This window comes from Hydra viridissima, unplaced genomic scaffold (assembly GCF_058129835.1).
Source record: "Hydra viridissima isolate aposymbiotic clone 2 unplaced genomic scaffold, HvirCarnegie_v1 scaffold_7, whole genome shotgun sequence".
In the NCBI taxonomy this organism is placed as follows: Eukaryota; Metazoa; Cnidaria; class Hydrozoa; order Anthoathecata; family Hydridae; genus Hydra; species Hydra viridissima.
In genome coordinates this window covers 17007358-17151536 of record NW_028324306.1, presented here as the reverse complement: position 1 = coordinate 17151536, position 144179 = coordinate 17007358, and the positions used below count along the sequence as shown (strand labels likewise).

Below are 144179 nucleotides of genomic sequence, written 5' to 3'. Positions count from 1 at the left end.
TTATTATGACTTTAACATTTATAATTTTTTATTGAAACCAGTTTTAACATTTTGTATTTAATTTGTTATAAATGCAATCTTATTTCAATGGTTATAATTCATTCCCCTGAAAAATATAGCATGCGATTTTTTCAGGATTATCTTCTATCCTAACCGATATTTTCTAGCCTAAAAGTGTAGTTATTGTTACGAGTTTTCACTAGCTATTCTCTACCTTAATTAGCTAGCGGGTCGCTAGCTTATTAAGATAGCGATCCTCGTGGCCAAATCGCTGTCTTTATTGTAACGTCTTGTCGCTAGCGATCCTCGTGGCCAAATCGCTGTCTTTATCGTAACGTCTTGTCGCTAGCGATCATCGTGGCCAAATCGCTGTCTTTATCGTAACGACTTGTCGCTAGCTAGTCGCAAGTTTTTGTAGCAAGCGATCCTCGTGGCCAAATCGCTGTCTTTATCGTAACGACTTGTCGCTAGCGATTCGCTAGCTTAAAAAGCTAGCGATCCTCGTGGCCAAATCGCTGTCTTAATCGTTACGAATATCGTTAGCTATTCGCTAGCCGATTTCCCACCGGGATCTCTATTATAGTAGAAAGGTTCATCTGAAAATTTAATCATTTTTTTAAGATCATTCACACATATATAAAAAGCTTTAAGTTAAAACTGAATATTTTAAATTGAACAAAAAGTCTTGAAATATAAAGTAATGAGTACTGACTTGCCTATTCCTGTAAAATTCTTTGCAGCTAATCGGCGCTAATTTACATCTCTACCCCCCCCCCCCTTTTTTTTTTATTTTTGATTATGATAGAGAATTTTATCCTGATTAAAAACTGTATTAAAACATAGACCTAAAAAACCAGAGGAAAGTTTTCTAATTTGATGTTAAAGTGTCAAAAAAATTTACCAAAAAAGGCACTAATTTACATCTCTACCCCCCTTTTTAGTTTTTGATTATGATAAAGAATTTTATCCTGATTAAGAATCGTGGAAAAACATAGACCTGCAAACCAAAGGAATGTTCTCTAATATGATGTTGAAGTGTCAAAAAAATATACCAAAAACGCTAATATTCGCCATCTTTTTTTATAACACTAAAATTTCACTATTTAATTACGCCGCCTGGTTTCTTTTGTTTTAAAGTAATTAAAATACTCATAAAAATTCCGAAAATATTGAGGAAAATTTAAATGCAAAATACTTCAAAAAATAAAATGTAATTATAAAAGAATCTCTCAATAAGAAATGTTCCTGTTATTCCGTTTTAAAATTAAAATAGCAAATGCTAGACGATCGACTATTATTGAGTTTGATTGCCTTAATTTACCAGATATTGGTCGCAGGTTTAAAAACAATAATAACGAGTGCATCCGGTGGAAGTTTGGTTTACTTGCTATCAATATGACCTGTCCTCGATGTATCATCCAGTGCAACGAACAAAATAGTCTTAAGGTTGATGGAAAGATTTGGAGATGCATGCTAAAACAATCCAAAAAAGAAAATAAGTATTCGTGTCAGAAGTTATTTTGAAAGATCTCTACTGAAACTTTGGCATAAAATAGGTGTTACCTGTATTTGGACCATAGCGCCGGATAAAGTCGTGACCTTTTAGTGGAAGACATTCAAATAGATTTAGAAATTGGCAGCAATAAAACTGTAGTTGATTGGAATCAATTTTGTAGAGACATTGCCATTACTTATTTACTTGACAACCGAGTGCAATTAGGAGGACCAGGTTCAATAGAGGAAATAGATGAATCGCTTTGTTCGAGAAGGAAATGCAACCGAGGTAAAATTGTAGAAGATCAATGGATTTTTGGTGCGTACGATAAAGCGACTAAAGAAGGGTTACTCATTCCTGTAGCGCATCGCAATACAGCAACCTTATAACCCATCATCATACAACGGACTCGTCATTGTACTGAAATATGAACCGATATGTGGGCAGCCTACCGAGGTTTAGCAGCGCAAGGTTTTCAACATAGTTAGGATTAGAATTAGGATTAGGGTTAGAGTTAAGATTAGGGTTTAGGGTTAGGACTTGGGCTGGGGCATTTTGGCAAAGAAACAAAACTTGGATATAGAACAAAATAGTTCTAACCTCGCGATTTGTGTATTTAAAATCATCAATATATTTAAAAAAATATGTATATAATTTGAAAATAAAAAAAAAAACTTATCAAAATTCGATGTTTTTTCAAGAAAAAATTCCATTTGTGATAAAATCATCATCTAAAGATACAATCAATGCTCAATGGTTAAAAGAAGAAATTTTTGAATGTATTTGCATTCTAACTAAATGTGAATTTAATGTTAGAACTATTGTGTGTGACTACCATTCCTTTAATTTTTCTTATTTTAAAATAATCTTTTGTGTATCATATCAACAAGCTGAAGATTTTTTTATGTTTACAATCTAAAAAAGATTTACCTTTGTGTTGATGTTGCATATCTTATTAAAAATATCAGAAATTACTTGTTAAATTGTAAAAGATTTTTATTTCAAGATATTAAGTTTGATAGATTTAAAGAATTTATAATTGTATGTGATGGAAAAATAAAATGGAGCACCTTCCAAAATATTCATGAAAAAGACCTGGCTCTTGATGGTGGTTTGCGTAAAGCACCTAAAATAACAGTGAAAGTCTTACATTTAGACAATTTTAAACAAAACCTTTCTTTAAAGCTTGGAATTTTTGATAAAACTACTTCTGCAGCAATACACTCATATTTCCCTGCTCTTAAAAGTAGTGCAGATTATTTTACAATATTTTACAAGTGGTGGATTTTATCTAATTCAAAATGTCAGTATTCAAGATCTAATATTATAGTTAATGCAGTTAATTCTGGAGATTCACTCACTCATATTATTATTGAAGCCCTTTTAAACTTGAATAGGTATGCGTTACTTCTATAATCGCTGCAAAATCATGGAGATAAAATGGAGGTTTATTTTCTCAACATAATGGCCCTAACGTAATGATACAGCATCAAAAATCAAGAACACTTGAAAGTATTCTTGTGTGACAAAAACTTATATATAAAAACTGTTGAATCTTAACAAAATAGTAACTTATGAAAATACTTATCAAAATTCCTTTAAATAGTTTGTATATTCGTTGAAACTCTTTGCATTTTGATGGTCATTTTAAAAATAGTGACAGAAGTTTCATCAAAGCAGACAAACACATTGCTGATTTATTTTTACAAGGATATTATTGCAGCAACGTAATCAAATATTGTTAAAATTAAAAAACTAGTAAGCGAATGTTTATAATCTAACAGCTACTCGAACGAGAACAACACGTCATAAAAGTTCATTCAACGTTGTGTACTTCGTTTACATATATAAACAACTCTAACAATGTTGAGGAGGTGGTTCGTTGAAAAAATTTGAGCGCAGATAGCTTCTTTCGTTTGTAACTTCATTTATAAACTCAGTTGGCTAAAAATTCGTTCCAGAATGATATAGTTAAGTTAACATTAACTGCAACAAATAATCGCATTTCAAAATGTAAAATGTGTTTAGAGGGTTTCCTATACTTACAAAAAAAAAATGAAAAAAAGCTGATGATTTAAAAATGAAATTAAATTTTCCCGTTCGTTTGAAAAACCTATTTAATAATTTAGACAAGAAGTTTTCACTGAATTACATATTGATAAATTTATTACTGAATTGATTAACTCACTTCGTTTAAATTGAAATTTGTACCAAATTTAATTACAAACAAAGAAGAGTTATGTGAGAAAAGCATACCTTAGAGCAACAGACAACCGCACATCCAAAGATAAATGAAAATATGGTTACAAATAATGCAACTATATAAGTTGCATAAAAATCGGCAGCCTCACGTAGCATTAAGATTTGGTCAAAACATTCTGCAATATCAAATGGAATGCCTAAGCGTTAAAAATAGATAACTGTATTGTTAACAAAAATACTGATATAATTAACAGTGACTTTAATGAAACTTATTAATGATGCTTTTAATAACTCTTATACAATTACTAAAAATAGTGATAATAAAACTATTATCACTATTTTTATTAATTGTATAAGAGTTATTAAATCATCATTAATCGTGTATAGGCATGAATGTATGCATGCCTATACACGATTAATGATGCTTTTAATAACGAAACCTACAGGGAAATAAACAACAGTAGCTAAACCTAGGTAAAAAATACAAATTTATAAATGAACACAATGAAACTTTAATTGCAATATTCAAAGAATGATTAAAAATAATCGAGTAAGGATTTCTGGAAATTTAGCAATATTGTGGTGCAAAAATACGGGCTGCTCTCCAATATTTGGCAACAAACTAGCTCTTTATTCCTCAAAAATCTTACCTGCCTCTGAGAATAGTGTCTCTGAATAGACAGATGCAGCAGGGGCTGATAAAAGTTTTCTCGCTATACAGCATATATGAGGATTGTAATCCTTATTATCGCTCCACCATTTTAACACTGCTTCTTCATTTTCTTATTTACCTATTCCTTTCCCAGCCATAAAACCATCTATTTCTTTTTTTATCTCTTCATCTGTTATTCCTATACTTTTTTTTTTGCTTTTTTCTTATAGGGTTACTTTTTCTTTCTTCTAGCTCATAGCAATTAAGAAAACTATTTGCGATAGTCATTCTTAAATTTGATGTATATAAAGCTGATGTATATGACTGACAACCTGTATTGTTTGTAGAGGAATTGAAGGGCTGCCTGCAAAAAGTTCAAAAGTCCATTTTTGGAAAAAATGAGATAACTCTTTCAGTTTGTAAAGGGACTTATAATCTATCATATCCAACTATTATTTTCATGAGAAGAAGATCGTAAGTCCCATTAAAATGATACTTTCAGTATCAAAGATCTGGGTTTCTAAGCTGAATAAGTGCAGAGGTCCTTGCAGCCAATGAGCAGGGAAATCCCTGTCACGTAAGTAATTTTAACAATAAATACAAGCCATGCTGGCCTCTCGTAGGAAGCGAAAAACTGATGAAGAAAGTTGGAAACGAAATGAAAAGAAGAAAAATATGGTAGATGGTAAGTTAAACTGCTGAATAGTTTAATAATTAATAGCTTTTCTTTTAATAATACTAACAATATGATTAAAAATCGGATTTCCTAATTTATTAGGAAAATAAAATGTAAATACTGTTTGTTATTTTCTGAAACTGAAAGTACCGTAGTGAAAGTCTCTTACTCTTTGTTTTCGGAAAATTCGTAGATATTTATTTTATTGCAATAAATTTTGTACTTATATTGGTAACCTGTAGTAAAACAGTAACTCTGTTTAATTATATTTATTTGATATAAAATGAATAAAACGAGCAGGGTTATAAATAAATCTGCCAAAAATAGTTTATTAATATTAATAATTTTTTAATAGTAATGTAACTACTCTTACTACTAGTAATAGTATAGTAAATCAAATTTCATTACTAATTTATAAATAAAAATGTAAACATTTTTTAATATTTCCACTGTGTTTTTACTCAGCAAGGCATTATATATTTATAAGCACTTATTTAATTGTAATGGTGCTTGCTATTGGGTTGACTTTGATTTACAAATTAGTATATTAAATTACGATGTATATAATTCAGATTTTTATGCCTGAATCAACTGTTTTTATTCTATAGAAAACATCAATGCTGGATATCAAGTATTACCTAATTGCAGATGTGAATGTAGACTGAAACTTACGCATGATGAAATATGTTATTTTGACAAATCATTTCACTCACTGACATTACCTTCTCTACAAGTGGCATATCAAAGAAGTTGTACTCTCCCAACTGAGACAAAAAGACATCGTCCTAGAAAATTACCAGCAAAGTACTCCAGACAAGTGTTTAAGTACTCAGTAGTTGTACCAAATAAAGCTATACAATTATGTAAAAAAGTATTTATGGCTATTCTTAACATTTCTGAAGGAAGTCTTAGATGTAATGTTACATCAAAAGAAGGGAGAAAAAAATCAGTTATAGATGCCAGAGGTCATCATGAGAACAGAAAAAGAAGACCTAAAGAATAACTAAATGGTGTAAGAGACTTTTTAAAAAAATATCCTCATCGCCAGTCACATTGTTCAAGAAATGAAAATAAAATTAAAAAAATTCTTGATTCCAATCTCACCATCAAAAAGCTATACGAGCAATTTCGTAAAACAACATTAAATGAAAGCATTTCAGAACACACATTTTGTCATATTTTTAATTACGAATTCAATTTTCGTTTTGGGACACCAACATCTGACATTTGCGAAACATGTGAAAAACTGAAAGTACAGAAAGATGCAGCTGTTAGAAAAGGAGACAAAGTTTCAGCTAAAAGTTTTGAAGTTCTGCATGAAATACATTTAAGAAAAGTACAGGTGTTCTATGATGAACTAAAAAGATATCACTTTGAAAAACCAGAGGATAGTCTAGTGTTATGCATGGATTTTGAAAAAAATTTACCCCTTCCTATAACTAATGTTAGTGGTGAATATTACAGAAGACAACTTTGGATACATAACTTTGGGATCATTGACATTATTTCTGAGAAGACAACTCTTTTTTGTTATGCAGAGAATGCTGCAGAAAAAGGTCCAAACGAGATTTTTACCTTTTTAGATGATTATATCAAAGAAAACAAACAATCAAAAGATGAAAAATTGATTCTGTTTGCTGATAACTGTTATAGTCAGAGCAAAAATAGATACCTATTTTATTATTTAGACAATCTTTGTGCTAGAAGAATTTTTAAAGAGGTGGTTATAAATTACCCCATTCCAGGACATTTTAAAATGCCCATTGATAGATCATTTGCAAAGATTGAAAAAAAGAAGAAAAAAGTTGAAAAGTTGATCAAGCCAGATGAATGGGTAGACATCATGAAATCCTGTAATAAGAAAAATCCATTCAAAGTCATTTTTGTTAACAATCCACTAAGGTGTAGCCTAGAGGTAGAGGGTGAAGACAGAATACTAAAAGTTATGGACTGGAAAACTGCAATAGAACCAAGAATCATCTGTCCCAATAGCCAAGGTACGTACTGTAAGATTTAGCACCAACAACAGTCTAATAGAAACACGAGGCACTATGACTGGGACTTTTGAAAACATTGGTTAGGGAAAAGAGGATTTTGTAGGAAAGCTTTGATTTAACCAAATATTGCATATGATGGGAAACTTCTACCAATAAAATCTGCGAAGATAAAAGACATAAAATATCTTTTACAGTTTGTAGATTCTCAGACAGCAGGTAGTCCTTTCTATTGTAGCATTTTAGGAAACAGCATTGTAGAAGATGAGGTAGAGGACATTTCTGATGAAGTTGAATGATATCATAAACTACCGTTTTTTATATAATAAAAATCTCACATTTAAGAACACTGTCTTATGATTATCACTATTATATAACCATCTATGACACAGATGTGCTTTTAAGATTATTTTATTTAAACATGGATTGACATGTATTTTGCATTGTATGTTTGATTTTAATATATTAAAATACTGTTTTTTAAATAATAATTATCCAACATTTAAGAACACTTAGGATTATCACTGTTATACAACTAACTATATCACAGATGTGTATTTAATTTTTTCTTAACACGGGTTGACATAAATTTTGCATTTTATGTTTAATTTTAATTGATATGATATTGAGTTTATGGAAATTATGTAATAAAAAATCTGTTTTATGTTCCTAAACAATAAAAAATATTTGTTTTTTATAATTATTATTTTTTTTACATTTTTTTAAAAACAATCTTCTTGGATATAAGCACACTTTGCAGGGAAAATTCAAAAAGTACCTAATTACATGAAGTTTAGTTTTTCAATTAAAAGCAGAATATTAATATTTTAAAACTTTTTATTGGATTAATGTGTTTAATTACATAATACATAAATTGATAGAAGCTTTTAGGCCTAATATGTATAGTCTGATTTTAGGATTAAATGAAAACTTTAAAATGCTTATATCTCAGAATAAAAAGAAGATGAACTTTTTGCTGGCAGCTCTTCAATTAGAACTATCGGACGAAGAGGAACCAGTTTCTGATATATTATCCATATTAGTCTCTTTTTGTGAATTTATTTGATCCTTTATCTCGGACGAAAGCCATATTTTAGCCAAAATATTTTGCTCATCAGGAAAATGTGAAAGTTTATACCTTGAATCAACAGCTGTGGACAAAACATGTAAATTACTCATTAGTATATTAAAGTGACCTTTTAATGAAACATTACTCATAAATCTTTTTTAACAGTCTCTCTTAGCATCTTCTTCAGTGATTGGACTCTAGAATCATCTGCAAGGCTTCCAAGAAAATTATGTGGTGCACGAATATGGCTAATTACTGATGACTACATTGGTTTTAATTTACTGACTGTATCAGTAATCATAAAAAATGGTTGTAAAAGTTCCAATACTTTTTCAATTAACTCCCATTCACTTGAACTTAATGTTAAATTTATTAAATGAGGGTGGTCTGCTGTGTAAAATTGTGTAGATATTTTGAGAGTCTCAATTCGATCCAATATTAAATATGTAGTATTCCATCTTGTTGGAACATCTTGGATTGGTAATAAAGGTTTTGAAATTTTGGAATCTAATTCTTTTCCATTTCTTTTCATTTGGTGCAAGCCAAAGTTGAATGGTTAAAATGAGTGCAGATGCTTCTGCATTTCTTTATCATGTCGTATTCTGCAACCTGATCAAAAATGGCGTCTTTGATAACTAGCTGCAGTTGATGAAGAAAACATGAGATTCCGGAGGACTCTGTCAAGTCAATTCCAAGTTCCATGTTATAAGCAGTCTCGAAGGGTTAAATGTATTTTTTTTTGGGAAATATCCCAATGAACTAGGATCGCATCAAATAAATTTGAAATGTTTATTCCAATGTGGGACCCACGATTATACTTACAGTGTAGAAAGCAATCCTTTCAAATAAAATTATCTGTGATCCAATGCGCAGTCAATGATATAAATGCATTATTTTATGGGTATTTGTCCAAATATCTGTTGTAACTGAAATATGATCAGCTGCAGAAATATCATTAAATACTACGGTTTTTAATTTTTCCTATGATTCTGGTAGCATTGTTACCTTAAACAACTTTCTACTTGGAATTAGGTATTGGGGTTTCAAGCGAGCAGTTAATTCAATGAACTCCTGATCTTTAACTGCTGAAAAAGGTCGAAATAAAATTCATTATTCTTTGATTAACTTTGGAGAAGCGAGAGTTCGTTATGTTCGAATTTTTTCTAGGAACAAAATTATCTAAACTAGTTTGTGTCTGCGACTTAATTGCTTCCAATTTTCTCTCTAGTGGTATCTCAGCTATTGGTTTTTTTCCCTTTTTTATTCTTCTTATTTGGCCTCATCATATCTATCCATATTATATTTTTTTAAATGCATATGGAGTGGTGTCGTGCTAAAAGTTTTTGGGGAGCTACCACGTTTAACATTTTTGAGGCGTAACTTAGATTCTGCTAATGTTTTTGTGACATCATTTGTTTTAAAATATTTCCAAACAAATGAAGAAAATCAAGACGTTTTTAGATGTTAAAATGTTAATTAACATTGTGGACCAGAGATCACTTAAGGTTTGATGGAGTGTCACCTGGGATTTTTTCACTGATAAGTTCTTTTTATCATCATAGTAAAAAGATTTAATTATAGTTAAAATTGGTTTCACTTGCTAAGACCATGTCAAATCTATTTTCAAATAAAATGTGATAATAAATAAGTAGAGTTAAATTGAGTTCCGAATTTTATGTAGGAGATCTCTTTTATTTTCCGGGCTATCATTTAAACTAAAATTTAAATTTACTTAAAAATGTTAATGTTGTGTATTTAGTATACTCGACTACAAATTAGACTTTTTCAATAAGCTTAAACATCAAACAGCGCTTCTCCGTTATTAAAACCTGTCTGGATGTTCTCTTAGCGTAATCTCACTTCATTAACATCACCAAGCAAATTCATTAAATAAAAATACCAAGTATATTACGTCTGGAAACTGTTGCTAAGGTATTTTTTATACTAATAGCAATTAAATGTATACTATTTCAATGTTATGTAAAAGAGTTAATTTTTTTGTGTGGATGCACTATATGGGTAGTCTTTTGTTCCTGGTCATGTAATTGTTAGCAATAAATACAACAATTGATTACTTACAATATATATTTAGATATATAAGATAACTAAAACAAATTATTAAAAACAAATCTTTTTGCATAATTTATTGTAAAGTTGTTGTAGAATTTTGTTAATTTATAGTCTGAAATGCTTTAGATTGATTGGGCCAACAAAAGAAGATCTTCTGATCCATGTTTGGGTGTCACTGTTCCAACACTTAGTGAACCGAAAGTAGCTGAAAATGTATGTAGTACTTGTTTTCTTAAAACTGGACAAGGCATCTCTCATCAGTGTACACAAGCTGCTGCTGTAGACAACTTAATTAGTCACTGTTTAAAATTAGGAGAATATGCTGAACAAATAGCCAGCACTATCATTAAAAAAAAAATTGAGAGTGAAGGTATAGAAAAAGGGACATTTTTTAAAAATAAAATCATGAGGAACGCCTATCTCTATTAGAGTTGAAGCTCCCAATTTAAAGAGCAACAGAAGCAGTAAACATCTTTCTCTTCAAACAATCATGGAACTGCAAGTTTCACTTGAACTTTCTGATAATGCTACTAAAAAACTTTGTTCTACAATTAGAACTGGATAAAATAGAGGAGACTTTGTGGAAGAAAATATAGTTCAAAAATTAGATAGTCTTAAAGAACAACTAGATAAATTTTATAGTGTAGAGCAAGTTGAATTTATTTCTAACCAGAATGAAGCTATCATAAGAGATTTAGTATATATTAAAAATCCTTCTGAGTTAATCCTGCATATTATTAAAGAAAGAGGTATAAATCCATGTGTAGGTTTTTTACGAGTTTCTTTAGATGGTGGAGGAGGCTTCCTTAAAGTTGTTGTGAATGTTTTTGAAGAACAAATCTGAAAATAAATTTATGAATAGTGGCGTTCAAAACGTTCTTATTATAGCAATTGTTGAAGATATTCCTGAAAAATACGAAAATCTTAGATAAGTACTTGAGAAACTCAGTCTTGAGGATGTAAACTATTATATTGCTTTTGATCTTAAATGTGCTAATGTATTATTTGGTCTTTCATCACACGCAGCTAAAAACGCTTGCTTGTGGTGTAGTGGTGAATGTACGCTTGATAAAGGAACTCTTAGAACTATTGACAGTATTGATTCCTGTTATGAAGCATATATTAAAAATGGATCTATCAGATTGTTCATGAAGGAATTTGATAACATTGTGAACAAACGCCTAATATATCTTAACACCGATAAAAATACTGTGCTAGAAAATTTAGTTGCTCCACCTGAGCTATATCTTCTCGTTTGAGCAGTAGATAAAATAGCAGGATTTCTTTTAACTGAATGGGATGGTTTTGATTTGTGGTTGAAAAAACACTATATAATTAAAAGGGGATATCATGGAGTTGGATGGGATGGTAATAATGCAAAGAAAATTTTAAAATTGATTAATGAACTTCAACTTGAAGTGCAACTTAAAGTACCATATCTACTTCCTGTAATCCAAAGCTTAAGAACTTTTAAATCTGTAAAAAAAGCTTGTTCTGGAAGAAATCGTGATTCTGACTCAGAACACAAAATATCATTGTTTAAAGATGCTTTTCTATGCCTACAAGAGACAGCTTTTTCTCTAGGAAAGACACTAACAGTGTCATGGAAAATCAATATTATATGCTGCTATGTTTTTCCTTTTGTAAAGCATACAAGATGCGGCCTGTCAAAGTATGCAGAGCAGTGTGGTGAGGCGATTCATGCAAAGTTTAAGCCTACATGGCAGAGATATAAACATAATATAGATCATAAAGATTATGGAGATGCTGTCTCCATAATCTTTATGATCTATATTATGTTTATATCTCTGCCATGTAGGCTTGAAAGATTATGGAGATTGAAAACTGCTGTCGTTGATTTTGGAATTATTAGATTATAATATTGTATAGTTATAGACATTATACTTTGTAAAAATTTTCATTTTTATTTTATTGTAAAGTAAAGCTATCTTAGAAAAAGTTGTGGGATTGGAGCAAAGAGAAAAATATAACACACTATTTAAGACACCCCCTACCCACCTGTGTTAAATAGGTTTTCAAAAAAAAATTTTTTAGTGACCTAAACTAAATCAAAATTAATCAATAGATTTCAAGTTTCATCCAAGAATCATTTTTGTTGATGGGGGAGGGGGTTCAGAGTTAGTGTTTTTTCCACTCTTAGCAAGTAAAAATAATTTTAAATATGATTAAATTATGTTAGTATAATTAAAAAAAATACTTTATCAGTAAAGAAATCCCAGGTGACACTCCATCAAACCTAATATGCCTTCTGGTCCACAGTGTTAAATTTAAATAGTTAAAATCTATAGGATGATTTTAGTACAAATACAGTAAAAATTTATATTTTAATCTAAATGAAAAATAAAAAATATAGTATTAATTTTAAGTATAAATAATGATGCAGTTAAAATAGAAGAATGCAGTTAAAAATTTGCAACACACAAAATAAAACAAACAAAAACAACATTAATTAAATAAAATAAGAATAAAATTTATGAAATAGGTTAAATATATATTATATAGCTAGGCTGATCATGCTTCCACTTTAATCTTGGATGAAAAAAAATAACATAAATATAGTTCTCATTCTGGCAGGAATTATATCTATAATTCCGGTAAGTCCGGTTCCGGCTGGAATTGAAAAAACTCATTCCGGTACACCCCTGGTATGTATGTATGCATGTATGCATGTATGTATGTATGTATGTATGTATGTATGTATGTATGTATGTATGTATGTATGTATGTATGTATGTATGTATGTATGTATGTATGTATGTATGTATGTATGTATGTATGTATGTATGTATGTATGTATGTATGTATGTATGTATGTATGTATGTATGTATGTATGTATGTATGTATGTATGTATGTATGTATGTATGTATGTATGTATGTATGTATGTATGTATGTATGTATGTATGTATGTATGTATGTATGTATGTATGTATGTATGTATGTATGTATGTATGTATGTATGTATGTATGTATGTATGTATGTATGTATGTATGTATGTATGTATGTATGTATGTATGTATGTATGTATGGATGCATGCATGCATGCATGCATGCATGTATGTATGTATGTATGTATGTATGTATGTATGTATGTATGTATGTATGTATGTATGTATGTATGTATGTATGTATGTATGTATGTATGTATGTATGTATGTATGTATGTATGTATGTATGTATGTATGTATGTATGTATGTATGTATGCATGTATGTATGTATGTATGTATGTATGTATGTATGTATGTATGTATGTATGTATGTATGTATGTATGTATGTATGTATGTATGTATGTATGTATGTATGTATGTATGTATGTATGTATGTATGTATGTATGTATGTATGTATGTATGTATGTATGTATGTATGTATGTATGTATGTATGTATGTATGTATGTATGTATGTATGTATGTATGTATGTATGTATGTATGTATGTATGTATGTATGTATGTATGTATGTATGTATGTATGTATGTATGTATGTATGTATGTATGTATGTATGTATGTATGTATGTATGTATGTATGTATGTATGTATGTATGTATGTATGTATGTATGTATGTATGTATGTATGTATGTATGTATGTATGTATGTATGGATGCATGCATGCATGCATGCATGCATGTATGTATGTATGTATGTATGTATGTATGTATGTATGTATGTATGTATGTATGTATGTATGTATGTATGTATGTATGTATGTATGTATGTATGTATGTATGTATGTATGTATGTATGTATGTATGTATGTATGTATGTATGTATGTATGTATGTATGTATGTATGTATGTATGTATGTATGTATGTATGTATGTATGTATGTATGCATGTATGTATGTATGTATGTATGTATGTATGTATGTATGTATGTTTGAATAACAATACTTTTAATAGGATTATTAACATTCACATTGGCATTATTGTAAGCGTAAATATGATGTGTTATTAATAAGAACTCAAACAAATTCAGGCAAATAAGTAAGTCCATTAAGGGTTTTAAATAAAAAGTATTAAATGGCAGTTTTAATTCAGATCATGTCATATTCTTTATGAAATTAAAGATTTATATTAAAAAAAAAAAATTTAAAGAAACATAGAGAAAAACTAAGGCATTAAAAGCACCTGAAATGATCCTTGAAAAGTTTCTGTTATCATATTTATGAAAACAGACATTAGGATACACGTTATACAGTTCGATTAAGGTGCCAAAAGCAATCACAATGATACTAATGAAGTTCAAAACTGCAAATGCAATCATCTGAAAAAAAGCTTTACGTGTTTAGTCTAAAAACAATATTTTAGTATTCACCTTCAAATAACTTCAATATGATATAAAAATAGTTTTACTACTCTATATAACTACTTTCATAACCTACATAAATGTTTTTACTACTAGACCAGATGAATTGGGTGGGTACGTTAAAATCCTGCGTAAACTAGGTATTTTGGTTTGATAACATTGGACAATCCGAGCTTTAATTTTGGGAAGGTCCACCATTTTAACTATGTTTTAATTTGTTATTGAATAAAAGGCTTTTTGTGTTATCAAGCGTTCAATATTTTTGCAAAGTAACATCTAGCGTTAAACTATTTTTGATTTCATTAGCTGATATTTTATTTAACGGCATCAAAAGTTATTAAATCAATACTTATCGAAAACTTACAGTATAGCGGCTTCTTTTTTTTATACATGATATTATCCCAAAAACTCCAGCAACAATAACCTGAAAGCGAAACAAAATACCTGCATGCAAGGAAAGGGTTGGTTAATAGTTGTAGAGTTTACAAAAGTTTAAGCTTACAATGAGTCCAGCTGCATGGTGTATTTCTTGTGTGGATTGTTGAGAAACAATCGTTTTGGCAATTATAACAAAACCAAGAAATATTTCAATGACGCCCAAAATCAAAGAAGCATTAGCCAGTTTCTTTTTCAAATAATATGCCATTTTGTTTTTACCTATTCTAGATACGCAATTCTAACTTTGCTCTTTTAAATCAGCAAAAAAATTGTGAACAAAGAACGGTTTGATTGAATTATCGTGTATAAATAAAAGGCGCACTTTATAAAACAGTGGCTACACGTGTGCAATACACTTCTTCTCTATACTAATACCCTTGCAAAAAGATTTCATATATCCACACAAAATGTAAACAAATCTATCTCTCCATATATCTAAAACTTTCTTATTTTAGTTAAAATCCGTTTGATAAAGTAAATAAAAAGCAGACATTGTGCTTAAGCACAATGACAGCATGTTTATGTCAATAGCGCTGACATAATTTGTTTAATTTTTTCTTTTTCAGATAGGCAATATAATTCAAATCCAACCAAAGTCACTATCTGATTTGTTTTGCTTACAAACTTTATTGGATCTCATATTATTAATACAACATTATTTTAAAATAATATTCAAAGTATTGACAAGAATTGAAAAGTTTCGGCTATTTGATATTTTTACATTAGGTTTTAACAATATCCTCCATATACAAATGTTTGAAATCATGACTTACTGCATTCTAGGTTTGTGGGTGCATTAGAAATTAGCACCAGTTGAGAGTAAAATACATGTTAGCAGAAGTAGTGAATGTGATGGAAAAACTCAAAAATTCTAGCGTTTTTTCCAAGAAAAGCTCAATGATAAATGCTAAGGTTTTTAAAGTTTTTTAATTCATCCTGAGGTTCTCGTCACATTCATTCAGTATAATGTTAATAAACAAAATTAAGTCAAAGGCAAAAGTTGCATGAAACCGTTTAAAAGTCACTTTACACAGCGAAAACATTGAACAAATTTCTGTAAATGCATTGAACACACATTTTTGCAAAAAGCCTTGTTTACTACATTTATCTTCAGTTTTTTTTCCATTTTATGACTTTTTGATTGCAAACGGTTACTTGTTACATGTCATATCGTTATTACTACTATTTTATACATTTTTGCTTTTTGGCATTTTTTTAATTAGAGAATGGTATAAGTTTAGGGAATATCTTATTATAGTACAAAACAGTTTGTTATGTTAGTATGTTATGTCAAATAAACTTTCCCAATTACTTAACTTATACGTATAATATATATATATATATATATATATATATATATATATATATATATATATATATATATATATATATATATATATATATAATCTATTAATTATCAAGTACATCATCTGATAGTTGATAGATTTTTTTTGCTAAATGAATTACAAGAATATCCTTAAAATACTGAGTAAAATGATTATATTTTGATAAAATGAAGGATTTTTTTGAATAACAAGTAAATCTAAGTTTAAAAAAACTATGGTTAAATCAAGGGTACTACTATAAAATGGAAGTTCTGGGACAAAATCATTTTTTTTCTTCCTCGCGGTAAAGTTTTTCTGGGATAAAACATTTTTTTTTCATGACGTGAAAACGCGTAAAGAAAAATTTTTATTATTGTAAAGGTGTTTAAATCTTGCACAAAAAACTTCTTGTTCTTTTTTTGTTTGGATGATTGATTTGTAAATTTCTATATCCCGCCATTTGATTCCTTTATTTTTAAAAATTTGAATGGGATCTTGAGACACTTTAATCATCGGAGTTTCAATGGAATTCATTTTTAATATGCCAAGAATTTCTTTAAGTCAAAAATTTTCACAAAATTAAATTTAAAAAGGGAACGCTTGAGAATGGGGAGTTTGGTCCGAGAAGTAATCTGGAACCGATAGATTCGTATCCTTTTCCGCTTTTTACATAAAATCCATCTCTCACTGAGCTTCTTTTCACCCATGGCGTTAAAAACAGTCCGTTACCTCTGTGAGTTCCCATTTTAAATACGTTTCCATTTCTTTTTACGTATTTAACACCTCTTCCTGAAATTTTGTCGATCACCCAAGCGAAGAGGCAGTGCCACCTAATAGACCAGTGGCAACCACGGGAGCGGCTCGTGCTGCAAGCATTCCCAATAAAGGCAAAAGAGCTCCAATAAATCCTCCTTTCACTTTTGAGTTGTTCTCCACCTGAGTTTTGCTCATTTTAATGGTTACTCCAACTCCTCGACGGAAAGCGTCCACAATTTTTCGATGTTTACTCTCCGTTAAAATCAAAACGTCATTTCCGTTAAAATCTTCTGTTGAAATCCTAATGCTCACTGGCTTGCCTTCCATCATTGATTTTTTTATTTTGTCGACCTGTCCCTGAGACACTAGTAGTTTCACACTGATATATTTGCTCATTTTTTTAGCGTTGGAAAAATATTTAATTCTTCCCCCGAAAGTCGATTAAATTTTCATTTTGATCGATGTCTTCCCCTCGAAAGTCGATTTAATTTCCATTTTGATCGATGATGCGAGTGATCATCGTGGAAATTTCGGGCACTTTGACAGGGAGATAAACCAAATAGGTGGGTCTCTCGATGATTTTAAAACCTGGACACACATCTGGGTAAAAGGAGTAAATGCAATTTAATTGTGAGCCATTAATGTATGCCGACCCGATGACGTTGTTGTCGATTCTGATCGTGTTGACGCTCGAAATTCTGCTAATGTCGTCGGACTCGTATTCAGAATTGGAGTCCAATTGTTTTTTTGTGAATCCAAAAAACTGACGCGATGCTGTTTTCTACGTTCAAGTCCATCAAATAATTCAAACCCAGTTTGATGGTTGATTTTGAAGTGTTGGAATTGGATCCGATTTTGATGTTTTCTGTAGAGTAGCTGATTTTATTTCTGGCAACGTAACTTGCACTTTGTGACGCGTAACTTTTTATTGTGTTTGAGGCGGACTTTTGCAAGTAATTGTTAATGTCGATGATGTCGTAACTCCCTTCTAGAATGGCGATGTTTTCCCAATTGGATCGTTTGTTCATGCTGTACCTGAAAGAATTGTTTTTGCTGGTGATGTTTGCAAAGCTGTTGTACGTTTCTAGACCGAGAAAAGCCATTTCGTCCACGTCGATGATTATGCCTGACATTTTTTAATACACGCCATTTTTTTTAAATTGCCTCTTTTGGAAAATAAAAATTATTAAATCCGCTTCGATATTTTCCATCGTACTTTTTTGATGACAAGTCAATAACCGCAAATCCGTGAGGCTCAGACCAACAATGTCTGCAAAATTTTTTAAACTCTTCTTTTCCCATGTCGCTCGAAACGCGGTCTCGATAAATGTGGTCTACATTTTTTGAATCTTGAGGAAACAGACAAATATAATTGGTGTTTTCTCTGAAAGTTTGTCTTGGGGGCATGAAATAATTTTGAGCCAGGTAAAACCAGTCCACGTTGGAATGTCTTCCTCGGATGTCATATTTTTCGCACTTGTTTTGTTTGGTCAATTGCAAATCGTCAAAGATCATCAAATTGTTTTTGGTTGAATCGAGATCTTCAGGGTTAGGAACGTCGTCAGCTGTTTCGAAAAACTGACACTCCATATTCTGGTTGTCTGCATAATTTTTTGAAAGGTCGTTGATGACGCATTCAGGGTTTAAATTCAATTTTTCGATGTCGTTTTGTACCTTGAACAAATCGAGAATAACACTTTTTGGTAAATTCCTTTCGAACGAACTTTTCAGTATTTTATACTCGGGTTGGAAAAGAGATTTTCCAAAAACTTGTAAATGGTTGTAATCCAACCATCCAGGTCTTAACAGCAAATTCAGAAGCAAAGTTGTTTTCCCTCAACCTGACTTTCCGACAATGATTCCTCGAATGCTTCTCGGTAGAAGATTTTTGTTGTTTCTTTTGCTCTTTCCAATATTTCATGACAGATCAGTAACTTCCATTTTTATTTAAAATGTTTTTTTTTTTTAATAAAAATGTACTGCGTAAAATGTAAAAGAAAAACAGAAACGATTCATTTGAGAAACGAAGTCTCAAAAAACAACAGAAATATGATCAAAGGAACTTGTGAAGTTTGCGGAACGACAAAAAGCAAGTTTGTTCCTTCGCATGAATCATTTCAAAAACGGGGAGACTTGGTTGAATCGATCAACAAATTTTCAAAAAAAATTAAACTGCCGTGAGCAACACTCCCTGGAGAAATGCACATTCCAGGAATGAATTTTGCAGGGCCTGGCACAAACTTGGACAAAAGGCTCACTTCTACAGACATGTATCAGGAGTGGAGCAAACCAGTGGACAGAGTGGATAATGCAGCATACCATCACGATTTGGCTTATAAATATTTCAACGACATACAAAACAGAAATTTGGCAGATCAAATGATGCTTGAAGAAATGAACTTCATTCCAAACCCCACTCAAAAAGAAATTAACGAAAGAAAACTCATCACTCCCATTATCAAAGCCAAAGCCAAATTTGGACTGGGTGTCGCTAAAAAAACAAAACTCCCGAGAGTCTTCTGAATTGGACGGATCAGCTTGCAGAGGAGCTTCACAAACCAGTGATTCATCATTTCAAAAGAAGAAAAGTGTTTGTGAATGGCATCGATGAAATATGGGCTGCAGATTTGGTTGATATGCGCTATTTTTCAAAATTCAACAACGGAGTAAAATATTTGCTCATGGTCATTGACGTTTTTTCAAAGTATGGATGGATCGTTCCTTTAAAAAGCAAGACAGGTCTTGACGTGGCTGAAGCGTTGAAAAAATATTTGAAAAAAGAAAGTGCACCAAAAATGTGGGTGAATGAAGGAAAAGAATTTTATAACAAACACGTGAAAGCGTTGGGCTTCTACTGAAAGCGAAGCGTTCTAATGAAAGCGAAGAAAAAAGTTGGGTTGTCGATAGATGGAACAGAACGATGAAAGAAAAAAATGTTTAAATATTTTTCAGCCAACAGCACTAATAAATACATTGACGTTTCAGATGAAATGGTGCAAAACTACAACAATACAAAACACTCTTACATCAAAATGACTCCAGTAAGCCAGCGATGGAAAGAATAAAAATAAGGTCTGGATGAACCTGAATGGAAAGGTGCAAACAGAAAGACCAGAACCGAAATTTTCAATAGGTGACAAAGTGAGAATCACAAAAAAGAAGTCCAATTTTGAAAAAGGGTACACGCCGAGATAGACTGAGGAGGTTTTCACAGTGTCAAAAATTCAGTACACAGATCCACCAACGTACAAAGTCACTGACGCCAACGGTGAAGAAATTAAAGGCACTTTTTACGAGCAGGAAATGCAAAAGACAAATCAAGATATATTTAGAATTGAAAAAATAATTCGAAAAACAAAGAGCAAATCATTAGTCAAATGGCAAGGATATCCAGACTCGTTTAACTCCTGGATTGACAATACAGAATTGATACGTTTGAAAAAATGATACAAATAATTTTTTTTTCTTCATAAAAAGATGAGTTTTGTTACGATTGAAAATGTTGATGAGAACAAATTATCGGTTGGAGAAATTTATTCAGCAACAAAACCAATTCAGTACCAAAAGATTCCGCTGTTTTATGATTACCCCTCTGGAAAAGGTCATGTTGTTTTGAGAGCTCCAGTTTTGTTTTCTCTGGGTGTGTTTGAAAGTTGCAGTTTTGAAACGAAAGAACTGACTGGTTATTCCATGTCATTTCTAGGATTTAAGGTGGTTCTAAAGCTATTATTAAAATGTTAAATACTGTATTAAAAAATTGCAAATAAGAAGTTTTATATATAAAAAACTAAAATATACAAATTTTGAAATAATTTGAAATAAAAATTTTTTTTTTGCCTCGCTTACCCAAATCTAAAAACACATAAAAAGAAAAATACGCAAAATGCAATATCTCAAGATAGGGTCATTTATTTGCTCCAAAACTTTACAATAACATTGGTCCCATATTGTTGTAGGAGTTGTACTAGAATCATCTACTGTATCCATATAGTTTAGGAGTAAAGGCAATTTTATCATATTGAACAAGCTGCGGGTGCCAGGTGGGGGGACATATCAGACATTATTTCATGAACTATTTTGTATTAGAACTTAATTCTAGTTCAACTCCTGCATATGAATATAATGAATATATACTGAAAATTTCATTGTAATTGCACCTTTAGATCTTGAGATATTTAATTCTGCGTAATCGTGTATATTAAGAATTTTCAAATGGCAAAAAACGCGTTTTAAAAACAATAAACTTTCCCAGTCAACTACCAACCACCAATAGAATTAGCTGGTTGTTTTTCTGATTCATTTTCAATGTCTATGTAACCTTTTCTTATACTTTTAAGGATTTTTCTTTGTTGTATTCCTTTTTTTGATGATTTTCTCCTCATATTTCTGATTTGTTCATTGTTTTTTTTAACAAATCCTTTATTCATAAATTGTCCCACAGGAATTTTTAAACGTTCAAAAACTTTGCAAATGCCAGTAGCACCTTTATTAAACTGTAGTATTGCAGATGAAACTCCAATCTCCAAAAATTTTTTTCCAACAAAAATATTTTAGGGGCATTTTTTCCATATTATAGAATTTAATGCTTCATTGTTGTTTTGGGTTTGTCCGTGTAAACATTTGGAAAGTAACTCATCACTTAAAAGATCATGAAAAATCGGGAGAAGAACAGCTTTGATTGACAATGGTATATTCAATGTGGGTTTATATTTGTTTTGATTATTAAACCTATCTGTTTGCCACAAGCACCAGCTGTTTTTCGATTGAGGGCAGAATTGATGGCGTTCGATGGGATTACTTATACTACTATTATGAAATAACACAGCCCAAACAGATTTCTTCATTGGGTATAATAGTTTATTCTGCCTAATTGCCATTCCATAATAATTTTGAAGTTTATTTATAACGTTATCTGTCAATCTTCCTGCCCCATTTATTTTTTTTCCATCACTTAGTATTTTTCGCTTCATACTTTGAAGCAAACTGCGGCATCGTGTACCTAATCGCTTCTGAACGTGGCCAACACATTCTAATTTTTCAATTGTTATCTCTTCGCCATATGGTTTAGAAGACTTGACTTCATTAAAAGATGAAGTGTCACTATCACCAATATATGAAGTGTAACGCAAACCATCATTTTTTATTGATCGAGAAAACATTAAAATAGCACCAGCAGCCTCCATAGAACCTTAAGGTTTTTTGTGATTTGCTTGGCAGATATGATTTGTTTGCCAGTTCAGGAACCCTGGTTTGTTTTTTTTTCCCTTTCCACATGGCACATCCTTTGCAATATTTGGATATAACTGCCGTGTCTAAACACTTTCCATTTTCGCTTGAAATTAAAGTTACAACACCGTTCATCGACGAAAACCCACGTTTTTGCCATGTACCATCAACTGAGACCTAGCAATTTGTAATGCTATTATCAAATGTATTGGTAGCAAGTAAACTCTTTGTTTCTAAAGCTGCATTGCTCATGCTTTCTGAAGCTGCATCGTTATAAAAAGTATGCAATTTATTATTTATTAATTGATATCCAGGAAATGATAATGGTGTTGGCATGTTCATAATGTTTGCAAATGTACGGTTTCACTGATAACCTTGACCAATCTCACGAAAAGCTATAACCATTTCATAATTAATACAGCTTACAGCTTTTCCTAAAGTAAGTTTATTTGTTTTCTGTGAGGTTTCAAATTCATAGTTCCAGTCACAATTTGTGCAATTCAAACATAAAAGATATGAAAATCCCTTTCTCTTTTGGAAATTATTTGATAAAGTTACTGTTTTCCTACATTTAGGACAAAAAATAAATTTTACAAGCTCATTCTGAAGAATCGAAAAGTTTATTAGAATGTTATAATCATCATTGTTACTAAATGAACTACTGCATTTTTTGTTTTTAAGTTTTTTTTCACTTGAACAAGGATTTTCGAATTGCATGGTTTTATCATCAAGCTTGTTATTTTTTGTGAATCTGTTACCTTTAAACTTCATCTTTTTCTTAGCTTTTAAAGACTTTGGCATCTTTAAAAACCAACTAATATACTTAATAAATGTTTTTATAATTCTAAATAAAATAAATAAATAAGGAACAGCACCAAACCATCAATTATTGTATTTGTAGTTAGGTGTCTGTTTCACTTTAGAATTTGAAACTTGCAGTCGTGGTTTAATGAAAATAATGTGGTTTAAGCTAATGGATTTAAGACATTTTATCAAAAAAACTTATTTGGAAGATTCAATGTGACCCCCTGTTTAAAAACATAGATATATTACAAGATTTTGGGACAAAACCAAATCTTGCTTGGCGTTGCTAAGGCGTTGCTAAGCGAAGAAAATTTTACCATGTTTTTTAAAAATCTTATATATCTTAATATTATTTTTAAAAAATATCAAAGTTATACATGTTTGAAACCAGAATTGAATTCTACATATATTGAAATAAAAATCCCAAAATCATTTTTTTTATGATTTTAATGCTTTAGTACCACCTCAACAAAAAAAAAGGAATGAACAAAGAAGAAAGAAAGTTAATCGAGGTGACTAAAAAAATATCAAAATTTCTTCAAAAACAAGTCAAGGATATGATGTCCACTTTGAAAAAAGGAGGAAGAGCAAAAACAATCATGACGGAAGATTTGTTCATTTTGAAAAACAAATCTGAAAATCCAAACGCAGCTCCCATTTTTTTCGGAAAGTTGTTTACAAAGAAAAACGAAAAAAACATTGAAGTGACCTCTTTGTTTTTTCAAAAAGAAAACAAAAGAAGAAAAGTGCGTCAATGCAAATAAAATGCTCGTGAAAGCAAATCCTTTTGAATACATTCGACAAAAGTGCTACCCCATCGCCTCTTTGAAAATTGAAGGTGTTTTTATCGGTGCACAGATCGAGTCGATACAGGTTAAAATTTCCGAAATGGTCATTACAAAAAATGCACCTTCTATTCAAAGCATCATGGGTAATAATTTGGATTTGGGAGAAGTGGAATCTGATGTTGCTAAGTCTGCCGGAAAAGAATTGGCCTCTTCCGCCATATTGACAGCCAAAGACGTCGCCATCGACAAAGGAAAAAAAGCGATTGAAAGAGTTTACGCCAAGACAGGGACGGTGAATCCAAACCAATTGGTCAACACGATTGTGAACGAAGCGGCAAAGGTGGACCAGTATGCTCCTATTAATCCGATGAAAGAGCTGCATAAAAAATTGTTTGGTTCGTCCATTCAAGTAAAAAGGAAAATGACGAAAAAGAATGCATCCAGAATTCAAGATCTCGTAAAAATGGGGATTGGTCTTTTGATTGCGTAAATTTTTTCACGGATCAAAATTATATAATTTTTTTTTCCTTATTTAAAAAAATGATAAACACCGACAGATTAAGAGTTGATGAAATGCCAGAGTATGACACTGGCATTGAAAAAGTTGATTATTTCGAGTACCTTCCAACAAATCTAGATTTAAATTCTTCAGGATCGATCGTTTTTGAGATTGATTGCCAGTCTGTGCAGTAGGCCGGATCATAAAAATTAATTTTTTTAGAATTTGTGAAAAGTGGCGTGATATAGTGTTGTTTAATATTTACAAAAAAAATATTTCTAAAGAATTAAATATACTTTGCATTTTTAAGTTTTAAGGTTTTATATGCTAAGTATATTTACTTTAGTACATGCATTAACTGCAACATGCATTTAACCCTAATACTAGATATAATCCCAAGGTTATGAAATTGAACCAAACCTATACCTACCTAACTAAATTAACCCTAATGATATGATTAACTCCAACGCTATTATAACTTTATATTATTATATTATTATTATATTATTCTATTTTTATATGATTGTTTATTAATTTCTGCTTTTATCAACTGATTGCAGAATTTATCCGTCTCATCTTGTATTTTTAGAAATTAACTGAAATTCTGATATGTTATAAAATCGTAAAACAACAATGATTTCAAGATCTAAAGCTTCAAAGAATCGTCATATACTTTTTGGAGAAGGTCGTGAATTACCCAATTTTTGCTTGCCAACCCACAAGCAAGTAGGCAAAGCATACTTGTCTGAGAAGAATTATGAAACTGAACCACTACGGTCTGTTTGTAAGAGACAAGCAGAGAAACTTTCTCAGATATGGATTAAAGCATCAGTTCCTTCTATAAGTCTTCGAGGCATAGAATTACAGCTGGAGAAGTACATAGGCAATGTTCAGAAAGTGATTCGATCAAAGTCTGCAACAGTCAAACAAGATGAAATAGAAAAAGATCTTGACACATTGTTTGACATTTGTTCGTGTAAATACAAAGAACTTTCGTCTTGTTGCTGTCCAATGGTTCTGAAGGTGCCAGCAATTGAGCATGACTTCCTAACTGATCAACGCACTATACGTGTTGGCGGAATAGCTGGAATCGACAAGAAGGAATCCGCACGTGCTGAGAGGCGTTTAAAACGAAAATCTGTTTCATTATCAAAGGAAGAGACTGCAGTTAAGTGTGCCAGAGTCGTTGAAGCATCTGATAATGAATCAGATAATGAAACAGACAACAATTCTGACACCGAAACTTATTCCCCTTCCGTATCAGATGTCGATACCGAAGTCACATCTACTCGTCTGAAAAACCGTTGTTTAAAAAATATTGCTCTACAAGCAGATGGTTTTGGCATATCAGATAGAGCAGTTGCCGCGATTGTATCAGCAACTCTGGTTGATTTTGGTATAGAACATATGGGGCCAGTGGATCGGAATAAAATTCGCAGAGAACGAAAACTACTGAGAACATCCTGTAAAAATGCTGATTGTAGAATTACTGGATTGTATTTTGATGGAAGGAAAGATCAGACTTTAAAACTTGAGGGGGATAGGCAGACTGTGATTTCTGAGGAACATATTTCCATTTTATCAGAGCCAAATTCAAAGTATGTTTATCATTGTACGACAACAAGTGGATCAGCCAAATCCATTGCAGATTCAATAATTGATACTGTTGACTGCACGAACCTTGTTTGTATTGGTTCTGATTCAACTAACGTTAATACTGGTTTAAACAATGGAGTTATACGCAGAATGGAAATTGAAGTTGGTCGACCACTGCACTGGTCCATTTGTCTTTTACATCTGAACGAGCTTCCTTTGCGACATCTTTTTCACTCCTTAGATGGTGCAACAACTGGACCCCATTCATTTAATGGACCAATTGGCAAATCTATTTCAATGTCTGTTGAAATAGACTTGCCAATTGGTCCATTAAATACAAACAGACCGTAGTGGTTCAAAGAAACCCATAGTCAGCTTTGCCATACTTGTTGGTGAACCTATTATATGCAATAAGCAGTTGTTAAGCAGTGATCAACTGTACTTTTTCGAAATTGTTAATGCGGTGAAGACAGGTGTTGTACCAGATAGATTTAGTTCTAGAACACCTGGGCGACTAAACCATGCAAGGTGGTTGACACTAGCAAACCGTGTTCTACGCCTCTATATATCTACTGAAAATCCATCAAATGAACTAATACTTTTGGCTAAATTTATTGTGAATTCATATGCGGTTGTTTGGTTTGACATTAAGAAACATTCAAACTGCTGGAATGCTGCTCCACACTATTATAAAATGATAGAAACATCACGATTTCTTCCTGTGCGTTATCGAATAATTGTTCAGCAAGTTTTGAAGCGCAATAGCTACCCGGCTCATATCGAGAGCATTATTCTGGCTATGCTCAAAGACAACCGTCAAGTGATCCGTAAGCTTGCGTTGAAGAGAATTCTTCGTGCTCGTGAAGATGACATACCAAATCGAAAATTTCAACTCCCTGAGATACGATTTCAAGCGACTAGTTATGAAGAACTGATTGACTGGCAAACACAGCCCCGCTTGGAACCTGTTCTGACAAAACATATTCCAACTGTACAAATATTGGCATGGCTTTCGTCAGTTGAAGACATAGTTATTGACATTGAGCCATTTCCATGTCACAATCAAAGTGTTGAACGTGTGATTAAAATTGTGACTGAATCAGCATCTAAAGTTTATGGTCATGAAAATCGTGATGGCTATATTCGCGTTCAACTGGCGCGCCGCAAGTTGATGCCTCACTTTGACACAAAATCTGAATTTAAGAACATTTAAGTATAGTTTCTAATCAACGTTTGCTAATGATATATTGTTTTGACTGTTCAAATAATTTGAATTTTATTATAAATTCAATCAATAAATTATGTAACAAATGAGCGTTTTTAAGTTAATTTATTTGAAAACTTCAAAGGTAAAAATACAAAGTATAGCAAAGTAGTAGCGAAAAACGGTTTGCAGCATTGCATTCAGCGTATTTGAGAGCCAATTACTGGAAATTCCCGAAGAAATTTTCCAAATTTTTTTAAGTTATGATCCGGCCTACTGTGCAGACACTTCCGTCAGAGGCTTACATCCTCGTTGAAGGAGTTTTGAAAAAAGCTGAAGGAACTGCTTTCACAGCAGCAGACAACATTGCCTTCGTGAACAACGCCATAATGTATTTGTTCAGCAACGTCACTTACGACTTATCGGTGCAGCAAGTGGAGAGAGTCATGTACCCAGGTCAGGGAACAACCATGCTTGGATTGTTGAAATATCCTTTCGGTTTTCAGCTTGCCGATGGTTTGAAGCAAATATGGTACAAAGATACTTCAAACGCCACTGGAAATTCAGGATTCAACGTAAGACGAGACCACTTGTTCGCAGACACTATATCTATTGGATCTTTTTCGTTCAGGATACCTTTAAAACACATTTTTGGTTTTTGTGAAACTTATGACAAAGTTGTTTATGGATTCAGACACACCATCACCTTTACAAAGAAAGAATATGACGACGCCATTTATAGAGCTGGTACTGTTGCTGCGGGAATGATCGACATTAAAAAAATTCAGACTTTTTATGCCGAGAATTGACTTAAATATTTTGAAGAAAGCCGAATTCATGGATTTAATGACGAAGAAAATTTCCGTTCCAGTGGCATATAAGACAAACAAAGTCGAAAGGCAAGCCATTCCCGCTGGTCTTACAGAATTTACCTGGACTCTAGGAAGAATCACGGACAAAGCGTTCCTAGATATATCATATTCGGACTTCAGACAAACAGACCTTCCAGTCAAACTGCAAATCCAGCCGTATTCAATCATTGCAATACCAACAATTTTTACGTGACCGTTAATGGGATAAAGTATCCAAATTAAAATTACGACTTGAATTTTGGAGAAAAGAAAATTGTCATGGCTCATTCTGACGCGTTCTCTTTTGACTAAAAATTTTACTGCACAAACGAACTTGTTTGCCAATCTGGGTTTTCTCTGCTTAAATATAAAAATTTGTATCCATTGTTCTTTGTCGATATCAGCAAGCAAAAAAAAGAGTTGTTTCTGAAACGGCCGCATTGGTTGTGAACATTAAATTTCGAAAAGCAACTCCAGATAACACCGTTATATTCGCAGTGGTCATTTCCGACAAATTGATTAAATTTGTTTCAGACGGAACAAACATGAATGCTGTTTATTAGATTCTTTAATAATAAATCTTGACAAAAATGAATTAAACAAAATTTATTTCTTTTTAAAAAATAAAACATGAGGTTCACAAAAAATTATCTGAAAAAACTGCTGAGGGAAAATGGAGTCACAAAAACTTCAAACAATATGTTGACTTTGATGATGATTGCGATTGAGAACAATCTGATAAGCGAAGATTTGCTTTTGGAGTGTGCAAAAGAAGACAGACCTGTAGGTCGACCAAAAAAAGAAGTGAAAACGGAAAAGGTGAAAACTGAAAAGGTGAAACAAGAAAATGTGAAAAAACCGATCGACCCAAAATACGAGAGGCTTGGTTTAATTCGAAAAAAACCTGTGACTGTGAAAACAACCAACATTGACACTGGGGAGGTGGTTGAATACGAATCCCTTTACAAAGCGATGAAAAAAAACGGGGCATGGATGGAGATATTTGGAGCGTCGAGATGGAAAAGTGGAAAATGGAATCAACATTGAAATTTTAAATTCTGAAAAACTCGAAAACCGTAAAAATGACAAAGTCGAAAAAAATTGAAAAAAATGACAGTACAAAATTTTTTTTAACATGAAAAAGTTAAAAATATTTTCTTGATGTAATAAAATGAAAAAAAAACGACAAAGTCAAAAAAAAATTTTAACATGAAAAAAGTTAAAAAATTAAAAAAAACACGAAAAATTGATTTTGAGTTAAATAAGTTTCTTGGCATAATAAAAATGGAAAACAAAACGTTAAAAGAATTGCGAGAAATCGCCAAAGTCCAAAAATTGAAAAACTATTCAAAGATGCAAAAGGATGATCTCGTGACAAAATTAAACGCAGCATCATCTCAAAGGAGCATACTTTCATGGGCTGTCCAAAAACAGGTTCCTGCACCGCGACCAACTGTTCAAAAGCCTGTCATCGCTCCGAAACCGTCCACAATTCCACCGAGACCTGTCATCACATCAAATCAATCTCTCGTGTGGAAACCAGCTCTTGCTCCAAACCATTTGCAAAATCCTGTTATCGCGACGAGATCTGTTCTAGAGCCATCGCGTCACCTCATTGAGGCTCCTGTTCCAGATTCGTATCCTGTGTTAACTCCTGGACTGTTTTCAAGGTTGACGACGGCTGTGAAAAATGTGGTTGTCAACAGTTTAAACAATGTGCTTAAATTGATTGACCAGTGCGTTCCAGACGCTGTGAAGAAAACAGTGAGCAATGTGGGGAACGAAGTGAAAAAAAAAGTAGACTCTCTCAAATCAACGACCCTCAAATCAATTGTGCGCGAAGCAGTTTACAAGTCACGCATTATTTTCAATTGAACGATCACGCGTTGAGACATGTTACCAAACAATTTTCGCATCAATTCGAAGGAAATCATCATGACGCTTTTGCCTTTTTTAGACTTTGCAAAAGACGGTGCGATGAAAATTTTTCAAGAAAATAAAAATAAAAAAGCGTACATTGTTTTGATTTGCGAGATGTCGTGTGTGAGCATTACTACTGGGGATGAAGTGTCTAGAACTGTCCCTTTTTCGTCAAAATCTGGAATTATTTTGGAGTCGACGGATTTGGGAGAATTTTACGACACAGCAAAAGATGAAATCCTTGAAAACATGGTCAAATACAACGAAATGGGGTCGAATTACAGAGTGTCTGCCATCTTGAAAATGGATATTAACTTGATTGATTACAATCCAATCCGTGCGAGGTCATACATTCCTCTCGACAATTTTCTAGCGAGCAAAAAAGCATTCATCAATATGGTCAACGAAGACAACGAATGTTTCAAATGGTGCGTCTCAAGGTTTTTAAACATGAAGGAAAAACACGGTGAAAGAATTGAGAAAGACTTGATTAAAAAATCGAAAGAGTAAACTTTGGAAAGGATTGAATTTCCAGTCAAACTCGATCAAATCAAAAAATTTTAAAAAAATAATCCAGAAATCAGCGTCAACGTTTTTGGGTAAGAAAATAAATCCATTCACCCTTTACGAATATTGAAATGTTTGAACAGAAAATATGAAATAGATTTGTTGCTCATTTCAGACGAAAAAACAAATCATTATTATCTGATCAAAAGTCTAAGTCGATTGATCTCATCGCAGTGATCTCCACATCACGGAAAAATATATTTTTGCAGAAATTGTTTGCAAGGGATGAATAGTGAGGAAGATCTTTCCAAACATTCGACTTATTGCAAAGAGAACAGCTCGGTAAGAATCGAACTTCCCGAAAAAAATTCTTTCATGAAATTTGAACAAAAAGAAAGGTCGATGAGAGTTCCTTTTGTCGTTTACGCAGACTTTGAAATTTTCATCACGCCGATTAACACTTGCATCCCCGACCCCAATCAGTCTTACACAAAACATTACCAAAAACACACTCCTAGTTCGTTCTGCTATTTCATCAAATGCTTCGACGAAACCGTTTACAAAGGAAATCCGGTGACGTTTACAGCAACGAGAGAAACGGACGATGTTGCAAAAATATTTGTGGAGATGCTCGAAAAAGACATTTTTGAAATTTATGAAATGACAAAAGCTCCAAAAAATATGATCATAACCAATGAGGATGAAAATAAATTCAATTCTGCAACCGTGTGTCACATTTGCGAGGAAATTCTCGGAGATGACAAAGTGCGCGATCACTGCCATTTTACTGGAAAGTACCGAGGAGCTGCACACAACAGTTGCAAAATAAAATACAAAATTCCAAAATTCTTCCCTGTTGTGTTTCACAATTCGTCAGGTTACGACAGCCATTTGTTTATCAAGAAATTGTCTGGTGGAAAATTAACCTGCATTCCAAGCAACGAAGAAAAATACATAAGTTTCACAAAAAAAATAAAAGTGGGTGAGTATATTAAAGAGGGTAAGTTGATTGATGCAAAACGAGAGTTGATATTTATCGACAGTTTTACATTCATGGCCTCCAGTTTAGAATCTTTATCAAAAAATCTGACCATTGCAAGTGCAAAAACATCGCCAAATATTATTCCGGAGAAAAGTTTGATTTATTGCTCAGAAAAGGAGTGTACCCTTACGATTGGATGGAGTCGATCGAAAAGTTTTCTGAAACTCAATTAATACCCAAAGAATTGATTTTTTTCCAAATTAAACGATGATGGAATAAGCGACGAAAATTATTTGCATGCCAAAAAGGTTTGGGAAGAATTTGGTTGCAAAACATTCAGATTTTATCACGATTTGTACAACGTGTCAGACGTTTTGATGCTGGCGGATGTCTTTGAAACTTTCAGGGACGTTTGCATAAAAAATTACAAACTCGACCCAGCTTGGTACCGATTGTCTCCAGGATTGGCTTGGAACGCTTGTTTGAAAATGACAAAAATAAAATTGGAGTTGTTGAGCGATCCTGACATGCTTCTCATGGTTCGAAAAGGAATCCGCGGAGGAATAAGCATGATTTCAAACCGACTTGGAAAATCAAACAACAAATACATGGGAGATTCTTTTGACCCCAACAAAGAGTCAACATACATTCAATACTTGGACGCCAACAACTTGTACGGATGGGCCATGAGCAAACCTCTTCCCACTCACGGTTTCGAACGGATGACTGAAGATGAACTTTTAAATTGGAAATTGATTCCTTGCATTTTAGAAGTCGATTTGGATTATCCAGAAAGTCTTCACGACGAGCACAACGGTTACCTTTTGGCTCCGGAAAGAATAACCATTAAAAAAGTGAAAAAACTCATTCCAAATTTAAACGACAAAAAGAATTACGTCCTTCACCGCGAAAACCTTAAACTATATCAACGATTGGGAATGAAAATTTACACAGAGGAATAAAATTTACACAGAGGAATAAAATTTAAAGAGAGTAATTAGTTAAAAAAATACATAGACCTCAACACCAATTTAAGAACAAAAACCAAAAACGAATTTGAGAAGGATTTTTTCAAACTGACGAATAATTCGGTATTAGGAAAAACCATGGAAAACATTGAAAAGCGAGTGGAAGTGAGACTGGTGACGAAAAGGGAAGAAGCCACGAAATTGTCGTCCAAACCATTTTCGTCCGACACGATTTTCAATGAAAACTTAATAGCAGTTCACATGAAAAGAACAAAGTTGCTTTACAACAAACCGATTTATTTAGGAATGTCCATTTGGATTTGAGTAAAACTTTGAAGTTTAAATTTAATTACGATTACATCAGAAAAATGTATTCAGATAGGGCAAAATTGTTGATGACAGACACGGACTCGTTGATTTATGAAATAAAAACGGACGATTTTTACAAAGACGTTGCTAAGGATGTGGAAAGCAAATTTGACACGAGCGAATTTTACAAAAACCATCCCGCCATTTAAAGTGTAGGGTTTAATTTTGGCGCAAACAAAAAAGTGATTGAGATGTTCAAAGACGAAACCGGAGGAAAGCAAATTGAAGAATTTGTCGGTCTGCGATCGAAATTGTACTCTTACAAAATCCATTAAGAAGAGCACAAAAAATGCAAAGGAGTGAAAAAAAATGTGGTTAAAAAATACATTACTCACGACGATTACAAAGACTGTCTCAAAACTAAAAAAGAAAATGTAAGTAAAATGAGCGTGATCAGATCCCATTTACACGAAATATACACGGAAGAAATTAACAAAGTCTCTCTCAGCGCCGACGACGACAAAAGAATCATTTTGGAAGATGGAATTCACACGTTGGCTTATGGCCATTACAAATTAAAAAAATCTATAGAGGTAACACCAGAACCAGAGTCAGATGAAGAGGTAGAATTAGTTTCAGAACCAGAGTCAGATGAAGAGGAAGAATTAGTTTCAGAACCAGAGTCAGATGAAGAGGAAGAATTAGTTTCAGAACCAGAGTCAGATGAAGAGGTAGATTTAGTTTCAGAACCAGAGTCAGATGAAGAGGGAGAATTAGTTTCAGAACCAGAGTCAAAATCAGAACCACAACCATAGCCATAGACAAAAAGGTTAATCGCTGAGTGCAGAGAGATAATCTCAGAGTCCAAAGGATTTTAAAAAAACTTTAACAAAGTAAAAAAATGAGTAACAAAAGAATAAGTGTGGAAGGAATTGTTTTGCCAAACGAGGCTTAGACCAATTTTCAATTGATAAAGGCAGCAAAAAAACTGAAATTAAAAAACTTTAGAGGAGTTTTTGTCAGAGACGAATTGCCCAAAAAGGCAATGAAAAAAGAATGCGGGATTGTCAATACGGGAGATTCAAGCACTGACGGGTTTCCTTGTGTGTGTTGGTACAAAGACGGAGATAAAAAGTTCAGCTTTGACTCTTACGCCCAACCCCCTCTCGTCGAGCTCGTCGACTATTTAAAAAGTCCCATCTTTTACAACAGCGAAAGGGTTCAATTTGGAAACACGTCTTATTGTGGTCACTTGTGTCTTTACGTCTTGAAAAAATGTGAAGAGGGAAACAGCTTTCAAGACGTCGTCAACACCCTTTGGTGATTGCAAATCAAATTAAAAAAAAAATTTGTCCATTTAAAAATGATTGACAAATTCAACAGAAGCGAATTCAGCTTTTATTTCTACAATCTTTCAGCAGACTCAACAAGCAACGTTTATGTTAAAACGGACGGGTCCAGCACCATCACTGCAGACATTGATTTCAATTCAAACAAAATCATTAATCTGGCAGAACCAACAAACTCACACGACGCCGCCACAAAAAGTTACGTGGACACGCATTCGTCTGGAGGAACTTCAGTGGGACCTGCTGACTTGAATTTAAATTTTCACAAAGCTATCAATTTGAACGAACCAACAAATCTTCGTGATGCCGCCACAAAAAATTACGTCGACGTCAGCTCGAGCATGCGCATCAAAACGGGCGGATCGAGCACGATCACTGGGGACTTGGATTTAAATTTTCAAAAATTGCTCAACGTCTCTGATCCAACCACTCTTCACGATGCAGCCACAAAAGGGTAAGTGGACGCTCGAGTGGCTTATTCGAGCATCAATTACTCAGACATTTACATGACATCGCACAAATTGACCAATTTGGCCGAGCCAACTTCAGCCTCAGATTCAACCACAAAAAATTATGTTGACACACATGTTTCAGGCGGAACTGCAGTGGGCACCGCGGACTTGGATTTAAATTCCCATAAATTGATCAATGTGCTTGATCCGTCAAATGCGCAAGACGGAGCGACAAAAAGTTACTCGGACGTTTTATCACAAAAATCCAACTTTTTAGGACTTTTTCCCAATTCAAGCTTTTCATCCTTGGGGTTAAAGTCGCAAATTGTAGCAGGATCAACTACTGCACCAGTCTTTAGCTACGTAGACGGTCCTGGAGTTCTGAGAAGATTATGGCTTGCCATTGATGGAACCATTAGACAAGTCTTTCTTCGGATATTTGCAGACGGAGAAAGTAGAGTGGGTAATTATGCAATAACCACGGAAGGAATAGGAACGGACGCCACTGCCCTCGCTTGTGACATGCTCTTTGCTCCTATCGGAGGAGGACCAGCTTACGCCAACTCTTTGCAAGGATGCAACGTTTCCAGCTCCACTTCCTTGGGAGGATACTTTACCGTCGACTTACCGTTTACAGCAAACTTAACCATCCAATTGATTAATAATAATGCTGCAGCTATCACTTACTGAATTCAACCCTTTATTTCCACATTCACCTCCATCCCTCCTCTTCTCTCCTCCGTTAAAATGTACTCGAGGACGTTCAGATATCTAAACACATCTTACGGAAACAAATATGTTTTGCTTAACACCAATGGAAAAGGAAATGGCGTTTTTCTAAAATACATCAGGATGCACATCATCGGCTCCTCTGGAAACTGGTGGGAGTCTAGAGTCAGAATGTACGACGGAAATTTACCAGGCAACGGCACTGTCCTCAGCCCCTGGACACCTTTCAATGCAAACAATTACAACACTTTCCCTGGGTATGACGGCGACAGCAAATGCATCTTTTCCTCATCTGGAATGGAAGATATTTACTTGTCTTCGTGGAATGGGATAAACTTAACCTCGTTTGACAACAAATCGTCAGGACTGTTGTACCAATCAACCGCCTCCATCGGATCCACCACCACTATTTCCTTTTACAGAAATTTTGCAGAATCAGACTCCATGCCCAGCGTCGCAGCTGGCAGAAGACTCGTCGTCACGCTCAACTCTGGCGACGCGCAAGTCGGTCAATCCGGAAGCTTTTACCTTCTTCTCGGACAAGCGTATTATTACGTCTAATTCTAAACCTTTTTAAATTTAATTTTGTGAACATTTTTGACTTAAAGAAATTCTTGGCATATTAAAAATGAATTCCATTGAAACTCCGATGATTAAAGTGTCTCAAGATCCCATTCAAATTTTAAAAAATAAAGGAATCAAATGGCGGGATATAGAAATTTACAAATCAATCATCCAAAGAAAAAAAGAACAAGACCAAAGAAAAAAAGAACGAGAAGTTTTTTGTGCAAGATTTAAACACCTTTACAATAATAAAAATTTTTCTTTACGCGTTTTCACGTCATGAAAAAAAATGTTTTATCCCAGAAAAACTTTACCGCGAGGAAGAAAAAAAACGATTTTGTCCCAGAACTCCCATTTCATAGAAGTAAGGGTCTAGACTAACTTTCACTGACTCTACTGGCAATTTTTTATTAAATTTCGTTCCAATATTTTGCAGACTCTGTTTGCAACTTCACTTATATATCGCTCGGAAAAACGTATATAATCGTGTTTGCCCACGATCAACTTATTCTTTTCAAGTGACTGAAGAAGAGCGGCTGAGAAAGGCGCAGAGTGGTCAAAGTAACTGTTTTATCAAATAGTACCCAATTATTGATTAGAAAACTGGATTTAGTAAATTGCAGCCCGCCTTTCAATCCAAATTAACTGCGTGAGTATCTCATCAAGTATTTTGCGTTAAAGTTTTTTCGTGCACTTTACGTTGTCACTATAAGGGAACTAATTAAAAAACGAAATTTTTATCTTATAATATTTACAGAGTGTTTTTCTTGCAAATATTTTTTTTCATATTTTTTTGGCTTTTTAAGATAGGGAACTCAAACGTTGTTCTTTTAACTCAGTAAATAGTTTTGAATAACATTGTTTAAAATTTCATATACAAATAGAACGCGCTGTTTGCATAATAGTCGGTGATTTATCTCATCTTTCATGCATGTTAAATCTTTCAATAGCTTTTTTCCAATTATTAAATCCTTTTGTGGTAGAATTTCATTAAATAGCTATGTTAGTTTCGTTTCTTTGACATGTTAAACAGAACGTTTTATTTTTGTCTTTGTTATAACTAAACCATTTGTACATGTCAAGCCAAGAATTGAGAAACTTACTGGCTGATTTTTTAGTAGCCTTCTTGGCAGGTGCATTACAAGAAGCTTCAGTTGAATCAAACCGTTCTGATGCTTAGTCTGAGGAAGCCAAATCCATAGCTCATGCTGGCTGCTCAGTAGATGGCAATACAGTTATATTTGATTCTGATTATATATCTTGAATTGGGACAGTGGATTTATTGCTGGTTTTAGTTAAGTGTTTCAACACAACCATACTTGTCCTATTGCTGACTTTTGATCTAGTGATAAACCTGAAAAAAAAAAGCTTTAAATAATTTAACAGGGATAATACCAATTTTGTTGTAAAAAAATGTTCTCCAGAACTATAATATAGATATTTTCCAATAAATTCTGAATGGGAACAAAAGTTGGAGACATAGCAAAAAAAACTGAAGACTGTAGAATTTTTAAAGCAGTGCATACTTAAATTGATGACTGGAAGTAAGGAATTCATATAACAGATCGAAATAAAAAAAAAAAAGACAAAAGTAAGTTTTTTAACACATATATCTTATACTAATGTGATGCGCTAGAAGTTAGAAAGGAATTTTTCTGCCAGTCAAGCGTGGGTCAGTTTGGTTTTTGTTTGTTGCTTTGTTTGTAGGTGTTTCTTTTCAATAAACGTTTTGCGAAAAGCACTGCAATAGTCGAATGGTTTTCATAACGGTTTGGTTTTAGCTTGCACTTAATGCTATTGCAAAATGACTTGCAATAGCATTAAGTGCTATTGCAAATCATTTGGAAATCATTAATTGCAAATCATCTTGCAAATCATTGCAAGATGATTCTGACGAATCATCCAGAAAAAATTCAAACCTGTTAATTCCGAACTACAAGCTAATATCATATTAGCGAAAAGTTCAAAAACGAGGAGGTGGAATTATGACTTATATTCATAATGATCTGACAACTAAAATTAGAGACGATCTTTCGATTTCTGATGCCGATGGTGAGGTCTTTACGATTGAAATAATGAACAAAAAATTAAAAAATATACTGGTGCCCACCTGTTACAGACCACCTAAAGGTGATATAAAAAACTTTTCAAATCACCTAAAACAAATATTTCTAAAAAATAACAAAGAGCACAAAATTTTATTTTGTATTGGAGAGACAAATATAAACTGTCTACAGTGCAATGAAGATGCTGTTACCAAAACTTTTTTTGACGGTATGTTTCAATACTACATCTTTCCTATAATAAACAAACCAACCCGGGTAACATTTTATTCAATCACTGCAAAAGACAACATATTGACTAATTTATTTTATGATTCTTCATTAAAAGCAGGTGTTATCCAAACGGATATATCCGATCACTTTCCAATATACTTTTCCTTTTCTCAAGACACAAAAAATAATAACTCTAAAATCAAAGTCTATAAACGAAAAATTAATAATTTTACTATTCAACAGTTTAAAGAATCACTATCGGCAGTAAGGTGGGACAGAATTTACCAAGAATACAACCTTGGGGATACCAACTCTGCTTATAATCAATTTATAGAAATATTCTTAAGGCACTACAATAATCATTTCCCAATTGTAGAACAAGAATTAAAAGTAAAATACTTACAATGTCCATGGATTACCAGAGGTATTAAAAAAACCTTCAAAAAAAAAACAAAGACTTTACATCAAGTATTTAAAAAACAGAAATGAAAAAAATCTAAATACTTACAAACAATACAAAAATTTATTCGAAAAAAAAAAAAAAATCGAAGATAATTTACTTCTCGAATCAAATAAAATGGTGACATCAAAAAAACATGGAATACTATAAAAGAAATAACTGGGAACAAAAAAACTAAATCAAATACCTTACCTGCTCAAATCGTCATTGACAATACAGTGTACAGTGACAAAAATACGATTGCTGAAAAGTTCAACGATTTTTTTTGTTATCATTGGCCCTAATCTTGCCTCGAAAATTAAGCCTCCTAATAACTCATTCAAATCATACTTAAGTGACACCCAGAGCGAACTAAACTACAAAGAACTAAGCTATCAAGAACTTAATGTTGCTCTAAATTCCTTAAAATTAAACAAAGCTCCAGGTATAGATGATATCTGTAGTAGGTTAGTGGCAAATGTCTTTACAACAATAAATAAACCTATATATGAAATTTTTAAGTCTTCGATTAAAACAGGAGTTGTACCGGACAAGCTTAAAGTAGCTAAAGTAGTACCAATATTTAAATCAGGTGAAACATACTTAATTAATAACTATAGACCTATCACGGTACTCCCTACCTTTTCTAAGCTTCTCGAAAGAATAATCTATAACAGATTGTATGAGTACTTAATCCAAAATAAAATTCTAAATAAAAAGCAATTCGGTTTCCAAAACCAAAATTCAACTGAACACGCAATCCTAGATCTAGTTAACAATATAAGTGATTCTTTTTACAAAAAACAGTATGTTCTAGGCATCTTTATAGACCTGTCAAAAGCGTTTGATACTGTAAATCATAATATCTTACTTAAAAAAATGGAAAGCTATGGGATAAAAAACATAACCCTTGACTGGTTCAAAAACTATCTTAGCAACAGGCAACAATGTGTTTTTTCAGTTATAAACACTCAAAACTACTACGAGTTGAGTGCGGTGTCCCCCAAGGTTCCATTCTTGAACCTCTTTTGTTTCTTCTATACATAAATGACCTTACAAAAGCCTTGGATAAACTTGATGTAATTATGTTTGCCGATGACACAAACTTATTTTATTCCTCGAACTCAATCAAAGACCTTTACAAATGTATGAACAAAGAGCTTAAAAGATTAAATATATGGTTGAAAATGAATCAGTTATCACTAAACACAGAAAAAACAAAATACATATTGTTTCATTCCAAAAAACAAAAGAATAATATACCTACTATCCTTCCCTCACTAAAAATAGATAAGGTAAACATTGAAAGAACAGAAACAATTAAATTTCTTGGGATCCTTATGACGAAAATATATCTTGGAGAGCCCATATAAGTATAAAAAACACCAAAATTTCGAAAAATATTGGGATACTCTACAAAGTTAAACCTATGTTATCCCAACATAACCTTAAATCGCTTTATTTTTCTTACATCCAAAGTTATCTTACGTACGCTAATATTACATGGGCAAGTACACACAAATCCAAATTGAGTACTATTTATATAAGTTAAAAACATGCATCAAGACTAGTTTATGATAAAGATAAACTCACCCATGCTGAACCCTTACTAAAAACCTTAAATGCACTAAATGTCTACCAAATCAAAATCTACCAAAATGTACTATTTATGCTAAAATACAAACTTGGACTAGTCCCATCGCATTTTTTAAATAACTTCTTTCAAGTAAACTCTAATAGATATATAACAAGAGCTACAGGCAATTTCACACTGCCTAAAAGAACAACATAGTTCTCACGGTTTTCTATTTCCTACCGGGGTCCGTACCTGTATAACAAAATAATATTAAAAAATATAGAACTTAAAGTATTAAATAATCCTGCCAACTTAAAAAATGAAATAAAACACCTCATGCTTAATATCAACAATTATATTGATATGTATTAAACTTAACAACAGAATCTATAGTGAAATATTTATGTGTATCACTGACTGTATTTTGACTATATATAAATATGAAATAGACTTTATTTAACAATTTGAAAAGGTACTCCATGATAAGTCTTCATAGACTTCTACGAGTTTTCCTTTACAACAACATATATATATATATTTGAAGTAACAAGAAAATTTCTTGTCTTTTTATCTTTTTCTTATTTTTATTCTATTATTTTTAAAAAATACTGATAGTCTTTATGATAAGAAACTTTACTAATTTACGTTATGCTTAAATATACTTGTTAAACCACGTTTTTATTATGATGTGTTATACTTGCTAAACCACTTTTTATTATGATGTTATACGTGGTAATAATATGTAATATTCTTCTTTTTATTTACGTTGCATTATATGATGTCATGTAGTTTTAATGTAACGATGTGTAAATTTATTGAAGTTGTATAAAAAAAAAAAAAAAAAATGTACGATAGACAAAAAGACAACTTTTTGTTTGTGTTTGTTTGCTCACTTAACTTTAAGAAAGTTAAAAAATACTTCATTTTATTTGATGAATGCGGAAAGCTCAGTGTAAACGCACGAAAGAACATGGATAGAATGTAAAACCTCGGAAATGTTTATTGTGGAAAAAGTAAACACCCTTTTTGATTACGGTTTACGCGGTCATTAAAATGAACGTGGCTAAATTAGCTTAAGATTAAAATTTAATTATCATGCAAATAAATAAACTATCTTCGCATTATATCTAAAAAAATTCGAAACTCCGAAAGTTGAAGTCTAGTATCTAAGTTCATCTGAAGTGCTCGAGAACCTAAATAAGGCAACAAAACCATAAAGTCAAAGCAATTAAAGAAATGCAATATTGACTTTAGAAACGCTTCAGATGAAACTCACGAAATGTTGTATTCAAAAAATCGGAGACGTTAAAAAGACTTCGAGAGACGCAAAAAGTGCTACAGAGTATATGAAAAACAATTGCTAACTCAAAATAATGTTTATTACCAATGTAAATCTTCTATTTTCAAGCTCGGGATTGTCAATCGTTTTCACCCGAAAAACACAAACCTGGTAAGGTTTTTTTGGCATGAAATAATACCGCGCATCTGCTTCTGACCATGAAACATCTGAGACTTAATCAGCTATTAGATTTTTTTTTTCTATATTTCGTTTCTAAAACAACTGGCTTTCATTTTCTTTTTAATCAATTTAGCTTGTTTTTCTCAACATTTTTTCTCAATAAGGAAAAAAGTAAGCAATTTTCTTTTTCTTAAAAATGGATTTATTTTCAATTTATTTATGTGTGTGCATGTGTGTGTGTGTGTGTGTGTGTGTGTGTGTGTGTGTGTGTGTGTGTGTGTGTCTATATTGTTGTCACTATTATTGTTATTATTCTAACATAAATCAGATGAAAGTCTATCATGCTATAATCTATAAGCAAAACTAATAATTTCAATTAAGTTAATTCTTCTTCACATGTCTTACACCAACAAGGAAACTTTCATTGAATTAACTTAAAGATATTTGTTTAAACTGTTACTGTTGGCTTTTGTCAACTTTCTTTCTGTTTAAGCTTTCTGGAACACGAAGGGTGATCAACGACACGATTACAGTAACAACCGCAGCTAAAATAAACGCAAAGTATTGGTTGAACGGAAACGACCTGTTCTTGTCTCCCAAAGACCAGGTGAAAGCGCTGCCAAAACCTACAGCCCCAACGGATCTAAATTGAAAGTTACAGTTTTTAAATAAAATAAAAGCTTTGTCAACAATTTCGTACAAATAAAAAGAGGTTTTTTTTTTAAATATTACGTTTGGCCCAGTGATTATAAATAAACAGTAGATAGGGTAATTCGAAAAGTTAACGTTATGAACTATAAAAGAAATATATCTTTAAGTTACTATTATTTATCATTTAGATAACGCGAACTCTAACGAGAAATCTTTTTGGTATTAAGGAAAAGAATTGTAAAAGAAAGACAAGATACAACTGCAAGTTTTGCTACGGATTGTTGAATGGGTGCAAGAAGAGTATAACAATGAAAGATTTTTTAGTTTCTTTTATAAATTATTTGTTTTTTTAACAAATTGATCAAGTCAATCGAAAAGCTGATAATGGGACTTTCAAGTTATTGTTGTACTCAGTGAAAATGAGTAAGGCGTAATATTTTCGCCTTGTCCCTCCCCAAAAACACACAATCATAAACATTAATCCTTTTAATAACCCTAAATAACACTTTAAATTATGAAAACAATTTTAATTTTAAGGTTTTGGATGAAACAAATTTAAAAATATGAAAAGCTATTTTTAGGCTTTTAGGCCAAGTTTTTAATACACCACAACTTATGTCGAATATTCAAAATTACTCTCGTAAATATAAAAACTACTTCTTTAACTTCCAAAAGTTAAAGACAACCCAATGCCATTAGCTAAGCCCACCAATTCTGATTCAACAGAGTTATTTATAAATACATTTATAGCAACAAATTTATAGCTATTTGCACAATAACTTGGTTAAACCACAAAACAAACCAAAGAACTGTTCTAAATGATATAAACAGAAAAAATTTTTTTTGTAAAATAAAAACTTCTTGTCATTCAACTACATCTCAGTATATATATTTAAACGCCCTTTAAAAATATTACTTTTATTAAATCGAAGGTATTTAGACAATAATCCCTAAGAGCATCAATTGCAACTTGACATTTAAAGCCAACCTCTTTTAACTAATGGTGAGTTATATGAGACATGAAAATTTTACAAGAAAATTGAAGTTATTTTACTTTTTTTTAATCTTAATTTAGTTAAGTCAAAATAACCCCTAAATATTCGCCAATTGTTAATGAAGCAGTTAAATATTCGCTTATTGTTAATGAAAAAGCGAATAAGAGAGACAGTGCTAGTCGGCAGTAGTTTTAGTTTTTGAACCTTGTAAATATTTAAAATTTTTAAAAACCTAAAACAAAAGTATTGAAGTATTTGGTAGAAATTTGTTAAGGCTTTGTATCTCTACCGCATTTACAAGCGGACGATCTCTAAAAAGAATTAAACACCAGAAAAGGCAAAAGTGTACACCATTTAAAAGTATAATCATCAAGAGTATCATCATTAACGGTATCATCCTTCAGGGTCAAATTTAAGTACAAACCTTTTTTATTATAATCTTATTAAAGATGTTAATAAGTTTTAGATAAAAGAATAATCCTAATTCAACAGGCCTTTTCCAAACTCACCTTAACATTTGTATTATGTCAAAAATATCTTACTATATCAAAAATATTTTAGTTCATATATTTTATATAAAACTAAAGATTTATTTTATATCTTTAATTTATCTTAATATTTGTATTATGTTCAAAATATCATAGTAAAAATAAACACACATAACATAATTATTATGTAAAAACACGAACTGATCTAAAGTAGGAGTGGCAGATGAATTGATGCTCTCTGGTGGAAATCTCTGAAATTAAATCAATTGTACTTGCCCCTGTAGCCAACTAGCCCCAGTTTTCCCTATTGAGCAATAGGAGCAGAACAAATTACTTACTTTTTTTTATGAGACCAATTAAAGGGATCGATGACATTAATGCACCAAATAGCAGAGACGACGCCAAAAATATCTGGAGACATAAAAAAGGGTCAGACATCTTAGCAAGAGGCGGAACTGGGTTACATTAACAATCTTCAAAGTTTACAAATAGTTTACCTTTTTTGAACAAAATTGATCAATCACCTATAATAACATGAAAATCACCTATAATCACATGAAAAAGTACAGATTACATTTATAGCAACGTTAAAGATATTAATAATGATAAGTTGATAAGTAATATTTTTAACAATAAAACAAACAAGTTCATCAATAAATTTTTGAATATTTGTTTTAGTGAAAACACAACATAAACTTTGGGAATAAAAGCTTCAATCAAAGTTCAAGTTCATAATTTTCAATCCAGAATCGTCATTAAAATTCAAACCATAGTTTTACTTTTTACATTAAAATTATTAAAATTCAGACAATAGTTTTACTTTTAACTGTTTAGTTTTAAAAAAAAGATTAAACAATGCGATAGTCGTAGAAAAAACCGAATTAGACGTTTCAGAATGTAGCATGTTTAAAACGTCAAAACGTAACTACCAAAGATTCATGCATGTTCAGCTTCAATTTTATCTAAGTTTCTGTTAAATGAAAATACAAATCAGCAACTTCTAGTATTTAACTGCTAAGAAAAAAACAAAAGCAGTTCTTTATATATAAATTATATTGCCAATTTAACGGTAAAGCTCAGAATAAGTTTTGGAGAAAGCAAGGTTTTATATGTTATTGAGAGAAAAAAGGATTTTATATTCTACATAATGAAATTTGTTTCTTATTTGAATGCTTCAGACACTATTATAAACACTTACAAGATTTTCATATCATAAAAGATCAAAAAATAATCACTAAGTGACGTAATAATTGTAAGTAGTTGCTGGTTTTTTTAATATATATGGTTTTTCCATAAAACAGCAAAAATTAATCACTTGCTGAAATTTAATTCAATTTTCATTAAAGTTGTAATTAGTGAGTTAAATGACATATTTTTATTAAAAGATTTATTTTTCATAAAAAATGGTAATTTTTTAAAATTTTTTACATATATTTTATACCCCAGAAGAAAACTTTTTTACAGAAGCTTTCAGAATTTTTTACTTTTTCTTTTATTTAGCATGTATATCTTGTATATATTGGTATACATATTTGTTTATATATTGGTGTAATTAGATTCCTTTAACTTAACAGTAAATAAAAAAGTTACTAATAGTGAAAAAGTACAGCAATTTTTTGGAAAATCTTTACCAACTTCACAACATTCAGCGAACATTCCATTTTTCAAACTTTAGGTATCAAGAAGATCTTACCTTATTGACTAAAACAATTTGAGCAATAAACATTACAATTGAAACAAGTAGATAGAGTAAACCAAGTTCAGATGTTGACATTCCAGGACCCCCTGTAATAAAGAAAAACAATCAAAGTCAAATTCAAACAAAGGATAAAACTTATCCGAAGAGTAAATGATCAAAATGTATATGGAAACATGTATAGCGACTAGATAGACTTACCATACTGAACTGAAGTAGCAGCAATTACAGGGAAGAGTTCTTTGAAACCAATGGTAAAAACAGAATATAAGCCGTAGAGCAAAGCAGAAAGTAGAAAGTCTCTATTTCTAAATTTAAAAAGAGAAAAAGGGAGAAAAGAAAAAGAAAATGGCAAACAGAAATAATCAATTGTTTCTTTCACTTCAGATGAATATTTTGAAACAGTCAAAAGATGTAAAAAAATTTTTTTTTTTTTCAATTGTATAACCAAAATTTTTCTTTAAGCATAGAACTTTAATTGATTCCTTGTGGTGATTGACATCCATAAAAAATGTCCACTCAACAAAAGACGTCTTAAAGACAACTTAAGACGTCTAGAAAACTTAAAGATGAGTTAAACTTGTCTTAAAGACGTCTTAGAATGGGTGGGTGTCAAAAGGGTAACATATTTGCATCTCAGACCTGAACATAGAATATATTCTGTAACTCAGGACCTGTACATAGTTATTTCATTAACAAACTAATATTATGCTAAAAAATTCAAGCAGCAACTTACAAAAAAAACGGTCTTATGTTTAAATTAAAAAATTTATCCACTTGAAAAAAATCATATCTTTTTTATATGACCAAAACATTTGCACTAACAAGACTTCATGAAAATTGCCAAATTTTATGAAAAGTTGGTTGAGCACTCCTTTGGCCTTGATGAACTCATCTAGATTATTTAGCATTGTGCTGACAAAGTTTTGTGTTTATTAAGTTTTTATATTATTCAAAGTTCACCATAAATGTTCAACTTTAATACATCCATTTCAAAACATTGTAGTTATTTGTATCAAAGTATAGCTACATTTTGATTGCTGTTTATTTTGAATAATTATCCTTCTGGAATATGAAATCCTTTCAAATTCTCAATATTGTAGTAGATGGTCGCAAGTGGGCCTGTAAGAGTTTTAAAATAAGTTTTTATATCACTCAAAGTTTACCATAAATGTTCAATTTTAATACAGTCATTTCAAAACATTGTGGCTATTTGTATCAAAGTATAGCTACATTTTGATTGCTGTATATTTTGAATCATTATCCTGCTGGAATATGAAAACCTTTCAAATTCTCAATTTTGTAGCAGATGGTCGAAGGTGGGCCTGTAAGAGTTTCAAAATAAATTAGGTTTGGGGTGTGACATTTACGTCCTAGTCTTTTTTAACTATAAAAGCTTGCTAAGCTGTCAAAAGGAATCTAATTTTCTCTGCATTAAGATGTTTTAATTAGATGCACTAATCGCTTTGCGTTTTTGTCCTCTGCTAATCACATTAGCAACAGCCCCAAAAAAAATTATAGTTTGTTTTATTTCATGAACAGAAATGTTTTTATTACCTATTTTCAACTTTATTTACAAATTTGATTGCTTAATTTGCTCCAATTATACAAAAACAATGGCCTAATTTGTTATTGTATAACTTTTTTTAGTGCAGTCAATTTTAAGCATCATTTGATCTATTGTCTAAAATTCAATAAGTTTCACAAACAATTTATTCACCAACACAAACAGATTCTTAAAACTATACTTGATAAGAAATTAAAAACAAAATTCAACTATTTTAATTGACAACTCAATTTTTTTATGCAACTTATAAAACTATGGATTTTTTTTAAGTTTAAAATTATTTTTTTGTATACAATTTCTATTCTATTGCACTAGTACCTTAAAAGTTTTCCAAAGCTGCTTTTCTTCAACCATATCCAGTATGTTTCAAGTTTCGATGGCTCGGGATCAATCAATCTTGATAATTCAGAGCTTGGTTGATTATTATTTCTAAGCAGTGTACTATCACTGAACAATTAAGATAAGCATCAATATCCATAGTGTCCGCACAGCTTTCTTTCTTCTCTTCAACAGTTATTGATTTGACATCATGAGATACTCTGTAAACAAACAAAAAAATTTATCAACTTAACTGATACACGAGGCTTTCTAGGATCAAACAAAAATTTTCAGGTCAAATATATTTTTATTTTCAATAATATTTGTAAAAAAAAGTGAGAAAAGGAGATAGCAGTAAAATTTTATGAAGTTTATAACTATGCAAATCAGTATTTGGTGGCATAGTCTATTGAGACAATCACATTGGCAAATTTTTGATGCATTTAGTCAAAAACCTTCTCTATTTTTGGTGTGAAGCTGCACTTGGGGGAAAAAAGGGATTTACATCAAGAATTTTATTTAGACCAGTTTAAATCACAGACTTTATTAGATGTGATCCAATTTTTCTCTGCCTTTGAAGTGTTTTAAGGGTCTTTATCTTGCTGGAAACATTATTATTGACCCATTTTTGCTTCCACAAATAGTAGCATATATCTTTTCATGAAATCAGCATAGAATTTGGCATCCATGATGCCCTCAAATTGAACAAATAGTCATACATAACTATAAGCAAAACATCATCCATGGCACTACCACTTCTGTGTTCAACAGTTGGTACAGCGTTCAAGGGATCTTTTCATTTGCTTTTCGGATGTATAGCATACCTGTTAGATGAAAACTTTACTTTAATTTCGTTTATTTCAGTATAAATACTCTTTCGAAAATTTATTTAAGCTATATTTTTCAACAAAATTCGCTGAAAAAAATTCTATGCAAATTAAAGAACTTCAAAAAACTAATTGAAAAATAAAGAGTGAAATTACTTTTAGGTTCACCTTTTTTTAAAAAAATGCAAATTGAATGCAGGTATTTATTAAAACAAAATAACTTAGGACCAATCAAAAATATATTTGCTTGGGTAAGCATTTCACAAAACAAAGAATGGTTTAGACATTTTCTCTTAAAAAGCTTAAAAGAATGATAGAAAAAATATTTTTGACCACTACTGTAAGTAATGGCATTGTTGATCTCAACCTAAATATTTGAGCACATTTATTTATGAAAAAGTGGAACAAAAACCTGCAAAAAAAAGTTTGTTTACAAAATTCAAAATATTTCTGACATTGAATAACTTAAACATATTTCTCTAAAATCGAAGCTTAAGCTTTTAAAGAATGAGAAAATAAATAGATGGTCTAGATGGAAATAAATTTAAAAATCTTTAACAAGCCAATAAACAGATTTTTTTAAAACATTAAAAAGTATACAATAAACATTAGGCTATAATTGAAATTACTGAAACAAACAACTTTAGTTGTATCAGATCTGGAAAAGCTCTAAAAACTTTTTATTTTTAAAAAGTTTTACCTCAAAAAAGCTAAACTCGACCTTCATGTTTCTGGAAAAAGATGAACTTTTTTACAGTTTTGACTTTTGGTCTAAATGTCATCTTTTTAAAAAAGCTACGCTTTTTAGAAGCAGCACATTTTTAAAAAGCTTGACTCTGGTCCATGTGAATTTGTTTCATCCTTTCAAGAGATTGCACAGAATTGCTAATCTGTTAAAACTTTTCTTTTAATAACTTGTTCAGTTGTTGTTTTTATATTTTTTAAGTAAAAAAATCATAGATAATGATAATAACCTTGTCTCACGAAATGTTTGCCATTTTAAATGCATATATTTATATTTCAATCTGTTTAAAATAGAAGTTCGTAATTTGTTATATTATTTGTTTATTATTTGTACTCAAAAACCAAACCTCAATGCTTTTTATTTACAATTTGTAACATAGCGTTTCTTTTTTTTTCTAATCAGCAGATAACAAAATAGTTAAAAAAATTTTTTAAGCAATTAAAAAGCAAAACTTTTTTCAAAGACAAGGTACTAGATTTTATGAACTCAGACTATTTGAAAGATGAAACTTCAAATAAACTTAGTTTTCTTAAAAAAATGTTATTTTGACTTTTGAAAAAGTTGGACATTTTCAAATATTGTGCTTTAAAAAGGTTCACTTTTTTAAAAAAAGGACGTTTTGACTTTTAAAAATTACTAATTGAAAGACAGTGCTTCTCTTTTTTGTCTTAAACTATGTTATACTTTTGAAAGAGTCAGAACTTGAAAAAGTTCGACATTTCTTATGTCAAGGATTAGGAAAAGTGTAAAACACACACAAAAATCCCAACAATCATATTGTTGTTGAATTCCTACTTTTTTCAATTTTTTTTTTTGGATGAACATTTAAGTATAAGCAATCAGGCATATAAATATATATACATATACATATATTTATATATATATATACATATATATATATATATATATATATTAGGGTGTGACAGTTGCCCCAACTTTGTCGTATGAGGCTGTTCATAATTTTGGTATTGTATTTAGTCATAAAAATAAGATATGTAATGTTTTTTTTAAGATTAATCCACAATTGAATGAGCACCGTCAAATTTAAAATATAGAATTTAGCCTAAAAATCACTATTTTTCCTACACTCTAATACCATGGTGGAGCTTAGAAAATAAAAACGGCTTTCTTATATTAAATACAGCTATGCAAAGTACAAGATGATATGAAAAAGTTTTTTTTACATGGTGTAATAAGGTATAATTGTCTAAATGAAACTACTCGTTTTCCTGGACTAGAAACCATGATTTCTGATTTTGTGTACGAAATCGCTTTCGCTGATTAGGAATCCGTTGTCTATCAGATTCTACTACTTGTAGAACATCTTGAAAGTGCTTTTCATCCCTAGTTACACCTAGAAAGTCATGGCACACCTTTTCACCACGCTCTGCTGCCTCATTTACCATCTGAAGTTTGTCGACAATCAGCTTCATGTTTTGATAGTCTTCCCTATTAATCCAATCATGTGCTGAAGCATAGAGGAATTTATAGGGCATACCAAAAATGCTAAAAAATCTGAATGAATCCGGCCCAATTAGGTCAACTAAAGAAGTACCACATTCTATTGTAGGAGGAAGATAGGGCTTGCCATATCCCCCAAAGTTAAGTCCAACTCTCTTTGTGACAGAAGTCTTTTCAAAGAAAAGAATGGATATCCTCATTTCCTCTTTAGTTTCTACTGCTACCATAGATGAGAACAGAGCCAATGGAATCAACTCCTCAGCTAAGTACCAAGTGTGCCGACTGAATGCCATACAAGCACTTTCAACTAGAGTTAAGTCATGCTCAGCAAATTTTACCAGCTTTTCCACTAAAATCAAGTCATTAACTGGTGCACTAGCTGGTACAGGACAAACAAGCCACCACTGCACATATACTGAAACTGTGAACACAACAAATCGTTCGAATTTTCCTATTTGGTTGCTAGTAACAATTTCAGCTTTTTGAAAATGTTCTTTGATCTGTCCAGACACAAGCACAATCTTTAGAGAATAAAGGAGCTTACTCATCCACCTTGCTTTGTGAAGGGCACCAGGATAGCGCATCTTGAAGTTCTTTGGTTCAGATCCCTTAGTTATTATAAGCAAACAAAGCTGAACCAGCTCTTTGTGGTCACCTCGTGTGAAAGATTGTGTTAAAGATTCACGAAAAAAATTAGCCATCTCTTCCTGGTGTACTTCTTTTATAAACATCATATTAGGGTAATGATACTTCGCTTGTTCATCTGATGATAGTTGAGGGAAATGTTTTTTGAACCTAGAAAAGTGAAAAAGATAGTAAATAAATGTTAGCTTGTAAGTTAAAAATATAAAGAGTAAGTTCACTCATCCCAATTTTTAAAAGTAGCTTTTTACAATTATATGTGTCTCTTCATTGATTGAAGGTATTATTAATGGTATATTCAATTAGACTCACCTTTGAAAGATCAAAATATTTGGACTAGCTGATGTCTCAACTTTCAAACCTTCCCAGCAATGACTCAAAAGTAATTCACCCACATGTCTTCAACAAGGAAACCAGAATAGGGCACGATCTAATTCCTTCTCTAAAGATACACATGCAGCAGTTCTCTTTCCTGAAAATGCATACATCTACAGTGTAGATGTAAGATCTTTATTCATATATTCTAAATTTAATTAATTAAGTTTACCTGTATTTGATGAAGTTGTATCAAAAACCATGCCAATAACATTTTCTTCACAATTTCATTCTCTAAGAAGTTTTTTAGTTGCTTTTGATATGATGTTTCCAAGAACTTTACCAGTTTCTTTAGTTGATTTTGGAAGTGAAGGAACGCCAAGGAGCTTTGTCCCAACAGCCCCAGAAACAAGAATTGGCAATCGGTCATCTGTTCCTTTTGAATCAAGAGTGTCCATAAGTTTTCCATCCCAATGCACAAGCATTGTAGGCGATGGCATCCAATTTTCTTTGATCTTCAAACATATTTCAGGTACAATGGCGGTTCTATACCGATGGGCTGTCCTTGCATTTAGACATAGCTTGTAAAGGTCACCCCCACATGCCGCTACAAGGGAATGCACAATTGCACTAAGTTGGGCTGATGAGATGTTGTTACGGATACTGCATGAAACAAGATCAGGGTTTTTCAATATATCATGAGGAACAAAGATATCTATGCCACATTTAACTAATCTTCTGTGTTTCCTACTTTGTGCTATGGTGGTAACTTCTTCAATATTCTCATCCTCACAAGAGCTAGTGCCTGGTTCAAGATTTATCATTTCAAAAGTACGTTTACACGGGTTTAGTTCTTCTCGCTCCAGATGATGTTTTTGTCTTTCTATTCGCTTTATTGTCTTTTCTGTGACTACTTTATCCAACCCAGAATATGTAGCTACTCTATCATTCAACATGCTTTTCATAAATTCAATATCAATATCGATGGCGTCTTGTTCAACTTTAGTTAACCCCATTTTCTTTGCAGCCATGTCCTTTAGAACTGTGTTCTTATAAAATTTCATTGTCAAATTCAATTCTGATTTGAATTTTATTATTCTAGGTTCATCCTCTCGTCTTCTATAATCTTTCAATTTCATCAAACTTATGAATTCCTTTTCATAGTAATCTTTGATTACTCTACCAATATTGTTTCTGCCTTCTAGAGTTGGGATATTGGCTTTCTGATAGTGTAAGAGCACATTTCCTATAGTTGCAGATAAAGCTTGATCCCAGTGCAAATCCTTCATGTTTGATAAAAGGCATAACAATACTTGTCTCTGTGTTGGCAATTTAGAACCTTTAATTTTCTTGTCATCACCTCCAGGATTGGTGCCAAGTAACAATTTTATATATTTTTTGTGTACTTTTTTTATCCATTATTGTATACTACAAAATACAATAACAGTAATATGTAATAACATATAATAATATTTATCTGAAAAGTATCAATATATATTTTTCTGAAAGGAGTTCAAGTTACAGTTCAAAGTCATTAACAAATGGTAATAAACATCAGGGTCAAACTAGGGTCGAGGGGTTGGGAGTCTGGGGTATATTCCCCCTGGCCCCTGCCAGACACGAAGGTCCTGGGCCTAACTATAAAAAAAATGAACAAGTAAAACACACAAAAAGACATAAGTAATAATAATAAATGTTTATATGCTTCAATTTTGTAAAAATGCAATAAATATTGTAGTTATTTCTACAATTAAACTGTCACATTTTACTGAATAACATTATCAGAAATATCCTCTACCCTTATCTCCAAATAACCAAAATTAAACCCTTAAGTGATTAAGGGTTTATATTATCTTGTGCTTAATTTTTTGTTACCATAAGGGCCTTATCTATGTCTTGCCTCCAGGCCCCTTACTGCCAGTCGGATCCTGCCCAATATATTGAATAAAAATGATAAAAAACAAAAACTTTGCAAGGTCGGAGCTACCACAAAAATTGCACAATCTTCTTGAAATTTCACATAAATGCTAGTTAGACCAATATGCAATACTAAAATTATGAACAGCCCTCTACAATAAAAATTTAATATTTTAGGGGCAACTGTCACACCCTAATATATATATATATATATATATATATATATATGTAAAAGATATTTTTACCTATTCGGAAGAACAAAGACAGCGCTAAACAATGCCAATGTTGTTCCAGCAACAATAATTACGTTTGGAATAAATATTTTGAAATGGTCAAAGAATGAACCTAAAATTAGATTATAGTTACAAAATAAATACAAAAATTTTAAAATTGTCTAACTTTTAACTCTAAATAAATTTGTTTTTAAATTTAAATAAAATTTTGATTAAAATTTTGGATACTTATGCATTGCAAAGGAAACACTTTTTGTTAGAAAAACCTGTTTTTAAGAATAAAACTATTCCATTAAACAGTGTTTTAAGTAAAGTATTAAAATATTTCGACTTAAAACACTATAAAGTGCAAGATAAGAAGAATATATTTGAAAGACGTAAATTATGAAAGATGATAAGAAAGTATGAAAAAAATGTATTTAAGAATATGAAGATCATATCAAGAGTATAAAAAAACAAAGAAAATGAAAAATTTATAGAGTATAACAGATATAGTCATCAAATACAGTCTTGTGCAAAAGTTTTAGGCAGTAACATTTCATACTCTTTTTAAAAAAAGGCCATAATATTTCCTATTTTATTTAAAAAAAAGACTAACGCCTGGTGCAAGATCTTAAGAGTTCTTTGCACTTAACTTTGTGTCAACTTTAGAGGACGTTAAGAGGCGTTATAATAAAATTCGTTTGATTATAAAGACGCTAGAATAAGTGAAGATCGTTTTATATTAAAGCTCAACTTTTTCAATTAATTTGTTTGGAACTACTTTAAAATCATTATTGTTAAAGTCTTTTCTACAGCAATTTATATTTCCCAGGTTTGTTTGGAGGTCATACTGAAAAGAAAAAAACATATCAAAATGTCTCCAGAAACCTAAATTTACGGCTCGTTTTGATTTGAATGCTTTTTACTAATTGGTTTTTATTACTTGTATTTATTTGCCAAAATCGGACAATTAAAGGTTCAAAAAAGTAGCTTTCTCAGACAAACTTAAGCTTTTTGGAAATGATGATAAAAACCATGCATGACAACATTTTGGCACAACAAATGGTACTTGGCACCAAAAATCCATATTCCAAAAAAGAGGCTTGGTTTGAGGAGCTTTCTTTTCAAAAGGAGTCAGACCATTTGTCAAGATCAACTGAAATATGAACGTTATTTACAAGGATGTTTTAGAAAACAATTTGCTATCATATGCTGAAAAAACAATCCCTTAGTAATAAAAATTTCAGATGGATAATGAGCCCAAACACTCATCTAAGTTATTAAAACTATGTTTTTCTGCTTTAAATGTCAGAGTTTTAAGCTGGTAATGTCAATCACTAGACTTAAACTTAATAGAGCACTTATATGAAACGCTAGATCATCAAGTTGGAAAGCATAGATATTCAAACAAAGCTGTATTATTCAAAACATTGAAAGAAGAATGGACAAAATTCCACCTTATTGCATTAATTGATTAAGGAAAGCCCCTTTGTTGTGCAGCTGTTATCACTAAAAAGGATACGGCTACAAAATAATATCATAAAATTTAGTTTAAGTCAATTGAAGAACATGAGGATTAATAACTTTTTTTTTAGTACAAAGTAGCTGGAAACTTTTGCACATGGAATAATAACAATTACTACATATATTCCCAAATATAAATAATATTCTTTTACTGTATTATTTTGTTTCCTATATCTCATAATTAGATCTCATAACGATAATAAATCGTTAGTTTTTTTTTCAAAATAAGAGTAAGAAAAATCGTTGGCGAGAAATTTTTGCACGCCATTGTACATCAAAAATACATCAGCTTTTTTGTCAATGGCTTCTATGAAAAATTTGTCAAGTTGTTAGATAGTAATACTCATAGTCTCAATGACACTAAACTAATGCATAAAACCAGGGTTCTGGAATCAGCTAGCTAATAATGCGACCCTAACTCCTGCGCCAACTCCAACCTTTAGTGCATATCCAACTCCAACCCTGACTTTTGTAAAAATTTATGGTATATATTACTAAATAAAAAAGATAGATAGCTATTTGCATCACATGTATAAGTTAAAAGAATATTTCTTAAACTTTCTTAGACCAAAACTTGTAGTTAGGTTTGCTTATGTAACCTATAGTAAGTTAGTAACCAAAGTTGTTTTGTAGATACAAATCATACTAACATAAATACACCATAACCTGTAGTTAGTACCCCATATAATTTTCATTTTTTATATTTTAAATATTGATCCAACAACGATTGAGGTACATTGTTGTCAATTCAATCAGAATTAAATCATTTGATACATAAACCTGTAGACTGTTGCTACCAGCCTTGTACAAGAGCCAGTAGCTAAATACAACTTTAAACTATTTTCGTATGGGAATTACTCTTTGATAATATACAAATGATAAATTGCTCTCACATCATAAGTAAATCATAAAGTGCTTTTGCATATTTACTAATTCACTTTATTCTTAATATTAAAAAATTATTTTTCTCTTACTACAAAGAGAGTTATTTTTCTCTGACTTTGCAACTCAGACTCCACTGGCCAGCTTAAAACTGAATGTTAGAATCACTTTTAACTGGACGACGAAAGCTTTTTCCTTACCATTTTTTAAGACAAGCTAATTAAAAAAAGTTGGATCGAAAATGTTTTAGGTAAGAGAAATATCTAATAACTACTAAGTTTATAAAATTTAATGCATTTTCAGCTTTTTCATGCAAAAAAAAAAAAGAAGATGTTGAGTTTTTATATCATTTTAAATAAGTTAAAGTACTTTAAAATGTAAATAAAAAAAGACATCAAAAAAACATATAGTTAAAAACTTCTAAGTCTATTACAAACTTAATAATCATTTGTCTTTGAAAACAAATATAAGTTTCACCTTTTTTAAAAGTCTTTGGATATTGCTCAGAAGGGAAGGCTAGATATCCTAAAAGTTAAAAAATAGTATAAAAACATTTTAATTTCTGCTGAAATCTTATCCTGCTTTTAGAAAAATTGCATTTGGTTGCTAGTGTTTTTTTTTATTATATTGCATTTTATGCAATCAGATTATACAATACAAACAGTCAAATGCAATCTATGCGTCAGAAAGCATAAATTCAAAGTTATAACAGATACATCCTCAAAAAGGTTAAATGGCCACTTCAATTTACTTTTTTTTCATCAAAAAGTTATTTCTTAAAATCTGCTAATACAATCTGTAGGTGCAGCCTGTAAATCTAGTGTTTAAGGTTTAAAATATGGGAGAAAACTGCTAACATTCTAACCAGCCATACTGGGACCAACAATTAACCCAATATTGTATCCTGAGAATATTAAACCAATACCAGTTGCAAGGTTTGTTCATCAGAAATCTCTGAGATACAAGCCTTTGCAATCACAAGAACTCCTTTAAAGAAAAATATCATTTAAAATTGCAGCTACTTAACATTAATGACTGAATAGAGAATGTGAAAATACACATTCCGAAAATTTTTATTGAAAGAAACCGGTGAAAAAATGAAAAACGTTTATGATCCTTTTGTTTTAAGAAGAGTTTTTATATTATAACTTTGCTTAAAGCCATTATATTTGCTTCAAGAAATACACATTCTCTAAATAGATTTACTTTTTTTCTCAAATCTGATTCAGTTGACTAGTTCTCATTCACTTACAGTAACCATTTTTATTCTTATTTTAAATGAGATCATATATCAAATGAAACAGCAAATAGATTATAAGAATGAAGCAAAAAATATTTTAGTCAAAAAATAGTTATGAGATATACAAAACCATGCAATAAAATTTTTGCAAATACAAATAGTAATATTTTATCACCCATGCTCAAACCCTGCAAAAATCTTGTCTCCACAGCCCATGTATAGTTGAAAGAAAAAGCAAACATCAGTGTTGTAACTGCAAGACAACATCCAGCCACAAGAAGAGATAACTTTCTTCCACATTTATCGCTAATATATCCCCATGTAAAGCTACAAAAAATAAAGTAATTAAAAAAAAAAAAATACTCAAGCGTTTAAATATTTTGACGAAAATAATTATTTAACGATTTGTCCAAATTATATTATTTAAAAATGTATTACGGATATTCAGTGGTAAGAGAAATATTAGAACCAACTTTAAATTTGATTGGCTTTTCAGGCTGAAGCATTGGATTTTTAGTTTTGCATTTAGATCAATAAAGAAATGTAGTTAGTCAACAAATGTTGATTTTTAGTTGTTGAAAAATAAAAAAACTTTGAAATTTCAATAACTTAATCTAAGGTTTTGAAATTTTGAGATAAGTTTCTGTTTTTATATCTACACAAAGTGCTGGCTGTCTTAAGACACAACATTCTATGATGTTTTATTACTGTTTTTAATGTTGCTTTTTTTACTTTGTATACCTATTTGTATACCTAGCAGCTTTATGACATTAACTTTTCTATGTTTTATTCTTAATTTTAAAATAATTTTTTTTGCTTTTCTGATGCTCACAGACCCAAGCTCAAGAAAAAGAGGCTAGAAGTCTTACTAAAATATAATGCATTCACTTAAAGGGAGATTGTAATGAAAGTTGGTTTTCGGCAGAGAGCAACTCATACTGTTCAAGAGAGAACTTGATTTGGGACTGCCTATACTCAGAAAAGCTGGACCTCGAGTCAGAAATTTGGTTGCATAATATTTGTACCAATTGATTTTCAAGAGGTGTAATACCAGAAAAATGGCTGCTCAAAAATTAACAAAGAGTGAAGCTGTTTCAATGCGCATAGAAACAATATAGTATCAAGGTTTCTTTCAGTTGAGTTGGCAATATCTCATCGAGTCAGTTTTTTTTAATTGCTGATCAAAAAAAAAAAAACAATAACAGTAAAAGCTGTATGTAAAAAAAGTAAAATAATCCAATATGAAGTTATAAAACAGACTTATGTCATTAAGTTTACTTTGCTCTAATCAGCAGCTATCCAGTGTTGGTGATCCTTGATCCTCTATAGACGTATGAATTCCAGTAAGGACTTCTTCCTCAGTCAGTGAATAGCGAATCTTGAATGGACCAGATTTTATATCTGACACAAATGGTGGTAGTCCTAAAATCATCCTACTCCACTCTACCCTAAAATTGCTCGCTAGTTATTTACCTGTTTATACTGCACTTCACTACTAAAAATTGATTGGTGCATTTTGACCACAGGTCTAGCGTTTCAGAAATAATTTCGCTTCTACATTAAACCTTCACTTGCTGGAATAAACTGTATTCTGGCCAAGATTATTGTTTTTGACAGTCTCTTTTGGGAGAATGCATCAAGTTTCAGCAGGGTTTATACTTAATTTCCTTTTTTGGATTTGAGTCTCCGATTCTTATTGCTAAATATCACAGAAAAAAAACAAACTATATAAAGACCAAAAATGAAACTCCTAGGTATGCAAATATTATTCCAAACAAAAAAAAAATATTTTTTTAAATAAGAAAATATTAGAATAGTGTATCTTTAGACAGATAGCACATTCGTACGAAAGAAAGAAAACCACACTAACTCACCTTTAAATTCAAAACGTTTTTATAAACTGCTTTTAAAAGAAAAATAATGTAAACTTTTTCATGAATTAAAATTGACTTTGGCAAGTAAAAAATTTTTACTGACTATATCTGGATGAAAAAATAGAAATTCTATGTTCCTGCCAGAGAAATCAATGAAACTTAAAGGCAGTTCTAATATTTTTCAGACTACTATACATTTTAATAGCAACATATTGTTTAAAATCTTTAAAAAGAGAATGAGACACATGTGAATAAGAACATGCTTTAAGACGTTGCAAAACATTCTTAGAAATTGTTTTTTTTAAATTTTATTATAATTAGATGACATTTTAACATATCAATAATGTAAAAAAACAACTTTTTTCGTTAGAGGCCGAGAGAGAAATCACATATTTTAACGGATTGCTCAGGAATTTTGTTGTTCAAGATAGGTATGTAAAGACATCTGACAAATTCTAGTATGTTGATGATATTGCCTAACGAAGATAGTTTGCAAAAAGCTAGGGTAACTAGAGCTGACCTAAAGTATCATAATATTTCATATGAAATCATAAAATTTGTTTTTTAGTTTCTAAAAAATAGATTTCAAATTTTATTAAAAAATCTAATTCCATTTTAGACCTATGATCATTTAAAGTTTAAAGCTGAAGATGTTTCAATTAAAAATGCAGAAAGTCATGTATATCAAGATTGTTTTGCATAAGCAGGACAAAGAATTCCTGTATAAAGTTTTAAAAACAAAAGAATTAGACAGGCATTGTAAAACCGATATCCCCTTAAACACAAAGCAAAGTTCTGATCGTTTCTATCTAAAACTTCAGAACACTTTATCTTTAAAAACGTTTGGTCCAAAGCAACTTATTGCAAGAAAAACTTAGTAATCCATTTTTTTCTTTGGATATATTGTACAAACTTTAATTAAAACTACATACCAGCTAAAAATTTTTCCGTTAAAAAATCTGGTTAAAAATTTTTTTTTAAAAATGAGTTTAAAGCGAATTTTTGTAACTATTTTGTTATGATTTTTAAGTAATCACAATAGAATTGAAGTTGCACAATTTCTGAGAAGTGAGGGAGCATGGAAGTATGAAATATGGTTTCAATATTAAACTGATTGAAAGAAACAAGCTGATAGGAAATTCGTTCAATATTGATGAATTCTCATTAATGAGAATTCATCAATATTGAACGAATTTCATAATGAGGTAAGTTACCTACTACCAAAAAAAAGAGCCTGATATCAAAATAGATGTAAATGGAAGGCAGGGATTCCTTAGCTACTTTCTATCAATCACTCAAAAATCTGAGTAAGAATAATAACAATATCCAAGAGAAACTTGGCAAGGATAAGTCTAATTCAACAGCTAAACTGCGAAACTTGCAAAACTTACAAAAACCATTCAATAAATAAAGTTAATTTTGTTTTTTACGCCAATTATAAAGGCTTCGGTTACTGGACGCCAATTATAAAGGCTTCGGTTACTGGACGCCAATTATAAAGGCTTCGGTTACTGGACTGAACAAGTTCTCAAACAAATGCATAAGGGTTTCAATCACTTTTTGAAAATAAGTTGGAAAGTGTAGCCCACACTATGTTAATGCACTGAAATATACATTAAAAAGTACAATGTTAAACCTACTATGAACAAACATTTGACATGGTTTTGTGTTGTTAAATATCAATAGTCATAATCTACATATAAAACCCAGAAAGTTCTTTTTTTATGATATTTAAGAGATTGGATTAAATCCTTCTTTATCCCTAATAGTCATCACTACTAGAAAAGGGGAGTTCTGGGACAAAATCATTTTTTCATCACTGTTGCTAAAAATTTGATAATCGCGAGGTGAAAATTTTCTGGTACAAAATCATTATTTTTTTATCATCGTTGTGAAAATTTTGTTAATCGTGGGGTTGAAAGTTTTCTGGGACAAAAATTCCGACGACAAAAACATATTTTTAATTTTTTCATGACGTGACATAACGCGTAATGAAAAAAAAAATTAATTTTTGTAAAGGTCTTTAAATCTTGAGAATCAGGCGTAAAAATAGGCTTGTCCGAGAACAAGGTAAAAGCTTCCGGATTGATCGACTTGAGCGTCACCGGAATTGAGAGTGACGACGAGCCTTCTGCCGGCTGCGACGCTGGGCATGGAGTCTGCTTCTGCAAAATTTCTGTAAAAGGAAATGGTGGTGGTGGATCCGATCGAAGCATTGGATTGATACAGCAGCCCAGTCGATTTGTTGTTGAACGAGGATATGTTTAATCCGTTCCACGAGGACAAGTAAAAATCTTCAAGTCCAGATGAGGAAAAGATGCATTTGCTGTCGGCGTCGTAACCAGGAAAAGTGTTGTAGTTGTTTGCACTGTAAGGTGTCCAGGGGCTAAGGACAGTGCCGTTTCCTGGAGGTAAATTTCCGTCGTACATTCGGACTCTTGACTCCCACCAGTTTCCAGAAGCTCCAGTGACGTGCATCCTTATGTATTTAAAAAAAACTCCATTTCCATTTCCATTGGTGTTCAGCAAAACATATTCGTTTCCGTAAGTCGTTTGAAAATATCTGAACGTCCTGCAGTACAATTTAACGGAGGAAAGGAGAGGAGGGATGGAGGTGAATGTGGAAATGAACGGTTGAACCCAGTAAGTAATGGCTGTAGTATTATTATTGACCAATTGGATGGTCAAGCTTGATGTAAACGGCAAGTCGACGGTAAAATATCCTCCCAAGGAAGTGGTGTTGAAAAAGTTGCATCCTTGCAAAGAGTTGGCGTAAAAAGGACCGCCTAGAGGGGAAAAGAGCAAGTCACAAGCAAGAGCAGCGACGTCTACACCAACAGCGTCAGTGGTTGTTGAATAATTTCCCACTCTGATTTCTCCGTCAGCCAATATCCGAATAAAAACATATCCGGGGACGTTTGTTCCAGTTCCACTCAAAGCAAGCCATAATCTTCTTAGAATACCAGGACCGTCTACATAGCTAAAGACTGGTGCGGTGGTTGATCCTGCCACCGTTTGCGATTTTAACCCCAAGGATGAAAATCCTGAATTGGGAACAAAACCTATGAAGTTTGATTTTTGGGACAAAACGTCCGCGTCACTTTTTGTCGCGGCGTCTTGTGCATTTGAAGGGTTTAGCACGTTGATCAATTTATGCGAATTTAAATCCATGTCCGCAGTCCCCACAGTAGTTCCACCACCTGAAGCGTGCGTGTCCACGTAATTTTTTGTGGCTGAATCTGAGGCTAAAGTGGGTTCTGCCAAATTGGTCAATTTGTGTGACGTCATGTTGTCGTCTGTGTATAAAATATTGGAATAAGCCACTCGAGTTTCGACGTAACCTTTTGTGGCAGCATCGTGAGAAGTGGTTGGATCTGTAACATTGATCAATTTGTGGGAATTTAAATCCAAGTCCGCAGTGATGGTGCTCGTTCCGTCAGTTTTGACATGCATGCTCGAGCTGACGTCGACGTAATTTTTGGTGGCGGCGTCGTGAAGATTGGTCGGTTCGTTCAAATTGATTGCTTTTTGAAAATTCAAATCCAAGTCCGCAGCTCCAATTACAGTGCCAGTTCCTCCTCCTGTCGAATGCGTGTCCACGTAATATTTTGTGGCTGCGTCGTGTGAGTTGGTTGGTTCTGCCAATTTGATTATTTTGTTTGAGTTGAAATCTAAATCTGCAGTAATGGTGCTGGACCCATCCGTTTTAATATAAACGTTGCTTGTTGAGTCTGATGCAAGATTGTCGAAATAAGCGCTGAATTCGTTTCTGTTGAATTTGTCAATCATTTTTTAAAGGGGTAAAAAAATTTTTTAAATTCAATTTTCAGTCACCAAAGGGTGTTGACGACGTGTTGAAGGCTGTTTCCCTCTTCACATTTTTTCAAGACGTAAAGGCACAAGTGACCGCAATAAGACGTGTCTCCAAATTGGACCCTTTCGCTGTTGTAAAAGACAGGGCTTTTTAAATAGTCGACGAGCTCGACGAGAGGGGGTTGAGCGTAAGAGTCAAAGCTGAACTTTGCGTCTCCGTCTTTGTACCAGCACACCCAATGAAATCCTCCCGTGCTCGAATCCCCCATGTTGATAATCCCGCATTCTTTTTTTCTTGGTTTTTTAGGTAATATGTCTCTGATAAAAACTCCACGAAAGTTTTTTATTTTTAGTTTTTTTGCTGCTTCCATCAATTGAAAATTGGTCAAAGCCTCGTTCGGCAAAATAACTCCTTCCACATTGATCATTTTGTTTATTTTTTTAATTTGTTAATTTTTTTTTGTCACTTACCTTTTTTCCTTTTTTTAATTTGTTCCCTCATTTTTTTCACTTACCTTTTGTTCCTTTTCTTTTAACTTGTATTGACCATAAGCTAACGTGTGTATTCCATCTTCCAAAATGATTCTTTTGTCGTCGTCGGAGCTGAGAGAGATTTTGTTTATTTCCACCGTGAAAATGTTGTGCAAATTGGATTGGATGACTCTCATTTTGTTTACTTTTTCTTTTTTGGTTTCGAGACATTTTTTGTAATCGTCGTGGGTAATGTATCTGTCGACATCTGTTTTGACACCTTTGCATTTTTTGCATATTTTTTCTTGTTTTTCTTGATGTATTTTTTAAGATTACAATTTTGACCGGAGACCGACAAAGTCTTCAACCTGTTTTCCTCCGGTTTCGTCTTTAAACATCCCAATGACCTTTTTGTTTAAGCCTACTTTGAACCCAACTCTTTGAATGGCTGGGTGGTTTTTGCTAAAATCGCTCGTGTCGAACTTGCTTTCCACATCGTCGGAAATGTCTTTGTAAAAATCGTCCGTTTTTATTTCCTAAACCAGCGAGTCCGTGTCTGTTATTAACAATTTTGCTTTCCCGGAATATTTTTTTCTAATGTAATCGTAGTGGAATTCAAACATTAAAGTTTTGCTCAAATCTAAAATGGACATTCCCAAATAAATTGGTTTGTTGTAAAAAATATTTGTTCTTTTCATGTGAACGGCAACCATTTTTTTGTCGAAAATTGTGTCTGTCGCAATTTGGTTTTGCAGATAATTTAACTGCTTCTTTTTTTTTTTGTCACCAGTCTCACATCCACTCTCTTTTCAATGTTTTCCATTGTTTTTCCAAACACCGAATTGTTCATCAGCTTGAAAAATTCCTTCTCAAGTTCGCTGGTGGCTTTTGTTCTTAAATCGGTGTTTAGGTCAATGTACGGTTTCATCCAATCCCGTTGCTCAAATTTTATTCCACGATGAATTTTGGAGATGACTAGTCCCAATCGCTCGTACAATTTCAGGTTTTTGCAGTGAAGGACATAATTCTTTTTGTCGTTTAAATTTGGAACGAGTTTGTCCACTTTTCCAATTTTCATTCTCTCAGGAGCCAGAGGGTAATCGTTGTGTTCGTCGTGAAGATTTTCTGGATAATCCAAATCAACTTCCAAAATGCAAGGAACCGACTTCCAATCGGAAAGTTCGTCTTTTGTCATCCATTCGAAACCGTGAGTGGGAAGAGGTTTGCACATAGCCCATCCGTACAAGTTGTTGGCGTCCAAGTATTGGATAAATTTAGACGGTTGGCTTGGATCGTACGAGTCACCCATGTATTTGTTGTTCGATTTTCCATGCCTGTTTGAAATCATGCTGATTCCTCCACGGGTTCCTTTTTGTATCATTCGAAGCATGTCTGAGTCGCTCAACAACTCCAATTTTATTTTTGTCATTTTCAAGCAAGCGTCCCATGCCAACCCGGGAGATGTGTAATACCAAGCTGGATCGAGCTTGTAATTTTTAATGCAAACGTTCCTAAAATTTTCAAAGACATCCGCCAGAATCAAAACGTCTGACGCGTTGTACAAATCGTGATAATCTCTGAACGTTTTGCATTGAAACACGTTCCAAACCTTTTTCGCATGCGCGTAATTTTCGTCGCTTATTTCCTCGTGGTTGAGTTTTGAGAAAAACGCTTCTTTTAGAGGCAATTGCGTTTCTTGAAATTTATCGAATGTGTTAACCCAATTGTAAGGGTAAACGCCTTTTTTACGAAGCAAATCGAATTTTTCTCCTTCATAATATTTTGCGAGGTTTTTGAACTGTTCCGGCTTTAAATTTTTAGACAAAGCATCCAAACCGAAGGAAAGGAATATAAAACTGTCGATGAATCTCAATTCAATTTTTTTTTCTTTAGGTTTTCCATCTTTACCAATGTACTCTCCCACTTTGATTTTTTTTGAGAAGTTGATGTATTTTTCCTCGTTGCATGGAATGCAGGTTATTTCTCCTCCCAATTTTTTGATAAACAAATGGCTGTCGTAACCCGACAAATTGTGAAAAACGACAGGAACGAATTTTAGATTTTTGTATTTTAAATTGCATTTGTTGTGAGCCGCTCCTCGATATTTTCCAGTAAAATGGCAGTGATCGCGCACTTTTTCTTTATCGAGAATTTTTTCTTCGCAAATGTGACAAACTGATGCGGATTTAAAATTATTTTCATCGTCTTTTGTGAAAACCATATTTTTTTTCAAGTTTTTTCCAAAAATTTCTTTTATTTCTTTTTCCAAACTTTCGACAAAAAATTGTGCTACGTCTTGGTTCTCGTTTGACGATTCGGAAATAAATATTTCGCTGCTATAAACGGTTTCGTCAAAACATTTTATGTAAAATGAAAAGGAACTTGGAACGTGCCTTTGAAACATTTTGGCGTAAGACTGGTCTGGATTTTGTTCGCACGAGTCTATCGGTTTGGTAAAACATTCAAAATCCGCGTAAACTATAAATTGAACCCTCATCGAGTTACCTAGGTTCTCAAATTTTATGAATGATTTTTTTTGGAGGAAGAACCATTCGAACCGCGTCATGCTCGTTGCAATAGGCTGAATGTTTTGAAAGATCCTCCTTGCTTTTCATCCCCTGCAAGCAATTTCTACAATAACATTTTTTTCCGTTTTTTTTGGATGCTTGGGAGGAAATGAGTCAACTTAGATTTTTTATCAGACAATAATGATTTGTTTTTTCGTCTGAAATAAGCAGCAAATCAATTTCATGTTTTCTGTTCAAACATTTGGATATTTGCAAAGGATAAATGGATTTATTTTCTTACCCGAAAACGTTGATGCTGATTTCTGGATTATTTTTTTCAAATTTTTTGATTTGATCGAGTTTGACTGGAAATTCAATCCCTTCCCAATTTAAATTTTTCGATTTTTCAATCAAGTCTTTGTCAATTCTTTCTCCATGTTTTTCTTTCATGTTCTGCGCTCTGGTGACGCTCCACTTGAAACATTCGTTGTCTTCGCTTTCCAGGTTTATGATTGCTTTTTTGCTTGCCAGAAAGTCGTCGAGAGGAATGTATGATCGACCTCCGATGGGCTTGTAATCAATTAAATTATTTTCATTTTCAAGATGGCAGACACTGTGCAATTCGAACCCATTTTGTTGTATTTGACCATGTTTTCCAGGATTTCCTCTTTTGCTTTTTCGTAAAATTCTCCCAAATCCGTCGACTCCAAAATAATACTAGCTTTTGACAAAAAAGGTACAATTCGATGCACTTCCTCTCCCGTAGTAAGGCTAACGCTTTCCATATCGCAAGTCAAAACAAGGATCGCTTTTTTATTTTTATTTTCTTGAAGAACTTTCATCGCTCCGTCTTTTGCCAAATTTAAAAAGGTAGAGGCGTCTTTATGGTTTTTTTCAACTTGATCCGAAAATTGTTTGGCAATATGCTTCAACGCGTGATCGGTCAACTGAAAATGAATGCGTGGTTTGACAGGTCTCGGAGCTGGAACCGGCCTTGGAGCAGGAACCGGCCTACCAAATACAACGTGTTTGAGAGACTTTATCGTTTTTTCCACTGCATTTTTTACCACAGTTGGAACGTATGGATCAACGAGAGAACTTATTTGATTTAAACTGTTGGAGATGTAGAATTGTTGTGATTCTTGAAAACCAGTCAGGTATTGGAGCAGGAACCGGCCTTGGAGCAGGAACCGGCCTTGGAGTAGGAACCGGTCTTGGAGCAGGAACCGGCCTTGGAGCAATAACCGGTCTTGGAGCAGGAACCGACCTTGGAGCAGGAACCGGCCTTGGAGCAGGAACCGGCCTTGGAGCAGGAACCAGTCTTGGAGCAGGAACCGGTCTCGCATCTGTCGTTCGTCTACGAGCTACAGGATGAGGGCCAATGACAGGCCTTGTTGTTTTTATGACCTCAACGAGCTGTTCCCTGGTCATTTTTGAGAAACCTTTTATCGCCCGTTCTCTAGCCTGACTTTTCAATGTTGTCACTGAGACTTTTTTTTCTTTAACAGTTTTGTTTTCCATTTTTTCTTTGCCAAGAAAATTATTTAACTCAAAATCAATTTTTTGTGTTTTTTCATTTTTTCGCATTTTGTTTTCCATTTTATTATGCCAAGAAAATTTTTTTTCAAAATCAATTTTTTTTCTTTTTTCCGAGAATTTTTTCAATTCTTTTTTTTCCGAGAATTGAAATTTTTTTTTCGGACTTAGATATTTTTTTTTATTTTTTCGGATTTTTTTCTGTTTTCGAGTTTTTCAGAATTTAAAATTTCAATCTTTATTCCATTTTCCACTTTTCCATCTTGACGCTCCAAACATCTCCAGCCATGCCCCGTATTTTTCATCGCTTTGTAAAGTGATCCGTATTCAACCACTTCCTCGGTTTCGATGTTGGTCGTTTTCACAGAAACAGGTTTTTTTCGAATTGAACCAAGCCTCTCGTATTTTGGATCGATCGAGTTTTTTGAACTTTCCGTTTTCGCATTTTCCGTTTTTATTTTTTTTTTCGGTCGACCCACCGGCTTGTATTCTTTTGCACCTTCCAAAAGCAAATCTTTGCTTACAAGATTGTTCTCAACCGCAATCAGCATCAAAGTCAATAAGTTGTTTGAGGTTTTTGTTACTCCATTTTCCCTCAGCAAATTTTTCAGATAATTTTTTGTTAGTCTCATGTTTTATTTTTAAAAAGAAAAAAATTTTTTAAATCATTTTTTTTGTCATGAATCTCATGACGGTCTTTCTGACCTAATAAACAGCGTTCATGTTGGTTCCGTCTGAAACAAATTGGATCAATTTGTCTGATATGATCACTGCGAAAATAACGGTGCCGTCTGGCACTGCCTTTCGGAATTTTAGGTTGACAACCAATTCAGCTGTTTCAGAAACAACTCTTTCCTTTTGCTTGCTGATGTCGACAAAAAACAACGGAAACAAATTTTTATATTCAAGCAGAGACAATCCAGATAGGCAAACAAGCTCGTTTGTGCCGTAATATTTTTCGTCAAACAAGAACGCATCGGAATGAGCCATGACAATTTTCTTTTCTCCAAAATTCAAGTCGTAATTGTAATTTGGATATTTTATCCCGTTGACGGTAACGAAAAAATTGCTTACATCGCAATGATCAAATACGGCTGAATTTGCGGTTTGACTTGAAGTTCTGTTTGTTTGAAGGTCAAACACGATAAATCTCGGAGCGCTTTTGTCCGTTATCCTTCCAAGGGTCCAGGTGAATTCTGATAGACCAGCTGGAATGGCTTGCCTTTCGACTTTGTTTGCTTTGTAAGCCACTGGAACGGAAATTTTCTTTGCCATTAAATTCAAAAATTCGGATTTTTTCAAAACATCCAGCTCAATTCTAGGCATAAAAAGTCGGAGTTTTTTGATGTCGATCATTCCTGCGGCAACAGTTCCAGCTCTGTAAATGGCGTCGTCGTATTCTTTTTTTGTAAAGGTGATCGTGTGTCTGAATCCATAAACGACTTTGTCTTAAGTTTCGCAAAAACCAAAAATGTGTTTTAAAGGTATCCTGTAAGAAAATGCGCCAATGGACGTGGTGTCTGCAAACAAGTGGTCTCGTCTGACAACGAACCCCACGCTTCCAGTAGCGTTTGAAGTGTCTTTGTACCACATTTGCTTCAAACCATTGGCAAGCTAAAAACCAAAAGGATATTTCAACAATCCAAGCATGGTTGTTCCCTGACCTGGGTACATGACTCTCTCCACTTGCTGCCCCGATCAGTCGTAAGTGACGTCACTGAACAAATACATGATGGCGTTGTTTACCAGAGCAATTTGGTCTGCTGCCGCGTTAGCGATTCCGTCTGCTTTTTTCAGAACCCCTTCAACGAGGATGTTTGCCTCAGACGGAAGTGTCTGCACAGACTGGCAATCAATCTCAAAAACGATCGATCCTGAAGAATTTATATCGAGATTTGTTGGAAGGTACTCGAAAAAATCAACTTTTTCAATGCCGGTGTCGTACTCGGGCATTTCATCAACTTTTAATCTGTCGGTTTTTATCATTTTTTAAAATGAGAAAAAAAATTTTATGTCATTTTTAATTCGTGAAAAAAATCACGCAATCAAAAGCCCGCTTCCCATTTTGACTAGATCTCGGATTCTAGCGGCGTTCTTTTTCGTCATTTTCTTTTTTACTTGAATGGACGAACCAAACATTTTTTTATGCAGCTCTTCCATCGGATTAATATTCGCATACTGACCCACCTTTGTCGCTTCGTTCACAATCGCGCTGGCCAATTGGTTTGGATTCACTGTCCCTGTCTTGGCGTAAACTTTTTCAATCACTTTTTTTCCTTTGTCGATGGCAACGTCTTTGGCGGTTGATATGGCAGAAAAAGCCAATTCTTTTCCAGCAGATTTGGCGGCGGTGATCGCTTCTCTTCCAATTTCGCTTGCTGCTGCCTTTCTTAATAAATAAAGAGACGCTCTCGATGCGTTTGAAGCTATCATTCTCCTAAAAAAATTTTTAATCGTGTCCACGATTCCTCCACTTCCGACAACGTTCTTTTTTAAATATCTTCTGTTGTTCACAATTAGCATTTTTTAAATGAGAAAATATTTTTTTAATTTGCCAGCGAATCTGGATTCATGTAATTTAAATCCGTCGTGTTTCACGACTCGATGTATTTTTGAATCGATCGGTATTCCTCTTTGTTTATTTCCCCCTACCTCAAAAGCTCGTCACAAATGGCGACAGCTTCGTTTCTCGATGCGATATTTCCAGCATGTCCTGCGGCGATGCTCAAGCTTAGTCTTTGCGCAAGCGCATTCGGATCGCTCGGAAGAATGATCACTCCACGACCTTTTATCCCCCTCGTTTTTGCGTAAATTCTTTCCCAAAGTTTTGAAATAATCGTTTCCCACTTTTCACTTCTCGAAGCTTTTGGTATGTTTGGTTTCCCTTCTCTCTCCATTGCATGCGTTTCGACCAGTATTTTTTCATACTTTTTCAAGTCCTCGTCTGTTACCTTTGTTTTATCAGGCTTGGATCTTATGATCAACTCCCAAAAACCTACCGTCCCATTGTACTTTTATCCATCAATAATGATGTCGTTATTATCGATAAAAATTTCTTTGTTTCCAATAAACGTTTTTCCGCGTTCTTTTGCGTGAATTCCAAAAACTCTGTCTGCAGAAAATTTTTTGGCTGCGTATTTTGACAAATATTCCAATGCTGTATTTCCAACATTCAATTTTCCAAAAGCTTTTTCAGCACTTTTTAAACTTTCAGAAGACGTCTCGCTTTCTGGGTAAGTCAAAGCCAGTGGACTGTTTCCAACCTCTTTGTATGCGATGCTCTTTAGCTCGTTTTTCACTTTTTCGTTGCTTTCGATGAGCGGCTCAAAAAAACTTGGACAAATCAGTCTGATAATTTGCATCTAAAATGTTCGCGTTGAGGCTCTCATTGTAAATCTTTTCCTTGTTAGCCATATAATTTTTCACAATCTCATCTCTCGTTTTTTTGTCTTGTATTCTAAAGAAGGACTTTTTTTTAAAAATACTGAGAAAAAAAACTTAAACAAAAACGAAAACTCGTTTGTGTTTTTTGTTTATTCGCCTTTTTTAAAAAGGTTGTTAAATGCTTGAATGGCTTCTTCTCTTCCTTTTTGGATCAGTGACTCTTTGGCCAATTCGTCAATGTTGCTTTTTGTTTTTGTTCGGATTTCTTCGGTCATGGTTTTAAACTTTTGAAGCTCGCTGAGAATTAATTCGTATTCAGAATCGCTAACAAATCCGTCCATGAGCGATTTTGAAATGTGATCGCTAATCGTGTTCAATTTTGACTCGGAAAGAACTTTTAACTTTTCATGCTTTTCAGCCTTCAACATCATTTTTTTGTTTTGTTGATTTCCGAAAATGGACAAAGCATCCATTCCAACAGCAATCCCCTCGCACGCAATCGAAACTGGAGTGGCAACGACGGTTGACAAAAGTGCAATTCCTGTAATTCCCAAACCAATGCACATCGTTTGCAATCCGTCTTCTGCGAAACGAATAATTTTTGCCAATCGATGGTACTTTTTGCTCAAAGCCATTCTTTTCACTTTTTCATCTTCCATTTCTTTTTGGATCTCGCTTATTTTTTGAAGCCGGTAAATATGTACTCCATCGGAAGGTGCTGTTGGAAGAACTGGGTAAATTTTTTCAGTGTTTTTTATTATCTCCATCTTTTTAACAAAGACACATTTTTTTAATTCGAATCGATGTGATTTATTTTACAAAGCTTTTCGCCTTTTTTGATTATGACGTCATGGATGCTGTTGTTGTTCACATCCAAAATGATTTCGTCCACGGACTCTGAAAAAATAGCATCGTTTTTGTAAAAGTTCAATTGATCGCTGATTTTGTTCATTAAAGTGACGACAGCAATTCCTTTGTCCAAATTCAATCCAACGGACAACGATATTGTCGTGTGAGAAAGAGCAGCAAATTTAATGTCTTTCTGAGCAAAAATCTCATGCTGTCCGTTTACGTTGAAATAGGTGGGGTGTTCCAACTTTTTTTTTACCACAATAATATTTTTCGGATTTTTTTTTTCCAACTCTTTGATTCTCTCCTCCAAATGTTCCAAATGAAAATTAAAACTTTGATTCACTGCTAAGACAACATTTTTAAAAAACTTGTGAGGGGCATGCATTTTTAATATGAAAAGAAAATGTTTTAAATCATTTTATTTTCAATTTTTTTTTCGTGTTTTCACATTTCTTTGTCAGATTCCCATTTTTTTAAATTCCCCCAAATCCAAGTCATCTTGCGCATCGACCTTGGCTCCGTTTTGCAAAAGCAATTTGACCATTTTGACATGACCGTATTGAGATGCTAAGCGCAACGGCGTCCAATTGTCACCTTGAGCGTTGACATCGGCTCCATTTTGCAACAGCAATTCAACCACTTTGACATGACCGTTTTGAGATGCCATGTGCAGAGACGTCCATTTTTTTTTAGTTTGAGCGTTGACCTCGGCTCCGTTTTGCAACAAATAGTCGACAACGCCAACGTTACCGTTGATAGATGCCAAGTGCAACGGAGTCTCTTTTTCTTTATTGCGCTCGTTGACCTCAGCTCCGTTTTGCAACAGCAATTCGACCATTTTGAGATCGCCTTTTTCAGATGCCAACTGCAACGGCGTGCATTTTTCTTCATCTTGCGCATTTACATTGGCTCCTTTAAGCAACAAAAATTCTACCACTTCGACATGATCGTTTTCCACGGCAATGTGCATCGGCGTTTGATTGTATTTATCTTGCGCGTTAACATTGGCTCCTTTTTGCAACAGAATTTTACACTTTTAAGATTGCCTTTTTCAGATACCGAGTGCAACGGCGTCCATTTTTTTTCATTTTTCGCATTTTTAGCAATAGCCACTTCGGGAATTCTATACTCATGCATTTTTATATAAAAAAAAAATTTTTTTAAATCATTTTATTTTCAATTTTTTTTCTTAGTGTTTTCACATTTCTTCGTCAGATTCCATTTCTCCCAAATCCAAATCGTCACCCATGATGCTTTGAACTGAAGGTGCATTTTTTGCAATGACCACTTCTGGAATTCTAACCTGAATGGACTCAATCTGTGCTCCGACAAAAACACCTTCAATTTTCAAAGAGGCAACGGCGTAGCACTTTTGTCGAACATATTCCAAAGGATTTACTTTCACAAACTCTTTCGTTTTCTTTTTGAAAAACATAGGAGAAACTTTAATGTTTTCGTTTTTCTTTGTAAACAATTTTCCGAAAAAAATTGGTGCTGCGTTTGGATTATCGGATTTGTTTTTTAAAATGGACAAATCCTCCGTTGTTATTTTTTTCGTTCTTCCTCCTTTTTTCAAAGTGGGAATCATTTCTTTGACTTTTTCGCGAAGAAATTTTGATATTTTTTTAGTCGCCTCTATAAACTTTTTTTCTTTTTCGTTCATTCCGTTTTTTTCGTTGAAACCGAGAAAGGACATGGAATATCCCTCCAGTTCGTTCGTTCCAAAGCTACAATTTTCAAACGAACCCAGAGAAAACAAAACGGGTGTTCTTAAAATAAAAGGACCTTTTCCAGATGGGTACTCATAAAAAAGCGGAATCTTTTAGTACTGAATTGGTTTGGTTGCGGAATAAATTTCTCCAACCGATAATTTGCTCTCGTCAAAATTTTCAATCGTAACAAAATTCATCTTTTTATGAAGAAAAGAAATTTTTTTATATCATTTTTTTAAACGGATCAATTCTTTATTATCTACCAATGAGTTGAACGAGTCTGGATATCCTTTCCATTTGACCAGTGATTTGCTTTTTGTTCGGCGAATTATTTTTTCAATTCTGAATATTTCTTGATGCGCCTTTTGCATTTCCTGTTCGCAAAAGGTTCCTTGAGTTTCTTCACCATTGGTGTCGGTAACCTTGTACGTGGGTGGATCCGTTCGCTGAGTTTTTGACACGCTAAAAGCCTCCTCAGTCCATCTCGGCGTGTACCCTTTTTCAAAATTGGACTTCTTTTTTGTTATCCTCACTTTGTCGCCCATTAAAAATTTCGGCCCTGGTTTTTCTTTTTGCATCTTTCCATTCAGGTTCATCCAGACCTTATTTTTATTCTTTTCATCGCTTGCTTCAATTGGAGTCATTTTTATTGAAGAGTGTTTTGTGCTGTTGTAATTTTTTACCATTTCATCCAAAACGTCAATGTATTTATTGGTGCTGTTGGCTGAAAAATATTTAAACATTTTTTCTTTCATCGTTCTGTTCCATCGCTCGACGACACAGCTTTTTTCCTCGTTTTCAGTGGAATATAATTGAACGTCCAACGCTTTCACGTGCTTGTTGTAAAATTCTTTTCCTTTGTCCACCCACATTTTTACACATTTTCTTTTTTCAAAGATTTTTTTCAACGCTACAGCCACTTCAAGACCCGTTTTGCTTTTTAACGGAACGATCAATCCATACTTTGAAAACACGTCGATCACCATGAGCAAATATTTTACGCCCTTGTTGAATTTTGAAAACGATTGCGTGTCAACCAAATCGGCAGCCCATATTTCATCAATGTCGTTCACAAACACTTTTCTTTTTTTAAAATGGCGAATGACCGGTTTGTGAAGCTCCTCTGCAAGCTGATCCGTCCATTTCAAAATTGGAATTTTTTTTTTTTTTGCAGAGACACCCAATCCAAATCTAACTTTGGCTTTGATGATGGACTTAATAATATTTCTTTCGTTTCTTTCTTTTTGAGTGGGGTTTGGAATGGAGTCTAATTCTTCAAGCATCATTTGATCTGCTAATTTCCTAAAGGCTGGGTCTTTGGAATGCATATAAGCCAAATCGTGGTGGTACGCTGCATTGTCCGGTCGGTCCACCGGTTTGCTCCAAGGTTGATAAATTCCGTTTGGCGTGAGCCTTAGGTCCGTTCTTGTTCTAGGTCCTGCAAAATTCATTCCTGGAATGTGCATTTCTCCAGGAAATTCTGCCCACGAAAGCTTTATTTTTTTTGAAAAATTGTTGATCGATTTCACCAAGTCTCCACCTTTTGCCGTCAAAGAACCAAACGTGCATTTGGTCGTTCCGCAAGAGTCGCAAGTCCCTTTTATCATTTTTCTGTTGTTTTTTGAGATTTCGTTTCTCAGATGGATCGTTTCTGTTTTCCTTTTGCATTTGAAGCAGTACATTTTTTTATTTTAAATAAATATTTTTTTAAAATAAAAAATGGAAATAAAAGGCCATTCATGTAATAATGGAAAACCCAAAAGGAACAACCACTATCTTTTTCCAAGAAGCATTCGAGGACTAACTGTTGGAATGTCTAGTTGTGGAAAAACGACGCTCCTGCTTAATTTACTGCTCCAACCTGGATGGTTAGATTACAACTACTTACAATTTTTTGGAAAATCTCTTTTCCAACCTGAGTACAAAATACTGAAAAGTTCGTTCGAAAAAAAATTGCCAAAAAAAATTATTGACAATTTGTTCGATGTACTAGGCGAAATTGAAAAATTAAATTTAAACCCTGAAAATGTTATTAACAACTTTTCAAAAAAAAAAAAAAAATTCTGACAATGAGAATATAGAGTGTCGCATTTTTTGAAACGGTTGACGATCTGCCTAACCCTGAAGATCTAGATTTAACAAAAAATAGTTTGATGGTTTTTGATGATTTAAAAAGAGAAAAACAAAATAAATGTGAAAATTATTACACTAGAGGGAGACATTCTAATTCAGATTGTTTTTATCTTGCTCAAAACTATTTTGATCTTGACAGACATTCGATTAGAACAAATTCAAATTTTATTTGTTTGTTTTATCAAGATACAAGAAATGTTGAAAACATTTATCGACACCACGCTGAGAGAGACATGAAAATAGAAGAGTTTAAAGCCTTTTGCGATCGTTGCTGGTCTGAACCTTACGGATTTGCCGTCATTGATTTGACAATGAAAAAATACGATGGAAAATACCGAAGCGGATTTGACAATTTTTATTTTCCAAAATAATCCATTTAAAAAAAAATTTCGTCCATTTAAAAAAATGTCAGGCATAATCATCGACGTGGATGGAAATTCCAACATAATATTAACAGAATTTTTGGACAAAATCGTTTTTGAAAGTTTCAAAGCTCGTCTAAAAGCGCAAGCTACGTTGCCAAAAATAAAATCAGCTACTCTCCCGAAAATATAAAAATCGGATCCAATTTAAACACTTTAAAATCAACCATCAAACTTGGCTTAAATTATTTGATGGACTTGAACGTTGAAAACAGCATCGCCTCCCTTTTGGGATTCAAAAAAAGACAGCTGGACTCCAACTCCGACTACGAATCTGACGACATTGTCAGAATTACGAGCGTCAACACGATTAGAATCGTCAACAACATCATCGGGTCAGCATACATCAACGGCTCGTAATTAAATTGCATTTATTCCTTTTATCCCGACGTGGGTCCTGGTTTTAAAATCATCGAAAGACCAACCCATTTGGTTTACCTCCCTGTCAAAGTCCCAGAAATTTCCACGATGATCACACGCATCGTCGATCAAAACGGAAATCTAATCGACTTTCGCGGCGAGGACATCACGATCCGTTATCACATTCGAGAAGTGAAATAAATATTTTTTCCGGCATTTAAAAAATGAGCAAATATGTCAGTGTCATATTAAATTTGTCTCAAGGGCATTTAGGCTAAATAAAAAAATCAATGATGGAAGGCAAACCCGTGAGCATCCGTATTTCAAAAGATGATTTTCACGGAAACGACGTTTTGCTTGTGACAAAAAGTCAATATCGAAAAATTGTGGATGTTCTCCATCGAGGAGTTGGGGTCACCATTAACATGAGCAAAACTCAAGTGGAAGAAAACGCAAAAGTAAAAGGAGGATTTATTGGAGCTCTTTTACCTTTATTGGGAATGCTCGCAGCTCGAGCCGCCCCAGTGGTTGCTAATGGCTTATTGGGAGGGGTTGCCTCTTCTCTTGGATCCACTGTGATCGACGAAATTGCTGGAAAGGGTGTCGTTTACGTCAAAAAAAATGGAAATGGAATGAAAATGGGTACCCACAGAGGAAACGGACTGTTTTTAACACCCTGGGTCAAATGAAGCTCAGTCATAGATGGAATTTACGTCAAAAACAAAAAAAGGTACAAACCCATCGGAGCCGGATTGCTTCTTGGACCAAACTCACCATTCTCAAGCGTTTCTTTTTTAAATTTAATTTTGTAAAAAAAAATTTTGAGTTAAATAATTTTTCTTGGCATAATAAAATGAACGGAATAACTAGAATCTTACGAAATGAGGACGGAAAAATTAGAAGTTTAAAAACACTTAACCAAATTGAATATTTAAGGAGCAAAGGATTAGGATGGCGTGAAATTGAAAGGTATAAATTAATTCTCGAAGAAAAGCAAGAACAAGAAAAAGAACAAATTAAAAAAGAAATTTTTCGGGCAAGATTTAAACACCTTTACAAAAATTAAAAAATTTTTTTTCATTACGCGTTATATCACGTCATGAAAAAATTAAAAAATGTTTTTGTCGTCAGAATTTTTGTCCCAGAAAATTTTCAACCCCGCGATTAACAAAATTTTCACAACGATGATAAAAAAAATAATGATTTTGTACCAGAAAATTTTCACCTCGCGATTATCAAATTTTTAGCAACAATGATGAAAAAATGATTTTGTCCGAGAACTCCCCTTTTCTAGTAGTGTCATCCCCTTGGGTATGATATCAAATTTTTTTTTTCAATATTTTTTAAATGTTAAATTAACCTAGATCAAAATTCAATTCGAGAGGACAAAATTCATTTTCCAAAAATTTTCTTGTTTAGAGTTAATGACCAATTAAAGTTTTTAAGGGATACAAACACTAATTATTTCATATTTTCCTGCAGTTAATGCATTTGAATATGGATTTGCTGCAGATTAGTTTAAGTTGAAAAAATTTAAATATTACAGTTATTCTAATTTGATTCGTAAATAAAAATGCATCTATTTTAAAGAAATAATTTTTTGCAGGTTATTGGTAATTGCAATCATTATTTTTAAAAATTACAGTAAACTTACTATTTTTAATTTTGTGAGGGGTTAAAACTTTTTCCAATTTTCAAAAGCTTTTAAAAAACAAAAACAAAATTACCTGCTGAATATTCTGGCAACAAACATGACTGATGCAAGTATTCCTGCTTTTCTTCCTAAATCCAAAAGCAATTTGTTTTTGCTGTTTACTTTTACAAATTTCTGGAGTTGTATTTAAAAAAAAAAGAATTTCGCCACACATGAATTGTAAATATATAAAAACACTTTACAGCAGTAAATTTCATTAAACTTAGTGACAGAAAATATCAACAGCTAATAAGAAATATCATCATTTTCAAATTGCCTTACCAGCATCCACTTCAGTTGCTCCAAAGACCTAAAAAAACAACCTTATTTCATATCACTTAAATACAGAATAATAAGGTACAGAGTAATAATAAGATAATCATAATAGTAAAACAGTAAAAAGTATCAAGTAAAGAAAAGCGTTTTAATGATTAGTAATATCGATTTCAATCAATAATTAATAAAAGTAAATTTGATGTAAGAAGTACAAAAATAATAGCAATAAAAATTTTAGTAATATTAATAACAAAAATAACAGCAGTATAAAACAAAATGAATAACATTAACAATTATAATAACAATAGAGATAATACTCAACACACTTCACTTATTTTGACTTTGAAAATGCATTAAAGTGTCTAACAAGAAGATTAACGTTGCACAAACTTTATTAAATATATACCTTTTTTTTTTTTTAAAAGCCAATTATCAGCTAAATAATAATGAATCTCATGAACTCAATTTCAATAGGAAACTTTTCTAGAAAATGACATTGTTGCTCACTGTTAATTTTTTTTGGGGATAGTGCTCAAGTAGTCCCACATCCTGTAGTGGCAATTTTGAAATACATCTTTTTCCTCTACGGAAATAAGTTGGTTTTAAAGTTTTGCTTCAAAAGTTTTAAAACTGTTTATGTGAAAGAGAAAAATTACCTTAAAATTTCGAAATAAATTGTACGTCAATGAAAATCGGAGTGTCTCAATTTGTACAAAATTTCATGTAAAAATCATTTAAATAAAGAACCTAGTACCAAAAAATACTGTCGAAAATACAAGAAAATGTATTTGTGCAAGAAAGATAAAAATAAACTAGAAATACCTTAGCAAGATGAGGTGTATATGAGAAAACTGATGTCAACACCACAGCATTAAAAAACTAAACAAAATTATTTCACTATGCAACTTTTTTTGTTTGTAGAGATGATAATATTGTTGTTAATTAAAAAAAAATAAAGCACAATTTATATATTTTGCTAATAAAAGTAACTTCTCTAAGAAACTTATGCATTAAAAAAGAGAGCAAGGGAAACGCGGTAAAAATAAATCAAAGTGAGTTTGCAAATTAAGATAAATAATTTAGCAAAATGATCTGAATTTCATTTTCTTTTAAAATACCAAATATATTTCACATAAATCTGTATCATAGAGTAAGGAATAATTTACACAGCTGTAAACGGTTTTAGCAGTTTTTTTGTTAGATCCGAGCTCCTGATATCTCTTACAATCTTCTTTCAAAAAGCTGAGAATTCTGTTTCAGTTTATACTGCTGTGCAGTGTTTTGACATCAAAATTTTTAGAACCTACAAGTTTTAGAAGCAATAGGCTTATTGTACATTAACTGGCATTATAATTCAATTTAGCGAACCGTTTTGTAAATAAAACTTTCAAAAGTTTTTATTTTGTTTTAATGATTGCTAAAAGTGTGTATATAATGAATATTTTATCACTTTTCTGATCTCACAGACTCACATAGGGTTTTTCCAAATTTTATGATATGCTTAACGGTGTCTTAATAAAATGTCTCATATTTAAACATATATACGCTGTTGGGGTGCTTTGAAATTTACTCCAGTTTGATTTACATAGAGCTGCACTGTTAACCAGCAGGTGAACAAAGATCAACGAAAAATTAAAAGTTTACTTATATAACTGAATTCTTTTTTGGTTTAAGGTGGTCTAATAATTTGACACCAGAAATATCCATGCCGATATATATATCAGATGTCATCCTTTAATAATCATCTTTACAAGCCAAATGTTATACCTAATTTTTTTATCGCGGCATACAATATTCTATTTATTTTCTTCTGACTAACTGATTAGTGTTAAAGACGTTACATAATCATCTTAATACATGATCAATTTTTAGTAACCTGCAAAATTGTACATAAAATTATTTTATATATATAAATAAATTGTAGTTAGACCATGAAACGTATAGATAGTAATTCATTTACTTTTGGAAGATCCTATAATTTTTAATGCAGTTGCAAAGGGCGTGAGCTTAACTGTCAATGATAAATTATCAACTTTCATACACCATCTTCATCGAAGATGGCAAATATGTACGAAATCTAAAGTTTGTTTTGAAGAAAAAAAACAAGAACTGCTGAAAAATGAAAAGTTTCTACTACTTGTTCTCAATGAAGATGATCATGTTCAACTTTACCCAAACTATGGGTAAGAACCCAGTGAAACTTAATAATGCATCTATTAAAACAAAGAAAATAAAATTAACCCCATTAGTGGCATCTTTATCATCTTCAGAACTATTATTTGCAGCAGCTTATAATTTGCCCCAAGATACTAGAGAAAAGAAGCTAAAATTGTTTTTAAGTTAGCAGATTTCATTACCCATCTGTTTCTTTTGTGCCTTATACACTAGAAAAAGCATTAGCTTTGATTCTTGATTGTGGGCTGTCTAAGGATTCATATCAGCAGATTTAACTTGATGAAATTAAAGTAGGCTGTAAACTGTATTCACCTTACAATGCTGTTCAAGAAGCAAAAAACCAGTGTATCTCAAATATTAGAGACAGCATAAGTGTAACTGATTACTCAGCTTCTGATAATCTTCATAATTTATGAGGCCATACTACTGCTTGCCCTATTTAGTTTGTAGATAGACTGGTTACATCAGAAACCTTATATAAAAATTTAGATTGCGCCGAAAAACTGGCTTTGATTGAGCAACAGGTCTATTTAGGAGCGATCATCAAATGAGAATAAACTTTATGAATCTTGCAACGAGGATTTCAAAAAGTTTTGAGAACATTTTTTACGCCAACGTTCACGAACAAAAAGTAGTATGAATGTGTTAAAAAGGCTTCTTTGATCCTCAGATCCACTTATTAGTAGCTACAGAAAAAAAGTTCAATTACAAAGAAACCATTTGATCCAGAAGTGAACTGAGTTCAGTCGAGATAGTAACAAATACTGTTACTATCTCGACTGTTGTTGTTTAAATGTTGGTAAAATTTTTGGTGTCTGGTTGCTATGTATACCTTTTTTGCATAGGAATAATAACAATATAGTTTGGTTGACAACTAGATAATTCAATGTAGTATGAAAGAGCATGTGAGCCAAGTAGGATCTATCAATTACAACAATAAATTCTCAGAAATGGAAATCAAAATGATTTCACAGATCCGCTTTACCAGGAAGTGACGGTGGTTTTCAAGGTTGAAAATCACCTTCTCTCTCTCGACTGAACTCAGTAAAAACAAATAGTACTTATACAGCGCCATGGTACTACTTGACTTTGATCTCCCCCCCCCCCCCCTCCTAATTTTATGATTGGTTCTGATAGAAAATTTTATGCTGATCAAGAATCGTATAAAATCATGGGTCTCAAAATTAATGGAAAGAGCTCTAAACTGAAGTTGAAAGTACAAAATTATAGAACAAATCTCTAATATTCGCCATCTTGAATAAACTGTAGTTACGGTTGATTTTTTTCTCAAAAGAAACATTGCCAGGCTGGTTTTTATTATAAAAAAAAATGTTTCTTTAGACTATTGAAGGCGCGAGTGTTCTTTCGAGTATAATTAGATATACAAACGAGCTATAAAACATCTTACTCTTGTAAAACGTGTGATTTTTTCTTGAAAATTTCATTTTTAGAAATGAATTTAAGACTGTTTTCTTAATAAAAATTTGAATTATTATTAAAGAAAAAAGTAATAGAAAAGATGAACTTTCATTGAATAATAAAAATGGAATTCTTAAATCTTTTTTGCAAAAACTTTTCTTAATAAAATGGTGTGGGTATGAAAGGAGCCGTTTTTAATTAGCAAGATCCAAGGCAATAGGGCTATTGCGTTTGTTTGTCGGCTTTTGAAGTCCTATATCATGTTGGTAAATGGGTTAACTTGAAGTATTAAAAAAAAGTCTATACTTTTATATAGATTTTTATATAGATTTTTATATAGATTTTTATATAGATTTTATATAGATTTTATTTAGATTTGATATAGATTTGATATAGATTTGATATAGATTTGATATAGATTTGATATAGATTTGATATAGATTTGATATAGATTTGATATAGATTTGATATAGATTTGATATAGATTTGATATAGATTTGATATAGATTTGATATAGATTTGATATAGATTTGATATAGATTTGATATAGATTTGATATAGATTTGATATAGATTTGATATAGATTTGATATAGATTTGATATAGATTTGATATAGATTTGATATAGATTTTATATACTTTTTTATGCACTTTTTTATATAGATTTATATACTTTGCTAATAAGCAATTTTAATTGTTTTAAAATTTATTTTAGTATGTAATCAATGAAAGAAATTTTCAACTTACTGCGTAACAACTTTAAAAGATATTCTAGACAACAAAGTAAGAATCCCAGTTAAAGCATATTTCCGTGATAATTTAAACGTGAATGAATTCTCATGTTCTATTATTCGAAGTCTTCTTAAGATAAAATAAAAATCAGGTCGTGAATACTTTGGAAAGAAAACTTTTAGACAAAAAATACATCAATATTCAAGATGGTTAATATCAGTGATTTGTCGTATAATTTAGTAATTTTGTACTTTCAACTTCATTTTAGAGCACATTTCGTTGATTTTGAAACCACTGTTTTTTGTACGATTCTTAATCAGCATAAAATTCTCCGTCAGAATTATTTATAAAACTTGGGTGGAAGGGGGGGGGGGCGGAGAAAAAGTTGAGTAGCTCCCAGGGCTGTAGAAAAAAATTTGTTAATTTTTTAAGTATTGTAGTGTTTTGCTGTATCGAAGTGTTTTGCTCTATGAAGAAAAAAAAATGCTTCGCCATAATTCATTTCATACGTCATAAATTTACATTCTGTTGTAAATTAGCATTCGCAAAAATGATTTCCGCAAACTTCGATAAAAGAAGCAAACACACCGCAAAATAATTTTTAAGGACCACCAATTCGCAAAAGTAAGCCCCGTAAAGCATTTTCTCGCTAACAATATTTTCCTTTAAGTTACATTGTATTCTCACGTAAAGCTCCTCATACATGCTCTACTTAGAAAAAAAGCTAACTGAAAAAAATTCATCCAATAATATTTACAATTAGCTATTGTCGTTTGGTCAGGCATTTAAGTTAAAAACTTTAACGTTAATTTTTGTTTTTTAATTACTTTGATGTTTTTATATTACTATGTTTCTTTTTCTTGTTTTAATGATTAACAAAAATAAAGATATCATGTTTCAACCAAGAAACTGCTTTTACTCAACAGCATTTAAGTAAACTTGACTGCATCCATAAATTAAGGTTAAAACTTAGTGAAGACAAAGATCTGAAGAATCGGTGTTGAGAATTTATAATAGCAAATTAAAATAATAGAATATAATAGAATTATTACTTGTAAATTGTAAAGAAAAATATCTGTTCTTTACCGTAGGCGCAGTTGGAACTTTTTTGAAAACTTAGAGCAAAAAAACAGCATACGAGTATGTAAACAATAACGAGTTACTGTCTAGAGCTCGTTCTAACAAGTGAACCCCTTCTTTCCTTCCAACGCTCCAGACGTTTTTAAATTTTTGTACAAAATTGCGAAAATAAAAAGCGTTTATCTGTTTATTGATTTTTAATGTATTAAGTTTATCATGGAGTTAAACATGAAATGAATTTTGAGAGCAAATATTTTCTAAATAAATCAAACATCTAAATAATTAAAGCTTTGAGTTGAGAACAGTTGGGCTAAAGAGACCCACAGGTTCAATGTCAAGGCGCTCAAAAAAAACCTTTTGATTGTTAAAGTATTTATCATGCGCGTTTAGAAAAACATGTCTTTATTATCCAAAAAAAGTGTTAAGTGTCAAAGATGGCTCAAATGGGTTAGTTTGAGAGGAGCAAAACTCATTTAAAACTTTGGGGGCATTTCTTTTTTCGAAGTTTTTTTTATTTAACTTATAATATTGTTTACCTGTAAGTTTGTCGCATAATTTTTATCCTTCTTCCTACTTTGTCCAAAAAAGGATATAAATGTTTGAAAAACTATTTTAAAAATTCATCTTTTAATTAAAATTTATTAAAATAAAGATTAAACTTATAAAAACAAAGGCAAATTCTTTTTGCTCCTAAGTCAACAGTTGCTGATAGTAGTCTTTCCTAATGATCAGGATGTTGCTTTTGCTTCTTAAACTTTGCCCATGTTAGTTTAAACTTTGCCTGAAGTCTCTTTTCCGGATTGTTCGGCAGTTACCCAATTCTTGGTTATGGCGTCCCTCATACAGGTGTACGTGACACTGCGGAATGTGGACTTTTCATGATCTATTAATTCTTTTTAATCTGATTTAGCTGCAACCTCTTGCGCTGAAATAAACGACTTCTTTAAATTTGTTATTGGTTCTTTAAAACCAAACTAAAATTTGCTAGAAAAAAAAACAACTTTTGACACATTAAAAGCCTCTTAGACACTCAGCACTTGAAATTAAACCATGATTCTGACTAATTTCTTTCAAGAGTAACCAAGTTTTTTATTATTTTTCTTCAAAACATTCCAGACTTTGCCATTCTCTACCTTGATATCCTCATTGGAAGCTCTTTTCCCAGAATGCTCAGATGAACTGAATATTGCATTCTTACGTTTTAAATCGAAATTAACGTATTAACTAACATCTTGTAAAGCCAACTTTCTGTTATGTGCCTAAAATTATAATTCGATTCAGGAATATCTTCAATTGGACCGAGTTTCATCAATCCGAATTAAAAGTACATTTAAGAGTTAGTGTAATAAAGTAAAAGTAATGAAAATGGGATGTGAAAATCATTAAATGACCCTCGAACTACTTCAGCTTCTCATTCCCCACAAGGAGAGTCTCACTTTAATTGTATGGACTGCTGTCTGAGCTTAGGAGCAGACAACAATTTTATTTCTCACCATTGCTCAGTGACTCTCACACACTTGTCAAGTCTATGTTGGAAAGTCACCATTTGTGAGAGCTTTGGCGAGTAAAGCACCATGCGGCTTAGTTTAAATACCCGTTTTGCTTTAAAGCAATACCAACACCAATATTCATAATATAAGAATAGCGTTGCTATGTTACTTTAGCAACATCCGTTCTGCCTCAGAGTTTGTAGATAAGGGGACAAATGCTAGACAGATACTAATTTATTGGCTGAAACGAGGGGTGTCTTTGGCGCAAAGGGATTGTTCATCTGTCCGTCACTTACCCAGGGTTTCGCTCGTTAATATTCGCTAGAGGCCGTCTGCCTCCATTGCCCGTTGCAACCACGAGGAGGTTATTAACAAGCTTGCTTCCACCCATACTACCGAAAGAGTCTCTCCAGGGGCGCTCTTTTACACCCGAGGATCATCATTTCGGATTCAGCAGTTTCAGCTTTGCAACCAGGGACTTTATACAGACTTCTTCTGTTAACAAGAAAAACAACTCATGGCTAGCATTTGTTGTTTAAATCGGATATCCAGGAAAGACAAAAAGTTGACATCGTCCTTCTAAGTTTTTATTTATTTTTTAAAATGAGTTTGATATTTCAACGTGCTTTTCTCAGCAGCTACAAATCGTAGAATTCATATTTAGTTAAGAGAATTACTTGGTACTAACAGTCACAAGAAACCTGAAATTTAAAACTACTAATTGTAGTTTCCACTGCTAAAAATAATACATTTCCAAAACCAGTGGAAACTTATTAGTTGTTCCTACAGATTTAGAAATCATTTGTATCTTAAATAAATATTATAACAATGCATTTTAAATTCAGGAAGACTTAAAAACAAAGATTTGGTTAGATGGCATACCCCCCGGCGGTCTCTTTAGTCCACAGGATCGAGGATGATTTAAGAAGTCTTATTGAACTTGAATTTTTTTATTAGATACATTTTTTTTTTTATTGGAAACCAATTGAAACTTGGTATTCAATCTTGTAATTTATTCAAACTTGACGTCATTTGTTTCAAATTTAAAAAATTTAATTCTGTGCCAAAAGAAAATGAGCAGACTTAAGTTAATAAGATCACCAAAGAATATTTTTTAGTATTCGCAATACTGGTGTTCGAAATAAAAACAATTTTTTACAACAGTTTTTTTAAGGCTTTCTTAATGGATCGAAAGAATTGTTTCAACATCAACTAAAACTACAAAAAATAAACATATCTACTTTATAGCTAACATTTTCAATAAAATAGCACTTACATTAAGAATAGACAAAATCAAACAAATTCCTATCGGCAATGGAGTCGATCCTTCGCTATAAAACAGCTTTCTAATTGCATCTCGGACTTTCATGGTTATAAACGTAATCTTAAAAAAGGAACTTTATAGCATTACTCACAGATTAAGGAAACTTCTCTCTATATAAAATTGAATAAAGCAAAAAAGGTATCAAGACAATTGCCATCATCTAAGCGCTCTTCATAATTGTATCCTTATCTGAAGTTTCAAAATTTGTCACAGTGTTTTGTTTTGCTAGTTACATCGAGAAGTTAAGAATAGTTAATAGACCTTTCATCATTTTGATGAAGGACCTAAACTACTTATTGTCGAAGTAACTTATTACAATTTAAACAAACCGATTTTAAGTGAAATATTTTTAGCACAAAGTATAAATCCGCCTAGAAAGAATCTCCCATACTGTTTAATTTGAGTTTGAGGTTACGATTAGACTATTAGTTTGGTACTCAAGTGACAAGTATACATCACATGGTAAAATATGTAAAAGCATTAAAACCTTTAGTTCCTCAGTTGAACTGCTTTATTTGAGATGGAGCTTTGTAACATAGTATATTATGTCTTCGTGGATAACTCATTTTCACAAAAATACCTGTTTTGAGATAATATCAATTACGTTACAAGCGATTTACTGCTTCTTTTTTTTTTTTTTGCTATCTTATGTTTTAAGCAGAAAAAATATTGCTATTATTTGAATTACTTCTTGATTTTTTTTTTTTTTGCTATACATTTTTGAAAAAAATGTTTTAACCAAACGTGATTTAACTTAAAGAGACCAGCTTTATAACGTTTTTACAGAGTATACAAACTACAACTTTTGACTGGTAAGAGAAGATATAGTTATTAAAAAAAAAGCAAGCTAGGACTGGTTATTTATGCATATGACCACAATAAAGTAGACATCAAAACAATTATTTCTGAGTAATAATTTAATTTTCGTATAAATTCCATTTATGAGTTTTTCGCTAAGCTTACTGATAAATTTTAACTGGTAAGTAACTCCATACTTGCACTCCATACTTGTATTTAATTTCCTCTAGCTAAGCCGCTGAACATCTTTCTGACATTTTTTCAACATGGCTTCTTTCACAAACGTTGGAAAATTTGCACATTTAATGAAAATTTTGCACGACGATATGACAAAGATTGTTTTGAACTGCAAATGCAAATCCATTTTGAAATCGATATTTCATTTTAGAGCCAATACGAGCTCATGCAAAGTAGTTTTCTAAATGCGATTTCTGCAACACGAGTAGTTTTATTTCAACGTAAAAATAAAAAAAGAAATTTTTTCTTGCAACTTTTATCTGTACAGCAAATAAGAATTAAATTTATATGTGAATAAAAGTAGTGCTTATTATGGCATTGGTTTGAATTACAAAAAGTCTTAAACCTGTTATCGGTAAATAAAATTAAAGATTTACGATGTTGTAAGGAAGTTACTTTTTAATAAAGTGACCTCAAAAGATGCTGATCATCCAACAGCGATGCTTTCTAAAACCTCATTTTAACATTTTACTTAAGCAGAGTTATTTCATACATTTTTATAGTTTTAATTATTTTTCTGTGTTACTCTAAGTCAAATTAGATAATTAATGTTTTATTTATTTATTAATTAATTAGATTATTAATGTTAATATTAATCTAAATGTCAGTTGATTACAAAAAGGAGGTTAAGATCAGAAAGTACAAAGACTAAAAAGAGCAAATGTTATGGAAGCAAAATTATATATTGCAAATGTTATTGATGCAAAATTTAAAAAGCTGACATAGCTGCTTCAGCTGCTTCAAAATATAGTTTAGTCGAAACATGACTTAAATGTGGTAAACCGAATTTTTGCTCTGAGTTAGAGAAGGCTGCTTTTGTCAAATGCGCCAATCAATAGAATTGTTTTTGATTTCTTATTGGTAAAGGAGACTTACATCATATTATGAATAGTTATCTACATAGTTAAAGAATGTAAGCTTTTTCCAGAGCCTGATTTAGTTAAGTCATTCTTAAAAACCCACCCAGATCTGACAAATAATTTTATGTCAAGCATAAAATCTCGAGGAAATGTTAATGAAGAAATTCTGAAAGAATATATTCAACATCTTGTCAAAATCATACAAAACAACTATAATGAAACAAATCTAACTGCTAAGCCTGCTCAAAATAATGCTTGGGAAAAAGAAGTACTAAATACACTACAAAATATATACACTACAACAAAAGAAACACTTCCAAGCCAAATATTTCCATAATGATATCAGGTAACACAGCAGATGAAATTTTACCACCTTTTGAAGATTACAAGGTTACTGATCTGCGGTCAACTTGGTGGATGTTTTGATGGTGTGGCTTTTTTAAAGTGGTTTTTTTTTATAGTTTTGCTTTCTTTAAAAAAGAAGTTATGAGTTAAAGTTCTGTGAAACGATAATTTATCCTTTCATATCACTCCAAACGTTATTGAACCCTGTGAAGAAATTGAAATGAAGTTTGCTTGCCTACCACCATATAGCACGCATAAAACTCAATCTTTAAATATAGCATACTTTAGACATCTGAAAACAGCTTGGCGTAAAATTATCAGAGTGTAAAGATTTACCTACTGGTTAGACGAAAACATCTCTTGACAAACAACGTTTTCAAGAACTTTTAAACGGGTTGTTGCCCGCTGTAAAGCCAAATCAGGCTAGTAATTTACAATCAGATTTTAGAAAATCCAGTGTCTATCCAGTAAATGTCAATGAATTTCTAAAAAAATTTGGAGAAAGAGAATTTATGATAAAGAAGTTCTATAAGACAGTTTTTAGGATTTTCTTACAAGAGATATATAAAACTTTGCAATTTAGAGAAATAAGCGTTTTGCAATAATTATTTAATGTCCTTCGCTAGCGATGCTAGAAAAACGACTTTGTTTTGTCCTTTCAATTCGTAGATCTTTCTGTTTAGAAATTTCATCTAAAAAAAAATTTAAAAATGTTTTGTGCGGTTAGAAAATGTTGAAATTCGAATAAGTATGACGTTTCCCGAAAAGTTCAAACTAAAGAACGATAATTTTGTTAGTTTTAAGTTAAGGTTAAGGTTAAAGAACAAAGATGCTAATAGTAAAATGTCATTTAAGAAAATCTGAAACGTCAGACGATTGGCTATTTATAGAATTATGATATATCATGGCTTAAACAAAAGACATTTGATAAAGTGATCATTCTTTTTCATCCAGTGAATCAAAATAGAATAATGGTGCTGAAAGAGAAAAATTTAACCAACTAAGTTTTATTTGATGTAACACTTTCACTATTGAAATGTTTTAGTCACAAATATATCTAAAGTACTTTAAGAGCAGTAAATTGCAGTCGATATCAAGTTGAAAATTGATAAAATTTAGCAAAAAAATGCCAATAATTACAGTTTCACCTTCTCATAGTTTTATATCATTATAATCATTTCATTTGGTATTATTCTGCTTGCGTAGTATCTAGTCTTTTTTTTGGGACTTTTTACCGGAAAATTGTAAAACCTTACAAACCTTACAAACGCGCAACTTGTCAAAATTATATAAGAAATTCTTCGATATTGTATAAGAAAGTCACGAAATCTTAAAAATGCTTACCTTTAAATTTCTAATCAACGATAAATAGTTTTAAAAGTTTTAGTAGCGATTTTTTATTTTTTTTGTGAAGTACGATACTGCCGTAAAATGCGGAAGTATTTGGTCAGGACAACTCTTAGTCGACTTTTGAATGTAGTCTAGTATTAGTTGGAGATGTCAAGAAAATGCGAAAATTGACAAAATAATCAAACGAAATGTTTGTTTAAAAATTAAAAAAAGTAATTTGTTCTAACTTCTTCTGTAATAACTTCTACAAGAAGCGTTAGTTTTTTTCTTTTTTTAATGACGCATCTTTCAGATAAGTGCTTTGCCGGACTTTGAGCTGACGAAATCTGAATCAGCTCTTTAGCGTAAATTTTTTACCTGTGTTTTGAATATATATTGGAAGTTTACTTAAAATGGCGCCTTTAGAAAAAAATAACGCTTTAATATTGGTTATGATGCAACATAAAATGTTAAAGTATGAATATCGGTCATCAAATAAAATATTTATCAAACATAGATTGTTTAAAAAAATCATTTAAACTTTTGGACAAAAACTTCAATTACCTGCTACTCCCACAAGTAGCTTTATTTTCAAAAGTTAAGTGATAAATTTTATATTTGCTGCCAAAAAAATAAAAATAATTATGATTAGATGGACAAAAAAAGGTTAAGTTCGGACCAAATGCCAGAACTTGATACTTGAAGATCACCATTTAAGTTGGTAGTTGGGTGTTCAGGCTTTACGGAACCGACTTTTGAAGCTTCAATTTGTGCTTATAAAAGTCTGCCTATTGTTAAAAATTGATACCAACTTGGATTTTTTTTTCAATTGAAATGTTTAGCTTTATTATCGTGCGGTTTGTTTTATTTGACTGTTTGTTTTTTTTTTTACTGATTATTACTGGTATCTTATTTTTACCGAAGGTATGTTTATCAATAATTAACATCTATTCTTTTGTGTCTTAATTTGCACCACTTGCCAAATTTAAAAAAAGCGTTTTGTAAGACACAATTAGTTTTTTGTCTCTGAAAACAGATATCAAGTCTTTGGCTCGGGACCATTTTATTCTGGACCATATTATTTTTGGGCTCAAAATAGATATCAAGCTTTCGGCTCCAGACCATTTGACTACTGTAATGTTAAAGCCCTTAGTTGCGTAGACTCAGACCTTTTGAATATTGCAACTTTTTTTTAAAAAAAAATTATTGTTTTTTATCAATAATTTTAGTGAGGTCAACGTTGTGTGATATTTTATTCAAATCTTTGTTGTTAAGATACCAAAATAGAAAAGGTTATTTTAGGTAAAAGTATATTTTAAGACAAAGACATAGACAAAGAAAAATGTTAATGTAATAAAGTTAGAAAAAGCATTATGTAACATGTATTTGCTATGGTATGTTATCTCAATGATAGTTTGAAGATCTCATATTCAAAAAAACAAAATTCTAGGAAACAATTATTTGCTGGACTGTAACTGATAAATGGTATAAATTTACATGTGCTGCCTAATATGTATTTGAGCTATAGGATGGTTAAACCGATTTTCCATTGACGGTTTGTCTTAGTAAGTCCCCATTTTGATTTTATGTGTTTTAATTTCAAGAATTAGTAGTCAGTGCGGGTAATATATTATGTTTATTATAACATCGACTTGTCAAATAAAAAATCTTTATTGCCCGCTAGCTTGAGTCTCAATCATCTAATTAATTACTTTTTTTTGTTAGTAGGAATTAAAAAGGTGAATCTAATGTATTTTCTGCCGAGAGGGTTTCAAATTATTCTAGTACAAGAAGTAAAAGATGAAATCCTAAATACAAATATGAAAACCTATACTGTAAATGTAAAAGTGGAGGACTATTCAGCTTTAGTTCCTTGCAAACATTTAATAACTCGTGCTTTGCAAATAATTTGTACATTTTAGGAACCTGTGCTGAAAGACAAGATTTTGAAAGACAAAGAAAAAAAAGTAATTACTCTCACGTGAAGGGGTGGCTTTGATGGAGCTACTGGCAAAGCATTTATAAAGAAACTTTATCAGAACCTTGCATGAAAAGAAGATGAAGTGTAAAAAATCATTATACATCACCTGCGTAGTCCCATTTGACTGAATTTGACAATAGCAATGAAAAGGTGTCTATTTGGAGAAATCAGAAGTTATCATTTATACTGCAGACTCTTCAAATTAGCAGAAAGAAAAATTAGTTGCTTTTTCTTTTTCATTAGTTTTATTTTCATCAGCTTTTGTTTTTTATTAAGGCATTAGTTACCTAAATGTCTAATTGGTATTCAAAATAGATTTGTTGAAAATCAGTTGAAAATTAATTCAAAAATCTATTTATACTTTGGAGAAGTCGCTTTTATCGAAAACTGCAACTGACATAAAGGTATCCAACAAAATTTTTTTAAAAAGAAAAACCACGATGCGCTCTGTTTAACTAATCCTTAAAATTAAAAGTAATCAATCTTAAGAAAAGAAGTTAATAAACGAAACAAGAAAAATGTTTTTACATAGTTTTCAAACCAATAATATCCTCAATTTAAAACCAAACACAAAACGGACAAAAACAATATGTCTGGAATATGACCTTCCATTATGTTCAAAATGTTTTACATCCTATCATACTTACAATATTTTGTAATATGTATGAACGTTCATTTTTGTTTCAGTCAATTTGTTATGTTATGCTCAAAATTTTTAAAATATTTATTGAGAAAAAATGCTCTATTATATAGCAATAAAGAATTCAACTTTTTTGAAGAGCAATATTTGTATATTATACAAATACTATAAAATACTATACAATACTATATATAATACGATGTGTACCATCAGTACTATACAAATATTGTTCTTCAAAAAAGTAAAAACTATGTAAAAACATTTTTCTTGTTTCGTTTATTAACTTCTTTTCTTAAGATTGATTACTTTTAATTTTAAGGATTAGTTAAACAGAGCGCATCGTGGTTTTTCTTTTTAAAAAAATTTTGTTGGATACCTTTATGTCAGTTGCAGTTTTCGATAAAAGCGACTTCTCCAAAGTATAAATAGATTTTTGAATTAATTTTCAACTGATTTTCAACAAATCTATTTTGAATACCAATTAGACATTTAGGTAACTAATGCCTTAATAAAAAACAAAAGCTGATGAAAATAAAACTAATGAAAAAGAAAAAGCAACTAATTTTTCTTTCTGCTAATTTGAAGAGTCTGCAGTATAAATGATAACTTCTGATTTCTCCAAATAGACACCTTTTCATTGCTATTGTCAAATTCAGTCAAATGGGACTACGCAGGTGATGTATAATGATTTTTTACACTTCATCTTCTTTTCATGCAAGGTTCTGATAAAGTTTCTTTATAAATGCTTTGCCAGTAGCTCCATCAAAGCCACCCCTTCACGTGAGAGTAATTACTTTTTTTTCTTTGTCTTTCAAAATCTTGTCTTTCAGCACAGGTTCCTAAAATGTACAAATTATTTGCAAAGCACGAGTTATTAAATGTTTGCAAGGAACTAAAGCTGAATAGTCCTCCACTTTTACATTTACAGTATAGGTTTTCATATTTGTATTTAGGATTTCATCTTTTACTTCTTGTACTAGAATAATTTGAAACCCTCTCGGCAGAAAATACATTAGATTCACCTTTTTAATTCCTACTAACAAAAAAAAGTAATTAATTAGATGATTGAGACTCAAGCTAGCGGGCAATAAAGATTTTTTATTTGACAAGTCGATGTTATAATAAACATAATATATTACCCGCACTGACTACTAATTCTTGAAATTAAAACACATAAAATCAAAATGGGGACTTACTAAGACAAACCGTCAATGGAAAATCGGTTTAACCATCCTATAGCTCAAATACATATTAGGCAGCACATGTAAATTTATACCATTTATCAGTTACAGTCCAGCAAATAATTGTTTCCTAGAATTTTGTTTTTTTGAATATGAGATCTTCAAACTATCATTGAGATAACATACCATAGCAAATACATGTTACATAATGCTTTTTCTAACTTTATTACATTAACATTTTTCTTTGTCTATGTCTTTGTCTTAAAATATACTTTTACCTAAAATAACCTTTTCTATTTTGGTATCTTAACAACAAAGATTTGAATAAAATATCACACAACGTTGACCTCACTAAAATTATTGATAAAAAACAATAATTTTTTTTTAAAAAAAAGTTGCAATATTCAAAAGGTCTGAGTCTACGCAACTAAGGGCTTTAACATTACAGTAGTCAAATGGTCTGGAGCCGAAAGCTTGATATCTATTTTGAGCCCAAAAATAATATGGTCCAGAATAAAATGGTCCCGAGCCAAAGACTTGATATCTGTTTTCAGAGACAAAAAACTAATTGTGTCTTACAAAACGCTTTTTTTAAATTTGGCAAGTGGTGCAAATTAAGACACAAAAGAATAGATGTTAATTATTGATAAACATACCTTCGGTAAAAATAAGATACCAGTAATAATCAGTAAAAAAAAAAACAAACAGTCAAATAAAACAAACCGCACGATAATAAAGCTAAACATTTCAATTGAAAAAAAAATCCAAGTTGGTATCAATTTTTAACAATAGGCAGACTTTTATAAGCACAAATTGAAGCTTCAAAAGTCGGTTCCGTAAAGCCTGAACACCCAACTACCAACTTAAATGGTGATCTTCAAGTATCAAGTTCTGGCATTTGGTCCGAACTTAACCTTTTTTTGTCCATCTAATCATAATTATTTTTATTTTTTTGGCAGCAAATATAAAATTTATCACTTAACTTTTGAAAATAAAGCTACTTGTGGGAGTAGCAGGTAATTGAAGTTTTTGTCCAAAAGTTTAAATGATTTTTTTAAACAATCTATGTTTGATAAATATTTTATTTGATGACCGATATTCATACTTTAACATTTTATGTTGCATCATAACCAATATTAAAGCGTTATTTTTTTCTAAAGGCGCCATTTTAAGTAAACTTCCAATATATATTCAAAACACAGGTAAAAAATTTACGCTAAAGAGCTGATTCAGATTTCGTCAGCTCAAAGTCCGGCAAAGCACTTATCTGAAAGATGCGTCATTAAAAAAAGAAAAAAACTAACGCTTCTTGTAGAAGTTATTACAGAAGAAGTTAGAACAAATTACTTTTTTTAATTTTTAAACAAACATTTCGTTTGATTATTTTGTCAATTTTCGCATTTTCTTGACATCTCCAACTAATACTAGACTACATTCAAAAGTCGACTAAGAGTTGTCCTGACCAAATACTTCCGCATTTTACGGCAGTATCGTACTTCACAAAAAAAATAAAAAATCGCTACTAAAACTTTTAAAACTATTTATCGTTGATTAGAAATTTAAAGGTAAGCATTTTTAAGATTTCGTGACTTTCTTATACAATATCGAAGAATTTCTTATATAATTTTGACAAGTTGCGCGTTTGTAAGGTTTGTAAGGTTTTACAATTTTCCGGTAAAAAGTCCCAAAAAAAAGACTAGATACTACGCAAGCAGAATAATACCAAATGAAATGATTATAATGATATAAAACTATGAGAAGGTGAAACTGTAATTATTGGCATTTTTTTGCTAAATTTTATCAATTTTCAACTTGATATCGACTGCAATTTACTGCTCTTAAAGTACTTTAGATATATTTGTGACTAAAACATTTCAATAGTGAAAGTGTTACATCAAATAAAACTTAGTTGGTTAAATTTTTCTCTTTCAGCACCATTATTCTATTTTGATTCACTGGATGAAAAAGAATGATCACTTTATCAAATGTCTTTTGTTTAAGCCATGATATATCATAATTCTATAAATAGCCAATCGTCTGACGTTTCAGATTTTCTTAAATGACATTTTACTATTAGCATCTTTGTTCTTTAACCTTAACCTTAACTTAAAACTAACAAAATTATCGTTCTTTAGTTTGAACTTTTCGGGAAACGTCATACTTATTCGAATTTCAACATTTTCTAACCGCACAAAACATTTTTAAATTTTTTTTTAGATGAAATTTCTAAACAGAAAGATCTACGAATTGAAAGGACAAAACAAAGTCGTTTTTCTAGCATCGCTAGCGAAGGACATTAAATAATTATTGCAAAACGCTTATTTCTCTAAATTGCAAAGTTTTATATATCTCTTGTAAGAAAATCCTAAAAACTGTCTTATAGAACTTCTTTATCATAAATTCTCTTTCTCCAAATTTTTTTAGAAATTCATTGACATTTACTGGATAGACACTGGATTTTCTAAAATCTGATTGTAAATTACTAGCCTGATTTGGCTTTACAGCGGGCAACAACCCGTTTAAAAGTTCTTGAAAACGTTGTTTGTCAAGAGATGTTTTCGTCTAACCAGTAGGTAAATCTTTACACTCTGATAATTTTACGCCAAGCTGTTTTCAGATGTCTAAAGTATGCTATATTTAAAGATTGAGTTTTATGCGTGCTATATGGTGGTAGGCAAGCAAACTTCATTTCAATTTCTTCACAGGGTTCAATAACGTTTGGAGTGATATGAAAGGATAAATTATCGTTTCACAGAACTTTAACTCATAACTTCTTTTTTAAAGAAAGCAAAACTATAAAAAAAAACCACTTTAAAAAAGCCACACCATCAAAACATCCACCAAGTTGACCGCAGATCAGTAACCTTGTAATCTTCAAAAGGTGGTAAAATTTCATCTGCTGTGTTACCTGATATCATTATGGAAATATTTGGCTTGGAAGTGTTTCTTTTGTTGTAGTGTATATATTTTGTAGTGTATTTAGTACTTCTTTTTCCCAAGCATTATTTTGAGCAGGCTTAGCAGTTAGATTTGTTTCATTATAGTTGTTTTGTATGATTTTGACAAGATGTTGAATATATTCTTTCAGAATTTCTTCATTAACATTTCCTCGAGATTTTATGCTTGACATAAAATTATTTGTCAGATCTGGGTGGGTTTTTAAGAATGACTTAACTAAATCAGGCTCTGGAAAAAGCTTACATTCTTTAACTATGTAGATAACTATTCATAATATGATGTAAGTCTCCTTTACCAATAAGAAATCAAAAACAATTCTATTGATTGGCGCATTTGACAAAAGCAGCCTTCTCTAACTCAGAGCAAAAATTCGGTTTACCACATTTAAGTCATGTTTCGACTAAACTATATTTTGAAGCAGCTGAAGCAGCTATGTCAGCTTTTTAAATTTTGCATCAATAACATTTGCAATATATAATTTTGCTTCCATAACATTTGCTCTTTTTAGTCTTTGTACTTTCTGATCTTAACCTCCTTTTTGTAATCAACTGACATTTAGATTAATATTAACATTAATAATCTAATTAATTAATAAATAAATAAAACATTAATTATCTAATTTGACTTAGAGTAACACAGAAAAATAATTAAAACTATAAAAATGTATGAAATAACTCTGCTTAAGTAAAATGTTAAAATGAGGTTTTAGAAAGCATCGCTGTTGGATGATCAGCATCTTTTGAGGTCACTTTATTAAAAAGTAACTTCCTTACAACATCGTAAATCTTTAATTTTATTTACCGATAACAGGTTTAAGACTTTTTGTAATTCAAACCAATGCCATAATAAGCACTACTTTTATTCACATATAAATTTAATTCTTATTTGCTGTACAGATAAAAGTTGCAAGAAAAAATTTCTTTTTTTATTTTTACGTTGAAATAAAACTACTCGTGTTGCAGAAATCGCATTTAGAAAACTACTTTGCATGAGCTCGTATTGGCTCTAAAATGAAATATCGATTTCAAAATGGATTTGCATTTGCAGTTCAAACTTTTAATTGCTAAAAAGTAAAACAATCTTTGTCATATCGTCGTGCAAAATTTTCATTAAATGTGCAAATTTTCCAACGTTTGTGAAAGAAGCCATGTTGAAAAAATGTCAGAAAGATGTTCAGCGGCTTAGCTAGAGGAAATTAAATACAAGTATGGAGTGCAAGTATGGAGTTACTTACCAGTTAAAATTTATCAGTAAGCTTAGCGAAAAACTCATAAATGGAATTTATACGAAAATTAAATTATTACTCAGAAATAATTGTTTTGATGTCTACTTTATTGTGGTCATATGCATAAATAACCAGTCCTAGCTTGCTTTTTTTTTAATAACTATATCTTCTCTTACCAGTCAAAAGTTGTAGTTTGTATACTCTGTAAAAACGTTATAAAGCTGGTCTCTTTAAGTTAAATCACGTTTGGTTAAAACATTTTTTTCAAAAATGTATAGCAAAAAAAAAAAAAATCAAGAAGTAATTCAAATAATAGCAATATTTTTTCTGCTTAAAACATAAGATAGCAAAAAAAAAAAAAAGAAGCAGTAAATCGCTTGTAACGTAATTGATATTATCTCAAAACAGGTATTTTTGTGAAAATGAGTTATCCACGAAGACATAATATACTATGTTACAAAGCTCCATCTCAAATAAAGCAGTTCAACTGAGGAACTAAAGGTTTTAATGCTTTTACATATTTTACCATGTGATGTATACTTGTCACTTGAGTACCAAACTAATAGTCTAATCGTAACCTCAAACTCAAATTAAACAGTATGGGAGATTCTTTCTAGGCGGATTTATACTTTGTGCTAAAAATATTTCACTTAAAATCGGTTTGTTTAAATTGTAATAAGTTACTTCGACAATAAGTAGTTTAGGTCCTTCATCAAAATGATGAAAGGTCTATTAACTATTCTTAACTTCTCGATGTAACTAGCAAAACAAAACACTGTGACAAATTTTGAAACTTCAGATAAGGATACAATTATGAAGAGCGCTTAGATGATGGCAATTGTCTTGATACCTTTTTTGCTTTATTCAATTTTATATAGAGAGAAGTTTCCTTAATCTGTGAGTAATGCTATAAAGTTCCTTTTTTAAGATTACGTTTATAACCATGAAAGTCCGAGATGCAATTAGAAAGCTGTTTTATAGCGAAGGATCGACTCCATTGCCGATAGGAATTTGTTTGATTTTGTCTATTCTTAATGTAAGTGCTATTTTATTGAAAATGTTAGCTATAAAGTAGATATGTTTATTTTTTGTAGTTTTAGTTGATGTTGAAACAATTCTTTCGATCCATTAAGAAAGCCTTAAAAAAACTGTTGTAAAAAATTGTTTTTATTTCGAACACCAGTATTGCGAATACTAAAAAATATTCTTTGGTGATCTTATTAACTTAAGTCTGCTCATTTTCTTTTGGCACAGAATTAAATTTTTTAAATTTGAAACAAATGACGTCAAGTTTGAATAAATTACAAGATTGAATACCAAGTTTCAATTGGTTTCCAATAAAAAAAAAAATGTATCTAATAAAAAAATTCAAGTTCAATAAGACTTCTTAAATCATCCTCGATCCTGTGGACTAAAGAGACCGCCGGGGGGTATGCCATCTAACCAAATCTTTGTTTTTAAGTCTTCCTGAATTTAAAATGCATTGTTATAATATTTATTTAAGATACAAATGATTTCTAAATCTGTAGGAACAACTAATAAGTTTCCACTGGTTTTGGAAATGTATTATTTTTAGCAGTGGAAACTACAATTAGTAGTTTTAAATTTCAGGTTTCTTGTGACTGTTAGTACCAAGTAATTCTCTTAACTAAATATGAATTCTACGATTTGTAGCTGCTGAGAAAAGCACGTTGAAATATCAAACTCATTTTAAAAAATAAATAAAAACTTAGAAGGACGATGTCAACTTTTTGTCTTTCCTGGATATCCGATTTAAACAACAAATGCTAGCCATGAGTTGTTTTTCTTGTTAACAGAAGAAGTCTGTATAAAGTCCCTGGTTGCAAAGCTGAAACTGCTGAATCCGAAATGATGATCCTCGGGTGTAAAAGAGCGCCCCTGGAGAGACTCTTTCGGTAGTATGGGTGGAAGCAAGCTTGTTAATAACCTCCTCGTGGTTGCAACGGGCAATGGAGGCAGACGGCCTCTAGCGAATATTAACGAGCGAAACCCTGGGTAAGTGACGGACAGATGAACAATCCCTTTGCGCCAAAGACACCCCTCGTTTCAGCCAATAAATTAGTATCTGTCTAGCATTTGTCCCCTTATCTACAAACTCTGAGGCAGAACGGATGTTGCTAAAGTAACATAGCAACGCTATTCTTATATTATGAATATTGGTGTTGGTATTGCTTTAAAGCAAAACGGGTATTTAAACTAAGCCGCATGGTGCTTTACTCGCCAAAGCTCTCACAAATGGTGACTTTCCAACATAGACTTGACAAGTGTGTGAGAGTCACTGAGCAATGGTGAGAAATAAAATTGTTGTCTGCTCCTAAGCTCAGACAGCAGTCCATACAATTAAAGTGAGACTCTCCTTGTGGGGAATGAGAAGCTGAAGTAGTTCGAGGGTCATTTAATGATTTTCACATCCCATTTTCATTACTTTTACTTTATTACACTAACTCTTAAATGTACTTTTAATTCGGATTGATGAAACTCGGTCCAATTGAAGATATTCCTGAATCGAATTATAATTTTAGGCACATAACAGAAAGTTGGCTTTACAAGATGTTAGTTAATACGTTAATTTCGATTTAAAACGTAAGAATGCAATATTCAGTTCATCTGAGCATTCTGGGAAAAGAGCTTCCAATGAGGATATCAAGGTAGAGAATGGCAAAGTCTGGAATGTTTTGAAGAAAAATAATAAAAAACTTGGTTACTCTTGAAAGAAATTAGTCAGAATCATGGTTTAATTTCAAGTGCTGAGTGTCTAAGAGGCTTTTAATGTGTCAAAAGTTGTTTTTTTTTCTAGCAAATTTTAGTTTGGTTTTAAAGAACCAATAACAAATTTAAAGAAGTCGTTTATTTCAGCGCAAGAGGTTGCAGCTAAATCAGATTAAAAAGAATTAATAGATCATGAAAAGTCCACATTCCGCAGTGTCACGTACACCTGTATGAGGGACGCCATAACCAAGAATTGGGTAACTGCCGAACAATCCGGAAAAGAGACTTCAGGCAAAGTTTAAACTAACATGGGCAAAGTTTAAGAAGCAAAAGCAACATCCTGATCATTAGGAAAGACTACTATCAGCAACTGTTGACTTAGGAGCAAAAAGAATTTGCCTTTGTTTTTATAAGTTTAATCTTTATTTTAATAAATTTTAATTAAAAGATGAATTTTTAAAATAGTTTTTCAAACATTTATATCCTTTTTTGGACAAAGTAGGAAGAAGGATAAAAATTATGCGACAAACTTACAGGTAAACAATATTATAAGTTAAATAAAAAAAACTTCGAAAAAAGAAATGCCCCCAAAGTTTTAAATGAGTTTTGCTCCTCTCAAACTAACCCATTTGAGCCATCTTTGACACTTAACACTTTTTTTGGATAATAAAGACATGTTTTTCTAAACGCGCATGATAAATACTTTAACAATCAAAAGGTTTTTTTTGAGCGCCTTGACATTGAACCTGTGGGTCTCTTTAGCCCAACTGTTCTCAACTCAAAGCTTTAATTATTTAGATGTTTGATTTATTTAGAAAATATTTGCTCTCAAAATTCATTTCATGTTTAACTCCATGATAAACTTAATACATTAAAAATCAATAAACAGATAAACGCTTTTTATTTTCGCAATTTTGTACAAAAATTTAAAAACGTCTGGAGCGTTGGAAGGAAAGAAGGGGTTCACTTGTTAGAACGAGCTCTAGACAGTAACTCGTTATTGTTTACATACTCGTATGCTGTTTTTTTGCTCTAAGTTTTCAAAAAAGTTCCAACTGCGCCTACGGTAAAGAACAGATATTTTTCTTTACAATTTACAAGTAATAATTCTATTATATTCTATTATTTTAATTTGCTATTATAAATTCTCAACACCGATTCTTCAGATCTTTGTCTTCACTAAGTTTTAACCTTAATTTATGGATGCAGTCAAGTTTACTTAAATGCTGTTGAGTAAAAGCAGTTTCTTGGTTGAAACATGATATCTTTATTTTTGTTAATCATTAAAACAAGAAAAAGAAACATAGTAATATAAAAACATCAAAGTAATTAAAAAACAAAAATTAACGTTAAAGTTTTTAACTTAAATGCCTGACCAAACGACAATAGCTAATTGTAAATATTATTGGATGAATTTTTTTCAGTTAGCTTTTTTTCTAAGTAGAGCATGTATGAGGAGCTTTACGTGAGAATACAATGTAACTTAAAGGAAAATATTGTTAGCGAGAAAATGCTTTACGGGGCTTACTTTTGCGAATTGGTGGTCCTTAAAAATTATTTTGCGGTGTGTTTGCTTCTTTTATCGAAGTTTGCGGAAATCATTTTTGCGAATGCTAATTTACAACAGAATGTAAATTTATGACGTATGAAATGAATTATGGCGAAGCATTTTTTTTTCTTCATAGAGCAAAACACTTCGATACAGCAAAACACTACAATACTTAAAAAATTAACAAATTTTTTTCTACAGCCCTGGGAGCTACTCAACTTTTTCTCCGCCCCCCCCCCCTTCCACCCAAGTTTTATAAATAATTCTGACGGAGAATTTTATGCTGATTAAGAATCGTACAAAAAACAGTGGTTTCAAAATCAACGAAATGTGCTCTAAAATGAAGTTGAAAGTACAAAATTACTAAATTATACGACAAATCACTGATATTAACCATCTTGAATATTGATGTATTTTTTGTCTAAAAGTTTTCTTTCCAAAGTATTCACGACCTGATTTTTATTTTATCTTAAGAAGACTTCGAATAATAGAACATGAGAATTCATTCACGTTTAAATTATCACGGAAATATGCTTTAACTGGGATTCTTACTTTGTTGTCTAGAATATCTTTTAAAGTTGTTACGCAGTAAGTTGAAAATTTCTTTCATTGATTACATACTAAAATAAATTTTAAAACAATTAAAATTGCTTATTAGCAAAGTATATAAATCTATATAAAAAAGTGCATAAAAAAGTATATAAAATCTATATCAAATCTATATCAAATCTATATCAAATCTATATCAAATCTATATCAAATCTATATCAAATCTATATCAAATCTATATCAAATCTATATCAAATCTATATCAAATCTATATCAAATCTATATCAAATCTATATCAAATCTATATCAAATCTATATCAAATCTATATCAAATCTATATCAAATCTATATCAAATCTATATCAAATCTATATCAAATCTATATCAAATCTATATCAAATCTATATCAAATCTAAATAAAATCTATATAAAATCTATATAAAAATCTATATAAAAATCTATATAAAAATCTATATAAAAGTATAGACTTTTTTTTAATACTTCAAGTTAACCCATTTACCAACATGATATAGGACTTCAAAAGCCGACAAACAAACGCAATAGCCCTATTGCCTTGGATCTTGCTAATTAAAAACGGCTCCTTTCATACCCACACCATTTTATTAAGAAAAGTTTTTGCAAAAAAGATTTAAGAATTCCATTTTTATTATTCAATGAAAGTTCATCTTTTCTATTACTTTTTTCTTTAATAATAATTCAAATTTTTATTAAGAAAACAGTCTTAAATTCATTTCTAAAAATGAAATTTTCAAGAAAAAATCACACGTTTTACAAGAGTAAGATGTTTTATAGCTCGTTTGTATATCTAATTATACTCGAAAGAACACTCGCGCCTTCAATAGTCTAAAGAAACATTTTTTTTTATAATAAAAACCAGCCTGGCAATGTTTCTTTTGAGAAAAAAATCAACCGTAACTACAGTTTATTCAAGATGGCGAATATTAGAGATTTGTTCTATAATTTTGTACTTTCAACTTCAGTTTAGAGCTCTTTCCATTAATTTTGAGACCCATGATTTTATACGATTCTTGATCAGCATAAAATTTTCTATCAGAACCAATCATAAAATTAGGAGGGGGGGGGGGGGGAGATCAAAGTCAAGTAGTACCATGGCGCTGTATAAGTACTATTTGTTTTTACTGAGTTCAGTCGAGAGAGAGAAGGTGATTTTCAACCTTGAAAACCACCGTCACTTCCTGGTAAAGCGGATCTGTGAAATCATTTTGATTTCCATTTCTGAGAATTTATTGTTGTAATTGATAGATCCTACTTGGCTCACATGCTCTTTCATACTACATTGAATTATCTAGTTGTCAACCAAACTATATTGTTATTATTCCTATGCAAAAAAGGTATACATAGCAACCAGACACCAAAAATTTTACCAACATTTAAACAACAACAGTCGAGATAGTAACAGTATTTGTTACTATCTCGACTGAACTCAGTTCACTTCTGGATCAAATGGTTTCTTTGTAATTGAACTTTTTTTCTGTAGCTACTAATAAGTGGATCTGAGGATCAAAGAAGCCTTTTTAACACATTCATACTACTTTTTGTTCGTGAACGTTGGCGTAAAAAATGTTCTCAAAACTTTTTGAAATCCTCGTTGCAAGATTCATAAAGTTTATTCTCATTTGATGATCGCTCCTAAATAGACCTGTTGCTCAATCAAAGCCAGTTTTTCGGCGCAATCTAAATTTTTATATAAGGTTTCTGATGTAACCAGTCTATCTACAAACTAAATAGGGCAAGCAGTAGTATGGCCTCATAAATTATGAAGATTATCAGAAGCTGAGTAATCAGTTACACTTATGCTGTCTCTAATATTTGAGATACACTGGTTTTTTGCTTCTTGAACAGCATTGTAAGGTGAATACAGTTTACAGCCTACTTTAATTTCATCAAGTTAAATCTGCTGATATGAATCCTTAGACAGCCCACAATCAAGAATCAAAGCTAATGCTTTTTCTAGTGTATAAGGCACAAAAGAAACAGATGGGTAATGAAATCTGCTAACTTAAAAACAATTTTAGCTTCTTTTCTCTAGTATCTTGGGGCAAATTATAAGCTGCTGCAAATAATAGTTCTGAAGATGATAAAGATGCCACTAATGGGGTTAATTTTATTTTCTTTGTTTTAATAGATGCATTATTAAGTTTCACTGGGTTCTTACCCATAGTTTGGGTAAAGTTGAACATGATCATCTTCATTGAGAACAAGTAGTAGAAACTTTTCATTTTTCAGCAGTTCTTGTTTTTTTTCTTCAAAACAAACTTTAGATTTCGTACATATTTGCCATCTTCGATGAAGATGGTGTATGAAAGTTGATAATTTATCATTGACAGTTAAGCTCACGCCCTTTGCAACTGCATTAAAAATTATAGGATCTTCCAAAAGTAAATGAATTACTATCTATACGTTTCATGGTCTAACTACAATTTATTTATATATATAAAATAATTTTATGTACAATTTTGCAGGTTACTAAAAATTGATCATGTATTAAGATGATTATGTAACGTCTTTAACACTAATCAGTTAGTCAGAAGAAAATAAATAGAATATTGTATGCCGCGATAAAAAAATTAGGTATAACATTTGGCTTGTAAAGATGATTATTAAAGGATGACATCTGATATATATATCGGCATGGATATTTCTGGTGTCAAATTATTAGACCACCTTAAACCAAAAAAGAATTCAGTTATATAAGTAAACTTTTAATTTTTCGTTGATCTTTGTTCACCTGCTGGTTAACAGTGCAGCTCTATGTAAATCAAACTGGAGTAAATTTCAAAGCACCCCAACAGCGTATATATGTTTAAATATGAGACATTTTATTAAGACACCGTTAAGCATATCATAAAATTTGGAAAAACCCTATGTGAGTCTGTGAGATCAGAAAAGTGATAAAATATTCATTATATACACACTTTTAGCAATCATTAAAACAAAATAAAAACTTTTGAAAGTTTTATTTACAAAACGGTTCGCTAAATTGAATTATAATGCCAGTTAATGTACAATAAGCCTATTGCTTCTAAAACTTGTAGGTTCTAAAAATTTTGATGTCAAAACACTGCACAGCAGTATAAACTGAAACAGAATTCTCAGCTTTTTGAAAGAAGATTGTAAGAGATATCAGGAGCTCGGATCTAACAAAAAAACTGCTAAAACCGTTTACAGCTGTGTAAATTATTCCTTACTCTATGATACAGATTTATGTGAAATATATTTGGTATTTTAAAAGAAAATGAAATTCAGATCATTTTGCTAAATTATTTATCTTAATTTGCAAACTCACTTTGATTTATTTTTACCGCGTTTCCCTTGCTCTCTTTTTTAATGCATAAGTTTCTTAGAGAAGTTACTTTTATTAGCAAAATATATAAATTGTGCTTTATTTTTTTTTAATTAACAACAATATTATCATCTCTACAAACAAAAAAAGTTGCATAGTGAAATAATTTTGTTTAGTTTTTTAATGCTGTGGTGTTGACATCAGTTTTCTCATATACACCTCATCTTGCTAAGGTATTTCTAGTTTATTTTTATCTTTCTTGCACAAATACATTTTCTTGTATTTTCGACAGTATTTTTTGGTACTAGGTTCTTTATTTAAATGATTTTTACATGAAATTTTGTACAAATTGAGACACTCCGATTTTCATTGACGTACAATTTATTTCGAAATTTTAAGGTAATTTTTCTCTTTCACATAAACAGTTTTAAAACTTTTGAAGCAAAACTTTAAAACCAACTTATTTCCGTAGAGGAAAAAGATGTATTTCAAAATTGCCACTACAGGATGTGGGACTACTTGAGCACTATCCCCAAAAAAAATTAACAGTGAGCAACAATGTCATTTTCTAGAAAAGTTTCCTATTGAAATTGAGTTCATGAGATTCATTATTATTTAGCTGATAATTGGCTTTTAAAAAAAAAAAAAGGTATATATTTAATAAAGTTTGTGCAACGTTAATCTTCTTGTTAGACACTTTAATGCATTTTCAAAGTCAAAATAAGTGAAGTGTGTTGAGTATTATCTCTATTGTTATTATAATTGTTAATGTTATTCATTTTGTTTTATACTGCTGTTATTTTTGTTATTAATATTACTAAAATTTTTATTGCTATTATTTTTGTACTTCTTACATCAAATTTACTTTTATTAATTATTGATTGAAATCGATATTACTAATCATTAAAACGCTTTTCTTTACTTGATACTTTTTACTGTTTTACTATTATGATTATCTTATTATTACTCTGTACCTTATTATTCTGTATTTAAGTGATATGAAATAAGGTTGTTTTTTTAGGTCTTTGGAGCAACTGAAGTGGATGCTGGTAAGGCAATTTGAAAATGATGATATTTCTTATTAGCTGTTGATATTTTCTGTCACTAAGTTTAATGAAATTTACTGCTGTAAAGTGTTTTTATATATTTACAATTCATGTGTGGCGAAATTCTTTTTTTTTTAAATACAACTCCAGAAATTTGTAAAAGTAAACAGCAAAAACAAATTGCTTTTGGATTTAGGAAGAAAAGCAGGAATACTTGCATCAGTCATGTTTGTTGCCAGAATATTCAGCAGGTAATTTTGTTTTTGTTTTTTAAAAGCTTTTGAAAATTGGAAAAAGTTTTAACCCCTCACAAAATTAAAAATAGTAAGTTTACTGTAATTTTTAAAAATAATGATTGCAATTACCAATAACCTGCAAAAAATTATTTCTTTAAAATAGATGCATTTTTATTTACGAATCAAATTAGAATAACTGTAATATTTAAATTTTTTCAACTTAAACTAATCTGCAGCAAATCCATATTCAAATGCATTAACTGCAGGAAAATATGAAATAATTAGTGTTTGTATCCCTTAAAAACTTTAATTGGTCATTAACTCTAAACAAGAAAATTTTTGGAAAATGAATTTTGTCCTCTCGAATTGAATTTTGATCTAGGTTAATTTAACATTTAAAAAATATTGAAAAAAAAAATTTGATATCATACCCAAGGGGATGACACTACTAGAAAAGGGGAGTTCTCGGACAAAATCATTTTTTCATCATTGTTGCTAAAAATTTGATAATCGCGAGGTGAAAATTTTCTGGTACAAAATCATTATTTTTTTTATCATCGTTGTGAAAATTTTGTTAATCGCGGGGTTGAAAATTTTCTGGGACAAAAATTCTGACGACAAAAACATTTTTTAATTTTTTCATGACGTGATATAACGCGTAATGAAAAAAAATTTTTTAATTTTTGTAAAGGTGTTTAAATCTTGCCCGAAAAATTTCTTTTTTAATTTGTTCTTTTTCTTGTTCTTGCTTTTCTTCGAGAATTAATTTATACCTTTCAATTTCACGCCATCCTAATCCTTTGCTCCTTAAATATTCAATTTGGTTAAGTGTTTTTAAACTTCTAATTTTTCCGTCCTCATTTCGTAAGATTCTAGTTATTCCGTTCATTTTATTATGCCAAGAAAAATTATTTAACTCAAAATTTTTTTTTACAAAATTAAATTTAAAAAAGAAACGCTTGAGAATGGTGAGTTTGGTCCAAGAAGCAATCCGGCTCCGATGGGTTTGTACCTTTTTTTGTTTTTGACGTAAATTCCATCTATGACTGAGCTTCATTTGACCCAGGGTGTTAAAAACAGTCCGTTTCCTCTGTGGGTACCCATTTTCATTCCATTTCCATTTTTTTTGACGTAAACGACACCCTTTCCAGCAATTTCGTCGATCACAGTGGATCCAAGAGAAGAGGCAACCCCTCCCAATAAGCCATTAGCAACCACTGGGGCGGCTCGAGCTGCGAGCATTCCCAATAAAGGTAAAAGAGCTCCAATAAATCCTCCTTTTACTTTTGCGTTTTCTTCCACTTGAGTTTTGCTCATGTTAATGGTGACCCCAACTCCTCGATGGAGAACATCCACAATTTTTCGATATTGACTTTTTGTCACAAGCAAAACGTCGTTTCCGTGAAAATCATCTTTTGAAATACGGATGCTCACGGGTTTGCCTTCCATCATTGATTTTTTTATTTAGCCTAAATGCCCTTGAGACAAATTTAATATGACACTGACATATTTGCTCATTTTTTAAATGCCGGAAAAAATATTTATTTCACTTCTCGAATGTGATAACGGATCGTGATGTCCTCGCCGCGAAAGTCGATTAGATTTCCGTTTTGATCGACGATGCGTGTGATCATCGTGGAAATTTCTGGGACTTTGACAGGGAGGTAAACCAAATGGGTTGGTCTTTCGATGATTTTAAAACCAGGACCCACGTCGGGATAAAAGGAATAAATGCAATTTAATTACGAGCCGTTGATGTATGCTGACCCGATGATGTTGTTGACGATTCTAATCGTGTTGACGCTCGTAATTCTGACAATGTCGTCAGATTCGTAGTCGGAGTTGGAGTCCAGCTGTCTTTTTTTGAATCCCAAAAGGGAGGCGATGCTGTTTTCAACGTTCAAGTCCATCAAATAATTTAAGCCAAGTTTGATGGTTGATTTTAAAGTGTTTAAATTGGATCCGATTTTTATATTTTCGGGAGAGTAGCTGATTTTATTTTTGGCAACGTAGCTTGCGCTTTTAGACGAGCTTTGAAACTTTCAAAAACGATTTTGTCCAAAAATTCTGTTAATATTATGTTGGAATTTCCATCCACGTCGATGATTATGCCTGACATTTTTTTAAATGGACGAAATTTTTTTTTAAATGGATTATTTTGGAAAATAAAAATTGTCAAATCCGCTTCGGTATTTTCCATCGTATTTTTTCATTGTCAAATCAATGACGGCAAATCCGTAAGGTTCAGACCAGCAACGATCGCAAAAGGCTTTAAACTCTTCTATTTTCATGTCTCTCTCAGCGTGGTGTCGATAAATGTTTTCAACATTTCTTGTATCTTGATAAAACAAACAAATAAAATTTGAATTTGTTCTAATCGAATGTCTGTCAAGATCAAAATAGTTTTGAGCAAGATAAAAACAATCTGAATTAGAATGTCTCCCTCTAGTGTAATAATTTTCACATTTATTTTGTTTTTCTCTTTTTAAATCATCAAAAACCATCAAACTATTTTTTGTTAAATCTAGATCTTCAGGGTTAGGCAGATCGTCAACCGTTTCAAAAAATGCGACACTCTATATTCTCATTGTCAGAATTTTTTTTTTTTTTTTGAAAAGTTGTTAATAACATTTTCAGGGTTTAAATTTAATTTTTCAATTTCGCCTAGTACATCGAACAAATTGTCAATAATTTTTTTTGGCAATTTTTTTTCGAACGAACTTTTCAGTATTTTGTACTCAGGTTGGAAAAGAGATTTTCCAAAAAATTGTAAGTAGTTGTAATCTAACCATCCAGGTTGGAGCAGTAAATTAAGCAGGAGCGTCGTTTTTCCACAACTAGACATTCCAACAGTTAGTCCTCGAATGCTTCTTGGAAAAAGATAGTGGTTGTTCCTTTTGGGTTTTCCATTATTACATGAATGGCCTTTTATTTCCATTTTTTATTTTAAAAAAATATTTATTTAAAATAAAAAAATGTACTGCTTCAAATGCAAAAGGAAAACAGAAACGATCCATCTGAGAAACGAAATCTCAAAAAACAACAGAAAAATGATAAAAGGGACTTGCGACTCTTGCGGAACGACCAAATGCACGTTTGGTTCTTTGACGGCAAAAGGTGGAGACTTGGTGAAATCGATCAACAATTTTTCAAAAAAAATAAAGCTTTCGTGGGCAGAATTTCCTGGAGAAATGCACATTCCAGGAATGAATTTTGCAGGACCTAGAACAAGAACGGACCTAAGGCTCACGCCAAACGGAATTTATCAACCTTGGAGCAAACCGGTGGACCGACCGGACAATGCAGCGTACCACCACGATTTGGCTTATATGCATTCCAAAGACCCAGCCTTTAGGAAATTAGCAGATCAAATGATGCTTGAAGAATTAGACTCCATTCCAAACCCCACTCAAAAAGAAAGAAACGAAAGAAATATTATTAAGTCCATCATCAAAGCCAAAGTTAGATTTGGATTGGGTGTCTCTGCAAAAAAAAAAAAAATTCCAATTTTGAAATGGACGGATCAGCTTGCAGAGGAGCTTCACAAACCGGTCATTCGCCATTTTAAAAAAAGAAAAGTGTTTGTGAACGACATTGATGAAATATGGGCTGCCGATTTGGTTGACACGCAATCGTTTTCAAAATTCAACAAGGGCGTAAAATATTTGCTCATGGTGATCGACGTGTTTTCAAAGTATGGATTGATCGTTCCGTTAAAAAGCAAAACGGGTCTTGAAGTGGCTGTAGCGTTGAAAAAAATCTTTGAAAAAAGAAAATGTGTAAAAATGTGGGTGGACAAAGGAAAAGAATTTTACAACAAGCACGTGAAAGCGTTGGACGTTCAATTATATTCCACTGAAAACGAGGAAAAAAGCTGTGTCGTCGAGCGATGGAACAGAACGATGAAAGAAAAAATGTTTAAATATTTTTCAGCCAACAGCACCAATAAATACATTGACGTTTTGGATGAAATGGTAAAAAATTACAACAGCACAAAACACTCTTCAATAAAAATGACTCCAATTGAAGCAAGCGATGAAAAGAATAAAAATAAGGTCTGGATGAACCTGAATGGAAAGATGCAAAAAGAAAAACCAGGGCCGAAATTTTTAATGGGCGACAAAGTGAGGATAACAAAAAAGAAGTCCAATTTTGAAAAAGGGTACACGCCGAGATGGACTGAGGAGGCTTTTAGCGTGTCAAAAACTCAGCGAACGGATCCACCCACGTACAAGGTTACCGACACCAATGGTGAAGAAACTCAAGGAACCTTTTGCGAACAGGAAATGCAAAAGGCGCATCAAGAAATATTCAGAATTGAAAAAATAATTCGCCGAACAAAAAGCAAATCACTGGTCAAATGGAAAGGATATCCAGACTCGTTCAACTCATTGGTAGATAATAAAGAATTGATCCGTTTAAAAAAATGATATAAAAAAATTTCTTTTCTTCATAAAAAGATGAATTTTGTTACGATTGAAAATTTTGACGAGAGCAAATTATCGGTTGGAGAAATTTATTCCGCAACCAAACCAATTCAGTACTAAAAGATTCCGCTTTTTTATGAGTACCCATCTGGAAAAGGTCCTTTTATTTTAAGAACACCCGTTTTGTTTTCTCTGGGTTCGTTTGAAAATTGTAGCTTTGGAACGAACGAACTGGAGGGATATTCCATGTCCTTTCTCGGTTTCAACGAAAAAAACGGAATGAACGAAAAAGAAAAAAAGTTTATAGAGGCGACTAAAAAAATATCAAAATTTCTTCGCGAAAAAGTCAAAGAAATGATTCCCACTTTGAAAAAAGGAGGAAGAACGAAAAAAATAACAACGGAGGATTTGTCCATTTTAAAAAACAAATCCGATAATCCAAACGCAGCACCAATTTTTTTCGGAAAATTGTTTACAAAGAAAAACGAAAACATTAAAGTTTCTCCTATGTTTTTCAAAAAGAAAACGAAAGAGTTTGTGAAAGTAAATCCTTTGGAATATGTTCGACAAAAGTGCTACGCCGTTGCCTCTTTGAAAATTGAAGGTGTTTTTGTCGGAGCACAGATTGAGTCCATTCAGGTTAGAATTCCAGAAGTGGTCATTGCAAAAAATGCACCTTCAGTTCAAAGCATCATGGGTGACGATTTGGATTTGGGAGAAATGGAATCTGACGAAGAAATGTGAAAACACTAAGAAAAAAAATTGAAAATAAAATGATTTAAAAAAATTTTTTTTTTATATAAAAATGCATGAGTATAGAATTCCCGAAGTGGCTATTGCTAAAAATGCGAAAAATGAAAAAAAATGGACGCCGTTGCACTCGGTATCTGAAAAAGGCAATCTTAAAAGTGTAAAATTCTGTTGCAAAAAGGAGCCAATGTTAACGCGCAAGATAAATACAATCAAACGCCGATGCACATTGCCGTGGAAAACGATCATGTCGAAGTGGTAGAATTTTTGTTGCTTAAAGGAGCCAATGTAAATGCGCAAGATGAAGAAAAATGCACGCCGTTGCAGTTGGCATCTGAAAAAGGCGATCTCAAAATGGTCGAATTGCTGTTGCAAAACGGAGCTGAGGTCAACGAGCGCAATAAAGAAAAAGAGACTCCGTTGCACTTGGCATCTATCAACGGTAACGTTGGCGTTGTCGACTATTTGTTGCAAAACGGAGCCGAGGTCAACGCTCAAACTAAAAAAAAATGGACGTCTCTGCACATGGCATCTCAAAACGGTCATGTCAAAGTGGTTGAATTGCTGTTGCAAAATGGAGCCGATGTCAACGCTCAAGGTGACAATTGGACGCCGTTGCGCTTAGCATCTCAATACGGTCATGTCAAAATGGTCAAATTGCTTTTGCAAAACGGAGCCAAGGTCGATGCGCAAGATGACTTGGATTTGGGGGAATTTAAAAAAATGGGAATCTGACAAAGAAATGTGAAAACACGAAAAAAAAATTGAAAATAAAATGATTTAAAACATTTTCTTTTCATATTAAAAATGCATGCCCCTCACAAGTTTTTTAAAAATGTTGTCTTAGCAGTGAATCAAAGTTTTAATTTTCATTTGGAACATTTGGAGGAGAGAATCAAAGAGTTGGAAAAAAAAAATCCGAAAAATATTATTGTGGTAAAAAAAAAGTTGGAACACCCCACCTATTTCAACGTAAACGGACAGCATGAGATTTTTGCTCAGAAAGACATTAAATTTGCTGCTCTTTCTCACACGACAATATCGTTGTCCGTTGGATTGAATTTGGACAAAGGAATTGCTGTCGTCACTTTAATGAACAAAATCAGCGATCAATTGAACTTTTACAAAAACGATGCTATTTTTTCAGAGTCCGTGGACGAAATCATTTTGGATGTGAACAACAACAGCATCCATGACGTCATAATCAAAAAAGGCGAAAAGCTTTGTAAAATAAATCACATCGATTCGAATTAAAAAAATGTGTCTTTGTTAAAAAGATGGAGATAATAAAAAACACTGAAAAAATTTACCCAGTTCTTCCAACAGCACCTTCCGATGGAGTACATATTTACCGGCTTCAAAAAATAAGCGAGATCCAAAAAGAAATGGAAGATGAAAAAGTGAAAAGAATGGCTTTGAGCAAAAAGTACCATCGATTGGCAAAAATTATTCGTTTCGCAGAAGACGGATTGCAAACGATGTGCATTGGTTTGGGAATTACAGGAATTGCACTTTTGTCAACCGTCGTTGCCACTCCAGTTTCGATTGCGTGCGAGGGGATTGCTGTTGGAATGGATGCTTTGTCCATTTTCGGAAATCAACAAAACAAAAAAATGATGTTGAAGGCTGAAAAGCATGAAAAGTTAAAAGTTCTTTCCGAGTCAAAATTGAACACGATTAGCGATCACATTTCAAAATCGCTCATGGACGGATTTGTTAGCGATTCTGAATACGAATTAATTCTCAGCGAGCTTCAAAAGTTTAAAACCATGACCGAAGAAATCCGAACAAAAACAAAAAGCAACATTGACGAATTGGCCAAAGAGTCACTGATCCAAAAAGGAAGAGAAGAAGCCATTCAAGCATTTAACAACCTTTTTAAAAAAGGCGAATAAACAAAAAACACAAACGAGTTTTCGTTTTTGTTTAAGTTTTTTTTCTCAGTATTTTTAAAAAAAAGTCCTTCTTTAGAATACAAGACAAAAAAACGAGAGATGAGATTGTGAAAAATTATATGGCTAACAAGGAAAAGATTTACAATGAGAGCCTCAACGCGAACATTTTAGATGCAAATTATCAGACTGATTTGTCCAAGTTTTTTTGAGCCGCTCATCGAAAGCAACGAAAAAGTGAAAAACGAGCTAAAGAGCATCGCATACAAAGAGGTTGGAAACAGTCCACTGGCTTTGACTTACCCAGAAAGCGAGACGTCTTCTGAAAGTTTAAAAAGTGCTGAAAAAGCTTTTGGAAAATTGAATGTTGGAAATACAGCATTGGAATATTTGTCAAAATACGCAGCCAAAAAATTTTCTGCAGACAGAGTTTTTGGAATTCACGCAAAAGAACGCGGAAAAACGTTTATTGGAAACAAAGAAATTTTTATCGATAATAACGACATCATTATTGATGGATAAAAGTACAATGGGACGGTAGGTTTTTGGGAGTTGATCATAAGATCCAAGCCTGATAAAACAAAGGTAACAGACGAGGACTTGAAAAAGTATGAAAAAATACTGGTCGAAACGCATGCAATGGAGAGAGAAGGGAAACCAAACATACCAAAAGCTTCGAGAAGTGAAAAGTGGGAAACGATTATTTCAAAACTTTGGGAAAGAATTTACGCAAAAACGAGGGGGATAAAAGGTCGTGGAGTGATCATTCTTCCGAGCGATCCGAATGCGCTTGCGCAAAGACTAAGCTTGAGCATCGCCGCAGGACATGCTGGAAATATCGCATCGAGAAACGAAGCTGTCGCCATTTGTGACGAGCTTTTGAGGTAGGGGGAAATAAACAAAGAGGAATACCGATCGATTCAAAAATACATCGAGTCGTGAAACACGACGGATTTAAATTACATGAATCCAGATTCGCTGGCAAATTAAAAAAATATTTTCTCATTTAAAAAATGCTAATTGTGAACAACAGAAGATATTTAAAAAAGAACGTTGTCGGAAGTGGAGGAATCGTGGACACGATTAAAAATTTTTTTAGGAGAATGATAGCTTCAAACGCATCGAGAGCGTCTCTTTATTTATTAAGAAAGGCAGCAGCAAGCGAAATTGGAAGAGAAGCGATCACCGCCGCCAAATCTGCTGGAAAAGAATTGGCTTTTTCTGCCATATCAACCGCCAAAGACGTTGCCATCGACAAAGGAAAAAAAGTGATTGAAAAAGTTTACGCCAAGACAGGGACAGTGAATCCAAACCAATTGGCCAGCGCGATTGTGAACGAAGCGACAAAGGTGGGTCAGTATGCGAATATTAATCCGATGGAAGAGCTGCATAAAAAAATGTTTGGTTCGTCCATTCAAGTAAAAAAGAAAATGACGAAAAAGAACGCCGCTAGAATCCGAGATCTAGTCAAAATGGGAAGCGGGCTTTTGATTGCGTGATTTTTTTCACGAATTAAAAATGACATAAAATTTTTTTTCTCATTTTAAAAAATGATAAAAACCGACAGATTAAGAGTTGATGAAATGCCCGAGTACGACACCGGCATTGAAAAAGTTGATTTTTTCGAGTACCTTCCAACAAATCTCGATATAAATTCTTCAGGATCGATCGTTTTTGAGATTGATTGCCAGTCTGTGCAGACACTTCCGTCTGAGGCAAACATCCTCGTTGAAGGGGTTCTGAAAAAAGCAGACGGAATCGCTAACGCGGCAGCAGACCAAATTGCTCTGGTAAACAACGCCATCATGTATTTGTTCAGTGACGTCACTTACGACTGATCGGGGCAGCAAGTGGAGAGAGTCATGTACCCAGGTCAGGGAACAACCATGCTTGGATTGTTGAAATATCCTTTTGGTTTTTAGCTTGCCAATGGTTTGAAGCAAATGTGGTACAAAGACACTTCAAACGCTACTGGAAGCGTGGGGTTCGTTGTCAGACGAGACCACTTGTTTGCAGACACCACGTCCATTGGCGCATTTTCTTACAGGATACCTTTAAAACACATTTTTGGTTTTTGCGAAACTTAAGACAAAGTCGTTTATGGATTCAGACACACGATCACCTTTACAAAAAAAGAATACGACGACGCCATTTACAGAGCTGGAACTGTTGCCGCAGGAATGATCGACATCAAAAAACTCCGACTTTTTATGCCTAGAATTGAGCTGGATGTTTTGAAAAAATCCGAATTTTTGAATTTAATGGCAAAGAAAATTTCCGTTCCAGTGGCTTACAAAGCAAACAAAGTCGAAAGGCAAGCCATTCCAGCTGGTCTATCAGAATTCACCTGGACCCTTGGAAGGATAACGGACAAAAGCGCTCCGAGATTTATCGTGTTTGACCTTCAAACAAACAGAACTTCAAGTCAAACCGCAAATTCAGCCGTATTTGATCATTGCGATGTAAGCAATTTTTTCGTTACCGTCAACGGGATAAAATATCCAAATTACAATTACGACTTGAATTTTGGAGAAAAGAAAATTGTCATGGCTCATTCCGATGCGTTCTTGTTTGACGAAAAATATTACGGCACAAACGAGCTTGTTTGCCTATCTGGATTGTCTCTGCTTGAATATAAAAATTTGTTTCCGTTGTTTTTTGTCGACATCAGCAAGCAAAAGGAAAGAGTTGTTTCTGAAACAGCTGAATTGGTTGTCAACCTAAAATTCCGAAAGGCAGTGCCAGACGGCACCGTTATTTTCGCAGTGATCATATCAGACAAATTGATCCAATTTGTTTCAGACGGAACCAACATGAACGCTGTTTATTAGGTCAGAAAGACCGTCATGAGATTCATGACAAAAAAAATGATTTAAAAAATTTTTTTCTTTTTAAAAATAAAACATGAGACTAACAAAAAATTATCTGAAAAATTTGCTGAGGGAAAATGGAGTAACAAAAACCTCAAACAACTTATTGACTTTGATGCTGATTGCGGTTGAGAACAATCTTGTAAGCAAAGATTTGCTTTTGGAAGGTGCAAAAGAATACAAGCCGGTGGGTCGACCGAAAAAAAAAATAAAAACGGAAAATGCGAAAACGGAAAGTTCAAAAAACTCGATCGATCCAAAATACGAGAGGCTTGGTTCAATTCGAAAAAAACCTGTTTCTGTGAAAACGACCAACATCGAAACCGAGGAAGTGGTTGAATACGGATCACTTTACAAAGCGATGAAAAATACGGGGCATGGCTGGAGATGTTTGGAGCGTCAAGATGGAAAAGTGGAAAATGGAATAAAGATTGAAATTTTAAATTCTGAAAAACTCGAAAACAGAAAAAAATCCGAAAAAATAAAAAAAAATATCTAAGTCCGAAAAAAAAATTTCAATTCTCGGAAAAAAAAGAATTGAAAAAATTCTCGGAAAAAAGAAAAAAAATTGATTTTGAAAAAAAATTTTCTTGGCATAATAAAATGGAAAACAAAATGCGAAAAAATGAAAAAACACAAAAAATTGATTTTGAGTTAAATAATTTTCTTGGCAAAGAAAAAATGGAAAACAAAACTGTTAAAGAAAAAAAAGTCTCAGTGACAACATTGAAAAGTCAGGCTAGAGAACGGGCGATAAAAGGTTTCTCAAAAATGACCAGGGAACAGCTCGTTGAGGTCATAAAAACAACAAGGCCTGTCATTGGCCCTCATCCTGTAGCTCGTAGACGAACGACAGATGCGAGACCGGTTCCTGCTCCAAGACTGGTTCCTGCTCCAAGGCCGGTTCCTGCTCCAAGGCCGGTTCCTGCTCCAAGGTCGGTTCCTGCTCCAAGACCGGTTATTGCTCCAAGGCCGGTTCCTGCTCCAAGACCGGTTCCTACTCCAAGGCCGGTTCCTGCTCCAAGGCCGGTTCCTGCTCCAATACCTGACTGGTTTTCAAGAATCACAACAATTCTACATCTCCAACAGTTTAAATCAAATAAGTTCTCTCGTTGATCCATACGTTCCAACTGTGGTAAAAAATGCAGTGGAAAAAACGATAAAGTCTCTCAAACACGTTGTATTTGGTAGGCCGGTTCCTGCTCCAAGGCCGGTTCCAGCTCCGAGACCTGTCAAACCACGCATTCATTTTCAGTTGACCGATCACGCGTTGAAGCATATTGCCAAACAATTTTCGGATCAAGTTGAAAAAAACCATAAAGACGCCTCTACCTTTTTAAATTTGGCAAAAGACGGAGCGATGAAAGTTCTTCAAGAAAATAAAAATAAAAAAGCGATCCTTGTTTTGACTTGCGATATGGAAAGCGTTAGCCTTACTACGGGAGAGGAAGTGCATCGAATTGTACCTTTTTTGTCAAAAGCTAGTATTATTTTGGAGTCGACGGATTTGGGAGAATTTTACGAAAAAGCAAAAGAGGAAATCCTGGAAAACATGGTCAAATACAACAAAATGGGTTCGAATTGCACAGTGTCTGCCATCTTGAAAATGAAAATAATTTAATTGATTACAAGCCCATCGGAGGTCGATCATACATTCCTCTCGACGACTTTCTGGCAAGCAAAAAAGCAATCATAAACCTGGAAAGCGAAGACAACGAATGTTTCAAGTGGAGCGTCACCAGAGCGCAGAACATGAAAGAAAAACATGGAGAAAGAATTGACAAAGACTTGATTGAAAAATCGAAAAATTTAAATTGGGAAGGGATTGAATTTCCAGTCAAACTCGATCAAATCAAAAAATTTGAAAAAAATAATCCAGAAATCAGCATCAACGTTTTCGGGTAAGAAAATAAATCCATTTATCCTTTGCAAATATCCAAATGTTTGAACAGAAAACATGAAATTGATTTGCTGCTTATTTCAGACGAAAAAACAAATCATTATTGTCTGATAAAAAATCTAAGTTGACTCATTTCCTCCCAAGCATCCAAAAAAAACGGAAAAAAATGTTATTGTAGAAATTGCTTGCAGGGGATGAAAAGCAAGGAGGATCTTTCAAAACATTCAGCCTATTGCAACGAGCATGACGCGGTTCGAATGGTTCTTCCTCCAAAAAAAATCATTCATAAAATTTGAGAACCTAGGTAACTCGATGAGGGTTCAATTTATAGTTTACGCGGATTTTGAATGTTTTACCAAACCGATAGACTCGTGCGAACAAAATCCAGACCAGTCTTACGCCAAAATGTTTCAAAGGCACGTTCCAAGTTCCTTTTCATTTTACATAAAATGTTTTGACGAAACCGTTTATAGCAGCGAAATATTTATTTCCGAATCGTCAAACGAGAACCAAGACGTAGCACAATTTTTTGTCGAAAGTTTGGAAAAAGAAATAAAAGAAATTTTTGGAAAAAACTTGAAAAAAAATATGGTTTTCACAAAAGACGATGAAAATAATTTTAAATCCGCATCAGTTTGTCACATTTGCGAAGAAAAAATTCTCGATAAAGAAAAAGTGCGCGATCACTGCCATTTTACTGGAAAATATCGAGGAGCGGCTCACAACAAATGCAATTTAAAATACAAAAATCTAAAATTCGTTCCTGTCGTTTTTCACAATTTGTCGGGTTACGACAGCCATTTGTTTATCAAAAAATTGGGAGGAGAAATAACCTGCATTCCATGCAACGAGGAAAAATACATCAACTTCTCAAAAAAAATCAAAGTGGGAGAGTACATTGGTAAAGATGGAAAACCTAAAGAAAAAAAAATTGAATTGAGATTCATCGACAGTTTTATATTCCTTTCCTTCGGTTTGGATGCTTTGTCTAAAAATTTAAAGCCGGAACAGTTCAAAAACCTCGCAAAATATTATGAAGGAGAAAAATTCGATTTGCTTCGTAAAAAAGGCGTTTACCCTTACAATTGGGTTAACACATTCGATAAATTTCAAGAAACGCAATTGCCTCTAAAAGAAGCGTTTTTCTCAAAACTCAACCACGAGGAAATAAGCGACGAAAATTACGCGCATGCGAAAAAGGTTTGGAACGTGTTTCAATGCAAAACGTTCAGAGATTATCACGATTTGTACAACGCGTCAGACGTTTTGATTCTGGCGGATGTCTTTGAAAATTTTAGGAACGTTTGCATTAAAAATTACAAGCTCGATCCAGCTTGGTATTACACATCTCCCGGGTTGGCATGGGACGCTTGCTTGAAAATGACAAAAATAAAATTGGAGTTGTTGAGCGACTCAGACATGCTTCGAATGATACAAAAAGGAACCCGTGGAGGAATCAGCATGATTTCAAACAGGCATGGAAAATCGAACAACAAATACATGGGTGACTCGTACGATCCAAGCCAACCGTCTAAATTTATCCAATACTTGGACGCCAACAACTTGTACGGATGGGCTATGTGCAAACCTCTTCCCACTCACGGTTTCGAATGGATGACAAAAGACGAACTTTCCGATTGGAAGTCGGTTCCTTGCATTTTGGAAGTTGATTTGGATTATCCAGAAAATCTTCACGACGAACACAACGATTACCCTCTGGCTCCTGAGAGAATGAAAATTGGAAAAGTGGACAAACTCGTTCCAAATTTAAACGACAAAAAGAATTATGTCCTTCACTGCAAAAACCTGAAATTGTACGAGCGATTGGGACTAGTCATCTCCAAAATTCATCGTGGAATAAAATTTGAGCAACGGGATTGGATGAAACCGTACATTGACCTAAACACCGATTTAAGAACAAAAGCCACCAGCGAACTTGAGAAGGAATTTTTCAAGCTGATGAACAATTCGGTGTTTGGAAAAACAATGGAAAACATTGAAAAGAGAGTGGATGTGAGACTGGTGACAAAAAAAAAAAGAAGCAGTTAAATTATCTGCAAAACCAAATTGCGACAGACACAATTTTCGACAAAAAAATGGTTGCCGTTCACATGAAAAGAACAAATATTTTTTACAACAAACCAATTTATTTGGGAATGTCCATTTTAGATTTGAGCAAAACTTTAATGTTTGAATTCCACTACGATTACATTAGAAAAAAATATTCCGGGAAAGCAAAATTGTTAATAACAGACACGGACTCGCTGGTTTAGGAAATAAAAACGGACGATTTTTACAAAGACATTTCCGACGATGTGGAAAGCAAGTTCGACACGAGCGATTTTAGCAAAAACCACCCAGCCATTCAAAGAGTTGGGTTCAAAGTAGGCTTAAACAAAAAGGTCATTGGGATGTTTAAAGACGAAACCGGAGGAAAACAGGTTGAAGACTTTGTCGGTCTCCGGTCAAAATTGTAATCTTAAAAAATACATCAAGAAAAACAAGAAAAAATATGCAAAAAATGCAAAGGTGTCAAAACAGATGTCGACAGATACATTACCCACGACGATTACAAAAAATGTCTCGAAACCAAAAAAGAAAAAGTAAACAAAATGAGAGTCATCCAATCCAATTTGCACAACATTTTCACGGTGGAAATAAACAAAATCTCTCTCAGCTCCGACGACGACAAAAGAATCATTTTGGAAGATGGAATACACACGTTAGCTTATGGTCAATACAAGTTAAAAGAAAAGGAACAAAAGGTAAGTGAAAAAAATGAGGGAACAAATTAAAAAAAGGAAAAAAGGTAAGTGACAAAAAAAAATTAACAAATTAAAAAAATAAACAAAATGATCAATGTGGAAGGAGTTATTTTGCCGAACGAGGCTTTGACCAATTTTCAATTGATGGAAGCAGCAAAAAAACTAAAAATAAAAAACTTTCGTGGAGTTTTTATCAGAGACATATTACCTAAAAAACCAAGAAAAAAAGAATGCGGGATTATCAACATGGGGGATTCGAGCACGGGAGGATTTCATTGGGTGTGCTGGTACAAAGACGGAGACGCAAAGTTCAGCTTTGACTCTTACGCTCAACCCCCTCTCGTCGAGCTCGTCGACTATTTAAAAAGCCCTGTCTTTTACAACAGCGAAAGGGTCCAATTTGGAGACACGTCTTATTGCGGTCACTTGTGCCTTTACGTCTTGAAAAAATGTGAAGAGGGAAACAGCCTTCAACACGTCGTCAACACCCTTTGGTGACTGAAAATTGAATTTAAAAAATTTTTTTACCCCTTTAAAAAATGATTGACAAATTCAACAGAAACGAATTCAGCGCTTATTTCGACAATCTTGCATCAGACTCAACAAGCAACGTTTATATTAAAACGGATGGGTCCAGCACCATTACTGCAGATTTAGATTTCAACTCAAACAAAATAATCAAATTGGCAGAACCAACCAACTCACACGACGCAGCCACAAAATATTACGTGGACACGCATTCGACAGGAGGAGGAACTGGCACTGTAATTGGAGCTGCGGACTTGGATTTGAATTTTCAAAAAGCAATCAATTTGAACGAACCGACCAATCTTCACGACGCCGCCACCAAAAATTACGTCGACGTCAGCTCGAGCATGCATGTCAAAACTGACGGAACGAGCACCATCACTGCGGACTTGGATTTAAATTCCCACAAATTGATCAATGTTACAGATCCAACCACTTCTCACGATGCTGCCACAAAAGGTTACGTCGAAACTCGAGTGGCTTATTCCAATATTTTATACACAGACGACAACATGACGTCACACAAATTGACCAATTTGGCAGAACCCACTTTAGCCTCAGATTCAGCCACAAAAAATTACGTGGACACGCACGCTTCAGGTGGTGGAACTACTGTGGGGACTGCGGACATGGATTTAAATTCGCATAAATTGATCAACGTGCTAAACCCTTCAAATGCACAAGACGCCGCGACAAAAAGTGACGCGGACGTTTTGTCCCAAAAATCAAACTTCATAGGTTTTGTTCCCAATTCAGGATTTTCATCCTTGGGGTTAAAATCGCAAACGGTGGCAGGATCAACCACCGCACCAGTCTTTAGCTATGTAGACGGTCCTGGTATTCTAAGAAGATTATGGCTTGCTTTGAGTGGAACTGGAACAAACGTCCCCGGATATGTTTTTATTCGGATATTGGCTGACGGAGAAATCAGAGTGGGAAATTATTCAACAACCACTGACGCTGTTGGTGTAGACGTCGCTGCTCTTGCTTGTGACTTGCTCTTTTCCCCTCTAGGCGGTCCTTTTTACGCCAACTCTTTGCAAGGATGCAACTTTTTCAACACCACTTCCTTGGGAGGATATTTTACCGTCGACTTGCCGTTTACATCAAGCTTGACCATCCAATTGGTCAATAATAATACTACAGCCATTACTTACTGGGTTCAACCGTTCATTTCCACATTCACCTCCATCCCTCCTCTCCTTTCCTCCGTTAAATTGTACTGCAGGACGTTCAGATATTTTCAAACGACTTACGGAAACGAATATGTTTTGCTGAACACCAATGGAAATGGAAATGGAGTTTTTTTTAAATACATAAGGATGCACGTCACTGGAGCTTCTGGAAACTGGTGGGAGTCAAGAGTCCGAATGTACGACGGAAATTTACCTCCAGGAAACGGCACTGTCCTTAGCCCCTGGACACCTTACAGTGCAAACAACTACAACACTTTTCCTGGTTACGACGCCGACAGCAAATGCATCTTTTCCTCATCTGGACTTGAAGATTTTTACTTGTCCTCGTGGAACGGATTAAACATATCCTCGTTCAACAACAAATCGACTGGGCTGCTGTATCAATCCAATGCTTCGATCGGATCCACCACCACCATTTCCTTTTACAGAAATTTTGCAGAAGCAGACTCCATGCCCAGCGTCGCAGCCGGCAGAAGGCTCGTCGTCACTCTCAATTCCGGTGACGCTCAAGTCGATCAATCCGGAAGCTTTTACCTTGTTCTCGGACAAGCCTATTTTTACGCCTGATTCTCAAGATTTAAAGACCTTTACAAAAATTAATTTTTTTTTTCATTACGCGTTATGTCACGTCATGAAAAAATTAAAAATATGTTTTTGTCGTCGGAATTTTTGTCCCAGAAAACTTTCAACCCCACGATTAACAAAATTTTCACAACGATGATAAAAAAATAATGATTTTGTACCAGAAAATTTTCACCTCGCGATTATCAAATTTTTAGCAACAGTGATGAAAAAATGATTTTGTCCCAGAACTCCCCTTTTCTAGTAGTGATGACTATTAGGGATAAAGAAGGATTTAATCCAATCTCTTAAATATCATAAAAAAAGAACTTTCTGGGTTTTATATGTAGATTATGACTATTGATATTTAACAACACAAAACCATGTCAAATGTTTGTTCATAGTAGGTTTAACATTGTACTTTTTAATGTATATTTCAGTGCATTAACATAGTGTGGGCTACACTTTCCAACTTATTTTCAAAAAGTGATTGAAACCCTTATGCATTTGTTTGAGAACTTGTTCAGTCCAGTAACCGAAGCCTTTATAATTGGCGTCCAGTAACCGAAGCCTTTATAATTGGCGTCCAGTAACCGAAGCCTTTATAATTGGCGTAAAAAACAAAATTAACTTTATTTATTGAATGGTTTTTGTAAGTTTTGCAAGTTTCGCAGTTTAGCTGTTGAATTAGACTTATCCTTGCCAAGTTTCTCTTGGATATTGTTATTATTCTTACTCAGATTTTTGAGTGATTGATAGAAAGTAGCTAAGGAATCCCTGCCTTCCATTTACATCTATTTTGATATCAGGCTCTTTTTTTTGGTAGTAGGTAACTTACCTCATTATGAAATTCGTTCAATATTGATGAATTCTCATTAATGAGAATTCATCAATATTGAACGAATTTCCTATCAGCTTGTTTCTTTCAATCAGTTTAATATTGAAACCATATTTCATACTTCCATGCTCCCTCACTTCTCAGAAATTGTGCAACTTCAATTCTATTGTGATTACTTAAAAATCATAACAAAATAGTTACAAAAATTCGCTTTAAACTCATTTTTAAAAAAAAATTTTTAACCAGATTTTTTAACGGAAAAATTTTTAGCTGGTATGTAGTTTTAATTAAAGTTTGTACAATATATCCAAAGAAAAAAATGGATTACTAAGTTTTTCTTGCAATAAGTTGCTTTGGACCAAACGTTTTTAAAGATAAAGTGTTCTGAAGTTTTAGATAGAAACGATCAGAACTTTGCTTTGTGTTTAAGGGGATATCGGTTTTACAATGCCTGTCTAATTCTTTTGTTTTTAAAACTTTATACAGGAATTCTTTGTCCTGCTTATGCAAAACAATCTTGATATACATGACTTTCTGCATTTTTAATTGAAACATCTTCAGCTTTAAACTTTAAATGATCATAGGTCTAAAATGGAATTAGATTTTTTAATAAAATTTGAAATCTATTTTTTAGAAACTAAAAAACAAATTTTATGATTTCATATGAAATATTATGATACTTTAGGTCAGCTCTAGTTACCCTAGCTTTTTGCAAACTATCTTCGTTAGGCAATATCATCAACATACTAGAATTTGTCAGATGTCTTTACATACCTATCTTGAACAACAAAATTCCTGAGCAATCCGTTAAAATATGTGATTTCTCTCTCGGCCTCTAACGAAAAAAGTTGTTTTTTTACATTATTGATATGTTAAAATGTCATCTAATTATAATAAAATTTAAAAAAAACAATTTCTAAGAATGTTTTGCAACGTCTTAAAGCATGTTCTTATTCACATGTGTCTCATTCTCTTTTTAAAGATTTTAAACAATATGTTGCTATTAAAATGTATAGTAGTCTGAAAAATATTAGAACTGCCTTTAAGTTTCATTGATTTCTCTGGCAGGAACATAGAATTTCTATTTTTTCATCCAGATATAGTCAGTAAAAATTTTTTACTTGCCAAAGTCAATTTTAATTCATGAAAAAGTTTACATTATTTTTCTTTTAAAAGCAGTTTATAAAAACGTTTTGAATTTAAAGGTGAGTTAGTGTGGTTTTCTTTCTTTCGTACGAATGTGCTATCTGTCTAAAGATACACTATTCTAATATTTTCTTATTTAAAAAAATATTTTTTTTTTGTTTGGAATAATATTTGCATACCTAGGAGTTTCATTTTTGGTCTTTATATAGTTTGTTTTTTTTCTGTGATATTTAGCAATAAGAATCGGAGACTCAAATCCAAAAAAGGAAATTAAGTATAAACCCTGCTGAAACTTGATGCATTCTCCCAAAAGAGACTGTCAAAAACAATAATCTTGGCCAGAATACAGTTTATTCCAGCAAGTGAAGGTTTAATGTAGAAGCGAAATTATTTCTGAAACGCTAGACCTGTGGTCAAAATGCACCAATCAATTTTTAGTAGTGAAGTGCAGTATAAACAGGTAAATAACTAGCGAGCAATTTTAGGGTAGAGTGGAGTAGGATGATTTTAGGACTACCACCATTTGTGTCAGATATAAAATCTGGTCCATTCAAGATTCGCTATTCACTGACTGAGGAAGAAGTCCTTACTGGAATTCATACGTCTATAGAGGATCAAGGATCACCAACACTGGATAGCTGCTGATTAGAGCAAAGTAAACTTAATGACATAAGTCTGTTTTATAACTTCATATTGGATTATTTTACTTTTTTTACATACAGCTTTTACTGTTATTGTTTTTTTTTTTTTGATCAGCAATTAAAAAAAACTGACTCGATGAGATATTGCCAACTCAACTGAAAGAAACCTTGATACTATATTGTTTCTATGCGCATTGAAACAGCTTCACTCTTTGTTAATTTTTGAGCAGCCATTTTTCTGGTATTACACCTCTTGAAAATCAATTGGTACAAATATTATGCAACCAAATTTCTGACTCGAGGTCCAGCTTTTCTGAGTATAGGCAGTCCCAAATCAAGTTCTCTCTTGAACAGTATGAGTTGCTCTCTGCCGAAAACCAACTTTCATTACAATCTCCCTTTAAGTGAATGCATTATATTTTAGTAAGACTTCTAGCCTCTTTTTCTTGAGCTTGGGTCTGTGAGCATCAGAAAAGCAAAAAAAATTATTTTAAAATTAAGAATAAAACATAGAAAAGTTAATGTCATAAAGCTGCTAGGTATACAAATAGGTATACAAAGTAAAAAAAGCAACATTAAAAACAGTAATAAAACATCATAGAATGTTGTGTCTTAAGACAGCCAGCACTTTGTGTAGATATAAAAACAGAAACTTATCTCAAAATTTCAAAACCTTAGATTAAGTTATTGAAATTTCAAAGTTTTTTTATTTTTCAACAACTAAAAATCAACATTTGTTGACTAACTACATTTCTTTATTGATCTAAATGCAAAACTAAAAATCCAATGCTTCAGCCTGAAAAGCCAATCAAATTTAAAGTTGATTCTAATATTTCTCTTACCACTGAATATCCGTAATACATTTTTAAATAATATAATTTGGACAAATCGTTAAATAATTATTTTCGTCAAAATATTTAAACGCTTGAGTATTTTTTTTTTTTTAATTACTTTATTTTTTGTAGCTTTACATGGGGATATATTAGCGATAAATGTGGAAGAAAGTTATCTCTTCTTGTGGCTGGATGTTGTCTTGCAGTTACAACACTGATGTTTGCTTTTTCTTTCAACTATACATGGGCTGTGGAGACAAGATTTTTGCAGGGTTTGAGCATGGGTGATAAAATATTACTATTTGTATTTGCAAAAATTTTATTGCATGGTTTTGTATATCTCATAACTATTTTTTGACTAAAATATTTTTTGCTTCATTCTTATAATCTATTTGCTGTTTCATTTGATATATGATCTCATTTAAAATAAGAATAAAAATGGTTACTGTAAGTGAATGAGAACTAGTCAACTGAATCAGATTTGAGAAAAAAAGTAAATCTATTTAGAGAATGTGTATTTCTTGAAGCAAATATAATGGCTTTAAGCAAAGTTATAATATAAAAACTCTTCTTAAAACAAAAGGATCATAAACGTTTTTCATTTTTTCACCGGTTTCTTTCAATAAAAATTTTCGGAATGTGTATTTTCACATTCTCTATTCAGTCATTAATGTTAAGTAGCTGCAATTTTAAATGATATTTTTCTTTAAAGGAGTTCTTGTGATTGCAAAGGCTTGTATCTCAGAGATTTCTGATGAACAAACCTTGCAACTGGTATTGGTTTAATATTCTCAGGATACAATATTGGGTTAATTGTTGGTCCCAGTATGGCTGGTTAGAATGTTAGCAGTTTTCTCCCATATTTTAAACCTTAAACACTAGATTTACAGGCTGCACCTACAGATTGTATTAGCAGATTTTAAGAAATAACTTTTTGATGAAAAAAAAGTAAATTGAAGTGGCCATTTAACCTTTTTGAGGATGTATCTGTTATAACTTTGAATTTATGCTTTCTGACGCATAGATTGCATTTGACTGTTTGTATTGTATAATCTGATTGCATAAAATGCAATATAATAAAAAAAAACACTAGCAACCAAATGCAATTTTTCTAAAAGCAGGATAAGATTTCAGCAGAAATTAAAATGTTTTTATACTATTTTTTAACTTTTAGGATATCTAGCCTTCCCTTCTGAGCAATATCCAAAGACTTTTAAAAAAGGTGAAACTTATATTTGTTTTCAAAGACAAATGATTATTAAGTTTGTAATAGACTTAGAAGTTTTTAACTATATGTTTTTTTGATGTCTTTTTTTATTTACATTTTAAAGTACTTTAACTTATTTAAAATGATATAAAAACTCAACATCTTCTTTTTTTTTTTTGCATGAAAAAGCTGAAAATGCATTAAATTTTATAAACTTAGTAGTTATTAGATATTTCTCTTACCTAAAACATTTTCGATCCAACTTTTTTTAATTAGCTTGTCTTAAAAAATGGTAAGGAAAAAGCTTTCGTCGTCCAGTTAAAAGTGATTCTAACATTCAGTTTTAAGCTGGCCAGTGGAGTCTGAGTTGCAAAGTCAGAGAAAAATAACTCTCTTTGTAGTAAGAGAAAAATAATTTTTTAATATTAAGAATAAAGTGAATTAGTAAATATGCAAAAGCACTTTATGATTTACTTATGATGTGAGAGCAATTTATCATTTGTATATTATCAAAGAGTAATTCCCATACGAAAATAGTTTAAAGTTGTATTTAGCTACTGGCTCTTGTACAAGGCTGGTAGCAACAGTCTACAGGTTTATGTATCAAATGATTTAATTCTGATTGAATTGACAACAATGTACCTCAATCGTTGTTGGATCAATATTTAAAATATAAAAAATGAAAATTATATGGGGTACTAACTACAGGTTATGGTGTATTTATGTTAGTATGATTTGTATCTACAAAACAACTTTGGTTACTAACTTACTATAGGTTACATAAGCAAACCTAACTACAAGTTTTGGTCTAAGAAAGTTTAAGAAATATTCTTTTAACTTATACATGTGATGCAAATAGCTATCTATCTTTTTTATTTAGTAATATATACCATAAATTTTTACAAAAGTCAGGGTTGGAGTTGGATATGCACTAAAGGTTGGAGTTGGCGCAGGAGTTAGGGTCGCATTATTAGCTAGCTGATTCCAGAACCCTGGTTTTATGCATTAGTTTAGTGTCATTGAGACTATGAGTATTACTATCTAACAACTTGACAAATTTTTCATAGAAGCCATTGACAAAAAAGCTGATGTATTTTTGATGTACAATGGCGTGCAAAAATTTCTCGCCAACGATTTTTCTTACTCTTATTTTGAAAAAAAAACTAACGATTTATTATCGTTATGAGATCTAATTATGAGATATAGGAAACAAAATAATACAGTAAAAGAATATTATTTATATTTGGGAATATATGTAGTAATTGTTATTATTCCATGTGCAAAAGTTTCCAGCTACTTTGTACTAAAAAAAAAGTTATTAATCCTCATGTTCTTCAATTGACTTAAACTAAATTTTATGATATTATTTTGTAGCCGTATCCTTTTTAGTGATAACAGCTGCACAACAAAGGGGCTTTCCTTAATCAATTAATGCAATAAGGTGGAATTTTGTCCATTCTTCTTTCAATGTTTTGAATAATACAGCTTTGTTTGAATATCTATGCTTTCCAACTTGATGATCTAGCGTTTCATATAAGTGCTCTATTAAGTTTAAGTCTAGTGATTGACATTACCAGCTTAAAACTCTGACATTTAAAGCAGAAAAACATAGTTTTAATAACTTAGATGAGTGTTTGGGCTCATTATCCATCTGAAATTTTTATTACTAAGGGATTGTTTTTTCAGCATATGATAGCAAATTGTTTTCTAAAACATCCTTGTAAATAACGTTCATATTTCAGTTGATCTTGACAAATGGTCTGACTCCTTTTGAAAAGAAAGCTCCTCAAACCAAGCCTCTTTTTTGGAATATGGATTTTTGGTGCCAAGTACCATTTGTTGTGCCAAAATGTTGTCATGCATGGTTTTTATCATCATTTCCAAAAAGCTTAAGTTTGTCTGAGAAAGCTACTTTTTTGAACCTTTAATTGTCCGATTTTGGCAAATAAATACAAGTAATAAAAACCAATTAGTAAAAAGCATTCAAATCAAAACGAGCCGTAAATTTAGGTTTCTGGAGACATTTTGATATGTTTTTTTCTTTTCAGTATGACCTCCAAACAAACCTGGGAAATATAAATTGCTGTAGAAAAGACTTTAACAATAATGATTTTAAAGTAGTTCCAAACAAATTAATTGAAAAAGTTGAGCTTTAATATAAAACGATCTTCACTTATTCTAGCGTCTTTATAATCAAACGAATTTTATTATAACGCCTCTTAACGTCCTCTAAAGTTGACACAAAGTTAAGTGCAAAGAACTCTTAAGATCTTGCACCAGGCGTTAGTCTTTTTTTTAAATAAAATAGGAAATATTATGGCCTTTTTTTAAAAAGAGTATGAAATGTTACTGCCTAAAACTTTTGCACAAGACTGTATTTGATGACTATATCTGTTATACTCTATAAATTTTTCATTTTCTTTGTTTTTTTATACTCTTGATATGATCTTCATATTCTTAAATACATTTTTTTCATACTTTCTTATCATCTTTCATAATTTACGTCTTTCAAATATATTCTTCTTATCTTGCACTTTATAGTGTTTTAAGTCGAAATATTTTAATACTTTACTTAAAACACTGTTTAATGGAATAGTTTTATTCTTAAAAACAGGTTTTTCTAACAAAAAGTGTTTCCTTTGCAATGCATAAGTATCCAAAATTTTAATCAAAATTTTATTTAAATTTAAAAACAAATTTATTTAGAGTTAAAAGTTAGACAATTTTAAAATTTTTGTATTTATTTTGTAACTATAATCTAATTTTAGGTTCATTCTTTGACCATTTCAAAATATTTATTCCAAACGTAATTATTGTTGCTGGAACAACATTGGCATTGTTTAGCGCTGTCTTTGTTCTTCCGAATAGGTAAAAATATCTTTTACATATATATATATATATATATATATATATATTAGGGTGTGACAGTTGCCCCTAAAATATTAAATTTTTATTGTAGAGGGCTGTTCATAATTTTAGTATTGCATATTGGTCTAACTAGCATTTATGTGAAATTTCAAGAAGATTGTGCAATTTTTGTGGTAGCTCCGACCTTGCAAAGTTTTTGTTTTTTATCATTTTTATTCAATATATTGGGCAGGATCCGACTGGCAGTAAGGGGCCTGGAGGCAAGACATAGATAAGGCCCTTATGGTAACAAAAAATTAAGCACAAGATAATATAAACCCTTAATCACTTAAGGGTTTAATTTTGGTTATTTGGAGATAAGGGTAGAGGATATTTCTGATAATGTTATTCAGTAAAATGTGACAGTTTAATTGTAGAAATAACTACAATATTTATTGCATTTTTACAAAATTGAAGCATATAAACATTTATTATTATTACTTATGTCTTTTTGTGTGTTTTACTTGTTCATTTTTTTTATAGTTAGGCCCAGGACCTTCGTGTCTGGCAGGGGCCAGGGGGAATATACCCCAGACTCCCAACCCCTCGACCCTAGTTTGACCCTGATGTTTATTACCATTTGTTAATGACTTTGAACTGTAACTTGAACTCCTTTCAGAAAAATATATATTGATACTTTTCAGATAAATATTATTATATGTTATTACATATTACTGTTATTGTATTTTGTAGTATACAATAATGGATAAAAAAAGTACACAAAAAATATATAAAATTGTTACTTGGCACCAATCCTGGAGGTGATGACAAGAAAATTAAAGGTTCTAAATTGCCAACACAGAGACAAGTATTGTTATGCCTTTTATCAAACATGAAGGATTTGCACTGGGATCAAGCTTTATCTGCAACTATAGGAAATGTGCTCTTACACTATCAGAAAGCCAATATCCCAACTCTAGAAGGCAGAAACAATATTGGTAGAGTAATCAAAGATTACTATGAAAAGGAATTCATAAGTTTGATGAAATTGAAAGATTATAGAAGACGAGAGGATGAACCTAGAATAATAAAATTCAAATCAGAATTGAATTTGACAATGAAATTTTATAAGAACACAGTTCTAAAGGACATGGCTGCAAAGAAAATGGGGTTAACTAAAGTTGAACAAGACGCCATCGATATTGATATTGAATTTATGAAAAGCATGTTGAATGATAGAGTAGCTACATATTCTGGGTTGGATAAAGTAGTCACAGAAAAGACAATAAAGCGAATAGAAAGACAAAAACATCATCTGGAGCGAGAAGAACTAAACCCGTGTAAACGTACTTTTGAAATGATAAATCTTGAACCAGGCACTAGCTCTTGTGAGGATGAGAATATTGAAGAAGTTACCACCATAGCACAAAGTAGGAAACACAGAAGATTAGTTAAATGTGGCATAGATATCTTTGTTCCTCATGATATATTGAAAAACCCTGATCTTGTTTCATGCAGTATCCGTAACAACATCTCATCAGCCCAACTTAGTGCAATTGTGCATTCCCTTGTAGCGGCATGTGGGGGTGACCTTTACAAGCTATGTCTAAATGCAAGGACAGCCCATCGGTATAGAACCGCCATTGTACCTGAAATATGTTTGAAGATCAAAGAAAATTGGATGCCATCGCCTACAATGCTTGTGCATTGGGATGGAAAACTTATGGACACTCTTGATTCAAAAGGAACAGATGACCGATTGCCAATTCTTGTTTCTGGGGCTGTTGGGACAAAGCTCCTTGGCGTTCCTTCACTTCCAAAATCAACTAAAGAAACTGGTAAAGTTCTTGGAAACATCATATCAAAAGCAACTAAAAAACTTCTTAGAGAATGAAATTGTGAAGAAAATGTTATTGGCATGGTTTTTGATACAACTTCATCAAATACAGGTAAACTTAATTAATTAAATTTAGAATATATGAATAAAGATCTTACATCTACACTGTAGATGTATGCATTTTCAGGAAAGAGAACTGCTGCATGTGTATCTTTAGAGAAGGAATTAGATCGTGCCCTATTCTGGTTTCCTTGTTGAAGACATGTGGGTGAATTACTTTTGAGTCATTGCTGGGAAGGTTTGAAAGTTGAGACATCAGCTAGTCCAAATATTTTGATCTTTCAAAGGTGAGTCTAATTGAATATACCATTAATAATACCTTCAATCAATGAAGAGACACATATAATTGTAAAAAGCTACTTTTAAAAATTGGGATGAGTGAACTTACTCTTTATATTTTTAACTTACAAGCTAACATTTATTTACTATCTTTTTCACTTTTCTAGGTTCAAAAAACATTTCCCTCAACTATCATCAGATGAACAAGCGAAGTATCATTACCCTAATATGATGTTTATAAAAGAAGTACACCAGGAAGAGATGGCTAATTTTTTTCGTGAATCTTTAACACAATCTTTCACACGAGGTGACCACAAAGAGCTGGTTCAGCTTTGTTTGCTTATAATAACTAAGGGATCTGAACCAAAGAACTTCAAGATGCGCTATCCTGGTGCCCTTCACAAAGCAAGGTGGATGAGTAAGCTCCTTTATTCTCTAAAGATTGTGCTTGTGTCTGGACAGATCAAAGAACATTTTCAAAAAGCTGAAATTGTTACTAGCAACCAAATAGGAAAATTCGAACGATTTGTTGTGTTCACAGTTTCAGTATATGTGCAGTGGTGGCTTGTTTGTCCTGTACCAGCTAGTGCACCAGTTAATGACTTGATTTTAGTGGAAAAGCTGGTAAAATTTGCTGAGCATGACTTAACTCTAGTTGAAAGTGCTTGTATGGCATTCAGTCGGCACACTTGGTACTTAGCTGAGGAGTTGATTCCATTGGCTCTGTTCTCATCTATGGTAGCAGTAGAAACTAAAGAGGAAATGAGGATATCCATTCTTTTCTTTGAAAAGACTTCTGTCACAAAGAGAGTTGGACTTAACTTTGGGGGATATGGCAAGCCCTATCTTCCTCCTACAATAGAATGTGGTACTTCTTTAGTTGACCTAATTGGGCCGGATTCATTCAGATTTTTTAGCATTTTTGGTATGCCCTATAAATTCCTCTATGCTTCAGCACATGATTGGATTAATAGGGAAGACTATCAAAACATGAAGCTGATTGTCGACAAACTTCAGATGGTAAATGAGGCAGCAGAGCGTGGTGAAAAGGTGTGCCATGACTTTCTAGGTGTAACTAGGGATGAAAAGCACTTTCAAGATGTTCTACAAGTAGTAGAATCTGATAGACAACGGATTCCTAATCAGCGAAAGCGATTTCGTACACAAAATCAGAAATCATGGTTTCTAGTCCAGGAAAACGAGTAGTTTCATTTAGACAATTATACCTTATTACACCATGTAAAAAAAACTTTTTCATATCATCTTGTACTTTGCATAGCTGTATTTAATATAAGAAAGCCGTTTTTATTTTCTAAGCTCCACCATGGTATTAGAGTGTAGGAAAAATAGTGATTTTTAGGCTAAATTCTATATTTTAAATTTGACGGTGCTCATTCAATTGTGGATTAATCTTAAAAAAAACATTACATATCTTATTTTTATGACTAAATACAATACCAAAATTATGAACAGCCTCATACGACAAAGTTGGGGCAACTGTCACACCCTAATATATATATATATATATATATATGTATATATATATATAAATATATGTATATGTATATATATTTATATGCCTGATTGCTTATACTTAAATGTTCATCCAAAAAAAAAAATTGAAAAAAGTAGGAATTCAACAACAATATGATTGTTGGGATTTTTGTGTGTGTTTTACACTTTTCCTAATCCTTGACATAAGAAATGTCGAACTTTTTCAAGTTCTGACTCTTTCAAAAGTATAACATAGTTTAAGACAAAAAAGAGAAGCACTGTCTTTCAATTAGTAATTTTTAAAAGTCAAAACGTCCTTTTTTTAAAAAAGTGAACCTTTTTAAAGCACAATATTTGAAAATGTCCAACTTTTTCAAAAGTCAAAATAACATTTTTTTAAGAAAACTAAGTTTATTTGAAGTTTCATCTTTCAAATAGTCTGAGTTCATAAAATCTAGTACCTTGTCTTTGAAAAAAGTTTTGCTTTTTAATTGCTTAAAAAATTTTTTTAACTATTTTGTTATCTGCTGATTAGAAAAAAAAAGAAACGCTATGTTACAAATTGTAAATAAAAAGCATTGAGGTTTGGTTTTTGAGTACAAATAATAAACAAATAATATAACAAATTACGAACTTCTATTTTAAACAGATTGAAATATAAATATATGCATTTAAAATGGCAAACATTTCGTGAGACAAGGTTATTATCATTATCTATGATTTTTTTACTTAAAAAATATAAAAACAACAACTGAACAAGTTATTAAAAGAAAAGTTTTAACAGATTAGCAATTCTGTGCAATCTCTTGAAAGGATGAAACAAATTCACATGGACCAGAGTCAAGCTTTTTAAAAATGTGCTGCTTCTAAAAAGCGTAGCTTTTTTAAAAAGATGACATTTAGACCAAAAGTCAAAACTGTAAAAAAGTTCATCTTTTTCCAGAAACATGAAGGTCGAGTTTAGCTTTTTTGAGGTAAAACTTTTTAAAAATAAAAAGTTTTTAGAGCTTTTCCAGATCTGATACAACTAAAGTTGTTTGTTTCAGTAATTTCAATTATAGCCTAATGTTTATTGTATACTTTTTAATGTTTTAAAAAAATCTGTTTATTGGCTTGTTAAAGATTTTTAAATTTATTTCCATCTAGACCATCTATTTATTTTCTCATTCTTTAAAAGCTTAAGCTTCGATTTTAGAGAAATATGTTTAAGTTATTCAATGTCAGAAATATTTTGAATTTTGTAAACAAACTTTTTTTTGCAGGTTTTTGTTCCACTTTTTCATAAATAAATGTGCTCAAATATTTAGGTTGAGATCAACAATGCCATTACTTACAGTAGTGGTCAAAAATATTTTTTCTATCATTCTTTTAAGCTTTTTAAGAGAAAATGTCTAAACCATTCTTTGTTTTGTGAAATGCTTACCCAAGCAAATATATTTTTGATTGGTCCTAAGTTATTTTGTTTTAATAAATACCTGCATTCAATTTGCATTTTTTTAAAAAAAGGTGAACCTAAAAGTAATTTCACTCTTTATTTTTCAATTAGTTTTTTGAAGTTCTTTAATTTGCATAGAATTTTTTTCAGCGAATTTTGTTGAAAAATATAGCTTAAATAAATTTTCGAAAGAGTATTTATACTGAAATAAACGAAATTAAAGTAAAGTTTTCATCTAACAGGTATGCTATACATCCGAAAAGCAAATGAAAAGATCCCTTGAACGCTGTACCAACTGTTGAACACAGAAGTGGTAGTGCCATGGATGATGTTTTGCTTATAGTTATGTATGACTATTTGTTCAATTTGAGGGCATCATGGATGCCAAATTCTATGCTGATTTCATGAAAAGATATATGCTACTATTTGTGGAAGCAAAAATGGGTCAATAATAATGTTTCCAGCAAGATAAAGACCCTTAAAACACTTCAAAGGCAGAGAAAAATTGGATCACATCTAATAAAGTCTGTGATTTAAACTGGTCTAAATAAAATTCTTGATGTAAATCCCTTTTTTCCCCCAAGTGCAGCTTCACACCAAAAATAGAGAAGGTTTTTGACTAAATGCATCAAAAATTTGCCAATGTGATTGTCTCAATAGACTATGCCACCAAATACTGATTTGCATAGTTATAAACTTCATAAAATTTTACTGCTATCTCCTTTTCTCACTTTTTTTTACAAATATTATTGAAAATAAAAATATATTTGACCTGAAAATTTTTGTTTGATCCTAGAAAGCCTCGTGTATCAGTTAAGTTGATAAATTTTTTTGTTTGTTTACAGAGTATCTCATGATGTCAAATCAATAACTGTTGAAGAGAAGAAAGAAAGCTGTGCGGACACTATGGATATTGATGCTTATCTTAATTGTTCAGTGATAGTACACTGCTTAGAAATAATAATCAACCAAGCTCTGAATTATCAAGATTGATTGATCCCGAGCCATCGAAACTTGAAACATACTGGATATGGTTGAAGAAAAGCAGCTTTGGAAAACTTTTAAGGTACTAGTGCAATAGAATAGAAATTGTATACAAAAAAATAATTTTAAACTTAAAAAAAATCCATAGTTTTATAAGTTGCATAAAAAAATTGAGTTGTCAATTAAAATAGTTGAATTTTGTTTTTAATTTCTTATCAAGTATAGTTTTAAGAATCTGTTTGTGTTGGTGAATAAATTGTTTGTGAAACTTATTGAATTTTAGACAATAGATCAAATGATGCTTAAAATTGACTGCACTAAAAAAAGTTATACAATAACAAATTAGGCCATTGTTTTTGTATAATTGGAGCAAATTAAGCAATCAAATTTGTAAATAAAGTTGAAAATAGGTAATAAAAACATTTCTGTTCATGAAATAAAACAAACTATAATTTTTTTTGGGGCTGTTGCTAATGTGATTAGCAGAGGACAAAAACGCAAAGCGATTAGTGCATCTAATTAAAACATCTTAATGCAGAGAAAATTAGATTCCTTTTGACAGCTTAGCAAGCTTTTATAGTTAAAAAAGACTAGGACGTAAATGTCACACCCCAAACCTAATTTATTTTGAAACTCTTACAGGCCCACCTTCGACCATCTGCTACAAAATTGAGAATTTGAAAGGTTTTCATATTCCAGCAGGATAATGATTCAAAATATACAGCAATCAAAATGTAGCTATACTTTGATACAAATAGCCACAATGTTTTGAAATGACTGTATTAAAATTGAACATTTATGGTAAACTTTGAGTGATATAAAAACTTATTTTAAAACTCTTACAGGCCCACTTGCGACCATCTACTACAATATTGAGAATTTGAAAGGATTTCATATTCCAGAAGGATAATTATTCAAAATAAACAGCAATCAAAATGTAGCTATACTTTGATACAAATAACTACAATGTTTTGAAATGGATGTATTAAAGTTGAACATTTATGGTGAACTTTGAATAATATAAAAACTTAATAAACACAAAACTTTGTCAGCACAATGCTAAATAATCTAGATGAGTTCATCAAGGCCAAAGGAGTGCTCAACCAACTTTTCATAAAATTTGGCAATTTTCATGAAGTCTTGTTAGTGCAAATGTTTTGGTCATATAAAAAAGATATGATTTTTTTCAAGTGGATAAATTTTTTAATTTAAACATAAGACCGTTTTTTTTGTAAGTTGCTGCTTGAATTTTTTAGCATAATATTAGTTTGTTAATGAAATAACTATGTACAGGTCCTGAGTTACAGAATATATTCTATGTTCAGGTCTGAGATGCAAATATGTTACCCTTTTGACACCCACCCATTCTAAGACGTCTTTAAGACAAGTTTAACTCATCTTTAAGTTTTCTAGACGTCTTAAGTTGTCTTTAAGACGTCTTTTGTTGAGTGGACATTTTTTATGGATGTCAATCACCACAAGGAATCAATTAAAGTTCTATGCTTAAAGAAAAATTTTGGTTATACAATTGAAAAAAAAAAAAATTTTTTTACATCTTTTGACTGTTTCAAAATATTCATCTGAAGTGAAAGAAACAATTGATTATTTCTGTTTGCCATTTTCTTTTTCTTTTCTCCCTTTTTCTCTTTTTAAATTTAGAAATAGAGACTTTCTACTTTCTGCTTTGCTCTACGGCTTATATTCTGTTTTTACCATTGGTTTCAAAGAACTCTTCCCTGTAATTGCTGCTACTTCAGTTCAGTATGGTAAGTCTATCTAGTCGCTATACATGTTTCCATATACATTTTGATCATTTACTCTTCGGATAAGTTTTATCCTTTGTTTGAATTTGACTTTGATTGTTTTTCTTTATTACAGGGGGTCCTGGAATGTCAACATCTGAACTTGGTTTACTCTATCTACTTGTTTCAATTGTAATGTTTATTGCTCAAATTGTTTTAGTCAATAAGGTAAGATCTTCTTGATACCTAAAGTTTGAAAAATGGAATGTTCGCTGAATGTTGTGAAGTTGGTAAAGATTTTCCAAAAAATTGCTGTACTTTTTCACTATTAGTAACTTTTTTATTTACTGTTAAGTTAAAGGAATCTAATTACACCAATATATAAACAAATATGTATACCAATATATACAAGATATACATGCTAAATAAAAGAAAAAGTAAAAAATTCTGAAAGCTTCTGTAAAAAAGTTTTCTTCTGGGGTATAAAATATATGTAAAAAATTTTAAAAAATTACCATTTTTTATGAAAAATAAATCTTTTAATAAAAATATGTCATTTAACTCACTAATTACAACTTTAATGAAAATTGAATTAAATTTCAGCAAGTGATTAATTTTTGCTGTTTTATGGAAAAACCATATATATTAAAAAAACCAGCAACTACTTACAATTATTACGTCACTTAGTGATTATTTTTTGATCTTTTATGATATGAAAATCTTGTAAGTGTTTATAATAGTGTCTGAAGCATTCAAATAAGAAACAAATTTCATTATGTAGAATATAAAATCCTTTTTTCTCTCAATAACATATAAAACCTTGCTTTCTCCAAAACTTATTCTGAGCTTTACCGTTAAATTGGCAATATAATTTATATATAAAGAACTGCTTTTGTTTTTTTCTTAGCAGTTAAATACTAGAAGTTGCTGATTTGTATTTTCATTTAACAGAAACTTAGATAAAATTGAAGCTGAACATGCATGAATCTTTGGTAGTTACGTTTTGACGTTTTAAACATGCTACATTCTGAAACGTCTAATTCGGTTTTTTCTACGACTATCGCATTGTTTAATCTTTTTTTTAAAACTAAACAGTTAAAAGTAAAACTATTGTCTGAATTTTAATAATTTTAATGTAAAAAGTAAAACTATGGTTTGAATTTTAATGACGATTCTGGATTGAAAATTATGAACTTGAACTTTGATTGAAGCTTTTATTCCCAAAGTTTATGTTGTGTTTTCACTAAAACAAATATTCAAAAATTTATTGATGAACTTGTTTGTTTTATTGTTAAAAATATTACTTATCAACTTATCATTATTAATATCTTTAACGTTGCTATAAATGTAATCTGTACTTTTTCATGTGATTATAGGTGATTTTCATGTTATTATAGGTGATTGATCAATTTTGTTCAAAAAAGGTAAACTATTTGTAAACTTTGAAGATTGTTAATGTAACCCAGTTCCGCCTCTTGCTAAGATGTCTGACCCTTTTTTATGTCTCCAGATATTTTTGGCGTCGTCTCTGCTATTTGGTGCATTAATGTCATCGATCCCTTTAATTGGTCTCATAAAAAAAAGTAAGTAATTTGTTCTGCTCCTATTGCTCAATAGGGAAAACTGGGGCTAGTTGGCTACAGGGGCAAGTACAATTGATTTAATTTCAGAGATTTCCACCAGAGAGCATCAATTCATCTGCCACTCCTACTTTAGATCAGTTCGTGTTTTTACATAATAATTATGTTATGTGTGTTTATTTTTACTATGATATTTTGAACATAATACAAATATTAAGATAAATTAAAGATATAAAATAAATCTTTAGTTTTATATAAAATATATGAACTAAAATATTTTTGATATAGTAAGATATTTTTGACATAATACAAATGTTAAGGTGAGTTTGGAAAAGGCCTGTTGAATTAGGATTATTCTTTTATCTAAAACTTATTAACATCTTTAATAAGATTATAATAAAAAAGGTTTGTACTTAAATTTGACCCTGAAGGATGATACCGTTAATGATGATACTCTTGATGATTATACTTTTAAATGGTGTACACTTTTGCCTTTTCTGGTGTTTAATTCTTTTTAGAGATCGTCCGCTTGTAAATGCGGTAGAGATACAAAGCCTTAACAAATTTCTACCAAATACTTCAATACTTTTGTTTTAGGTTTTTAAAAATTTTAAATATTTACAAGGTTCAAAAACTAAAACTACTGCCGACTAGCACTGTCTCTCTTATTCGCTTTTTCATTAACAATAAGCGAATATTTAACTGCTTCATTAACAATTGGCGAATATTTAGGGGTTATTTTGACTTAACTAAATTAAGATTAAAAAAAAGTAAAATAACTTCAATTTTCTTGTAAAATTTTCATGTCTCATATAACTCACCATTAGTTAAAAGAGGTTGGCTTTAAATGTCAAGTTGCAATTGATGCTCTTAGGGATTATTGTCTAAATACCTTCGATTTAATAAAAGTAATATTTTTAAAGGGCGTTTAAATATATATACTGAGATGTAGTTGAATGACAAGAAGTTTTTATTTTACAAAAAAAATTTTTTCTGTTTATATCATTTAGAACAGTTCTTTGGTTTGTTTTGTGGTTTAACCAAGTTATTGTGCAAATAGCTATAAATTTGTTGCTATAAATGTATTTATAAATAACTCTGTTGAATCAGAATTGGTGGGCTTAGCTAATGGCATTGGGTTGTCTTTAACTTTTGGAAGTTAAAGAAGTAGTTTTTATATTTACGAGAGTAATTTTGAATATTCGACATAAGTTGTGGTGTATTAAAAACTTGGCCTAAAAGCCTAAAAATAGCTTTTCATATTTTTAAATTTGTTTCATCCAAAACCTTAAAATTAAAATTGTTTTCATAATTTAAAGTGTTATTTAGGGTTATTAAAAGGATTAATGTTTATGATTGTGTGTTTTTGGGGAGGGACAAGGCGAAAATATTACGCCTTACTCATTTTCACTGAGTACAACAATAACTTGAAAGTCCCATTATCAGCTTTTCGATTGACTTGATCAATTTGTTAAAAAAACAAATAATTTATAAAAGAAACTAAAAAATCTTTCATTGTTATACTCTTCTTGCACCCATTCAACAATCCGTAGCAAAACTTGCAGTTGTATCTTGTCTTTCTTTTACAATTCTTTTCCTTAATACCAAAAAGATTTCTCGTTAGAGTTCGCGTTATCTAAATGATAAATAATAGTAACTTAAAGATATATTTCTTTTATAGTTCATAACGTTAACTTTTCGAATTACCCTATCTACTGTTTATTTATAATCACTGGGCCAAACGTAATATTTAAAAAAAAAACCTCTTTTTATTTGTACGAAATTGTTGACAAAGCTTTTATTTTATTTAAAAACTGTAACTTTCAATTTAGATCCGTTGGGGCTGTAGGTTTTGGCAGCGCTTTCACCTGGTCTTTGGGAGACAAGAACAGGTCGTTTCCGTTCAACCAATACTTTGCGTTTATTTTAGCTGCGGTTGTTACTGTAATCGTGTCGTTGATCACCCTTCGTGTTCCAGAAAGCTTAAACAGAAAGAAAGTTGACAAAAGCCAACAGTAACAGTTTAAACAAATATCTTTAAGTTAATTCAATGAAAGTTTCCTTGTTGGTGTAAGACATGTGAAGAAGAATTAACTTAATTGAAATTATTAGTTTTGCTTATAGATTATAGCATGATAGACTTTCATCTGATTTATGTTAGAATAATAACAATAATAGTGACAACAATATAGACACACACACACACACACACACACACACACACACACACACACACACACACACATGCACACACATAAATAAATTGAAAATAAATCCATTTTTAAGAAAAAGAAAATTGCTTACTTTTTTCCTTATTGAGAAAAAATGTTGAGAAAAACAAGCTAAATTGATTAAAAAGAAAATGAAAGCCAGTTGTTTTAGAAACGAAATATAGAAAAAAAAAATCTAATAGCTGATTAAGTCTCAGATGTTTCATGGTCAGAAGCAGATGCGCGGTATTATTTCATGCCAAAAAAACCTTACCAGGTTTGTGTTTTTCGGGTGAAAACGATTGACAATCCCGAGCTTGAAAATAGAAGATTTACATTGGTAATAAACATTATTTTGAGTTAGCAATTGTTTTTCATATACTCTGTAGCACTTTTTGCGTCTCTCGAAGTCTTTTTAACGTCTCCGATTTTTTGAATACAACATTTCGTGAGTTTCATCTGAAGCGTTTCTAAAGTCAATATTGCATTTCTTTAATTGCTTTGACTTTATGGTTTTGTTGCCTTATTTAGGTTCTCGAGCACTTCAGATGAACTTAGATACTAGACTTCAACTTTCGGAGTTTCGAATTTTTTTAGATATAATGCGAAGATAGTTTATTTATTTGCATGATAATTAAATTTTAATCTTAAGCTAATTTAGCCACGTTCATTTTAATGACCGCGTAAACCGTAATCAAAAAGGGTGTTTACTTTTTCCACAATAAACATTTCCGAGGTTTTACATTCTATCCATGTTCTTTCGTGCGTTTACACTGAGCTTTCCGCATTCATCAAATAAAATGAAGTATTTTTTAACTTTCTTAAAGTTAAGTGAGCAAACAAACACAAACAAAAAGTTGTCTTTTTGTCTATCGTACATTTTTTTTTTTTTTTTTTATACAACTTCAATAAATTTACACATCGTTACAT

General features: G+C 32.1%; 3 protein-coding genes and 4 pseudogenes across 4 annotated transcripts in view; 5 read left to right on the top strand and 2 right to left on the bottom strand.

Moving 5' to 3' along the window:
• LOC145192349 (uncharacterized) overlaps positions 1-47 on the top strand; it is a 2419-nt pseudogene extending 2372 nt beyond the window's left edge. The window contains exon 4 of the transcript XR_016454315.1: positions 1-47. This exon is cut by the window's left edge and continues 892 nt beyond it. The product of XR_016454315.1 is annotated as an uncharacterized LOC145192349 (transcript).
• A 2026-nt stretch (positions 48-2073) lies between these two features.
• On the bottom strand, positions 2074-15378 carry LOC149886401 (uncharacterized). The gene is made up of 5 exons (XM_090094070.1): positions 14990-15378; positions 14852-14911; positions 14310-14445; positions 3752-3894; positions 2074-3439 (listed from the first exon to the last, which is right to left on the bottom strand). Exons 1-5 carry the CDS (start codon positions 15131-15133, stop codon positions 3353-3355), a joined length of 570 nt encoding a protein of 189 aa, XP_089950196.1. The 5' UTR covers positions 15134-15378; the 3' UTR covers positions 2074-3352.
• Positions 4992-7504, top strand: LOC149886403 (uncharacterized). The gene is made up of 2 exons (XM_090093915.1): positions 4992-5034; positions 5634-7504. Exons 1-2 carry the CDS (start codon positions 5025-5027, stop codon positions 6026-6028), a joined length of 405 nt encoding a protein of 134 aa, XP_089950041.1. The 5' UTR covers positions 4992-5024; the 3' UTR covers positions 6029-7504.
• Positions 8650-12038, top strand: LOC149886402 (uncharacterized; annotated as a pseudogene).
• A 10051-nt stretch (positions 15379-25429) lies between the features above and the next one.
• On the top strand, positions 25430-29021 carry LOC149886400 (uncharacterized). The gene is made up of 3 exons (XM_090094382.1): positions 25430-26218; positions 26271-26486; positions 28682-29021. The coding sequence occupies exons 1-3, from the start codon at positions 25731-25733 to the stop codon at positions 29019-29021; spliced, it is 1044 nt and encodes a 347-aa protein (XP_089950508.1). The 5' UTR covers positions 25430-25730.
• A 12902-nt stretch (positions 29022-41923) lies between these two features.
• LOC149886399 (uncharacterized) lies at positions 41924-86284 on the bottom strand (annotated as a pseudogene).
• Positions 86285-98736: 12452 nt separating this feature from the next.
• LOC149886398 (uncharacterized) lies at positions 98737-143095 on the top strand (annotated as a pseudogene).
• The last annotated feature ends 1084 nt before the right edge of the window (positions 143096-144179 follow it).

What these genes read in the sequence shown, in the direction of transcription:
- LOC149886401 (XM_090094070.1), bottom strand. Translation starts at nt 15,133, where the DNA reads ATGGCATATTATTTGAAAAAGAAACTGGCTAATGCTTCTTTGATTTTG. An exon ending in AAAAAAGAAGCCGCTATACT is followed by an intron (nt 14,446 to 14,851) that starts GTAAGTTTTCGA and finishes GCTTTTTTTCAG; the next exon opens with ATGATTGCATTTGCAGTTTT. An exon ending in CTTTTCAAGGATCATTTCAG is followed by an intron (nt 3,895 to 14,309) that starts GTGCTTTTAATG and finishes TTTAACGCTTAG; the next exon opens with GCATTCCATTTGATATTGCA.
- LOC149886400 (XM_090094382.1), top strand. Translation starts at nt 25,731, where the DNA reads ATGGGGCCAGTGGATCGGAATAAAATTCGCAGAGAACGAAAACTACTG. An exon ending in ATTGGCAAATCTATTTCAAT is followed by an intron (nt 26,219 to 26,270) that starts GTCTGTTGAAAT and finishes AACAGACCGTAG; the next exon opens with TGGTTCAAAGAAACCCATAG. An exon ending in CGTGTTCTACGCCTCTATAT is followed by an intron (nt 26,487 to 28,681) that starts ATCTACTGAAAA and finishes CAATATGTTGAC; the next exon opens with TTTGATGATGATTGCGATTG.